Source organism: Vulpes lagopus, chromosome 18, assembly GCF_018345385.1.
Source record: "Vulpes lagopus strain Blue_001 chromosome 18, ASM1834538v1, whole genome shotgun sequence".
Taxonomy (NCBI): Eukaryota; Metazoa; Chordata; class Mammalia; order Carnivora; family Canidae; genus Vulpes; species Vulpes lagopus.
Genome location: NC_054841.1, coordinates 9,384,572 through 9,528,750, shown reverse-complemented (window position 1 = coordinate 9,528,750; position 144,179 = coordinate 9,384,572). Strand labels below are relative to the sequence as shown.

General features: G+C 43.3%; 1 protein-coding gene across 4 annotated transcripts; it reads right to left on the bottom strand.

Moving 5' to 3' along the window:
* Window positions 1-38,917: 38,917 nt before the first annotated feature.
* Window positions 38,918-128,176, bottom strand: ZFP64 (ZFP64 zinc finger protein). 4 transcript variants are annotated; one of them, XM_041732964.1, is made up of 9 exons: window positions 127,783-128,176; window positions 123,994-124,233; window positions 111,746-111,907; window positions 110,503-110,565; window positions 106,708-106,959; window positions 52,282-52,431; window positions 51,960-52,022; window positions 43,909-44,160; window positions 38,933-41,292 (listed from the first exon to the last, which is right to left on the bottom strand). In XM_041732964.1, the coding sequence occupies exons 1-9, from the start codon at window positions 127,826-127,828 to the stop codon at window positions 40,583-40,585; spliced, it is 1,938 nt and encodes a 645-aa protein (XP_041588898.1). In that variant the 5' UTR covers window positions 127,829-128,176; the 3' UTR covers window positions 38,933-40,582. The 4 variants fall into 4 exon arrangements, with proteins under 4 accessions (XP_041588899.1, XP_041588898.1, XP_041588897.1 ...); XM_041732963.1 differs by lacking the exons at window positions 38,933-41,292; window positions 43,909-44,160; window positions 51,960-52,022; window positions 52,282-52,431 and adding an exon at window positions 99,136-101,004 and having other exon boundaries at window positions 123,994-124,227; window positions 127,783-128,133; XM_041732962.1 differs by lacking the exons at window positions 38,933-41,292; window positions 43,909-44,160; window positions 51,960-52,022; window positions 52,282-52,431 and adding an exon at window positions 99,136-101,004 and having other exon boundaries at window positions 127,783-128,124.
* Window positions 128,177-144,179: the final 16,003 nt, after the last annotated feature.

Sequence of the window (144,179 nt, the reverse complement as noted above, 5' to 3'; positions counted from 1 at the left end):
TTCCGTTTTCAAAGAAACAGGAGGTTTAAGTCGCCACAGATGTGAGTGATGTCACTAAGAGGGCCCTCGTGAGCTGTAGTCGAAAATCATCTGAAGCTGGCAAGGCAACGTGAACCCGCCGCAGACCTCCACTAATGTAATTCAGCCAACAGCTCAGGAACGGTACCGTCCATCCCTTCAGGAGCTCAGTGGCCTCTACTAAAATCTGGAGAATACACACCTTTTGTTTCACTTCGTGATTAAGACAAAACAAAGTAAATAATAAAGTCGGAAATCTGTCTTTTGTTGGAAATTTAACCAGTATACTGTCCCAGGGTCGCTTCCTTATGCCAGTAAGTTCAGTGATTTAGTAAAACTTCCTTTATGCAATTCCCTTTATTGCTTTTCTGATTACACATTTACTATATGTGCAATAATTCAACAGATATTTAGGGAGAGTCTACTTCGTGCCTGGTATTGCCTCTTGGACTGATGATAAAGGAGCAAAATGGCAAAATGAACCAAAAAATCAAGTGTTACAGAATATATTCCACAGAAAGGAGAGACTATAGGGCCCGCCCACTCTAGAGAGGATGAGTTTCTCCAACTTCTTTCCATGCTCACGCTAACATATTTTACAACAATGGGGAGTTCTTGTGCATATGTGCATATATTTCTACAGGTACATAGATATTTTCAATAACATCTGTGAGGGGAATAAGAATCTTAAGTGATTTAAAAATATTTCTTTTAAAAAATATTTGTTTAATCTTTACATAGAATTGTCTTTAAAATTGCTGAGATTTTGAACCATATTCTATATTTAAAAGAATTTTCTGCCTTTGATCATGGGTCAAATGTTGTCACATTTATGTAAGTAAAAATGACACCAATGACAATAATCATAGAAACAAAAATGTTCCATTACTGAGGTCCGGCTGACAGATAACCTTCAAAGTACGTTCCTTAGGCTGGCTGGTGAAATCACATAGCATCCCTGGGGGTGGAGAAGAGTGGTGTCCCCCCCCCCCAACAGGCTCAGAGCAAGTACTTAGGAGCTCCCCTTACAGATCTGCTTGGCTCCCAAGTACAGCATTTCCCACTGTAATACCATTTAAGCAAAGAAAAGCATCCACAAAAGCTGTAAATCGACCTGTAGAAAGCTAGATGTCATTTATCAGCTGCTGTATTTATTTGATGAGGCAAGCATCACTACAGAAAAGTGGCCAAGATCAGGATTTCTAAGTCTCTAGTCCTGCGTCTTCACTAGAGGGTGACAGGTGAGTCAGGTCCCCTCTTTGCACTACAAATGAAATGAATATGCAAAATATGGGCCCCGAAGGAGTCCTATCTTATGAGGATTAAGCCATATAGTCTATGTTAAAAAAAAAAAAAAGGACTATGAATTTAATTAATTAATTTAAAAATTTTTATTTTTAAGTAATTTCTATAACCAACCCGGGGCTCGAACACAGAACCCCAAGATCAACAGTTGCATGCTCCACCGGTTGAGACAGCCAGGTGCCCCTGTACATTTTATTTTATTTATTTTTTTAAAAGATTTTATTTATTTATTCATAGACACACAGAGAGAGAGAGAGAGGCAGAGACACAGGCAGAGGGAGAAGCAGGCTCCATGCAGGGAGCCCGATGTGAGACTCGATCCCGGGTCTCCAGGATCACACCCCAGGCTGCAGGCGGCGCCAAATTGCTGCGCCACCGGGGCTGCCCTTTTTTAAAATATAAAATTATCTTATTATCTTACTGGTGTTTATATTATATGATCTTACTATTTTTTAGAGATTGTTTCACTTAACTTTTTTTGAAGTAAAATTCACATAATATAAAATTGACCATTTTGAAGTGTACCATTAAGAGACTCTTAGTGCATTTATGATGAAATGCAACACCCAAGTATCCTATTTTCATGAATTTATACATGCATACATACTGCATGTGATAACTTTGTGCATGAGAGACTTCATTATTATATCCCTTAATGATTTAGTGTCCCTCAAGGACACTAGGCTCCTGCAAGAATCTCCCAGCCCTTAGGACTCTAGCTCACACAGGGATTCCTGGCACTTCTCAATCTTCTCATTGAATTTCAAAGCCTTACAACTGCATCCAACAAATTGCTATGGGTATTTGTGGTGTGTGGCTGTTTTACAAAGCAATGGAATGCCTGGGTCTCACATTGGCTACAGAACCCAAAATAATCCAGGCTGACAAGAGGAAAATTTAATTATAACCATATTTGGCTTTAAAAACACCAAATACCTAATATTTGTACACAAGCTAAGCTCCCACCGCCACCCCCGCAGTTTGTCGGGTTGCTTGGTTTAGGATGGACTCAGTGTTGCCTGCTGGACATTTCTAAAAATAAAAAGCTCAACAACATTTAGGACCTTAAAATGCACGGAAATGCGGGAAGCCAGCTCAGAGTCTTTTCCATATCTGATAACTGGAGCTATCATTTCTTTTTAAATGCAAACGAGGTCTTCTGAGTATTAGGGGGGAAAAATTAAACTAGATTACTCGGGGTGCTGGGCGGGATTACTTTTAGAAATGATGAATCTAAAAACAAAATAATAAATGATGAATGTTTTTGCAGGGACCAAAATTCTAGACAAGTAGTTTTATAGATTCACAAGTAAGAGACCCTATTCTCTGGAGCCACAGACCAGCTCTGCCTTTCTGCTGGGTTCTTGTGATATGCTCTGGGCCAGGCAGTTGGTTTTGCGATCACACCACCAGCAGCATCCAGTTCAAAGTAGGGGAAAAACAATCTTGACAATGCGAGAATTTCCAAAAGTCCAAACATCCCGGGCCACGGGCGCTCCCACAAATGGAAATGGTGTCAGATCTGCATCATAATTGATCCTCCAGATTTCCATCCGCAGAAGAAGGATGTGGTCAATAAGAACAAACAACACCAGGGGCAACAGAGAAGCCTTTTTGCAAACTTTCCCCTGCCTCCGCCCACAAGAGTTTAGCAACTGACATCAGCTTCGGCATAATCGCTCGAGATACAATCGCCTTGAGGTTTACGAAATGTTACGAGGAGCAGTGGACAGGCACATCTGTGCGATTTTTCCTCTCCGAGATGTGAGCTGCTGATAAATATCCACGGTCGCATTTCCCGCCCCCCCCCCCCCAATAATTTTTTTGATTTTTCAAAAGCAAAACCATCCGAGGAGTCAAAGCTTTTTGCCCCTGCCTTGCACAGAGACAGGGGCGGGTGTGTGTGTGTGTGTGTGTGTGTGGTGGGGAGGGGGAGGTGAGAAGGGAAAAAAAGAGTGAAAATGAAAGAGAAGAAAGAAAAAAAATTGATACAGATAAAAGAAATTAAAGGAGCCATAAAGTCTGTGCTTTATTTTAACTGGGTTGTTGGGTCCTGCTGTGCTGCCTATAATCCAGCTGGAAGAGGGGCTCCTGCTGGGTGGCTAATTAAAACAATTATAAATACAAAGAAGGTATCAATGGCATTCCAAGACTCAAACAAAGAGATAAAGCACTGAAGATTGAAGTTGTCAATGGCCGGTCTCTCTTTAAGGAGCTTGTGAAGAAGCCTCAGTGTCCCCGAGCCTCCGCCACTCCTCTCTGTCCTGACTGCGGTTCGGTTGGTTTGGTTACGTGGGAGGCTTCCTTCTCGCAGGTTTATAGCCATCAGGATACATCATCCAGGGAACTAGGGGAAATAAAGTCATAGGCTTCTGGAAAAGACTTAGTGGGCATGTCAGGAGAATGGATCTGTGAATTTAAAAATAAAATCCCGGGCGGGGGGTGGGGGTCACTGGGTGACGGGCACTGAGGGGGGCACTTGATGGGATGAGCACTGGGTGTTATTCTATATGTTGGCAAAGTGGAACACCAATAAAAAGTAAATTTATAAAAAAATTAAAAAATAAAAATAAAAATAAAATAAAAGCCCGTGTGTGTATGGGGAGGTGGGGGAAGAGGCCCCCCGACCTGCCTTTTGCAATGGGTATTTTCAAAAAACAAAACAGAGAAGCTCTTGAGACCTTTTTACCCCAACCCAAAGTCATAAGATGAGAATCAACGAAAAGTGTGATCAGTGTTTTAAAAAGTGCTGCGGACAACAGGAGGATTGTTAAGCACGTAGCCAGGGTGCTTGGATCCTTCTTGAATGTGTGTTGTATAGAAGTGATACGAAGAATTAAGCTTATTTCCTAACAAAAATGGAAATCTTTCACAATTTATAAGGCCGGCTTTTTTTTTTCTTTTCTTTCTTCTTTTCTTTCTTTTCTTTTCTTTTTTCTTTTCTTTCTTTCTTCCTTTCTCTTTCTTTCTTTCTTTCTCTTCTTTCTTTCTTCTTTCTTTCTTTCTTTCTTTCTTTCTTTCTTTCTTTCTTTTCTTTTCTTTTCTTTCTTCTTTCTTTTTCTTTTTCTTTTTTTTCCACCTTCTGGCTTTTGTAGACTGAACCCCCGAAAGACCACGCAGAAGTCCGACAGGCTGGCACTACATAAATCCATTCCCAGGACGGTCCAGATTCTCCAAAGGCAGGGAACTGAAAGACGCAGGCAAGGCTGTGCCTAGGAAAATGCACATTCCAGAAAGCATCCAGCACAGACTCCCTAAAGGACTAGGCTTCCAGGCAGTGTCCTGCACATGCCTGGCAACTTCTTCTCCACCTGTACTTGGTTAAAGCTGCTGCCGCTTCCAGAACTTCTCAGAGCCGCAATCGGAGTGAGCACAAGCGGATGCCAATGTTTCCAGGTGAGTCTCTGGGGAAGCGTGTGGTCCGTTTGCCCCCTGGAGGGGGCCGTGACCAGTGTGGTCCCCGAACACTGGGGCCCGTCAGCTGTGCTTCAGCAGGAGGAGGTGACTGGCGTCACAGGTGAAAGCTGATGGAGAGGGGAGAGGGGGTTAGGGAAGGGGGTTGGGGTCAGTGGGGGTACAGTTAAGGTGGGAGAGGCTGATCAGAGCCAGTGGGGGTGGGAGCCCCAGAGGCATTCCTTCCTCCCCATCCTCCTTTCCTCCTGCTTTCTCATCTACCCTCTCCTCCTCTCCCCACCCCTGCTCCCTCTCCTCCCTCATTTTGTTTCCAGTTGCACAGAGGATCGAGCCTTTCTTCTCTGGGAATTCTCCATGGCTTCCCACCCTTTGCTTTTGTGTTCTATCCCCCACCAAGTCACTGGAAGCTGTGTCCCGTCCAGTTCCTAGTGTCGAAATGTTATCACAATTATCATTAAAAAGATCGAGAGGGCTGAATGGAAACACTGGCCCCAAACCTTGGCAACACAATATGTGACCCGCAAAAAGAAAGATGCCATTTCTTTGGCATCTTTGGCAAAGGTCAGATGACATTTTGGGGGTGGGTGGGTGCGTGGGAATAAAAAATGTTGCCTCCTAAAGCACCTTGGATGCTTTACGGACCTTTAAATTGTTATCTAACCAGAGTATTAATACACAGCACAGAAACCCTCCAGGTATGAAGGTTCAGTTCAGACCTTTTCTTGATTTGAACAAGTCCAGAGCACAAGCAGAAGTGTGACAACTCTACCCGACACCAACAGAGGGCGGTACACACAGGCTCTGTCTCTATTTTCAGGCGAAGGCACCTCTGATCCTCAGATGGGCTCAAGGATTAGAACCAAAGACTAGCAGATCTCAGCCTCGGCCCACAGTCATAAATCAACCTAACCCGATTTTAAATAGATCATCGAGTCCTCCTATGTTGACAAATATATTCCCAACGACAAAGCCAAAGTCTGTGTAAAGCTACTCAAAGTCAGAAAATTATCACCGATGAGAGAATTCCCTTACGACTGCACGTGTCTGGGGGTTCTGTGGTTGGGCCTGCAATATCATTCAAACGAGGACCAGACAGAAGTCATAATTATTTATACTAGGCTATATTCTTATCTGATAATTGTTATATATCCCATTTTGTTGTGTTGCTTCCATTTCAATAAAATTACAACCAAGCGTTCTTTTTTTTTTTAATTTTAAAAAGATTTATTTATTGATTTTAGAGAGAGAGCACGAGCGGGGGTGGGGGACAGAGAGGAGAGAGAATCTCAAGCAGACTCCCTGCTGAGTGCAGAACCCACCGTGAGGCTTGATCTCAGGACCCTGAGATCACCACCTGAACTAAAACCAAGAATTGGACGCTTAACTGAGCCATCCAGGGACCCCCCCTTTAAAACATTTTTAAGTCATCTCTCCACCCAACATGGGGCTCAAACTTACAACCCTGAGAGCAGGAGTCACATGCTCTTCTGACTGAGTTAGCCAGGAGCTCCTATAGTCAAGGTTTTATATAATTTATATTCTATTGACCAAAGGTTGGCAAAATAGGTCTGTAAAGAGGCAGTGTTTTAGGCTTTGTGGTCTATATAAAGTCTCTCTCATATATGTAGATATTTAAATTTTTTATTTTATTTAAATTCAATTAATTAACATATGGAGTATTATTAGTTTCAGAGGGAGAGTTCAGTGATTCATCAGTTACATATAACACCCAGTGCTCATCACATCACCCTCCTTAATGTCCACTACCCAGTTACCCCATTCCCTCACTCATCCCCAGTCCAGCAACACTCAGTTTCTATTTCCTAGAGTTAAGAGTCTCTTAAGGTTTGTCACCCTCTCTGATTTCATCTTATTTTGCCTTTCCTTCCCCTATGATCCTTTCTTTTTGTTTCTTAAATTCCACATGTGTGAAATAATATAATTGTCTTTCTCTGACTTATTTTGCTTACCGAAATACCCTCTAGCTCCATCCACGTCACTGTAAATGATATTATACATTCTTTTTTGTTTTACAAATCTTTTTTTTTTTAAGATTTTATTTATTTATTCATGAAAGACATAGAGAGAGAGAGGCAGAGACACAGACAGAGGGAGAAGCAGGCTCCATGCAGGGAGCCCGATGTGAGACTCGATCCCGGGTCTCCAGGATCCCACCCCAGGCTGAAGGTGGTGCTAAACCACTGAGCGACCCGGGCTGCCCTGTTTTACAAATCTTTAACATAGTTTTTAGCTGCTAAGGACTAAATATAATAGAGCCATTAGGCCTTTAGAAATAAAATCCTGTCATTTGTTGACTCCTGCTATTGACAATAACCATCTAAAAGACGAAAAAAAAATCAAACACAAGTCTATTTAAAGGATAAAAGATTTGAGCATATGTTCATTAAAACATTAAATGTTAAAAACCATAAATACTTCATTTAAAAAAAAGATTTTTATTTATTTATTTGACACAGAGACAGAGAGAGAGAGTACAAGCAGAGAGTGTAGCAGAGGGAGAAGGAGAAGCAGGCTCTCTGCTGAGCAGGGAGCCCAATGTGGGACTCGATTCCAGGACCCTAAGATCATGACCTGAGTTAAAGGCAGACACTTAGCCAACTGAGCCACCAAGGCACCCAATACTTCACAAATATTTAAAAATACTTTTCTCCTACAATATTCAAAATTATTAAAGATAAAAGGTAAAATAGAAATAATTGGTATCAAGCTTCATGTCAGAATTATCTAAACAAAACTGATATATATATATATATATATATATGAATGTTTTCTTTTATTTTTTTTATATATGAATGTTTTAGCGAAATCCCCATTCATATTTAGGTTATAAAAATAAAACTACTTTCAAGTCGAGCATTCAGTTTTCATTTAGATGCGAATGTTAAGAATCTAAGCGTGTTCATCAAGACCAATATCTAAGCAAATTTAAGAGTGATAGGAATTGCTCGATAGTGTGGAATGCTCCTCAGCTGCCATGTGCCCTGGGAAAGCATGTGGCATGACTATTGAGGCAATGAGAAATCAGAATTTCTGGGGAGACCCGCAGCACCTGTATCTACAGTGTTTGTGCTACAGGAGGAGCTGCCATAGTTCTGTTTCTTTTTTCTTTCTTCTAGTGCTCAGGTCCTCACTACACAGGGTCTGCCTCATGTTGGCAGCAGCGCAAGGACACATCTTCAAGCATCTAGAAGGAAGTGCCTTTTGTTTTGCAGACAGGGACCAGAGATACAGAGAAGTGCTTCCCTGAGGTCTAGATGGTGTTAGCCACAAGAGCAGGTGTGTGATGCCACAGATGGCATGGTGCCACCCGAGTACCAACACTGAAGGGCAGATTTGCCCATGATGTGTAATAAATATTTTGCATGTGTATTTTTTAGTTAGAGCTATCATAGTGAGGAATTCAGGGCAGTGAGGAGTCCAGGGTCCCTCTGGCTCAAGTCTAATGGGAGACCAAAGGCTGGATTCTACAAACACCTCAAGTGTGAAGACATGGGGTTGAGGATACTTGGTGGTGGAATCCAAGAGCAGACAGGAAGTAGACTGTGGTCATCTGGGGAGCCCATGCCCTGTCTCGAGAGGGCTGCCAATATTCTTCCCTTAGCAATTACTGACCTGTAGGAGAGTGGACCTGGGGTGGCTGGACTGTCCAATTTCTCAAGGCCAAATGTGGGGTATTTATGTGAAAGAATTGATGTTGATAAAAGCAATCCAAAATAAAAAACAAAAAAGCACGGGGGGAGGTTCACATCTTTGGCTAGATTTGCTACCAAAGCCACTGTGATCAACCTTCTGGTCTATTGTACTTTGCCGTGGCTTGTGTTTATTTTCGAAGCATTTGGGGTCACTAATTCCTCATTTTGGATAAATATTAAAGCAATGACAGAGTCAAAAGTGTGCAGGAAGAAGAGGTACAGGATGAGGGTAGGAAAGAAAGGGGTGGGCACATGGGGTCACATGTATTTCTGTCACTTAGACTCAGCAGGACATGGACCCAGCGATACCCTGCTTATAAGTAGAGAAGCTGCCGCAACTCAAACAGTTAATCTGTTTCTGGTTCTGCCCCTAGGTTCAGAGAAATTTTTTTAAAGAGAGCTTCATTGTACTTCAACTTATTTTCAGTAATAGGAGAGTGGTGCCAAATGTGAGCCTGGAGTGTGGAAGAATGAGGTCAGAGATCTGAGAAGAGTATTTTCAAGAGGTGTGAAGATTCAGGACATGGGGTTACATCCTGTGGCTCTGGAAGGGCAAACAGAAGGCATCCGGCATGGGAGCTGGGGATGGAGAAAGGGGAAGGTAGCAAATTATGTTTCAGGCCTCGTGGAGCACAAGTGAGATGCCAAGGGCGGTGATTAAGGGGTCAGATGGTCCCAAGTTCAAACCCTGGCTTTAGTACACACAAGATGGAAAAGTTGCTTTTCCCTTTGAGCTTCTGTTTCATTGTTGGTAAGAGGGTGATAATGATGACCTACCTCAAAGGACTGTTCTGGGCAATAAATGAGCGAATCAAAGTCAAGGTCTAGCACACACTCCACAGTAAGTACTAAATACATGCTGACTGCTGTTAGGAGGAGAATGGTCAGGGTTAGTGATGAGAATTTGGGAGTTGGCTGCAGAAAGATGGATGGTTGACATCCGAAGAGGACACCTTGGAAGGGAGAGGGCATATGTATTTGGGGAGCGTATTTGGGGAGAGTAGAGGAAGGAAGCAGAGCCCTCAGAAGGGTCAGAGAAGGAACAGTCGGGCAGAACAAAGGCCAAGACAGGGTTAAGGGCATTCCCCTGTGTGAAAATAAACTTAGAGACTTATTTCAGATCAACGCTAAGTGAGAGTACCTGGTTAGAAGCTTCATAAACTTTAGGTTACCTAAGAATCACCTGGAAGGGGGAGAGGTTTTGAATGCAGATTTCCAGAAACCCTGGCTCCATAGTTCTGGGCTGGGGCCCAGGAATCTATAGGGATTCCATTCTGGGCACCCAGCCACACCTGGAAGGACACTGTATGAAGATTGAGCATGCAGCCAGGGAGGGGAGCAGAGTGGCCATCATCCTTTCAAGAATGTTAGTTAGGGCATACCTGGATCTCACCCTCCTCTACTCATGCATTGAACAAAGGGCAGTCTCCAAGGAAAAATAGGTTGCTTGGTGAGTAAAGAAAGAGTTGGTGGCTGACAGTGTTTCTCTCTCCTTTATATGTACAATGGCCAAGGGGACTAGAACATCCGTGGCTCTGGGTTGTCATGGGTCAATTTAATTGGATGATTTTCATGTATTAAACCAGCCTTGCATTCCTGGAATGATCCAGCTCAGTCATAAGGGATAGTGGCAAAGAGACATATTAATCAGACCTCACTCTCAGGTTCCACGCTACCTTTCATCCCTCCAGATTTCAGCCCAACATGACCTTCCAGGTGAACAGTCCAATAGCTCCCTATGACTTGAAAATAAATACTTGGTCTCCTGGAGCAGTGATCTTCAAACTGTTTTTTTTTTTTTTTTTTTTTTTTTTTTTTATAAATCAGTTGTAATTTTGCATTCTGGCAGCCAACAACTGGGAAATGAATTTTTTTTAATTTTTTTTTTTTTTATTTTTTATTTATGATAGTCACAGAGAGAGAGAGAGGCAGAGACACAGGCGGAGAGAGAAGCAGGCTCCATGCACCGGGAGCCTGATGTGGGATTCGATCCCGGGTCTCCAGGATCGCACCCTGGGCCAAAGGCAGGCGCCAAACCGCTGCGCCACCCAGGGATCCCTCTTCAAACTGTTTTTAAATAATTTTGAAATTTAAAAAATAATTTTTAAATATTTTAATTTTTAAAAAGTTTGTACTCCTGTAAATGTTGTAAAGTTGATATCTAAAATTTTTTCATGGGCAGCCCAGGTAGCTCAGTGGTTTAGCGCCGCCTTCAGCCCAGGGTGTGATCCTGGAGACCCGGGATCGAGTCCCACATTGGGCTCCCTGTGTGGAGCCTGCTTCTCCCTCTGCTTATGTCTCTGCCTCTCTCTCTCTCTGTGTCTCTCGTGAATAAATAAATAAAATATTTTAAAAAATAAAAAAATAAAATGTTTTCACATGTTTAAATAGCTTACAAGGATTCTGAGGTGTTGTAATTATTCATCATATGACTTATTTAAATATATTTAAAGTAGTCTGAAAAAAAAAAAGTAGTCTGAGTACTGTGTATCCTGGATCTCCATGGTCCATCCATTTAAATAATATATGGATAAGCTGTTCTTTAAAAGTTGAGATTTTTACGACATTATTCAAGGAGTTTTTCTCCTAAAACTCGTATTGCAATTCCATTTCCACATGGGATTTTATAGTCACGCAATAATTATTTTTTAGCTTAGAAGTCTTGTATTGATCACCCTGTCAAACTTCTTAGCAAGAACATTTATATGGAAAGCTTAAAAACCTTTTTAACTTCCTTTGATCAGATCTGAGTTACTATTACAATGATTATTTTAATGTAATTGGTGCAACTGATGAAAACAAGGTGATGGCATTATAAAATCAGAATGCCAGAAGACTGCTAATTGTTGAAGCTGGGTCATGGATACAGAGGGGAACATGATGATCTTCACTCCTTTGTATATGTTTGAGATTTTTCATAATAAAATGTTCAAAAAGGTGTGGGAGAATAAGTGTGCCATAAATTCTTAAATTTTATTGGCATTAATGTTTTAATAGGATGGCTACCACTTGAATGGTCTCTTTGGTGCCAATTAAGTAGCAACCACTATTACCAGGTTCTTGTGTATCTTTGCAGTGATAGTGGATGAGCACATGAATAAATGCTCATGTATATTTGATATGTAAATAGTAGCATAGTGTATGCACATTTCACACCCCGTTTTTTGAATATTTATTTTTGCATATGACCATGTCATATCAATATATATGTATACACACACACACACACACACACACTCACACACATATTCTTGCTTTTTTAAAATGTCTTCAGAGAATTCCATGGCATGGATGAACCATAAGTTATTTAGCCAGGCTCCCTACGTGGAGCATTTAAATGGTCTCCAATCTTTTGCCTTTACAGTCCGTGCTACCATGAATAACCTCCAGAAAATATTGTCCTGCTCATCTCTGAGTTTATCTTAAAAGAAAAAAACACAAGTTTTTAAGACCCATCTTAATAAGAAAATGGCTCCTTTCGATAGCCTGTAAAATAGTCTCATAGATTTAAAAGCAGATTAAAAGTGACTCTTGGCTTTCAGGTGAGATGGTTGTCCCCTCTCTGCTTTTCTAATGCAAGTGGGTCAACCTCAATGACCTAATTAATGCAAATCTCACTTCTCATTACTTATTTGCTAAATATATTTTTTAAAGATTTTATTTAGATGGAATGTTTAAAAATTAAGGGTTATCAAGAAATATTAAGCAAATTTTAAAAGGGGATAGGGAATTTTGATAGTGTGGAATGTCCCCAGCTGCCATGTGCCCCGGGAAAAATGTGGATGATTTGAGGCAATGAGAAATCAGAATTTTGGGGGACCCCCAGACCCGTATCTAAGTTTTGTTCTAAGGAGGGTGCCCTATTTGTTTCTTTTTTTTTTTTTGTGCTAGGTCCCCACTAAAGGGTTGTATGTTGGAGAGCGCGGAAAATTTCAACTCTGAAAGGGAAATGTTTTGTTTTGCAGGGCGGGAAGGATACAGAGAAGTGCTTTGAGGTTAGTGGTGTTAGAAAAAGCAGGTGTTGTGAAAATGGATGGTTTCCCCCCGGAAATACCCAAAACTGAAAGGGGGATTTGATGATGTTTAAAAAATATTTTGCATGTGTATTTTTTGTTAGAGTATATGTTTGGGAAATTAGGGCAGTGAGGAGCCCGGGTCCCCCGGTAAGGGTTTAAAGGGAGACCAAAGGTGGGTTTAAAAACCCCCCAAGTGTGAAGGGAAAGGGGTTGAGGATATTTTGGGGGTTGGGGAAACCCCGAGCAGAAGGAAATAGACTTTTGGAATTGGGGAGCCCTGTGGGGTTGAGAGGGCTGCCAAAATTCTTCCCCTTGCAATTTTTGATTTTAGGAGGTGGGCTTGGGGGGGTGGGGTGAAATTTTTTAAGGCCCAAAAGTGGGGTATTTTTGTGAAAGAAATTGGGTGTTGATAAAAAAAATCCAAAAAAAAAAAAAAAAAAGAGGGGGGAGGTTTACCCTCTTTGGAAAATTTGTAAAAGACTGTGATAAATTTGGTTATTGAAATTTGCCCGGGTTGTGTTTTTTTGAAAATTTGGGGGATAATTTATTTTGGATAATATTAAAGAAAAGACAGAGTAAAAGTGTGCAGGAAGAAAAGGTAAGGGAGGGGAGGAAAGAAAGGGGTGGGCCCTGGGGTACCTGTTTTTGTCAATTGATGAGGTGGAAGCGATACCCCCTTATAAGTAGGAAAGCTGGCAATCCAAAAAGTTTAAACTGTTTTTGGTTCTCCCCGGTTCCGAGAAATTTTTTTAAAAAGGGGCTTCATTGATTCAATTAAAAAAAAGTTAAAAAGGAGAGTGGTGCCAAAAGTGAGCCCGGAGTGTGGAAAAATGAGGTCAGAGATCTGAGAAGAGTATTTTCGAGGGTGAAGATTTAGGAAATTGGGGGTTTCATTTGTGGTTGGAAAGGGAAAAAAGAAGGAAGGATGGGAGTGGGGATGGGGACAAGGGAAGGTAGAAAAAAGTTTCGGTGGGAGACCAAATGAGATGAAGGGGGGTGTTAAGGGGGGCAGATGGTTCCCCGTTCAAACCCTTGGTTTAGTAAAACCCAAAATGGAAAAGTTGCTTTTCCCCTTTTAGTTCTGTTTTATTGTTTGGAAGAGGGTGATAATGAGGTATCAAAGGGGCGTTCGGGCAAAAAATTTAGGAATCAAAATAAAGGGTTTGCCCATCCCCAAATAAGTACTTAAAACATGCTGATGTGTTAGGAGGAGAATGGTCGGGGTTTGTGTTTAGAATTTGGGGGGTTGGTGCAGAAAAATGGATGGTTTTAAAGAAAAAAGGAAACCTTTGGGGGGAGGGGCATTGTATTTTTGGGGGCGGGGATTTGGGGAGGTAGAGGAAGGAAGAGGGGGCCCCGAAGGGTCGGGAAAGGAAAAGTCGGGGGGAACAAAGGCCAAGCAGGGGTTTAAAGGGGGTTTGTGGAAAATAAATTAGAGGGGCTTTTTAGTCAAGTAAATGAGGTATGGTTGAAGCTTATAAAATTTAGGTTACCGAATTATGGAAAAGGGGGGGGGTTTTTAATGAGATTTAGAAAACCCCGGTCCTATTTTTGGGTGGGGCCCCGGAAAATTTTAGGGTTCCATTTGGGCACCCCGCCCCCAACCCGGAAGGAACGTATTGGGAAAATTGGGGTGCAGCCCGGGGGGGAGCGAGTGGCCTTTATCCTTTCAAGGGGAAAGTTAGTTGGGCCCTACCCGGATTCAATCCTTACTATGATTGAACAAAGGGCGTCTCCCAAAGGAAAAAAAGGTTGTTGGTGAGTAAAGGGAAAAAGTTGGTGGCTGAAGTGTTTCTTTCCCTTTTTATGTACAAAGGCCAAGGGGTAGAACAAAGTGGCTCTGGGTTGTCATGGGGCAAATTTAATTGGATTTATTTTATGTATTAAACCGTTGCTTTCCCGGAAAGACCGCTCAGTCCTAAGGGTAGTGGCAAAAAAAGAATATTAATCAGACCCCACTCTGGTTCCCCGTATTTCATCCCCCCAGATTTCGCCCCCAAGGGCCCTTCCCGGGGGAACCCGTAATGTTCCAAAGCTTTTTAAAAAAAATAATTTGGGTTTGGAGCATTTTTAAAATTTTTAAAATGTTTTTTTTTTTTTTTTTTTTTTTTTTTTTTTTTTTTTTTTATAAATCATTGTAATTTTGCTTTGGACCCAAAAAACGGGAAAATAAATTTTTTTTTTAATTTTTTTTTTTTTTTTTTTTTTTATTTATGAAGCACAGAGAGAGAGAGGGGGCGGGGGGACAAGGCGGAAAAGAGAAGGGGGGCCCAAAGCAGGGGGGCCCGAGTGGGATTGACCCCGGGTTTTCCCCGGATCGCCCCCGGGGCCCCAAAGGAGGCCCCAAACCGCTGCGCCCCCCGGGGTTTCCCTTTAAAAAATGTTTTTAAATAATTTTGAAATTTAAAAAAAAATTTTTTAAAATTATTTTAAATTTTTTAAAAGTTTGTACTTGTAAATGTTGTAAATTTGAAATTTAAAATTTTTTCTGGGAGCCCCGGGAGCTCAGTGGTTTGCGCCCCCTTAGCCCAGGGTGTGATCCTGGAGCCCGGGTGAGTACATTGGGCTTGTGTGGAGCCTGTTTTTGTTATGTCTCTGTTTTTTCTTGTGTTTGTGAATAAATAAAAAAAATTTTTTTAAAAAATAAAAAAAAAAAAAGTTTTAAAGTTTAAATAGTTACAAAGGGTTTGAGGTGTTTTAATTAAACAATTGATTATTTAAATATATTTAAAGTGTTGAAAAAAAAAGTAGTCTGAGTATGGACCTGGATTAAAGGTCCCTATTTAAAAAATTATGGATAAGCTGTTCTTTAAAAGTTGGATTTTTTTTGACATTATTCAAGGGGTTTTTTTCCAAAAAATGAATTTCTTCCCTTTCCCATGGGATTTTTTAATCAGCAAAAATTATTTTTTAGTTAGAAATCTTGTTTGTACCCCGTCAAATTCTTAGCCCCGAACCCTTTATATGGGGAAAATTAAAAAACCTTTTTTTAAATTTTTGATAGAAATTTAGTTCTATTTCAATGATTTTTTAAAGTAATTTGGGAATGTGAAAAAAGGTGTGGATTATAAAAAAAAGAAAGCCGAAAACTGTAATTGTTTAAAATGGGTCATGGTAAGAGGGGAAAAGATGATCTTACTCCTTTGTATTGTTTGAGATTTTTATAAAAAAATGTTTTAAAAAGGTGTGGGAGAAAAAAGTTTTGCCAAAAAATTTTAAATTTTATTGGATTAATGTTTTAAAAGGATGGTAATTGAATGGTTTTTGGTGCCAAATTTAAATAGAAAACCCCTATTTCCCGGTTCTTGTGTATTTTGAGTGATGTGGTGGGGCCCTGAATAAAAAATCCTGTATATTTTTTATTTTAAATAGTAGGATAGTGTATGCACCCTTTCCAAAGTTTTTTGAAAAATTTATTTTTGATTTGACCCGTATATAAAAATATATGTATAAAAACCACACACCAACAACATAAAATATTTTGCCCTTTTTTAAAAATTTCCGAGAATTCCCTGGATGGATGAACCCTAAGTTATTTAGCCAGGTCCCCCGTGGGCATTTTTAAATTTGGGTTTTAATTTTTGGCCCTTTTCAGTCCCTGTACCTGAATAATTTAAAAATATTGTTGTATTTGAGTTTATCTTAAAAGAAAAAAAACACCAAATTTTTAAGGGCCCCTTTAATAAAAAAAATGGTCCCTTTTGATAGTGTAAAATAGTCTATAGATTTAAAAACAGATTAAAAATGGCTTTGGTTTCCGGGGGAGTGGTTGTCCCCCTCTGTTTTTAATGAAGTGGGAAATCAAGACCCAAATTTAAAGAAATCTCCCTTTTATTATTATTTGCTAAATATATTTTTTAAAAATTTTAATTTTTTTAATTTGGGGTAGAGAGACAGAGAAAAGGAGAAGGAGAAGCAGAATGAGGGGCCCCCGTGGGTTGATAGGATCCGGTAGCCCCTGCCGAAGGAGTGCCCCCCGCTGAGCCCCCCAGGTGTCCCCCTTATTTTTTAAATTTAAAGACAGTGATTGTTTTTTTCTGAAAAGCCCGAGAAAAAGGCAACATAAAAGGAATTTATGATGTGGGGGTACCCTGAAAAAGGGTGTTTTACATGAGATACATATGGAGCCCCCACAACAACCCCCCGGGTGGCCCGTTTTAAAAAAAAAATGGGGTCCCGGGTGGTGGTGGGTTAAGTTGGGCTCCCGATTTTAGTAGTATGGTTGGGTCGTGAGACCCGAGTTCCCGTGCCCGGTTTCACTCAATAGGGGGTTGTTGGATTTTTTCCCCCCTCTCCCCCCTGCCCCGATGGGTCTCTGTTTAACAATCAAAAATCAAAAATCAAAGTAAATAAAAAAAATATAAAAAAATAAGGTTGAGGTTTAAGCCCCTTGAAAAGGGACATAGTGTAAACCGGTGGGTTGGGGGAGAAAGAGATTTGTTAGGTTGTTTGATTTGGGGGAAAAAAATCCTTTTGGAGTTTCTATATACCCCTTTCCCCCCAAGAACTGTCTTATATGTTTTTTTCTTTGAAGTTTTAGTTGGATACAATTTGTATTTGTTTCAGGTGTGCAATAAGGGGGATTTATTTTTTATTAAATTAGAAGGTGATCTTTTTTGATAAATCCCGTGCCCGTGTTGATACAAAGTTTTTTAAATATTATTCATTTTTTTTTTTTTTTTAAAAATTTTTTTTTTTTAAAGATTTATTTATTTATTCATGAGAGACCAAAAGGAGGGGGGAGGCAGAGAGAAAGGAGGGGAGAGGGGGAGGGGGTGCATGAGGGAGCCCCAGTGGGGCCGATCCCGGGTTCCCGGATCCCCCTGGGCCCGAAGGGGGCATAAAACCCCTGAAACCCCCAAAGGTGAAAATTTTTATTTATTTTAGAGGAGAGAGAGATCAAGCGTTGGGGGAGGGCCGAGGGGGAAAAGGGAGAATGATTCCCCCGAGCAGGGAAAAATGTGGAGCTAATCCCGCCCCGGATTTATAAAGAACCCAAAAAGGAGATGTTAAGCTGGGGACCCGGGCACCCCAAACTTAACCCCTTTTTCCCCTTTTGGGAATTGATCCCTGTGTCTTAAAAATGGAGGTTTGTCGTTTGTTTCAACTTTTTTTAAAAATTTCCCTTTTTAATTTTCGGGAAAATTTCCAAAAACAGTACAGAGAGTCGTACGTTTTGGGTACGGAGTTTTAAATTTAACCAACCAAAAAATGCCCTTGTGCGACACTGCTATAGAGTTTTTTTTTGAAATTTTTCCTTTTCCCCCTTTTTTTTTCCCCTTTTTTGTTTTTAGATTAGAAAAAGTGCCCGGAGGATTTTTATTCCTGTAGTGTTTTTTTCTGGGTCTCGGTCCCCCCCCCCCCCCCCCCCCCCATTTTGAGAGAGAAAGGTTGTGGGTTTAAGTCCCTCCCGGGAGGGCCGTGTGGTAAAAGGGGGCCAGTCCCCGTGCATATTTATCGGGTTTGGCTGAATTTTTAAGGTTTGGTGTAGAAGAAAAAGAGGGTTTCCCGGGTGGAATTCAGGTGGAAAAGAACCCTTGTAAAGGGGAGGCAAAACGCACCTTGTTACCCTTTTTGCCGGGTTGGGGAAAAGGGGGGTTTGTTCCCAAAACCCGGTCATTTTTTGGTTGGGCCCCCGTTTGGGCCCCCGGAGATGCCCTGAGAAGTCCCTTGTGACATTTAAGGTGGGCAAAGAAATGACGGGGTTGTGGTCCCAAAAATCGAGGGGACCCCCCAAATAGGACCCCCCCTTTTGGGTGGTTGCCCCGTGGAAATATGAGGGTAGACATTAAATGGATATTTGAATTATTTTGTAAAAAAAAAAATTTGTTTGCCAAGTTCCTAAAACCCCGATTTTTTGGTGTTTAATTTATAAGGTTTTTAAAATGTGGGGTTTATCCTTTTTTGTTTTAAAAAATGTTAAATCTTATAGGGTTTGGGGATATTTTAGGGGTTAGGTATAAGAATAAATGACAGGGGGGCCCCAACCCTTTTAAAAGAGTATATGGATATGGAAGAGATCGATAACTAACGTAATAGGAAGGGAAAAGTTGGCCCGTTGTGGTAAGTTTTGCATTTTTTAGGAAGGGTTTTTGGGACCCTTTTTGGATGAACTTTCAAAACCCAAGAGTGAAGGGCAAAAAGTCCCGTGTTTTGAGAAAACAGATTTTAAGTTTTATTTGGGAGGGGTTTTTTTTTATTTTTTATTTTTTTTTTTTATTTTTTTTTTTTTTTTATTTTTTTTTAAAATTTGAGTCCCACATTGGGCTCCCTGTGTGGAGCCGCTTCTCCCTCTGCTTATGTCTCTGCCTCTCTCTCTCTCTGTGTCTCTCGTGAATAAATAAATAAAATATTTTAAAAAATAAAAAAATAAAATGTTTTCACATGTTTAAATAGCTTACAAGGATTCTGAGGTGTTGTAATTATTCATCATATGACTTATTTAAATATATTTAAAGTAGTCTGAAAAAAAAAAGTAGTCTGAGTACTGTGTATCCTGGATCTCCATGGTCCATCCATTTAAATAATATATGGATAAGCTGTTCTTTAAAAGTTGAGATTTTTACGACATTATTCAAGGAGTTTTTCTCCTAAAACTCGTATTGCAATTCCATTTCCACATGGGATTTTATAGTCACGCAATAATTATTTTTTAGCTTAGAAGTCTTGTATTGATCACCCTGTCAAACTTCTTAGCAAGAACATTTATATGGAAAGCTTAAAAACCTTTTTAACTTCCTTTGATCAGATCTGAGTTACTATTACAATGATTATTTTAATGTAATTGGTGCAACTGATGAAAACAAGGTGATGGCATTATAAAATCAGAATGCCAGAAGACTGCTAATTGTTGAAGCTGGGTCATGGATACAGAGGGGAACATGATGATCTTCACTCCTTTGTATATGTTTGAGATTTTTCATAATAAAATGTTCAAAAAGGTGTGGGAGAATAAGTGTGCCATAAATTCTTAAATTTTATTGGCATTAATGTTTTAATAGGATGGCTACCACTTGAATGGTCTCTTTGGTGCCAATTAAGTAGCAACCACTATTACCAGGTTCTTGTGTATCTTTGCAGTGATAGTGGATGAGCACATGAATAAATGCTCATGTATATTTGATATGTAAATAGTAGCATAGTGTATGCACATTTCACACCCCGTTTTTTGAATATTTATTTTTGCATATGACCATGTCATATCAATATATATGTATATACACACACACACACACACACACACACTCACACACATATTCTTGCTTTTTTAAAATGTCTTCAGAGAATTCCATGGCATGGATGAACCATAAGTTATTTAGCCAGGCTCCCTACGTGGAGCATTTAAATGGTCTCCAATCTTTTGCCTTTACAGTCCGTGCTACCATGAATAACCTCCAGAAAATATTGTCCTGCTCATCTCTGAGTTTATCTTAAAAGAAAAAAACACAAGTTTTTAAGACCCATCTTAATAAGAAAATGGCTCCTTTCGATAGCCTGTAAAATATGTCTCATAGATTTAAAAGCAGATTAAAAGTGACTCTTGGCTTTCAGGTGAGATGGTTGTCCCCTCTCTGCTTTTCTAATGCAAGTGGGTCAACCTCAATGACCTAATTAATGCAAATCTCACTTCTCATTACTTATTTGCTAAATATATTTTTTAAAGATTTTATTTATTTATTCCTGAGAGATAGAGAGACAGAGACATAGGCAGAAGGAGAAGCAGACCCCATGCAGGGAGCCCGATGTGGGACTTGATCCCAGGACTCCAGGATCATGCCCTGTGCCGAAGGCAGATGCCCAACCGCTGAGCCACCCAGGTGTCCCACTTATTTACTAAATATACAAGCACAGCTGATTGTTCCTTTTTCTGAAATGACAGAGAAAGAGAGCACTTATTGAGAATTTATGATGTGCGGGTACCATGCTAGAAGATGTGTTACATGAGATACATCATGGAGCCCTCACAACAACCCCACGAGGTGGACACTGTTTAAATAATAAAACTGGGGCTCCTGGGTGGCTCGGTGGGTTAAGCCTCTGACTCCTGATTTCAGCTCAGATCATGGTCTGGGTCGTGAGACAGAGTCCTGTGCCAGGCTCTGCACTCAATAGGGAGTCTGCTTAGGATTCTTTCTCTCCCTCTCCCTCCTGCCCCTGCATGGGCTCTCTGTCTCTCAATCAATCAATCAATCAATCAATCAATGTAAATAAAATAAATATAAAAAAACTAAGGCTCTGAGAGTTTAAGTCACTTGACAAGGTCACATAGCTAGTAAACCGGTGGGTTGGAGGGAGAAAGAGATTTGTCTCAGGTCTGTTTGATTTCAGGAATTTCTCCATCGCCTCTGGAGTCCTACAATATATACCCATGCCACCCAAGCCAACAATGTCTTATATGCTTTTTATCTCTTGAAGTGTAGTTGGCATACAATATTGTATTAGTTTCAGGTGTGCAATATGGTGATTTAGTGTTTATCTACATTAGAAGGTGATCTCCATGATAAATCCAGCTGCCATGTGTTGCCATACAAAGTTATTACAATATTATTCATCTTTTTTTTATTTTTTAAAGATTTTTATTTTATTTTATTTTAAAGATTTCATTTATTTATTCATGAGAGACACAGAGAGAGAGAGAGGCAGAGAGACAGGCAGAGGGAGAGGCAGGCTGCATGCAGGGAGCCCGACGTGGGACTCGATCCTGGGTCTCCAGGATCACACCCTGGGCTGAAGGTGGCACTAAACCACTGAGCCACCCAGGCTGCCCAAGATTTTTATTTATTTGAGAGAGAGAGAGAGATCACCAGCAGCTTGGGGGCAGGGCCAGAGGAAAAGGGAGAATCCGACTCCCCACTGAGCAGGGAGCCCTGTGGAGCTCAATCCCAGAACCCCAGGATCATAACCCAGAACCAAAGGCAGATGCTTAACCGACTGAGCCACCCGGGCACCTCTACAACATTAACCACTATATTCCCTATGCTGTACATTGCATCCCTGTGTCTTATAACTGGAGGTTTGTACAGTTTGTCTTACACACTTTTAAAATTACCTTTAGATTTACGGGAAATTGCAAAGACAGTACAGAGAGTCGTACGTATGGGTCACGGAGCTTCTCCTAATTAACCAACCAAGAAATCGACATTGCTGCGACACTGCTACCTAGAGATTTTATTTGTATTTTACCAGTTTTCCTCCTAATATCTCCCTTTTCTGTTTTGAGATCTAGAATACCACGTCGCCTGGAGGATTTTCTATTCCTCGTAGCTGTTTCTTTCTCTGGGTCTCAGGCCTCCCCCCCCCCCCCCCCCCCCCCCACTTCTTGAGAGCAGAAAGGTTGCTGAGCGTTTAAGTCCATCCCAGGGCCCCAGGGACAGTGCTGGACTCACAACACGGAGCCAGTCACGACGTGACATGATTTATCGGGTTTGGACTGATTTATTAAGGTTCTGGCTGTAGAAGAAAACAGAGGGTTCCAGGGCTCCGGAATATCAGGTGTGCTAATGAACGTCCTGTAAAGCCGGGAGAGCACATCAGCACCTTGTCACCTTGTCTGCCAGGCGTTGGCGGAAGTGGGAGATTTGTTCCTAACACCAGGTCATTTCCTCCCTTCCCGGTCTGACCTCCCCGCACTTTGGGCCCCAGCCCTGCAGATGCCGTGAGCCAAGTCACTTAGTGACATCTTAAGGTGAGGCAAAGAACTGACGGGGTGTGCTGGTCCTAAACTCAGAGGGGACCCTCCAAATCCAGAGACCCCCTCCTTGGATGGCTTGCCACGTGGAAATATGAGGAGTCCAGACATTAAATGGATATTTGAATATATTTTGTAAAGAAAAAAATTTGCTTTGCAATGTTACCTAATCCCCATGATTATTATCTGGTGCTGATTATCCATCATAAGGCTTTTTAAATATGTGGGGTTCATCCATCTTTTTGTTTAACAAATGTTCACTGAATACTTACTAGGTCCTGGGCACTATTTTAGGGGTTAGGTATAAGCAATAAATGACAGGGTCCCTAACCCTTTCCCTAAAAGCACGTATATGGATATGGGAAGCAGATCGATAATCAATCAACAGTCAATAGGCAAGTGAAAAGTTGGCCAGTTGTGGTAAGTGTGACATTCTTTTAGGAAGTATTTGAGCACCTTTGTGTGATAGACACTATTCTAAATCCTACAGATGTGACAGGGAACAAAACAGTCCTGTCGTTTTGAGAAGACAGATTTTAAGTTTTATTAGGGAGGGGATTTTATTTTATTTTTTATTTTTATTTTTATTTTTTTTTATTTTTATTTTTTTTAATTTTTATTTATCTATGATAGGCACACAGTGAGAGAGAGAGAAGCAGAGACACAGGCAGAGGGAGAAGCAGGCTCCATGCACCGGGAGCCCGACGTGGGATTCGATCCCGGGTCTCCAGGACCGCGCCCCGGGCCAAAGGCAGGCGCCAAACCGCTGCGCCACCCAGGGATCCCTATTTTTTATTTTTTAAAAAGACTTTATATTAAAAAAAAAAAGACTTTATATTTTAAAATATAAAAAACTATTTTATATTTTAAAAAGATTTTATTTATTTATACATGAGAGACACAGAGAGAGAGGTAGAGACATAGACAGAGGGAAAAGCAGGCTCCTCACAGGGAACCCAATGTGGGACTTGATCCCTGAACTGGGATCATGCCCTGAGCCAAAGGCAGATGCTCAGCCATTGCTGAGCCACCCAGGCGTCCCTTGGGAGGGGATTTTAAATAAAGGGTGTCAGGGAAGGCCTCTCCAAGAAAGCACCCTTTAATCTGAGGTCTAATAGATAGAAAGAGCTAAACATGGACAAAAGAAGGAAAAGGCATTCCAAGCATTTGGGGAAGCATGTGCAAAGGTCCTGAGGTAGAAAACAGGTTGGTAGATTTGAAGACCTGAGAGGAATGAACATAGTAGAGTGTGGAGTAAGCAAGGGGAGGAGAAGGCAGCCATGCTCTGGAGGGAATGTTAGCCCACAGGAAATTGAAAGCCACTGGGCTAAATTGTCTGTTGCCCTTTGGACATATCTCAGAATCCTCTTCCCTGTGGGTTCCAGGTTAGAGACTGCCAATGGGACGCACTGTAAGCAACTTGGCCTGCAGAGGAAGAGAAGGGCTAGCTGGAGGTAGCTGCAGGCATGGGGTTGGGGTGAGGGTGGAGTGGGGAGGTTGAGGCAGCTTCCTGGAGAACTTTGTATTAACTGTGGTGCTACCTACTTACCTACTGAGAGCTTTCTAAGAGTTCTTAGTACTTTTGGACAAAGTTTTGAAACTATCTGCTAAGGGAGGCCAAATCCAGCTCACTGCCCATTGTGTAAATAAAGTTTTATTGGAATGCAGCCACATTCATTTCTTTGCCTAGTGTTCATGTCTGCTTTTGCGCTACAACAGCAAGATAGGGTGGTCCACAAAATATTGACTTTCTGGTCTTTAACGAAATAAAGCTTGTCAACCTTGCACCAAGATATGGCAGGCCAGTATTCTTGATGGCCTGAGGTTTCAGTTTCAGTTTCAGTTTCCCAAGGTTTCAGTTTCCCATGCTCAAATATGTAGTGATTTCTTTCTTTCTTTTTTTTTTTTAAGACTATTTAAGAGTGAGAGCATGAGAGGGGGAGGGGGGGTGGCGCAGAGGGAGAGGGAGCAGACTCCCCATGTCCCCAATGAGCAGGGAGCCTGATGTGGGGCTCTCAGGGCTCCATTCTGGGACCCTGAGATCATGACCTGAGCCGAAGGCAGATGCTTAACCGACTGAGCCACCCAGGCGACCCTCAAATATGTAGAGATTTCTGTTCTCTCAACCCAACCTTGACACCCATTAAGGCTTCATGCAAGAGAATGATATGGTCCAAATAATGTCCTAAGATTATTCTTGTCACCACCTGGAGGGTGAACGGGAGGAAGGCAAGGCTGGAAGTAGAGGGCCCAGAAAGAGGGGACTATCCAGATGAAATGTGACAGCTTACCAGGGAGGTGGCGGTGGGGGTGGCGGGGGGGTGGAGGGAAGATGCAGGATACAGTTTGGAGACACCCAGTAGCAAACCTAGTGCCAGACAGACTTCAAACACTGTTCTCCAATAAAAGAAACCTGTGTTTCTTTGAGAAATGGTTGATTCCATGGCTGGGGCCAGGAAATGTGCAAAATGAGCTTGGAACATCTTGTGATGCCAGGAAGTGATTAAAAAATGATGAAGGCTTTTTTTTTCTTCCCCCCTTTTTTTTTTAAGATTCATTTATTTATTCATGAGAGAGAGGCAGAGACACAGGCAGAGGGAGAAGCAGGCTCCCTGCAGGGAGCCCGATGTGGGACTCGATCCCAGGACCCCAGGATCACGCCCTGAGCCGAAGGCAGAAGCTCAACCACTGAGCCCCCCAGGTGTCCCGAGAGCTTTTCTTTTTAATGTTTTACTTCTTTATTTGGCAGAGAATGAGAGAGAGAGAACCAGCAAGCAGAGCGGCAGGCAGAGGGAGAGGGAGAAGCAGACTCACCGCTGAGCGGGGAGCCCAGCTCCATCCCAGACTCTGGGATCACAACCTGAGCTGAGAGCAGACACTTAACTGACTTCGGAGCCACCCAGGTGCCTGGATGGGGGCGTTTTGAAAGGACACGGGAGCCAATGTGAAGACCCCTCAGTGACCAAATCGAGACCGAAGGGTCAACCAAATAAGTAACGAAAGTAATAAATGATTCAAGTCAACAACTGAATGAGTAGATGGGGGAGAAAGGACAGTGCTTCCTTACAGAAATTCCATGTAATAAATACGAAGAGAATGACAGAATTAAAAAAAAATTGTCATTTGGCAGACAACACAGGAATAATCGCTGTGGCCACAGAGCATCGGTGGATGCTAAAGTGCAGGGCAGGGGGGTGAGGAGGAAATGAAGAGAAACGGGATATTTGCATGGCATCAAATAATCTCCCCACAAGGTATTTATTAAGGACAAAGGAGAAAAAATGTGACTTGAGAGGACAAACCCTATGGACACAGCCTTGAGACTGCACTGTAGCAAGTTTGTAGATTATGGGGACTGGATCCCCAAATCTCAGGTAATGTGGCCCCTGTCAACATGGGGTATCACCAGCTGTAAAAGGTTTGCCAGTCTTAGGGTTGGAAACCATCTCACCATTCTATTTCCCCCAGTCAGGCTCGGTCCAGCCTCTCGCGTACGGTACTGACCACATGTCTGTTCCTGTTGGTCATCTGTCCACAGCCTTTACCACATTTCCCCCTGTTGGGTTGTCTTTTTTCTCACTGATTTTAAAGAGTTCTTTGGGGCTCCTGGGCCTGTTATTTGTTTAATACAGGTGGGAAATATTTCACTCAGTATCCTGCTTGTTGTTTAATTTTGCCATGAGCCTTATTATTACTATTACTTGATATTTCAAATCTGGAGATACCCTACCTCTTTCTTTGATGCCTTTTGTTTCTTTTAAATATAAAATACAGTTTTCAGGCTTTGTTATTTAATTTTTTAGGAGGGGGGAAGGGCAGAGGGAGGGAGAGTGAGAGTCTTAAGCAGGCTCCATGCTCAGTGTGGAGCCCCACGAGGGGCTCGATCTCAGAACCCTGAGATCACGGCCTGAGCTGAAATGACTTGAGACAGTCAGGTGGCCCTAGGCTTTGTTATTGAATTAGTGGGGATTTATTTTTGCAACGAATGTAGGGAATCCAACTTTACTTTTTTCCCCCCACTCAGGAGTCAATTTCCCAGCCATGTTTATTGAATTGTCCTCCCATCTCTCTCTTTTGATGTTATATGTATGATTTAAATCTTCTACAAATTATATACCAATTTTATAATAAAATAAAATTACCTAAAAGGAAAGTAATAAAATCACATATTGAGGTCTCTCTTTCCCTTGTGTGTTGTATTGCAAAGTGCCAGGCACACAATAGGTGCTTAATAAATATTGCTGAACTGAAGGCATCAACTTTTGTTTTCTACTTAACACGGTTATGAGTGATTCAATCTTCATTAGCTATGGCCTCATTGTGGGCATTTTGGGGTAGGATCAGAATCTTGGAGGTTTTGTTCTCTTAGTACTATTTTTTTAGTGAAATAATACAGAATCCCATTCTACAGACATAAAACAAGTAATGTTGGGTGCCAGGAGTCTCTATTTTAAAAATGACACCAACAAACTATATAATCTTCATGCCCTCTCAGGTCCTTTCTCATTGATGGATTATTCATATCACACATTTTTAGCTATTCTTAAACTAAGCTACTTTGCAGCAATCTAGAATCTTTTCCCAAATAATTAAATGAAGTTATAGAAATGACTGCATGAGTAGCCCCTAAAGCTACTAGATAAGTCTTTTTCCTCCTTCTTTTTAAATGTGTTGACTTTAAGGACTCGTTGGGGATAGAGTCCCTCCCCCTCACCCAAGGCTCCCATTCATTTTCTGACATAAGGATCTTTGTCAACTGCTGCACATTTCTGATTTTAAAGTTCCCCTCAGTTACTGAAAATCCAGCAAAGCTGTACATTTATTTTATTGTGGCCCCTACCCCCATACCCCTTTCTTCATCAGTGCTTTGTTCAGCTATCAAGAGTTACATTTAAATATAGAAGTAGAAACGGTTTTTGAGGCTATTAGCAATGAGAGATAATCAATTGGAAATGGCTCCCTGCTGGACAATTTTCAAGCCGAGTCATCACCAAAAACCAATTGTGCTGCCAGCTTTTGGTCATCATGAACATCACTGCCCAATTAGAAGTTACAGTCCTATGACTTATATACAGGCAATATTTAATATTGATTAAGCAAATCAAGACACATGGGATAAATTCCCAACATGGCGGCAAAAAGTCTAGATTTTTAATAATTTCCCTTTCTGCTGGTTACTAGAATCATTATGTGCTAAATAGAGTGGTGAAATTGCAGATGACTTTATGTCTGTACAGTGCTTATTCTGCTGTTAGATTAAGGGATTGATAAATTTTCTATTTGTGTATTGATACCTGGTCATTAGGATACTCATAATACTTGAATTTTTTTTTTGCTATTCTTTTATTTACTATACTATGTAAATAGTAAATGTCATTCTTTTATTTACTAAATTATGTAAAAATATGACCATATATTGATTTTTAAAAACTCCTCTACTAATGCCATTATAAGTTACTAATGCAATCATGATAACTAGTTTATCTAAATTAGTATGGTACTTAGCAAAATAATACCCAATTTTGGAGCAGGGGAAAGTAATCTCCGCCTCTCAGAATCGTGGATGGGTGTAAACCGGTCCAACCTTTGTAGAAAGCAATTTGGAAGCATTTAGCAAGAGCCTTAAAATGTTAATAACCTTTGACCCAGTAATTCGATTTCTGGGAATCTATCTGAAGAAAATAATCCTATATTGGAAAGAGCTTTATGCATTAAGATGATAAATACAGCATTATTTTCAATTATAAAAAATAGAAAAAAAATTGGAAGAAGCCTGAATGTTCACTAAGGAAGTAATGAAAAATAACTTATATTTATAAGCGGTATATGACGACATAGGGAAATGTCTTACTACGTTTTAAGGCAGGGAAAATAATCATTTCAAATTGTGCATATGGGTAGTATGTTAGACTATGATGTAAAAACATACCAAGCACAGCAACAGACTATGAAAATAAAGCAAAAATGTTAGGACCTGTTGCCTGTGAATGTAGGGCTGGAGTTATGTTACTTTTCTGTATTATTCTGCATTTTCTGAATTTTCGACGATCATGAATTTGACTTAACCAAAATGATCGTATTATAATAGGTTAAAAGTTAACATTTTAAAATTTGAATATTTAAAAATTAACATTTAAATATTTAAAATGTAACATTTTCTTCTGGTATGAAATATAATAATAAATCATGTTGTCCTCTAGTACAGTATTCTCTATTCTTAAGAGATGGGTAACATTCTTGAGAAATATTTTATCAGAGGAAAGCACCGGAGTGGGAGGTAAGCTATAGATAGAATCAGTGAACAGACTCACTGTATGACTGAGAATCTTTCTTTTCTTTTCTTTTTTTCTTTTTTGGAAGGAATCAAGGCCAGCTACTGAAATGACCACTGTACTGAGTAAATTCCTATTTTATCCTGAAGTTAGAATCTCAGAGAGTAATAAACCCACGAAGGTGATCAAGTCTTCCGGGCTCACATTTGGAAAGACGAGATTCTGTGCAATTCACAAACTGCCTCATAAAGAATTTTTTAAGTTTGTGGTCCAAGATTTTTCTAGAGACTGGCAGGAAAGGAAGTTAAAAATGTCCAGAAGTGGGTGGTGACGGGTGGGGAACACAGGTGCAGAGGCAGAGCATAGAAGCAAAAATACGAGAAGGGAGATGTTGTTCATAGAACTTTTAAATTCCAAAGGACCTTATGTGTTTAAATTAATGTATCGTATATATTTACAACATGGACATCAAAGTGAATAAGTGAGAATGTGGGAGATAAACTTAAAAGCTATTTTTATTATTTATGTAGTACTTGCTTGTTGTAAAAAGCCTAACAGAAGGCTATTAAAGTAATAAAAGCTCCCCTCTCTCACACCTGCTTTGCTTACCCCAATCACCCTTAAAGATATTTTGTATCTTTTGAGACAATATCCACACACATAACTTCTTTTTTGAATGCCAGTGGGGACTATACTGCACAGAGAGCTCGGCAACTTGCTTTTTGTTTACTGAATAATTGACCTTCAGCCATTATCCACATCAACACATATGGGTCAATCAAACCTTTTAAAAAGGAAAAAAACCCTACAAAGTTTGGGTGGCTGTGTTATAATTTTGCCTGTGCTCATGGAAATTTTGGCTGTATCCTGCTAACTGGTCCCACGGACAATGCTGCTCTCTGCACACCTTTGTATGTATTCACTTGCATACGTAATCAAATTCACTCCATGGGAGAAACTCCTACAAGGAGCATCGCTGGCTCAAGCATAATTGCATTTTGTACTTTGGTAAATATGGCTAAATTCCTCTTCCGATGAGTTGTCCCCTCAGAGAGCACATGAATGTCTCTCCCCCATCTTTGGCTATGGAATTAAGTTTTGCTTGTAACACACGGAGGATTTCTATTCTATTGTGTCCACGTATTTGCAAGGTACAGGCATTTTTTAATTTGGCCAAAGAGAAGATGATAAAGGGCAAGATGTGTGTAGGTTTGTTCAAGTGTGAGCACTGGAAATTACTACCAACAAAATAAATCCAATACAAACATTACGGAATTAATTCCAAAGTCACACATAAATGATTTGATCAAGGAAACTCTTGCACAGCCTAGCAGGCATGGATAGAGAGTTATCTGCAGTTATTAACTACACATTTACAGATACAAATTATAATTAGCTAGCTCTTGATCTAGGGCTTATTATATGCCACCTACTATTCCAGCTCTGTATATAGATTATTTATTATTTATTTATTTATTTATTTAGTATATAGATTAATTTATTTAATTTTTGAGATAATTCTGTGAGGTGGACACCATTGATTCTCTAGATTAAAAAAAGGAGGCATGGAGGTCTCATGCAATATAACCAAGGTCATGCAGCTAATAAAATGTCCGAGCCAGAATTCAACCCAGGCATGATGACTGCAGCCTCTGGGCTCTTCCCACCACCATGCTATATCCGAGGTTCATATTCAAGAAACAAGGATGCACTTTACAGCTCTCCGCAAAGCTTTTCGTCATAGGATTCACTACAGGGCACATTCCTTACCTGCCCTTGGGTTGCAGGTGCTCCAATATCAAGACATAGCGATGGTGGCATTACCGGGTTTTAATTATTATTTTGCTTTTCAACATTTTCTCTGATGACCACATATTGCTTTTCTCGGAAGAAAACAAAGTTGCTTAAAAATACAGACAGTTCTTGAGGACGGGACACTCTCAATACCACAAAGCGGCTCAACCACCCTCCCTACCAACGGCCACTCGGCATCATTACACCAAACCACAAAAACCTCGTAGACACCAGAGGCAAAGTTTCAAAATTCCTAATTATAACATGTCATGTCAGTGTTTCACATACTTCGCATACAAATCTGGAAGATACTGCCCACCCTCGGAATTTACTGTTGACTTGAGGCACCCTGGTGTCTGTATCCCTGGTGGAGGGGTATGACGTGGGCAAACGAACACCACACGAACCCTGAAAGTGGAATCCGACAACAGCTATTGTCTGCTTTGGGTAGGAAAAAGGAAGAGAAAGTCCTCCAGTTGGGCAGGATTAGGAGGTGGCATTTGAAATAGGCCTCAAAGGATGGAAAGAATTCCAACAGAGAACGTGAAGACCCTGCTAAGTGCAGGGGTTGTTGGTACTCTCCTCTGATGCTTTTTTGTTTTCATTCATTTGCTCAGCAGTGCAGAGCACCTAACACCCACTGTCCCCACTGCCATTGGGATTGAGTGGAAAGACTAGGAACAGCCAGCCTGGTCGTTAACGCTGTGGGACCTCAGGTTGGTCGTTGGGGCTTCAGTGCCACCGACTCCACCACTCAGAACCTATGTGTCCTCGGAGAAGTTCCGCAGCTCCGGTTGATCCATGTGTAGAATGGGGATAAAAGGGCCTTTCTTGCCCCCCATCCCAGTTCTTGTGATGATTCCATGACTGAAGGTAGGTAAAGCACTATGACAACAGCTGGCACACAGGAATCACAAAACCAAGGCAAGCTCTTGCCAGTACAGTGAGTGCCAACTGTTCCGGGTTAGGGCAGGGCAGGCAAGCCCCTTCTGAAAAGACCACGCACAGTCTTAGCTAGTTTAGGCTTTGCAGGACACGTGGTCTCTCTGCCTCTCCTGGGCCACTGCTGCACAAAGCAGCTGCAGACAAGGTAAATGCATCGATGTGCTGTGTCCCAGTGCAGTGTTCCTTACGGACACGCATATGAATTGCATGTAGCTTTCCTGTGTCACAAAACAGTTTTTTTTTCCCCTTTCAACCATTTACAAAAATCTGAAAACTATGCTTAGCTCAAGGGTTGTACAAAAAATAGGTGGAGGAAATTAGGTGCTGCACAAGGGCTTGCTCTGTATGATTTCTCACGATCGCATGTGAATCTGTAATGATCTCACTCGTACGTTGAGATTCCAATACCACTCTTTTACAAAAACAGGTGGCAGGCCAGATTTAGCCCATGGGCTGTAGAGTGCTGGTCTCTCGATTAGCTTCTAGGTCCCTACTCTTCTCTACTAGAATTGTACACCCACAGCCTTGGCTGGAGAACTCCACAGCCTTCCCACCGCACAGGAAATGTATCTCCCACCTCTCTGATACTGGGCTTGCTGTAGCCAATGGAATATTGGCCCACAGGATGTGAGCAGAGGCTTTATCCAGTTTTGCTTTGCTGTGTGTGCTCCTGTGAGTGGCCATGAGATCATGACCATCACTGACTAGAAGAGAATGAGGAGATTCACAAAGTAGTCTGGAACCCAACGTGAAACCTGGAGCCTGGTCCAGTTAACCTAAAACCTAAACCTAACCCTAAGTGAGAAAAATAACTATCTGCTGAAAGCCCCTGTGGGTTTTTTTTTTGGGGGCCGGGGGGGTGTTGTTAGGCAATATTATTTCAGCAATGGTTGATTAACACACTATCTAACGCCCTGAGCCAAGCACTAGGGCACTGCTTTCTGGTCTGAGAGGCCTTTGTCAGGGGGTAGGTTTGGTCTGCTTCACTGTAGTCTCTGTTTTCCAGAGGAAGGACTATGGATTTGTAGCTTAGTCGGACTAAACAGATGTGGGCTTATTTTAACGGTTGACCATGCCCACCGGATATAAAAATGCAAGAGCTGTCAGAGGATATGTGTCCTGTTAGTCTTTGCCTATTCAAGAACAATTTTTAAAACCTCAATACTTGTTTAAAAAAAAAAAAAAAGGAAGCTGATTTTTGGATCCGTGGAATCCTTATTGGAATGGTCACAGGTAATGTGCCATGACTTGCAGGGAATGCATCTCCAAGGTGACCACGATGGCCCTTTGCAGGAGCCTGTTGCAGAGGAGGCCCCCATGTAGATGGGAGGAGTAGAAAAGGCAAAGAGAATGGAGAGAGGTCGTTCACAAGGTGGGAGGCAAGGATCACTACTGCTTGGTGTGTGAGCCTAGACAGAGGGCCTTTGGCCCCATGCCCTGGTGCTTCCTGTGCCGACAATGGGGAGAATGACAAGGAAATGTCTAGGACCACTACCTGCTAGTGACTGATGACTTTTTCAGGAGCTCCATCTATAAAGTGGGGCCAGCATCGCCTATGTTGGAAAGTTGCTGTATGGAGTAGAGGTTTTGGAGGCTCCCACCTGCCACTGGGAGCTACTATAATTGCCTTTGGCAGCTAACCCAATACAAAAACAGCCACGATGACAAATTTGAAATTAAAGCTTTTATGGATACAAAGACATTGCTAATGAGGAGTGCCTCTTGGAAGGGACAAAGAGGAACCTAGAGAGACTTCTCACGACACATCCTTTTTTCTTTCCCTATTCCATGTGTATGCATTACGATTTTAAAATACAAACAAGACACTTAGAATGCAAGACTTTTTTTTATAAACGACTTTCATAATTAGAAAGCTCGACACATCATCTTTCCTCAATAAGCGAACATCTGACAAACGTAAACTCACTTCATCTATCAGTTAGATGCTTGAGAAACACTAGAGTCTTTAATCACACGGACTCCTACACGGCAAAGGCTTTTTTTCTATTTGAACTACAACACAAAGGCAATATTTAGGAACAGCACACATCAGAAGAAATCATGTTCAAGCATTCTGTTCATGTCGAAAACAAGCTAAGAAACGCAAGCAGTTTAAAATCAAATACCGTATTTTCATAAGCTGTTCTGACTGGCAGGGGTTGTAAACTATAGCTTAGGGACCAAACCCAGCCTATTAAAAAACAAAAGAAAAAAAAAAAGAAAAAAACCCCACACAACACAAAACCTTTCTACTGAGACCTGTAGGTCCATAATGCAGTTGTACAAAGTAACAGAGAGATCCCTTGTACCCTCTGCTCAGGCTTTCCCGGGGCAATCCACCACCTGTTTTTGCACAATCCCGGAGCTGAGAGCGGTTTTTAGATTTTTAAATGCTTGAGAAAACAAATCAAAGAAAGTATTTTGTGACGTGGAAAATTACATGAAGCTCATTTCACTGTCCATAAAGATTACCTCGAGCACAACTATGCATTCCTTTACGTATTGTCCACGGCTGCCTTTATACTACGAGGTCAGAGTTGAATTGTTGCAACAGAGACGGCATGGCCACAAAGCCTAAGATATTTACTACCTGGTTTACAAAAAAGTTTGCCGACCCCTGGGTTAGAGACCGGGTGAGGGTCAGGGAAGAAATGAGTATCTGGAATAAAGATTTTTTTCTTTCAAAGGCTGCACATTTCTAAAGGACATTTGCAACCATGGATGCCCTCAGATACTGATATTAGAGATGTCTTTCTGCGCCTGGGGATGGAAGGATGGAAGAGGCAAATGCATCTAGTTTTTCTCAAAATCCAGAGATGTCTGTTTTAAAAGAACCCTACAGGGGGGATCAGTTTCTCTTACTCATAAAGGGATCTTTTACCAAAATGAAAAGAAATGAAGGTAGGTTGTTTCAAATCCATAGGTAACCACCAATACAAGTGAAACACTATTCCCCTCCTGGGACACTTAACACTAACAAGGGCAGAGGACTGTACCCTGAATACTAGAATTAACTGTGTCATTCATGTTACCCGTGTGGCTTTGGCCAAAAGCTACACTCTGTGTTAGGCTGAAGCCAGTCTTTTGCAACCTTTTAAGAAACGTACGGTACAATGTGAGTGGGTACAGTGGCTTGAGAACTTCAGAATTGTTTGACAAACGTACAATGTGTTTTTTTCAATGGATCAAAGTCCCCAGAACTAACGAGTGAGGATTGAGTCATCTTAAAGAGCTGCTTATTAGGAAAAGACTGTGCACTGTACCACAAAGAGCCCATTTGGTGAAGCCCTCCTAATGCAAAGTATTTTGGGCAGGGCTGGTGGGGCTAAGTTTTTTTTTTTTTTAATTTTATTTATTCATTAAAGATAGAAAGAGAGAGAGAGAGAGAGACAGAGACACAGGCAGAGGGAGAAGTAGGCTTCATGCAGGGAGCCAGATGTGGGACTCAATCCCAGGAACCTGAGACCACAAGGAGCCAAATGCAGATGCTCAACTGCCGAGCCACCTGGTGTCCCTTTTTTGTTGTTTTAAGATTTATGTTACAGAAGGAGAGAGAGAATCTCAAGCAGACTCATTGCTCAAGCAGACACATTGCTCTCCAATGTGGGGTTTTATCCCAGGACCCAGACCATGACCTGAACTGAAACCAAGAGTCAGAAGCCTAGCCAACTGTGCCACCTAGATGCCCTGGGGGGTAATTTTTCATTTGAAAAATCTGCTACTAGATCTAGTTATGATGGAAGCAACTGCAAATTCAAATTTGACCACAGACACCAGATCCTGGAAACCGCATTAGCATGAAAGGTCTTCACACAGGAGTAAGGGGACCATGGATGGAATTTACAGGGTCCAGGGGACCTGGACAGGAAAGAATTGATTGCACTAGCCTCTAACTGAAATCAAGCATTTCTGTCAATTCTGGATATACGTACCACACCATGATACCATTAGCAAGTCAAAGTCAGGTATTTTCATATAACGTATGAAATATATAATTTTTCAGGTTCTAGTTATCTTGAAACACCATTGCTACTTCAAAATAGATACTAGATCTGCTGCTAGAACTTATTTAATGCACTAAGTGTACATAAAAAATATTTTGATAACTATTTCAAATTTTTTTTTTTAAGGACTTTGTTTATTCATGAGAGACAGAGAGGCAGAGACATAGAGGGAGAAGCAGGCTCCCCATGGGGAGCCTGATGCTGGACTCCATCCCAGGACCATGCCCGGAGCCAAAGGCAGACATGCCAACCACTGAGCCTCCCAAGTGCCCCCATAATTGTTTTCTATTAAGCATCACTCAGAAGGTTTTCATAGACTTCATTGGACTGAAAGAGGTCCAGGACTAAAAAAAAAAAAAAAAAGAAATCCAGCCTTAAGGCAGTATTAGACATTAGAAGGACTTCCACCTGCAGGCCTCAGATGTGGGTTCAAATCCCAACACCCCTGACTTTAGTCAGACACTACAATTATGTAACCTGCCTGCATTGGAAGAATGTAAAGTTGGTCATGCCTGCAATACTTGCCCCAGCATGTGGTCAGACAGCCTAGGGGCATTTCTACAATCATCCAACAATACCCATAGTTGACTTTTTTTTCCCCCAATCCCACCACAGACAACATTCTTGCAGAAAGATCTTATCCTTTTTCTGCCTTAACACTCAGAACTCCTATGGTCCCATTTCTGATCCCCACCCCCCAACCTCTGCCAGGGGAAGACACCCTATACTCAGTGGAGAACTGGACTGCATGTATCATGCAGGTATGTCTGGCACACCTGGGTTTTACTACCTGTAGTAGCTGTATTTTTTGTGGAGGTATGTTCCCTTATTAGGACAAATGCAAATACCATTCATAGTGAAGTCTGAATGGAATTGTGCAGAGAAATGCTTGAACATCATGGTTCTCAGTGCTTGTTGCTCCTTTGCAAAGCCCTGGGTGGCCAACCAGTGGCCATGACCATTTCTGTACCAGCAATGCAGACAGGTCTCCTTCTTAGGTTCTTTTTTCTTCCTTCATAGGATCAGCGATGTAATTCGCAGGGTCTGATGCCAAATGAAAAGGCAGGACTCGGGATCCCTGGGTGGCGCAGCGGTTTGGCGCTTGTCTTTGGCCCAGGGCGCGATCCTGGAGACCCGGGATCGAATCCCACATCGGGCTCCCGGTGCATGGAGCCTGCTTCTCCCTCTGCCTGTGTCTCTGCCCCTCTCTCTCTCTCTCTGTGTGACTATCATAAATAAATAAAAAAAAAAATTAAAAAAAAAAAAAAAAGGCAGGACTCCTTTGCTTAAAACTTCAGAACTTCAGGACGCCAAGAGCAGAGCACACAGGTATAGCACAGGTGTCACATCCATGAAGACAGCACCTCCACCACCCTGCTCCCCACCACTGTACATTAGAATCACCTGCAGAACTCCAGGAACTACCACTCCTCCTTCCCCCTAGGTAAGATTCCATATACCTAAGTGCTTCCCAGGTAACTGTTAAAACCCACTGGACTAGAGTGACAGAAAGCCTTGGACAACCGCCATGGACCAACATCAATAAAGAGCAGGCAAAGGCAGCCCCAGTAAAGCCTTGACCAAAGAGAAGTGTTTGTATATTCAGGATCTGAGCCACGTGTTTCTAGAAAAGTCATCTCCAACTTTTAGGAGGTTGCATTACTGCTCCAGGGCAGAGAACACTCATGACCTAGTGTCTCTTTCCAGGTTTTAACTTGGCACAGCTACTCCAGAGCCACCACCTCCCCGCACCCTTCACATCAGCAATGGCATATGACCAGCCAGGTAACCAGGGAAGGTCCTGGGAAGGGGTATGGCCCTTCCCACCCGCTTGGAGCTGAAGGTGCTGCCATCTTGGACCATGTGTGGAAGATCTAGAATGGGTAAGACGACAGGAGCCACATTCCCCAACCTCAGAAGGTCACAGTACTGGTTCTCAGTTATTTTCCAGTCTGCCTCCCTCTACACAAAACAAGAAAAGGACACACAGGTTTTGTTTTACACCAGTTGATTTTTATCATTAAGCCAAATGCCTGAAGCGGAGCATTTAGAGGAGCAAACGGAGAATCTGAGTCTTGTTGGATGTCAGCCAGAGTATGCCCAGAGGCAGGCCTTCCGCACATCCTTCCTCCTCAACCCCATTAACTTACATCAATAAGGCTTCTTTGGGATTGTCCACATCACCCTGCTCAGATCAATTATTACTTGAACAGAATTTTTCTGAGACCCAGCCTAGCATTTTGTTATCATGGACTCTGGAGTTACCCTACCAGGGGCTGAAACTCAAGTCCGTTCTGGAAGGTTCTTCGCCTTTATTTAGTTTTTTTGCCTTTGGACAAGAGGCAGGTATCAGGGTGAGGTAGATGAGGCAGTCCCCTCAAGTGCCAATATAGAGAGGTGCCAAAAATCTCACTGACCAAGGTCAATGCTTTAATAATTTTATGTGATAGGATCCAATCTACCCCTGCAGAGCTGGCCCTAATTCCCGGGCCAATTTCTAACACTAATTCTCGAAAATACAGTGACTGACCTGTGAGCCAGAGTTTGTCAATTATTTCTTGGTTACAGAGCTTTTGGTGCCCCAGGCAAGTACCTCCCTTCCCTCACCGTAGTCCCAGCTCTAGATGGCACTGGGAGAAACCAGTGAAGGCAGGTTAAGTTCAGCATAGTGTCTGGCTCAGAGTAGGGACTCATGTTGTCATGGCAACAGAAATGGGAGTTTCATCTTTAAGAAACTAGATGCAGGGATTAAAAAAAAAAAAATCCCTTGTTCTGTAGTGTTTAGAAGGCAGCAGGAAACTAAGCAGAAAAAAAAAACAAAAAAAACCACAAACCGTGAGGTCATCTTGATTTCTGGGCTCTTCTCTGGAGATTTTATAGCCAATCTAAATACGGATCAGAAAGACCCGTTTTTTCCCCAAGGCCTAACCTTGAACTTGTCTGTTGCATGAAGTAGCCCCTGCCTTGAAGGGACCCCCCCCCCCCAGGACATTTAGCATTCTCGGTACCTCTTTCCCACATTTTAAACACATGATCATTTACCCCATTGCTTTCACTCAATAGTTTGGGGGCTCAGGGGTCAGCAAGCTACAACCTTCCAAATCACAGCCTTTTTTGTAAATACGGTTTTATCGGCACACAGTTATGCCCATTTGCTTACCTATTCCCAGCTCCGTTAGTTACAATGGCAGAGTCCAGGGAGTGTGCTACAACAGCAGAGGTGAACAGAATTGAACAGTTTTATCAGACAAAGGCCAGCAAAACTCAAAATATTTACCAGCTGGCCCTTGACTGAAAAAGTCCACCAACCTCTGGTCCGGGGGAAGACAAACTGCAAACATACTCGATTTCCCTTCAGTCCCATCCTGACCTTGAAAACAGAGGCGCAGAAACTTGGTCTTTCTGGTCTGTACCAGGTCAGCAGCCCCTTAGGCCTTCAAGGCTGTTCCCCCACAGTTGTCATTATCTGCATATTTGAGGTCTCATCCTAGAAGGGTTAGTAGCCAGTTTACTCTCCCACTTCCTGAATTGTTTTACAGAGTTTTATCGGAATACAGACAAGTTCATTCTTTTTCTTCTAGCCCATGGTTGCTTTTGTGCTAAAACTGGAGTTTCGTCACATGAAACCTTATGGCCCCACAATGCCTCCAATACTATCTGATCTGGAACTCTTTGCGGACAGACCTCTGCTCTATGGGGAATCCCAAGTTGCTGGGTGATACCCAGGGAGAATTTCAGAGCCCTGAAGTCCATACGACTGGCAGGGTGGCGGGGGTGGGGGACGGGACCCAACTTTCTAAAAAGGTGGTTTCGGAGTTTACCTAAAGAGCTGTGATATGAGAAGTTCGAGGCACGTTTACATGATTTCAATCTATGGGTTCCCACTTGAAAGGTCAACAGCCCTCCTGCTACTGAAAGAGAAACAAAGATAAGACTCGCGACAAAGGTGACAAAAGGATCTGTACAATGCACCGGCATGCAGTCACCAGACACTCCCCTGGACAATCGAAAAACCGTTCCAAAGCAAAGATTAATTCTATCACGGGTCTCAGACATCATTTTCATCTTTTTCTCCTTATAACAAAGAGATCCGATAGCGTATGATCATTCATCTGCTGCCAGACTTAAGTCAGGTACATTCACACAGGATGCATAACAAAATAAGCTGCGTATCCTTCATAAGTGAACTATTTATTCCCTTGTATACAATCTATAAAAGTTTTCACGTCTTTCCCCCCCTCGTTTACCAAAAAACAACGTATCTATTTAGTCTGTTTTAAAAGCACAGATGTTTAACTTGAATGACAGCACATAAGAATTTGTATTAAACAAAGATTGTACTTGAAGATGCCAAACCGGGAAACCACTCTGGATAAATCATATATCCACTGGCATTCCAGAGCCTCCTCTAAGGTTTTGGCCGAAGTCAAATGTCCATCGACAAGACGTTTGGATTTTCATTTGTCGGTTCAGCAAACACCAAGAGCTTATCGGGATGAAAGACACTAAGCTCAGGCTGATTCATGCATCACAAGTCCCAGAACCAAAAGCCCGGGCCCAGGGCGCCCCTCATCTTTTCTAGGTGAAGGATGTTAAATGCAGGTTCAGGATGGCTCTGCGAGCGTTAGCTTGATCTCCGCCGCCACCTACAGGTCACACTGGGTTTCCCCTTCGCTGCAGCAGGGAGACCTGGAGAAGTCCCGCGCGCATCTGCGCATCTGTGCATCTAGAATGCGTTACCGAACCATCCAGAATGCATTACTGAACTGGGTGGGGATGGAGAGCCCCACACACCATAATCAGCCTAAATGGAAGAACATAAGGAGAAGTGGAGCGTTCCTCTTACATCATCCTACAGAGGAGCCTGCCTTTTTATTAGAAGACAATGATAAAAGGAACCACACGAAGGCATAAGGCGAACACTCCTAACCATCACCCGGGTTAAGAAATAGAACCTTTCCGGCTGTCCCCAGGCCCTCCACGTGTCCCCGCCGTCCTCTTCCCCTTCCGCTGAAGGACACACATCAGTTTAGTTTCCTGCGTGGTCTGGAGAGTTTCATAATGCCATCGGAGGCGGGTGGAGCTTTAGGGTCGGAATCCAGCACGAAACTATCCCTACTAGGATAGAGCGGCGCGCAAGGGAACCCCCACCTTGGAACCACCGGGTCACAGCCAGTGGAGAAGGTGCACCGGGGAGAAGAGAGCAGGTGCAAGGGGGGTCTCCGTGGTGTTGCTCCGGCCTGCCTCTCATGCCAGGGGCTGCAGCCGTGGCCTCCAGGGCCTGTCAAGTTGGGGCAGCCAACCCCACTGGAACTGGCGACTTGAGTCTGGCTTGATGGGGGGATGGGTAGTGGGGGGCTGGCCCGCAGCATCTGTCTGGGATTCGGACAGCTGATGGCCCTCTTTGGTTGATCTAGAGGCACTGGCTGGGCTCCAGCGACGTCTCCAGCTGCCCCGTGGAGACCAGGGTGCCCAGCTGCCCCGAGGCACTGCTTTCGGGTGGGAAGGTGACCAAGTCCGAGTTCTTGGTCTCGCTCTGGTCATTGTGCTGCTTCTTATGGCATCTCAGGGAGTCATCCCTGACGAAGGAGGCACCGCAGGTCTCGCAGCGGAAGGCCCGCTGGGTCACTATTTTGGCCACGTGCTGGGAGCTGCCCCCACGGGGTCCTTCCTGGCCCTGCGGGGCCTGGTTCTCCGTTTTGGTCTCGTCCCTGTGCACCTTGTCAATGTGCTTGGCCAGGCTGCTGGGCCGCTTCGTGTCGAAGCTGCAGAAGTCACACTTGAAGGGGCGGTCGGTGCAGTGTACCCTGCTGTGGACGCGCAGCGCCGCGGCGCTGGAGCACGAGTAGCTGCACTCGGGACACTTCTCGGGGTGGTCGGCCTGATGCAGCCGGCTGTGCTCCAGGAGGTCCGCCCGGTCCCGGCCCTGGAACGAGCAGTGCAGGCACTTGAACGTGTGCTTGATGCGGATGTGCGACTTGAGGTTCGCCTTCATGGTGCAGCGCACGTCGCAGAACTCGCACTTGAAAGGCTTCTCCCCCGAGTGCACGATCATGTGCCTTTTCAAGTCCGAGCTGATTTTGAACTTGGCGCTACAGAGCCAGCACTGGAAGGGGGTGTCCCCTGACAATGGAAGGTGTGTTTCCATTAGAGCAGGCAGGCAAAAGAACTCCCTCCCTGGTTCCCCCCCCTTGCCCCCAAACATGCGTCAGATGCTTGGCCGCAGAGATGGTGAGGTCTTGAACTCCCTAAGGCAGCCACTCACCACGGACATTAACTTCTTTTATCCTCAATCTTATGAGCAGGTACTATTAACCCCATGTAACAGAGGCTTACAGGTCAAATAGCCCGATTTTGAACTCAGGCACCATGGCATTCAAGTCCATACTCCTCACGAGGACACTTTACTTCCAAATCTCTCGCACTTCATGTAACACTCCAAAACTGGACGCGGAAGACATGCAATTTATAACTGTTCCAAATCAAACTAGGACTTATTGCTTAGTGTTTTAAGCTCTACGGCATCCATTGATTGGCTTGCATTACTAAAGTTTCATGGTTACATAACTAGACGGAATTTTATTTATAAGATACAGAAATAAGGCTCAGGGACAAATACTGAAAATCCATCGCCGCCTCTGTCCTCTGAAGGCACTGCTAAGGATTTTTAATTCTTTTGGAGGTTGCTACCATTAAATCCTTATCAGTTGAACATAAGCAAAGATGAGGATCTCATTTACCCTATACCACTTCCACCCCTCCCCCCAGCCACTGTCACCACCACCACCACCTCCCTCCACTGTTGGGTGTGTTTTACTCCTCTGGCATTGTCTTCTACATTGGGTAATAGCCTCCTTTTAGTCCACCAGCTTGTGAGGTTTCTAGAGGATTCCCTTGTCCTCACTATAAAACCTCTTCCTATTTGTCAGGATTTTCACATTTGAGTTCAAGAACATTTGCATTCTGCCCAGTGAATTCCTATGTTTTAACTAGTGTTAGAATCCCACTCTAGTTCATGGTCATTCACCAGAGCCAAATACTTCACCAGAATTCCACCTACCTCCTTAGACGGTTCACAATTTAGCTTGATTCTTGATTGGATTGTGCATGGAGGAAAAAAAGAATCTTGCAATAATCTCAAAAGTCACCCCGTCTTTTGATTATGTATCATTTTAGATCGTTTCTTGTGGATTTTGAGTTTTTTTTTTTAACCTTCAACATAGAAATCATCCTGTATTTCCCTTTACTGAAACTTTTATTAGCTATCTTCAAATATACAAATGAGAAATTTTGTTTTCTGGAGTTTATTATCCAGTAATTTCCACCAGCATGATAGCTGGAAGTTTGATTTTTTGCATATTTTTTGTCTTATCTCTATTTGTATACTTCAAGTAGTTTAGCTGGGTATAGAATTCTTAATTCAAAATCATTTCCTAACTTTGAAAGCACTATTCCACTATCCCCCCCTAGAAGCCAATTATTACTGAGAAGTTTTTCTAGGTTTGACTCTGCCCATCCATTCTGTCCTGCTTGGCATTTCATGAATCCTTTCCACTCCCATGGCTCCTTGGAACTGGGAAATTTTTTCCCAATTTTCTCACTTCTATTTTCCTTTTATTTTTTCCCCTAGACCTAGTCAGTAACAAAACTATAAGTTTGGTTTTTTTAGTGGCTGATCCAAATCAGTTTTTTCTTTCTTCTAATCTCTGGGAAATTTCTTTACCTTTGTAGCCAGCAACTCCAGTTTTAACTCATACTTTGTACTATTTTTTCATAGAACTCTTCTTGGATGCTACATTTTTGCTAGTGGGTAGATACCAATTAGAACTGAAAGATTCTTGTCCATCATTCAAGTACTCTGTTAACTCAGCGTTTGTTAGATTTGGTGCATTTTAGAGGACTCATTTCCTGCCAATGATTCATAATCCATAGTTGACATTTAGATTTAGGAAGAACAGACTGATTTAAGGATTAGATATAGGTGGCCATGGGTTTTACCTACTACTGGGCAGCATGGGCCAAATTGCCCAATAGGCTTTAGCTTTTCCTCTGAGCTTTGCGGCGTTGGCAGTCTACATCCCAGTTCCAAGTCCAGAGCTCTCAGGAAATTAAGACACTGGCTAGAAAGATTGGGAGGCAGCCATAGAGTTGGGAGCCATTTATCTGTTGGAAGAGGTTTTTTTGTTTTTAAACTTAGTTTCAGATGTCGGCACATTCCATCGGCTTGCCATTTTCATTGAAAAGTCTCATTTTCTGAGCCCTCTTATGAGCCCCCTAGTCCCCAATTTTCTGTGCCATGATGAATTGGTTGATTCTATCTATTGTTATTCAACAGGGTCTCACAAAGGGAAGATAAAGCTCTTTGGCACAAGTCTAATTTTTAGAACTAGAAGTCTGATTTGCAGTTCTAGTCAACTAATTTTGCTACATTTCTGAATTCAACCATGTGATCAGTTTATGTGAAATGTCTGAAACACCTAGCTCATATCAGACTTTTGAGATACTTCCTTTGCTTAACGGCTGTATTGGGTACTCATCCCCAGCTGTGGCCTATGTAGTCAAGTTAGAAAACCCAGCTGTCAGACTGTCATGTTTTACTGAAAGTTGTCATCTTGGTGAAAAACCACAGAAATTCCAATTCCCTTACCTAATACAAGTCATTTTAGTTGTGTTTTAGTGAGATGAAGGTTAAGAAACTGGAGAACAAGTGAGGCACAGATTTCCAGGCCAAGGACTTACCTGTGTGGGACCGCAGGTGGACAGTGAGCTGGCTGGAGTTGCGGCTGGCGTAGGGGCAGAGCTGGCATTTGTATGGCCGCTCATCAGAGTGTATCCTCAGGTGCTTCTTGAGACTGCTGCTGTCCACAGCGGCGTAATCACACAGGTGACACTTGTGGGGCTTCACACTGGTGTGGCAACGCATGTGCATGGTCAGGTTGTCTTTCCGGCTGAAGCACTTGTCACAGAACTCACATTTGTGTGGTTTGTCTCCTTCAAACACATAAGGAAGATTCAAGGTTTTAAGGGTTTCTCGATTAAGATGACTGCAAAGAGATCTGACCAGGATGGCGGTCTGGACATATGGGTCTGCCGCTTTTGTCCAAATGCCCAGAAAGGAAGATACTGAAATATAGTTCAGAATGTTGGGAACTGAGAAGGTGTGCTATCCATTGATGGCTCATAAATTTTAAAGAATCCTAAGGAATAGATCAGATTGAAGGAGAAAAATCATTGGCCAAACCCCATTTTTTTTTGGGGGGGGGGAAGGGTGTGGATATAGAAGCATTCAAGATCAGGTGTAGGGATCTTGGAACAGCTTTCATGGCTCAACAGTTGATGAAACATATAGAATGGTCAAGTTGACTCCTCCCCTACTTGTACCAAACCATACAATGCTGTCTACCCCAGGCTGTTAGAAAATGAGGGTGCCTAAGCCACAAAAATAGTGCAAAGACCTCAAGTAGTTAGAGATACTCGAAGAACAAAACCCATGGCCAGAGCATTTCCTCTAGTGTTCCATCCCTCCCCTACAACCACTCCAGACTGATCATATACAAATAAGACATCTATCCAATAACTACATGCTTGGGGAAAAACCAGAGCCAGGAAGACATGCTCAACTCAAAAAGTGAGGCTCTAAAAGCAAACCATTTTCATTTCCATAATAATTCCTATTAAGACTCTCAAGACATTGAGTCAAAGAGCAGAAAGGAGGTCAAAAAAAAGGACTTTGAAGTTGGAGCTCAAGAATCTCTCAGAAGGCTGCCCAAAAGGACAACAGGGAAAATATAAGACATGAAAGCCAGTTCTAGATGGTCCAGAACAGAGCAAATAGTTATTTCTCAACAGTAATGACAGTCACAACTCTTAAGATGGTTTATTAGGAGGCAGGGTGGTACAATTTCAGAGGCCCAAGAATGAGCTCTTACAGTTTTCTGAAATGCTCAGATTAGCATGTAACTCTTCAGACAATGGGAGCAGTGTCTGCAAAGTTCTATAGAAATTATTTAAATAGACTCCTGTACTTGAACTAGCATTCAGCGGGAAGAGAAAATAAAGCCAGTTGATGACTCAGAGCATCACACGAACTGTGTACATCAGAAAAAAGGAAGTGGATAAGATGTGGAATATAATAAAATGGAAAGCATTGCTTCCAAACCACAAGAGAACCATAAAAAAAGGCAACAGGACACAAGTAAAAGTCAAACTATGTATAAGTAAAAACAGATTAAGTTTCCCTGCTAAAAGTTTTTAAAAAAATCAGCTTAATGCTCTTAAGGTACATAAATATCTTAGGAAAATGCTTTAAGATAGGAGTGTCAAATACTGGGCAAGACAGAAATCCTGGTGAAAGCTACTAAAAAATTCATACTGAAAAGATAAAACCAAATAGATGTGGCTCAAACTTATGATTCTGGTATGCTTTCACAAAAGGTCTTTCAGAAGTTAGGGTGTATTTTAAAACCATTTTCATTTAAGAAGAATCAAAATCAGATTACCAACTCCCTAGTGATGGGCAGGGAAAGCTCCATGTGTCAAAACCCAGAGCCTAGCCCCGTTTTCAGAAAGTTTGTAGACTTAAGTTCATTTTTAACAAAAGGCTGGAAGCGAACTGTAATTCAATATACTAGAAATCAAGAAACATAGGTAAATCAGATAAACAAAAAATGGTTAAAAAGGGAGGTTTGCTCAAGATACCAATACACCAGGGCCTTCAAGCTCAGCATTACTGCCTTTTTGGCCAAGTAATCCTTTGCTGTAGGCGGTCTTTTAGCAGCATCTCTGACCGCTTCCCAGTAGGTGCCAGCAACACCTCCATCCCTAGTTTTAAGAGTCAAAAAGGTCTTCAGATTACTATCAAATGTACCCAGGGCTGGGGGGACGAGACTATCTGGTTGAGAACCATTCCAACCGACATTGGAAAAGGAAAAAGGGACCACAGATCAAGTCCATCACAGCTTAAGTAGAACTTTACCCCAATATATGAAGACTTGATAAAATGGATAAAGTTCTGGGGATGTAAATTATAAAGCCTGAACCAGGATAAAAGCAATCAAGGACCATTAAAGTTGCTAGGTCAGAGATGAACCCTAAGGTGAACTGTTTGAGTATTCACTGTCTCCTTTCCAGGAGAAAATTCTGCCTCCTTTCCCCAGTGACCACAGGCTTGGCATGTGAATTGTTCTATCTGAAATGAAGGGATAAAATAGGACTAAAATGGAGGGATCCCTCTCAGGCAAATGCTTTTAAGACCCGATGTGTGGTTCACCATGTTTCCCTTGCCCAGATGACCTGTAACATTCCAGGTCAGAGTTTTTATTTTTTAATTTAAAAAACACAGCTAGAACTTGTACTGAAATATAGTTGAATGTGACTTCATTTAAAAACGTCTGGAAAGGATGCAGAAGCTTCATAAAATTGCCAGGAGCCCACAGCAGAAAAAAAGGTCAAGACTGCCTTCATCTGGCATGTTCCAGACAGGCTATTCCACTGGCCAGGTCCTGGACAGAAGACCACAAGGCGCAGAGTGGTGACAGGCTCTGGGAGACCCAGGGAGGGACGGAGCCATCTTCACTTGTCCCTGAGATGGACACTGTCCTAACAGCCTAATCTACACTCCATCCGCTGAAAGGGTCATAAGCAGAGAGCATTGCAGGCATGTTCTATCAGGCTTTCCAGGAAAAACGTTTAACATTCAATTAACAGTCTACGGCACAGGGAAAGAAAAAAAAAATGCCTCCACTCTTTTCATGACCAATTAACCCTGATTCCAATGCCAAATGAGGAAGTAAAATAGGATAAAAAAAATAGAAACACTAAGTCAATCTCCTTTACTAAGCTAAATAAATGCTACATGAAGGGTGCCTGATGGCTCAGCGGGTTAAGTATCTGCCTTCAGCTCAGGTCATTATCCCAGGGTACGGGGATCGAGCCCCACATCGGGCTCCCTGCTCAGTGCTTTTCCCTCTGCTTGTGTGTGCTTTCAAATAAAATCTTAAAAAAAAAAAAAAAAAAAAGGTGCACGAGCATCTTGAACATTTAAAATTCAACTCTAATTTTCGATTAAAAATTTTCATCCAGGATAAACTGGCATTTGAGGTATAGAAAAGAAACAACTTTTAGAATAAAGGTAATAAAAACCCCAAGATCAAGGCCTTGTTTCCCGGGTCTTGAATGCAAGCACATCCAGCTTTCTAACTTACTCTCCCCCAAATAAGCCCACAGCAAGTCCCTACTCTGGGCACACAGAGGTCCTGTTCTTCAGAGCTGCTCCTGTGTCTGCTGCACTCCCCTCCCCCTCTCCCCCTGCCATTTGCCTGTCAAACTGCACCCCTTCGGTTCTCAAAGTGCAGGGAGTGCCTGGGGGGGGGGGGTCCTGGAATCTCTTCAGGTGGTGTGGTCTGCAGTCAAAAGCATCTTCATACTACTAAGAGTGGACGACTTCATGGTCGACATTCTCTCTCCTGTGGGAGCACCTGGGCAGCCCTTGCAGGTGCCTGAGCCCGGATCACCAGCCCCTGCAGACCCCCCACTAGCAGGATGGAGATGCATCAGGGCCACACCCTCCCAGTAAACCCAGGGCCAGTTTCACTCAGGAACAGCCCTTCCAGCAGCAAACCCTATTCCTTACATTAAAATCTCTCCCCCTGAAGCTTAACACTGTCATGAAATGGGAAGTAGGCAAACCAAAGTACGATGGTAGTTTTGAGGAGAAGCCCTGGCGGGGTGGCTGCATTGCAAATGAGGTGAAAAAAGAACAGACCCGCTGTGGCTTTTTCAAATCTGGTATTTGGCGAATACTTGAAGAATGAATGAAGTCAGCCTGTCATTTCCAGGAGAATTACTAACAGTGCCGTGGCAGTAACATTCCAGTTTTAAACCCAAAGTAGGATATGGAACATCTATCCCTTATCCCTGGTCTGCAGCTTCCTTCCTGGTGCTTAGCTTTAACTGAGATTGGGAATATTAACAAGGAATTTTTTTTTTCTATTATAAAATGGGTCAATGACTGGAAGAATTATGTAAGTTGGTAAACCAGGATTTTCTAAGTGACCAACGCAGGCCATGTCAAAAAAAAAGAAAAAAAAAATCAGGCATGAGTAAGAGCCATTCAAGTGTACTCACAGTAAATACATTCTGAAACTAGTATGTTAGCTGGATTTAAAAGATGAAATGTGTTACCTCTAAAAAACTAAAAAACATGGATTTTATCAATTCGAAAAGCTTATGGATATGGTTTCAGAGTCTATATAGCAACTGATCCTCAAACTACCCTCAGGGCACCTTGGGGTGGGGCTCAGTCCAGTAAGCAACGGATTCTTGGTTTCAGGTCATTTCTTCATGGGTCATGGGATGGAGCCACGTGTCCAGCTCTGCGCTAAGTGGGGAGTCTCCTTGAAGACTATCTCCCTCTGTCCCTCCCCCCACCCACATTTTTTCTAATTTATTTTTAAAGACTTGAGAGTGAGGGAGAGAATGAGTCAAGGGGAAGGGTGGAGAGAGGGAGAGAAGCAGACTCCACACTCAGCAGGGAGCCCAACATGAGGCTCAATCCCAAAACCCCCACACCACAACCTGAGCCAAAGGCAGATGCTTAACCAATTAAGCCATCCAGGTGCCCCTCAAATAGTCAAAAGAAAAGCTACCCTCAGTTGTGTTTTGGTAGAACATTAGAATTTCTCTGGAAAGGCTTTCAACAAAATATTCCATTTCCAACCACATGTGAGGCATCAGATTTCCTTCAGATATTTCAAAATACACGGCAATGAACTGCATGCAGGGGTGAGAATCCAGCTGACTTGAGGAAATTTGCAAAGATCTAGATAATACCACTGCTCACTTTTTTTGGGGGGGAATTAGTTACTTCTCATAAAAGATAGTTATAAGGAGCTTACGGGTTGTTTTGTGTTTTTAAGATTTTTTAAGTCCTCTCTCCACCCAGCGTGGGGCTCAAACTCACAACCTTGAGATTAAGAGTTGCATTCTCTACCACCCAACCCAGATGGGCGGCTCTGGCTGCTATTTTTAAGTGGATAAGTATTTTAAAGTTTGGTTTTTAATTTCTAGTGCAGTAGATATAGACAAGCCACAAATTTGGGATAGGGGTGGGGAAGATCTTCAATCTTTGGATGTAAAAGGATCACAACACAGTGCTTTGAGCACCACCACTGAATCAGTTTGGGAAAGGTCCAGCTGAAGCCTGAAGAGATGACCTGCACACATCGCCAGCCTCGGTCAGGGATGCCCTTCAGCCCACACACCAGTTCTTGATCTTGTAAGTAGAACCTTTGTTCTATGAGCCAGGCACGTGGCCAGAGTCAAGACTTCTTTCTCCCAGCCTTCATTTCCACAGCTGGGAATGGCCATGTGACTATGTTCCGGCCCTACAGACATGAACCCCAGTGACATGAAACTTGTGGGCAGTAAGCCAGCTCGGACCATGCCAACGTGGGCTACGTCCTCAGGATGCCGAAGCAACAGCATAAGAGCCTGAGTTCCCAAAACCACAGGACTGTCTACCATACTTAACTCAGACTGTCCCAAGACAGAAATATCTTGGTTTTAAGCCACGATTAGGTCTCACAATCACAAGGGATACTACTTCTGGGTCACACCCTGAGGGAGAGATGCTGTAAGGCCCCCAGACCCCTCTCCTGTTTTTCCCTAGTTAAAATATTCAGAGGACTAGAGCATTTGCCCTGGAGACAGAGAAATAGCTTTAGTATCTGCTAGAGAAGCCATCTGTCTGCCCCCCTCTGTATCACTGAGTCTGAAGCCCCACCCGTGACAGGGCCTTGCCTTCTTTCTGTATCCCCACCATGCTCTGTATTATTCCAACAAGACATTAATCCAACCCCTTCCTATCTTCCGAGGCCCGGGCACTGCTGACATTTGGGGTCTGGGAATTCTTTGTCATAGGGCCCAACCTGAGCATCACTGGAGTTCGGTGGTACCTCTGGCCCACCCACTAGGTGGCAGTAGCACCTCCCCAGCTGAGGTGGAGGCTCCAGTTACTTTCCGACTGGGTGACCCACCTACTTTGAAGTTGCCTTAACCAGCTACATAGGGGAGGTCTCCTCTTGGTTCACGTAGCTTCTGCAGTCTGCGTGCTCCTGCTGACCTCATCCTGGCAGCCCTGTTTTTTCAAGTTGAGGACCAAACTTCCCCTTCACTATGGTACCTACTTTTTCCTGGGAAAAAGGACCCTTTGTCCTATTTGCACAGGACAATGCCCATTTCACTAGATGCCGAGAAAGTGGTCCTCCTATTGGAGCTCTCGGGTTTAGCTGTGCATGAGGCTGCTCTTCTGGAAAAAACCTCCCAGCTCTCCTTGATGCCTGAGGTGGCTCATATCCTGCTAACCACCAAGGATGCTGCTTGGGGAGGATGCAAGGCAGGGCATAGCCCATGGGAGGGACGCTGGGAGTCCCTTCCCTGCTAACGCTTTCCACTAGTTCACAGAGCAGTTGCCTTGTACCTGGAGATGAAACTATAGGTTGAGGAGGACAGTCATTCTACCAGCTGTGGAGTACCAAGTTGTGCTTAAAAGAAAGTGGATTATAAGCCACTTGGTTCGGTTTCTGTAAGAGCCAAGAGATCAGTATCTTTTTTTTAAAGAATTTAAGAGAAGGAACAGGCAAGAGTGGGGGGAAGGACAGAAAGAGAGGGGCAGGGAGAAGCAGACTCCCTCCTGACCCCAGGGCTCCACCTCAGACCAGAGATCATGAGCTGAGCAGAAGGCAGATGCTTAACCGACTGAGCCACTCAGGTGCCACCCCCCCCCCCCTTTTGTAGTCCTCTTTATGCTCAATGTAGGACCTGAACTTCCAAACCCAAGATTAAGATCCTTGCTCTCCCAACCGACTAAGCCAGCTGGGTGCCCCAGAGACCACCAGATCTTAACTTTCACAGGCTCATACAGGGTCTACACCAGAAATCAAAAGGTGGGCAAAGTTTCTGTGAGGAGCCAGACAGTAAACGCCTTCAGCTTGATGTATTGTGCAGTCTTTCTGGCAAAGACTTAATAATGCCACTGTAGGGTCAAAGCAGCCACAGATGACAAATGAACTTCACAAGCTGCATTTGGCCCACAGGCCATAGTGTACAGACCCTTATTATAGATCATAGAAATTCCTTTGCTCCGGCACATCTTATTTCTCTGTGTTCTCAGTAGCTGCCTACTCTTAAAGGAGGAACTGTTAAGAAGCAACTTTATTATTATTTTTAAAGATTTGAGAGAGAATGTGTGCACACAAGTAGGGGAGAGAAGGGAAAGGGAGAGGGAGACTCCCCACTGAGCAGGGAGTGCAACGTGGGACCCGATTCCCAGGACTTTGGGGAGTATGACTTGAGCCAAGGCAGGTCCCTTAACCCACTGAGCCAGCCAGGCGCCCAACAACCTTATTACTCTTACGTGAGATTTAATAGGGCCACAACGCCTCTTAGCCCTGCCTCACCAACCTCTCCAATGAGCTCACACCTTCCAAGCCTTTGCACTTGCTATTCCCTCTGCTGGAATGTTCCTCACCTGGTTACATAGCTACTTTTTATAGTTTAAGGCAAGCATCTTCAGAAAGCCTTTCAGGAACAGCCTAGATCTGATCTCCTAGGATAGGTTCTCCCAGGATGGTCCCCTAAGCCTCTTTTTAGGTCACAGCCCACCCCGCCAGACCATTTCATGGGGCAGAGTCCATTTCTGTCCTGCTCACTGCAATATGTCAGCACTTAAATTCATATCCATTTCCTTTTTTTTCGACATTAAAGTTTCAAACAAATGAATGGATACCTACCCGTGTGGATTCTCAGATGTCGGTCCAAATCTTTCATGCCATGAACAGTTTTGAAGTGGCAACCTGGAGGAGGGAAAAAAAAAAAAAAATCAGCTTTTCTCAAAATACAGCCTCAAAAATAAGTTACTATAAACCTGAAGTTCTCGGGGAAAGTCACACCGAGCTCTGATGCCACAGGATGCTTGGAAGGCACAGAATGCTCCTGTATGGGGATTACACGGAGTGTGACAAGGACTCCGAGGATCAGTCAGGCCCAGCTCGCCCACCAGTGACCCCTCCCCCCCCCCAGAAGGGGCTCCGTACATTCAAGTTGATGCTTCACCTGGGTAGCAACAATTGAACGTCCTTTCTCCGAGGGTCACGGTTTGTTCCTTGGACTCTGAGGGGGGGGCCGAGGCAGGGGCTTTCTGGGCATCACTGCTGTCCGTGGAGGGACAAGTTGGTTTGGGAACATCATTATCTAGTTCTGAAGCTGAAATGGAGACAAAAAAGTATTAATTTCTCAAATATAACCACCATGGGAAGTCTTACAATATAAGCAGGCTTATTTTACCTCCATCACCTCTCCAAAAAAAAAGAACCATTAAAATGGAAAGCCATAGGGGACCTGTGTGGCTCAGTTGGTTAGGCAACTGCCTTTGGCTCAGGCCGTGATCCCAGGGTCCTGGGATTGAGCCCTGCGTTGTTGGGCTCCCTGCTCTGGGGAGTCTACTTCTCCCTCCCTCTGCCACCCTCCCCACTTGTGCTTTCTTGCTCTCAGATAGATAAAAGCCTTCAAAATTGAAAGCCACAGAAACTCTGGCCTTACAGAATTCCTTTCTTGAACTACCAACTTCCAGGAAATACAGGAGACAAGGGACATAGTAACAGGACAGACAACTGGCAAGGTTCAAGCTGCCAAACTTTGCAATGGTGGCTTCTCAAATGACCCAGTGAAGACTTAGTTTGTAGATTTTTGGACCACAAGCTGATTTTATTATAACGATAACACGAATTACAAGTGATACACAACAACGGCCAAATATTAGAGATGATACAAGGTTGGTCCAGCAACGTCAAGCTATTTTTGAAAGCTTACTCAATTTGAATTGGTTTTGTCTCCACTCAGTAGGTCACAGACCACACTTCAAGCACCACTGATCTCCTGGACAAAATGCCACTGCTTCAATAAATCACTTAGGGAGGAGGAGAAAAACTGGACTCAAAGCCTGGAGAGGAGGGCTTGCGTGATCAGGAGGTTACTTGGGTCCTGATTTTATTTTTTTAAAGATTTATTCATTCGTGAGAGACACAGAGAGAAACAGAGGCAGAGACACAGGCAGAGGGAGAAGCAGGCTCCATGCAGGGAGCCCGACATGGGACTCGATCCCGGGTCTCCAGGATCATGCCCTAGGCTGAAGGCAGACGCTAAACCGCTGAGCCACCCAGGGATCTCTAATTTTAAACATAAGAGCCATGTAAGACCATGACAAAGCCTGGACACTTTTTTTTTTTTTTTTTGGGGGGGTGTGAAGATGAAATTAGAGTTTTTAGAGAACATTCTCCTAGTTCAGGGATGGTTATTTACAAGGTGTCTAGATATCTGATTTGCTTCAAAACAATCCAGGGCAGGGGAAATAGCTGGACAGAAGAAACCAGACTGGCTGCGTATAATGGATATTGAAGCCCAGCACCAGGTACATGGGATCATTTCCTGTGTAGAACTATGTGAAACTGACATTTTTCGGGGGGCCACAATGGTCAGATAGTTTCATGGGGTTCAACCTAATGTGGAGGTTTAAAAATTTCTGTAACAAAACCCAAGCATTCCTAAAAGATTAGAAAGGGAGTGCTTTCCAAATAGATTTAAACCCAAGGAACAAGAGGCGCTGTGCTGTTAGTCTGAAATCTTAAACAAAATTTACTAGTACATAGAAGTTAGAGGCCAAAAATTGGGACTTTTTGCTCCAGATACAGAAGGTGGATTTTATGCTCAGTGAGAGGTTTGTCAAGGTTTGTTTCCCTTGAGAAGCTAGTGAATACGGTGAAGGCTTCAGCTCTGGGCACGGGGCTTGCTTAGCTATTTGCTAACAAAAAAAACTTAACCTGAGCCTCTGTTTACTGCTCTGAAAAAGGGATCACTGACCTGCTGTAGAGTTAACAATGCAAATTCTCAGCACATCACCCAGCCTGTGCCTTGTAAGTACTATTCAGGGATGGAGGACCTCAGGGGTCACAGCTTAATGATGGTAGTGCTCAAAGTCCTATAACGGGCTCTGAACAAAGTGACCTAATCCTATGGGTCTCAACTGAGGGTCATTTTGCTCCCAGGTGACCTTTGGGAATGCTTAGAGTTTTTTTTTTTTTTTTTTAAAGATTTTATTCATTTATTCATGAGACACACAGCAGAGGCAGAGACACAAGCAGAGGGTGAAGCAGGCTCCCTGCAGGGGGTCTGACACAGACTGGATCCAGGACCTGGGTATCAGGCCCTGAGCTGAAGGAAGCCGCTCAACCACTGAGCCCTGCCCCCACCAGGTGCCCCTGCTTGGGGACATTTTTGATGGTAATATGCACACATATAAGGAACACTGGCCCCTCACTGGTAGAGGCCAGGGATGTTGCTAAATAACCCTACAATATACAGGAGAGCCCCCCATACCTGTGTCAGTCACCTGAATTGTGGGTTTTAAATGTAGCTTCCCAGGGCTCACCCCAGATTACCAGGGGGGAGGGTGGTTAAGGATAGGTCCCAGGAACCTGCACTTTTGAAGTGCTGCCCCGGTGATTGTCAGACTCTCAGTCCTTGCTTCTCAAAGGGTGGTCCCCAGAACTCCAACATCAGCATAACTTGGAAGCTTGTTAGAAATGCAGAACCTCAGGTCCCAGCCAACAGATTCCATCTGCACGTTAACAAGATCCCCAGGTGATTCCTATGCACAATAGGAGGAGCCCAACGCCAAGGCAAGGCTTCTCAAACTTGCCCATCAAGAGTACCTGGAGGGCTTGTTAAGGCTCAGGTGGCTAGGGCTCCACCTTTAGAGTTCCTGATTCAGTAGATCTAGGGTACAGCTGGTAATTTTTCATTCTAACAAGTTCCCGCTGATGCTGATCTGGCAACTATCCTTTTCAAAACTGCTCAGTGAGAAAGTAAACTGGCTCAGAGATGCTGAATAAAGGGTGCAGGGCTAGAAGTTTTCAGCTGATCAAAACCCACACTTGCCAGATCTGAAGGAAGCCCATCACTAGGCCCCTTAAGGGAAACCTTAAGAGGAAACCCAAAACCTTAGCAATTCATATTTAAGAAAACCATTAGACGGGTAAGGATTTTTAATCCCAGAGAAACCAAAAGAGATTGAAAAGTGAAATCGAAGGGAGAGGTTAAGGCACTGTTTCAGGAACTGGAAAGCCAGCTAAGTTTCAAATTTCAGTTCTATCATTTATTAGCTGTGTGACCTTGGAGAAGTTACTCCACCTTCCCTGTTCCTCAATTACCACATCTAAAATGGGGATCGTGGCCCTCACCTCCTAGGTTTCGGTGAAGATTAAGTCCTTTAATATATGTAAAGGGACCTGGTACGGAAGTCAATGCTACATAAACATAGATTTTGTCTAATGATGTGTACACACGAGCCACCAGATTCTGCAAGGGAGCAAAATGCACTGGGCCAGGAGACTTGGAAACAGGCAGAAGAGATGGGGTTAAGGCGATAAAGCAGCCATCCAATGCACAAAGGGCCTCCCAAGGAGACGTCCTCACTTTTAAACCTCCCAGAAGCCAAGCCAGGCTGGAAACCCACTCTCTTCTGATGAGCTGGGCCAGAGACCCTTCTAGCATGAAAGTGGGGGTGGACCACATAATAGACTCCAGTTTAGCACAGTCAACATTTTAGCCCTATGAAAAACCACTGTTCCTTTTAAGGTTACCCTTTTTTTAAGTCGATTTTTTTTTTTTATTACTGGTCGTGACTGAAGTCTACCTGTTGACCTGCTCCATTTTATTTCTTCCAAAAACCTATTTGAGTCACAAAGGCATTTGCAAATTAACAGTGGCCCTTGACGCACCTAAAATGCAGGAGGAAAAAAACCACATCAGTTGGAAGGTTGCTTTCTCTCTACAGTGGTGGCTGGTGCTTAATTCTGATTGTGTCCTGCTCCCACAGGGGGCATCCCAAGTTCCTCACAATGCAGAGCACCCTCAGCCTTGGAACAGAGGGCGTCTCCAGGAGGCATCTCCCCAGCAGTGTGTGCAAGAACAAAAAGGAGCCCATGGCACTAACTGAGCAACAGCCAGGGGTCATTCAGGTTATTGTCTTTTATGATTGCTTCGCCCCAAGATTCAACACCCCCAACAACATTCTCCAGTTCCTCTTTTACAGAGGATCAGCAGGGGGCCCCTCCCCCTCCCCCATCCCCCTTCCCAGGAAGACCCTCCCCAGGCAACGCGTGTCCATTACAATCCTGGGGGCACAAAGGCAGTTAATGGTGTTTTGGTTAGTGGTGGCTCCAGCCAGCCAGATTTTAGTTTTAGGGACTGTCGTTTCAAAGTAGCTTCGTTGAACTTCTCCCCTCCACTACCTCCTCGGCCTGTGGTCCTCCAAGCCCACGGGACCTACCTGCACCGTCGGAGGTGGGAGCCTTATTCGCGGAGACCCCCCCCCCCCCCCGCCCCTTGCTCCCTTTCTAGGCCGAAAAAACCCAGGGGGAGACGGAGAAAGAAGTTCACTTGGAACTAAGAGGTTATCAGCTAATCGCGAAGGTGGGGTGGGGGGTGGAGAGGAGATCGAGTGGAAGTTACGTTATCTTAATCAGAGGGCAAGATAATCAGAAAGGAAGCGCCTTAGAAATGCAGGCTCCGCAACCCCACCTCACCCCCGAGATTCCAACGGGGGGGGGGGTGTGCGAGCTAAGGGTGGACCGAGGCATTTAGCGGGTTAGCAAAGCTGCCCACCTGCAGCTTCTTCAGAAGCGGAGGCTCCACCGGCCACTGGGTGAGAAATGCCACCTTGAGGGTTTAGGCTAGCCCCGGGGTCCCCCCCTCCCCTCGTCCCTCCTCTCCAGCCACCTGGCGGCCGGCTCAGCCCGCAGAGCCCGACCGTGCACTGTTCTGCTCAACGCACCCCTCCCTCCAGAGCTTCATTTAAAGTAAACAGGAGGGGATCCTCGGTTGGCTCAGCGGTTTGGCACCTGCCTTTGGCCCAGGGCGTGATCCTGGAGTCCCGGGATCAAGTCCCGCAACGGGCTCCCTGCATGGAGCCTGCTTCTCCCTCTGCCTCTCTTTCTCTGATACACATAAATAAAATCTTAAAAAAAATAAATAAATAAAAGGGAAAGTCCTCCCATCACCTGTCAGACCTCAGGTGCCCCCCATCCCCGGCTGTAGCCTCGCTGACGTCCCCGGTCTCTGCGCTGCGCCTGCAGTGCCCTCTGCGCCCCCCCCCCCCGCATCTCCAAGCCCCTCGTCGGATTTTTACTCGACGCCCACCTCCGCGAGGCGCTCCCTGGGCAGCGCATTTGCAGGGCCCCCTCCTCTGCGCCTCCGCGCTTACGCACCTGACCCCCCGCAAGCCGAGGGGACCAGAACTCCGTCTGCTCGGTCCTCGCCGTTGCTCCCCCCTCCAGCACCCGGCCACCCCCCCCTCCCCCGGCCGCGCCGCCCCAGGCCAGCACCAGGAGGTCGGGGACCCGGCGACCCGGGCCGGCGCATCCTCCCGGGGACCCGCGGCTTCCCAGCGCGGGGACGGAGCCGCAGAGTTTGCCAGAAGACGGGGCATCTGCAAGGAGGTGCAACTTCCAACGGCGCGGGGCGGGGGCGCGGGGCGAGGGCGCGGGTCCCGGGGCGCGCGCGGCGCTACTCACCGGGCACCCCGGCCAGCGCGGGCGCGGCCTCGGCGGACTCCCTGCGCGCGGGCTGCGGCCGCCGGGGCCCGAGGTGCTGAGGCCGGGCCTGCTTGCGCCGCGACATGGCGAGAGGGGCCTGCCTCCCGCAGCCGCTTCCCGGAGTTGGGCAGTCACCCCCCCGCTCCCCCGGCCGGAGCGCGCATGTCCCGGCAATTCTGCTCCTCGGCCGAGCCCGGGCGATTTATCAAGAACCCTGACGGCTGATTGGCCCGGAGCCAGGACCTCGGGGGTCCCCGGGCCGCGCGCTCCGCGCCCCTGCAGCCTCACCACCTGAGAGCTCGTTAGAAATGCAGACTCTCGGGCCCCGCCCCAGACCCGCCGAATCAGAATCTGCATTTTAACAAGCTCCCCAGGTGATTCGCAGGCACATTAAGGTCTGGGAAACCGCGTCTGCATTTTAACGAGATCCCCAGGTGATTCGCTTGCCCATTAAAATTTCAGAAGCACAGCTCTCCTCCAACTTTCATGTGCGCGCGAATCACTGGGGATCTCGTTAAAATGCAGATTCTGACTCAGTGGGTCTGGGGTGGGGGCCTGAGCTTCGGTATTTCTAACGAGCTCCCAGGTGATGCCACGGCCGCTGCTGCTGCTGCTGCTGCTGCTGCACCGGCCGTGTTTTTGGGATTCTGACTTAATTAGTCTGGGCGGAAACCTGGGCATTGGTTTTATTTTATTTTATTTTATTTTTTAAGCTCCCCAGGTTATTCTGATGTGCAGCCAAGGCTGAGAGGCCTGACCTCCAGCATCTCTGCATTTAAAATTTAAATGAGGCTAGAGAGTCTCCAACTGCAGAGGAACCACTTTATGGAGGAGTCCATTAAAAATGCAGATTCTGAAAGTTTTGGCTTCCGGCGGGCGGCCGAGCCCAGTAGTCTGCGTTTCTAGATGGCGCCCCCCACCCCCTCATCCCCCCATCCCCCCATCCCCCCCATCCCTGGCGCGGTGACTCGGGCGCCCCAGGCCTAGGACCACCCGCGCAGGAAGCCTGGGGCCGGCAGGGGCGCGGCCCGCCCAGCAGGTGACGGGGGCGTGGGTCCTGGGGGGCGGGGTGCGCTAATTGGCGTTCATGCTCAGACTGGCTGGGACCTTGATGAGACCCGAGGGGGACCCCTCCTTGCAGCAGGTGAGCGACATCCAACAGGGAGCAAAGGAAGCCACCTACGTCCCTCGGGTGTTTACTTTCTACAAATTGGGGAAGTTGCTGGAGGCGGGGCAGTGCCCTAAGCTTGCCCAAACCTGCGAGTCACGTGGGGGCCCTTGCGAGAAAAGAGCCGGGTTCGGCCTGAATCCGGGTTATCTCACAGCGCCCCTGCCGACAGTCTACGCTGTGGGGTACGCCGTGGGGTCTCAGCAGCCGCCTGTCGCCCGCCCTTCTGTGGGGTTGCCGGTGGCAACTCCTAGGGCAGGGCCTGTGAGATGATGGTTTTTTACGTTTCTCAAAAACTGAGCTGGTTTCCTCCAACTTCCGGCCTGATTTTCACGTGGCTGAATGGATTTTAGGGAGGGTTGTGTAATGCCAGGTGATGTCACTCAAGGTTAAATGTACTTATTTACCCGTTTCCTTAGGACTTTTCAGAAAAGCAATCTCTACCCTCCACGTGGGGCTTGAACTCACCACCCAGAGATCAAGAGTCCCGGGATCTATCTACCCACTGAGCCAGCCAAGTGCCCCAAGGTTAAATTTTAGAGCCAAATAAATTTTTTTTTAAAGCAACTTTAAAATTTTTCTTTGGGATGTGCATCTGCCTACCTACACACATGTATAAAGCCATTTGAGAACTTAGGTCTGTGCTTAGGGTTATCGTGCCTTGTGGGACGTCTCAGCAGAATACTGGATTCCCGCAGGGACAGGGGCTGCCTCTAGGGGAAGCTACCCAGCCAGAAGGAGAGGAGGTATCCGATACCTGCCTGAAGTGAGTATATGGGTTTATATTTAATATTTATATAGCATCAAAAAAATATTTATATAGCATCTTGTCAGGTCAGGTGCACTCAGTTGGATCAATCCTTGGTACATGACACCTGGTCATTACTGATCCGTTGCTGGCTTATGTTTGTGCGGCTGCTTGTTTGTCCCAGGGCTTATTAGGATATGATAAATACCAGGGAACCCATCACCCAAAACTGGGAGCATAACCTAAACCCCACGTACTTCATTCCTTTGCTTTATCTTTTCAGCAAGCTCTTTTGCACCTACATGTAATCTTAAAACACCATTTTAATTTTTAAAGAACTTAAGGGTATGTAATTTTCTACGAATCCCTCCCTCATTTATTATATTGCTAAAACCATCCAGATTGCTGTCACTGTCCTTCGTCTGACTGCTGGGTAATATTCTATGGTGTGAAAATAGCACAGTTTATTCATCTGCCTTCCTGTTGATGGACGCTTGGGTTGTATCCCAGTCTTTGTGAATCGTGTGGCTATGATCTGGGATCCTTCTGAAGTGTCAGAGGTTAAGGTTAAGTGACTGTACACACATTTTTGGATGGTAGGTGACTTTTAAGAGATTATGCCAAAGTGGTGGCGCCAGTTTACATTTCCACCAGCCAAATAAGAAATACTGGGGAGCCACGTCCTTTACTATACTCGGTATTTTCAGATGTCTTAATTAACGTATGGATGTCAAATTAATATTCAATGATATTTCACTACGGTCTGGATTTGCATTTTCCCTGCATGTACGGTTTCAACAAAAAACAAAGCAAAAATTGTTTTTCACAAAAGGACAGCAACTGATCAAGTTTCTTTCATTTTTTGAAGGTATTGTAATACTTTTTTTTTTGTAATACTTTTTAATACATCTGTTCAAAGTTATGGCTGTAAATTGAATTCACTACCATGATTGGTTTTAATGGCTTGACTTCAAGTGTCATAACTGAAAATCTGAAAAAAAAAAAAAATACAGGTGTACCTGGCTGGCTCAGTCAGTAGAGTATGTGCCTCTGGACCTAGGGGCTGTGAGTTCAAGCCCCACGCTGGGCATAGAGCTTCCAAAAAAAAAAAAAAAAAATATATATATATATATATATATAACTCATACAGTAGATATCTAAGTAAAAGCTGGGTATCATTCATTGGCTATGATAAGTCACGATTTTCCTCCAATCCCATTCATCAATTATACAAGTTGACTATTTGTTTTTTTTTGAAATGCAGCTTGTAAATTTTCATCTTCCCTGATACTCAAACTGGGGCCTTTGCCAATTAAACTGAAGAGGGCGCATCACTATATCTTTAACAGATGAATTTCAAACCCACTGGACAATGTTTAAACCGATCTGAAAATTCTGTTGCTTAAGTTTAAACACGCAGAATGAGGTTTTTCCAGGTGATACCTTTTCCTTGTCTCAGCAACAAAATTACAGAACAAGGAAACTATGGCCAAACATGCATTTCAAAATACTTTCACCACAGGATGTTTCTCTAGGCAATGAGTTACTTTTTCATTCTTTATATATCATCTTGATCCTGAATTTTTTTTTTTTTTTTAATGCTTGTGGGATGCCTGGCTCAGTGGTCAGGGTCCTGGGATGGAGTCCCACGTCGGGCTCCCTGCAGGGAGCCTGCTTCTCCCTCTGCCTATGTCTCTGCCTCTCCATGTCTCTCATGAATAAGTAAATAAAATCTTAAAAAAAAAAAATGCTTGTTAGGTAGTCCCCTTCAAGAGAAAGTCAAATTTTCAATGCTTGTCACTTTTTAAAGGAAAAGTGGAAAATCTCTATAATTTTTATAACTTAAGTCTTTTGCCAAGAGATAAATGGTGCACTTACGGATTATATGAAAGATTCTCATCTCTCTATATCTCTTTTCAAAGCATTATAAAGCCTGAGAGGCAGTAAAATGTAAATAACACATAGACTAGAGCCAGCATGAGTTAGAAAACTGGCTTTGTGACTGTATGGCCTCGGGAAAGCTGCTGTGTGCTCCAGTTTTCTCATCAATAAAATGGCAATGTTAACACAGCGAGGGCGAATGAATTTCTGTACGCAAAGGACACAGGACAATGTCTAGTGCCGAGGCAGTACTCCCTAAGTGTTAACTGTGTCTATTTATAATAATAGAGTGAATGTATTAGTTTACTAATAAGTTATTATGTATAACAATAGCTCACAGTCATCTACAATTGGTGGTTCCAATTAAGTAGGCACAGATATTGTTGTCCATGGGAACTAAATTGGAAGCAAACAAGCCTGTGTCTTCACTCAACCCTTCTGAGTTGCAGATTTTCCATTCTTTTCATACCAGTTTCAATATATGTATATTATTATTTTTTGAGAAATAGGGTGAGACAGCATGAGTCAGGGGTGGGGGGTTGGGTAGGGAAGGCAGTGGGAGGGGCAGAGGGAGAGGGAGAGAAAGAATTTTAAGCAAGCTCCCTGCCCAGCACAGAGCCTGACGTGGGGCTGAAGTCACAACCCTGAGATCATGACCCGAGTGGAAGTCAAGAGTTGGATGCTTAACTGAGCCACCCAGGAGCCCCGTTACATGTATATTAAATGAGAACTTCATTCATTTAATATTGCTCAACTAATTGCTCTCTTTTTTAAGAGATAAAGTCATTGCTCACCTGACTTCCTCTTTTCTGCTCCCTTTCTCCACTATGGATACAGGAATGAATGAATAAATGTTTATCCAGGTACAAATGATTCTCCAAATGCGTGTAAAGGCAGGAGCAAATCTGACTCTTTTCTCTGCCAGGAATTTATTTGTTCAACTGATAATTTTTTGAGCTCATACTACTACCTGGCTCTGTTCTGGGTATGGGGTATAGAGTAATATGCAAGATCAAGAAGACCCAGCAGGGCAGCCAGAGAATGAATGAATGAGTGCATGAGGTCATGTCAGATAAAGATGGGTGCCCACAATCAAGATGACATGGGGTGGTAGGAACCTAGAGTGACTGGGTGGTATTGGGGAGGGTTGCTGAGTTTGGCTAGAAGTGACCTTTGAGCTAAAACCTGATAATAATAGGCAACCATGGCAAGAACCAGAGAGAGCATTTCTGGTGGAGATAACAAACAAAGGCTCTACGAAGATCAGCTTTGGCGTGTTTGAAGCAAAGTATAAAGCATTGGTGACCAGTTGGTTCCCAGAAAAAAAATATGGCTCGTAGAGTTGGGAAAAAGAAAAAAAAAAAAAAGTCCAAGCTCACTTATGATGAAAGACATGCAAGTTAAAATAAATTGAAATTCCATTTTTATCTTGTCTGAACAGGAAAGATTAAACACACACATATTCGCAAAGGTGCACATCTGCCACGATCCAGCTATTCCTCCCCCACACTGCACTTCTCGCACTTCATGAGAATCACCTGGGGACCTTGTTAAATGCAGATTCTGACTCCAGTGAGTCTCAAAATTTAACATGAATACAGATCACCTGGGGACCTTGTTAAGGAGCGGGTTGCGATTTCAGGGCTTCTCAGACATCCACATGCAGAAGACTGACCTGGTGATTTTGTTAAAAGCAGATTCTGGGCAACCAACCTATAAAGAGGTATTCAGCCTCACTAATTATGAGGGAATGAATATTAAATAACCATAAATTCCTCTCTTTTCTCCCCCTATTAGATCAATAAAAATTAAAAATGCTGGTAACATCTACCGTTAGCAAGAACACAGGGAGTTGGGTCTTCTAATGCATTGCTGGTGGGAGTGTGAATGTTTATAGCCACTTCAGAGGGCAATTTGGCAATACCTTTTTAAATGTGCCCTGCCAGTGATCTATTAATTCTGCTCTCCGTGCATTCTCCAGAGAAAGGTCTGCCCATGCGCACAAAGGAGCATATCCAAGGATGTTTGTGGCAACACCACTGTCGTAGTAAAAAAAAAAGCAAAACAAAACACACACACACACACACACACACAAACCACTGAGAAATAACCTAACTACCCAACAACAGGGGACCGGTTAGGTTAAATTAGGGTTTAGCCATACCATGGACTACCAGGCAGCAAATAAAATAATCATCCAGATTTATGTACACCAGCATGGCTAGAGCTCCAAATATAGTGCACTGAAGACAAAGCAAGTCCCACACAGATAGAGTCAAACACCTATTCAAATCCATATGTGCTTTCAATGGTGAAATATAAAAATCCAGAAAATAAAAAGTACTAGAAGGATACGCACTGGCTATGTGTTAAGCAAGATGATGGCAGGGGTAGCAGCTTGAGGGAGGAAGGATTGGAGAGCATCAGTGTTCTGTGTCTGGATAAGAAGATGTGATCCTTAGTATTATCTTTTAAAAAATTTTTTTTTAAACTTTTTAAAAAATTTTTTTATTTATTTATGATAGTCACACAGAGAGAGAGAGAGAGAGAGAGGCAGAGACATAGGCAGAGGAAGAAGCAGGCTCTATGCACCAGGAGCCCGACGTGGGATTTGATCCCGGGTCTCCAGGATCATGCCCTGGGCCAAAGGCAGGCGCTAAACCGCTGCACCACCCAGGGATCCCTAAAAAAAAATTTTTAAATTTATTCATGAGAGAGACAGAGAGAGAGAGAGAGAGGCAGAGACATAGGCAGAGTGAGAAGCAGGTTCCTTGCAGGGAGCCCGATGTGGGATTCGATCCTGTGACTCCAGGATTATGCCCTGAGCCGAAAGCAGATGCTCAACAACCACTGAGCCACCCAGGCATCCCGTATTATCTGTTTTTTTTTAAAAAAGGGGGGAAGTATTCCCATATTGCTTGATAGTTAAATAGTGAAAAAGCAATAATTAAAATAACTAAATTATGGTTCTGTCATACAATGGAAAACATTCCAAATGACCATTACGAGAATAATGTTATTTCCTTGTGCACTGATATGCAATGTTCTTCAAGATATGTTAAGTGAAATGTTCAAAGGACAGAACAGCACACAAATTATGCTATTGTGTGTGTATGTATGTTTTTACACACATAAATTGTGCATATACAATGTACGGATATATGTATGTATGTTTTTACATACATGCACACACAATAGCATAGTGAAAACATACATATATAACAGCATTTCTCTATTAAATTGAACACATGCAGATACACACAGACACACATGAATGCAGAGGAGACCAGGGAACTGGTAACATGAATTATTCCTGGGGACTGGACAGCAGTTGTCTGAATGACTGACATATAAGGTATATACTTCTCGGCAATCTCTTAAGTTAAAAAATTTTAAATCATAAAATTTGGCACACCCACAAGAGTGTAAAAAACACATAGGTGCGATTTATGGAATAAAGCAAACACCCTTATAATCAACAACTTGAGATCTAGAACGTTCTTAGTTCTAGAAACTCTTTTTTTTATTTTTTTAATTTTATTTATTTATTTATTTTTTTTAGTTCTAGAAACTCTTTACATGTTCCCATCCATTAGCTTTTTCTGCCTTCTGCCACCTTCTTCCACTAGCTCTAATTTTGTGCAATTATTATTTAAAAATAGTTTTATTACTGTATGTAAACTATACTTGAATTAAAAAAAAAACCAATAGATTTGTCACCTAAATAATGTTGCTTAGTTTTGCTGCATGGCTAATATTCCTTCCATTGCTTCTTTCTTTTTTAAAAAAGACTTTATTATTTATTTGATAGAGAGAGAGAGAGAGACTGGGAGTACAAGCAGGGGCAGAGGGGAAGGGAGAAGCAGGCTCCCCACTGAGCAGGGAGAGGATGCAGGGCTTGATCTCAGGACCCCAAGATCATGACTTGAGTTGAAGGCAGACGATTAACCCACTGAGCCACTCCAGCACCTCCTTTCATTGCTTCTTTAAGTTTGTGAGATTCACCATGGTGTGCAGGCAGTGCAGCTGATTTTTACTCTTGCATAAGCTCCACACGAATTTAAACACGTTTTACACCTTCACTGCCAACGGGTGGTTTCCACTTTGGTAATTATGAGCAAACATAGCTATGAAAATTCTTACACAGCTTTCCTGGTTCTTGTGTGTAAGTTGCTCTGTGCCCAGAATCTGCATTTTAGCAAGATCCCCCCCACCCCCCCCGTGACTCTTGCGTGCGCTAAGTCTGAGGCGTGCAGTGTGGGGAGGAATAGTTGGATCCCAGCATCTGCTCACCTTCAACTTTCCTAGGAACTGCCAAACGATTTTCCCATGTGACTGTATCAATTTATGTTCCTATCAGCATATGTAACTTTTAGTTTTTTAAGAATTTATTTATTTATTTGAGAGAGAGGGAGCGAGAGAGCACAAGTGGGCGGGGAGGGGCAGAGGGAGAGGGAGAAGCAAGCTACCCGCTGAGCAGGGAGCCCCATGAGGGGTTTGATCCCAGGATCCTGAGATCCTGAGCCAAGGGCAGATGCTTAACCTCCTGAGCCACCCAAGCAGCCCTCAACATATGTAACTTTGAAAATGAAAATGAAAGAAAAAAAGGGGGGGGGGAACTAGTTAAAAAAAGTCACTAGGGCACAGTCTTGGTTGAAAATGTTAACAACCACTACACAGATCTTCACTTCTCCTTTCTGCTCCCACACCCCAGCTCCTCCCCTTCAGGGCTTAGAATCTGAAATGATGAAATGAATTACTGGAGGAGGATACTGTGTGGGTGACACAGTGGATCAGGGCCTTTATTTCTAGAGAGAACAGCCTCCACTTCACCTGCTGGCTCCTACAGGTTTGGTTCCTGAACTATATAAAGGAATGTGGTCCAAGAATTAGGAACTGTAAACTGCTAGACCTGGGGCAGGGTGTGGCAAAACCGGGGTTGCCAGTTGTCTTCCTTAGTCCTGGGAAATGTGAATTTCCGATCCCTTTCTGGCAACACTGGGATCACCCAGACCAAGTGTCACCTGCAGATTCTCTGTTTCTATATGTCTTAGGCCACAAAGTCACCCTGGCTCTGACACTGTCCACTAGGGTTTGCTCCAGAGCCGTTCCTTTGTTTAATAAACATTAACTGGGTTCTGTCTGGTTGTGAGACACCATGCTCACATCCAGGAACGCAACAGCAAGTCTTTAAGGAAGTCACGGAGCAACGAGGAGGGACAATGAGCAAACAGGCAGGTGCAAGACTGTGTAAAGGTAAAGGTTGGCCCAGTGGTCAGAGAAAGCTTCCTGTAACCGGTGGATTCAGGAGCCTGGATGTATAGGACGAGTAGGTCTTGGGCAGGTGGAGAAGTGAGGTGAAGAGGCTTTCAGGCAGAAGGGACAGTTTGTGCAAAGACCAGGAGGTAAAGAGATGGTCCTTTTGGAGAAACTCAGTCTGGCTGGAGGTGGGCGGAATGCTGGCAGTGAGGCAGAGGAGGCGGTGGGGGAAGGAGGTGCAACCGCCGTGTAAGGCCAGCAGGACACACTCAACCCTTTTCTGCTTCTCCTTTCTCCTCTCTTCCTGTTCAACGTGGACACATCCAGAGGCAGATCCCAGGCTTGGTGTGACAAAGTGAAGGTTACTTCACCTTTCCTTACCCGAGAAGCAGCAACACTGGCAGTGGAATGACTCTGACAATGTAAACGGTGAACGCTCACAGACGCTCACTGCGTGCTGGGGGCTGCGTTAGAACATTCTACAGGGAGTATCTCACCCGAGTCCAGCTCTCCACAGATGTGTGCTTTGAGCAAGTCCCTTAACTCTTGAGCCTCAGACTCAGCTGTAAAATGAGGATAATAATTCTGCCAACCTCGAATGGTTTTCCCGAGTATTAAAAGGCAGTGTGGGCACCTGGATGGCTCAGTTGGTTAACTTGGTTTCAGCTCAGGTCATGATCTCAGGATTGGGAGATTGAGGCCTCTGCGCTGAACATGGAGCCAGGAAGATTTCTCCTCTGCTCCTATACCCCCTGCTTACATGCTCTCTCTCTCAAATAAATAAAATAAATAAAATAAAATAAAATAAAATAAAATAAAATAAAATAAAATAAAATAAAATTAAAATAAATAAAATAAATAAAATAAAATAAAATAAAAAAATAAAATAAAATAAATAAAATGTATGTAAAGAGATCAGTAAACAATAAATAATGAAGAATATTCCTTATAATTATTATTGGCAGTCATCCACCTACTCCCCAACACTATACTAACTTTGAAAACTACTCTAAAATATAATAACAATGATTGTAAATGTGATTGACCGTAATATCTATATTGCACTAGGCATGGTGGGGATACATCTGTGAAAAAGACAGAAGGGGCTGTGTCACCAAATAGAAGTGACAAAACAGAAGGTTATTTCCGATGGATGATGCTCCAAGAGATTATCTAGGGACCCATCTCCTAGCTTATTGCTATACTGTCCCCTGGAGTGTTTCTCTCAAGACAAACATCCACACCTATGATCTAGTCCATGGGAAGGGGCAAAGAGGCAAAGAGGAAGAGGAAGGCAAGAGGCTGCCCTTTATAGAGTGACCTAGAGTGTGTGTGTGTGTGTGTGTGTGTGTGTGTGTGTGAGAGAGAGACTTTTTGGTTGTGTCCCATTGGTCAGAATTTAGAGTCACATGTCACAAGTAGCTGCAAAGGAGTCAGGGAATGTGGCTCTAATACGGCGGCTGTGTGCACAGCTAAACCTTGGAGGACTTCTGGGAATTCATCCTACTGATATACAGGCACACCCATAAAATGCCTCCTCTACAAGATTATTCATTGCTGCACTCTCTGACGTTGCAGAAGCCAGGATGCAACCCAAGTATTTGTTTACAGGTCACTTGCCAAATAAACTGTGGTAAAACCACACAGTGGCATAACTTGCAGCTGTACAAAGAAAGAATGATGAATCTCTATATGTACTAATATGGTTAAGATTTTCTGAATATATTAAATGAAAACAGCAAGGGATAGAACTGTGTATATAGTATGCTACTTTTTTTTTTTTACAAAAGGGAAGTGGAAAATGGAAGAGTATATTCATATTTGCTTATGTTTGTATAGAGAGACATGGGAAGGCTATGGAGTGCAGCAATTGCTGTTGGCACCCCATACCTATCCCCTCGCCCTGGTCACCCTGGTGCATGCTGGACTAACTTTCAGCTCTCAGTACTTAGCATTTTTTCACCCTGAGGGTTTTCTCTATTTGCCAGCATCCACTTTGCCCAACTGTGCAGCAGCCTGAAAGACATGGGCTATTATTGTCTTCTTACCACCTCAGGAGTGGCTCTCAGTCAGCAAATGCTGGGAGTTGGTGGATAAATACCTCAGCTCCCTTGCCCCACCAATGGATAACTCGGAGGCATCAGTTCAGTTCCTTCCTGCCTCCCAGGGGGTCCCCAGCAGGAGTAAGTGCCAGATGCCTGCAGTGGCAACTATGCCGATAACAGTCTGTATCAGCTCTTTCACTCCTTTGTGTCACTTCCCCACCTATTCCACTATATGGGTGTTTCCTGGGATCACCTCTCAAATAAGCTACTTGTTCTCTGATCCTTGTCTCAGGGTCTGCTACTGGGGAAGATCCAATAAGACCACAAAGAAAAAAGAAAAGAAAAGGAAAGAAAAGAAGTTATCCATATGGATCAGGAAGGGACACAGGATGGGAAAGAGACATCTCAATGTATAACACCCTATATTGTTTTGTTTTGCTATTTGAACATTGTGAATGTATGAATTATTCACAAAAGAGCTCACAAAACATTAGTGATTCTAGTCCTAAAAAGAACACATTGGTTGTTGGGGTACGGTTAACAGTTTTGGACAGAGCCCTATTCCTGCTATGCTCATTTCTGGTTGATGCCAAACAACTTGCCATATTGCAAAGGTGTGAGTCCTGCCAATTCCTCTCTCCCTTTTCTGTTAGGGGCATGAGTCCTAGGTTGCAAATGGAATGGGGAAGTTGAGTGTGATGGTGAATCTTGGCATTGCCTGTCTGGCAGTATGGGCTGGTGTTGAATCCATGACTTCTGGGCTTCAGTGTTACCACCTAACAAGTGGATACAATAAATACCCATGCTGCTTTCCTCTCAAAGTTATAAGGAAAATTCTGGAGCTTATGGCTCCATCCATCAATCAATCAATAGGGTAAATGTATTTAACTTGAGGTGCTGGGCTTATAGTCTACAAAGAACTAAAATATATGATTTTTTCACCAGAGACACTCACTAAGGAATAATGTAGCCTAAAGAATATTAAAAAATATAAACTTTTATATTAGAACTGGTCAAGTCATAGCTCTGTAGCATGGAGTAAATGGTTTTACATATATCTATATGTAAATATCTATCTATCTATATTTAGATTTTATTTATATGAGAGAGAGAGAGAGCACACACATGAGTAGGGGTTGGGGTAGAGGGAGAGGGAGAAGCAGACTCCTCACTAAGTGGGGGATCACCACAGGGTGCTTGATCCCAGGACCCTGAGATCACAACCTGAGCCAAAGTCAGATACTTAACTGACTGAGCCATCCAGGTGCTCCCAAATGATTTAATATTTCTGGACTTTAATTTTCTCATCAGTAAAAAGAGCATTATTGCATTGTCTACAGTGTAGGGCTGCCATAAGGGTTGGTGAGATAGTAGTTGTAACGTGCTCAGGGCATTACTTGGCACAGAGGGAACAGTTTATGAAAAATGATTTTTTTCTATGAACTACTAGAGCTACTCAAGGCTTCCTTTGACTCAACTTCTGTAGTGGAGGGTCTACCATTCAGGATTGTATGTTTGCAATAATAAAACACCCTTCCTTTTGTTCCTTAGGAAGAAACAATAATTTGTGCCAAAGAATTGAAAGTTGGGAGTACATTTTTATTTCAGCTCTAGCTTTATCCAGGGGCTCAAATATCATGCTGGCTTTGTCTTCCTCTGCTCCTCTCAGCACAGCTTTGCTGTGTGTTGGTTTACTCTCAGGTACTTCTCTCATGGGGGCAGGCAGCTTCTGACACAGCTCCTAAAGAGCCCCACTTCCCCATGGGCTTGCTCTTGGCTAATCCCTTCCTCTTGGCTGAACCTAGAGACTCACTTCTAACAAACAGAATTTGGACAAAGTGATGAAATGCACTTCTGAGATTACATTACAAAAAGACTGTCTTCCTTCTTACTCACCATATCTTGTTCTCTCTTGCTTGCCTGTTTTGAGGCAAGCCAGCTGCCATGCTGTGAGCTGCCCTACAGATAGAGGCCCATGTGGCAAGATACTGATGATTGCCTCTGGCTAACAGCCAGTGAGGAAATGAGGCCTTCAACCCAGTGGTCCCCAGGTAACTGAATCCTGCCAAAACCCCCAAACAGATCCACACCCCCCAGCTGGGCCTTCAGATGAGACCCCAATCCTGGCCAACAGTTTGATTATAGCCTTGGGAGAGACCTTAAGACAGAAGCTCCAGTTAAGCTATGTTTGAACTTCTGACCTACAGAAACTCTGAAGTAATAAATATTCTTTGTGTTAAGTCACTAAGTTTTGGGGTAATTTGTTACATAGCAATAGATTAATAATGCATCTTTAGTTGGAGGTTGGGGGCAGTGCCAGCCCTATATCCTCATAGCTCCAAAGAAAAGAAAGGTAGAGAAAGTGCTCTTTTCATGATCATTCAAACAAAAGTCTCAGGATTTAGCCCTTCTTAGGCTTGATTGGCTTATCATGGGCCAAAGGCCCATCCTTTAGACCAAAAGATGGCAAACTATGGTCTGTGGGCCAAATTGGGCCACTGCCTGTTTCTACAAATAGGTTTTGTGGGAACACAAGCTTATTCGTTGATGTTTATTGTCTAGGGCTGTTTTTGTGCTAAGAGTGCAGAGTTGAGTAGCTGCAACAGAGACTGGAGGCCCCCTACCTCTGAAATATTTACTATCAAAGATTTCTGTTGAAGTCAGTAACTATTTCTGTTGCTTTAGAAAGAATTTGCTGACCCTTGCCTTAGACCAGTATCTTTGACCCAAGGTCACGGGATGCTTTCATTGACCAAGCATGGGACCATGCCTTCCCCTTATGGAGGGGGTGTGTCAGCCCCATTTGGAGCATATGGGCTGAAGGGGTGGCGGTGGAATGGATCCCCAAAGATCATCTAGGAAATGCTCAGCTCAGGGTAGGAGATAGTTAGCAGAGGGAGCAGAGGCTCAAGGCCTCAGCAGTGAACACTTATGGTTTTGTATAACCACACTACCCTCCTTCCTTTGGGAGCTAGTTGTGGGAATGGCAGTGTTGAGTGAGGTCATCTAGAGGATGTGACCACTGGTTGACCTGTGAGCTGGACCCAGCAACTGGAGGCTCCTCGCTCCCTCCTCAGTCCTTGAAATATGGGTTCTACTTGCCTTCTTGGCTCCCAGGAACTGCCCCAAGGACATAGCCTTGAGATAGTGATGTGGTGCTTGTGACCATCTGGATGGTCCATGACTGAACCCGTTAAGGTCTCTCTGTAGACTTTTAAGGGATGCCTGTGGGGAGCAGTTGGTTAAGTGTCCAACTTTTGGTTTTGTCTCAGGTGATGGTCTCAGGGTCAGGAGATTGAGCCCTGGGGTGGGCTCCATGCTAATTGCAGAATTGGCTTAAGACCGTCTCTCCCTCTCTCCTTCCTCCTCCCCCCAATAAATAAATAAAAAATATTTTAAAAGATTTTATTTACTTATTTGAGAGAGGGAGAGCACAAGCAGGGTTGGGGCAGAGGGAGAGGAAGAAGAAGCAGACTCCTCACTGAGCAGGGAACCCAATGTAGGGCTCAATCCCAGGACCCTGAGATTATGACCCAAGGGTGAGGCTTAACCTACTGAGCCACCCAGGTGCCTTAAATAAATAAATTTTTTAAAAAATTTAAAAATTAAGCTTTAAGGTTTGGCAGGAGGGTGCGGAGATTATTTCTCTTGCAGCTACCCAAGACAAGCATCGTGTGCAAGTTCCCTTACTTATTAAACCTACCATGTACCAATCTGGAGTGACTTGACTCTTCCTTCCAGTATGGAGCCAGTTTCAGATTTCCCAGGAAGCTCCCCAAGAAGTCTAGGATTGACAGCTAGTTTTAGAAAGCTACTGATGGCCGGTGGGCAGGATGGGCTCGTCCTAGCTCACAGTATCCCCAGACCAGAGCTGCTCTAGCACTGGGCATGTGCCTCAGTGAACTATTCCTGGACTATGTATATGTCAAAGCATAGAGAGAAAAAGGGCTGTCCTCTGGGTTTGCTGAATTGGGATGACATTAAGCTGGAGTTGTCTGTGCCCATATCCTTCTGTCATGTACAGAAAACCATCTGCAGGAAGAAAGAATAAGGCCAAGCAAAGGCCTGCCATGATGGGCATGATCGCAGAAAAAGAAGCCATGCAAGACCATCTCCCTGGGTTAGGTCCCAAGGTCCCCAGAGCAGCTATGACCTATGTTTCTTTCTCAGATTCTGGAAACTACCTAGTGTCTGTCCAGGAAATGTTCTTACTTCTGCTAGTTTTTGTGTGTTTCCTGTTACTTGTAACCAAAAGAGTGTTGAAAATATTGAGCTGTAGAAAAAGACCAGAGAGGGGCTCCCCTCAACTGAAATCAGGAAAAAGCTAAAAACCTAGGTAGAAGCCATGTGGTATGCAAAATATAATAGAATAGAGGACAAGGTGCAGAGTCAAAAAATAAACAGATAAATGTGGAATATCTGAGTCTCATCTACGGCAGAGAAAATACCTAAGAATTCCCAGAACTGATAAACTGTAGTTCTGGGGATGCCTCCGTGGCTCAGTGGTGGAGCGTCTGCCTTTGGCCCAGGGCGTGATCCTGGAGACCCAGGATCCAGTCCCACGTGGGGCTCCCTGCATGGAGCCTGCTTCTCCCTCTGCCTGTGTCTCTGCCTCTTCCTCTCTCTCTGTGTGTCTCTCATGAGTAAATAAATAAAATCTTAAAAAAAAACAAAACAAAAAAACAAAACAAACCCCCCCCCCCAAAAAAAAAAAACCCAAAAAAAACCCAAAAAAACAAAACAAAACTGTAGTTCTGGCTTCTGATCTCCTGGTGTCTGGTGGCCAAGCTTTCACTGTCATCACCTGGGTCTTACAACCATTTAAGCCTTGGATTAAAAGTCCCTCTAAGAATGACCTAATTTTGGGATGCCTGGGTGGACCAGTCAGTTAAATGGATGCCTTTGGGTCAGGTCGTGATCTCAGGTCCTGGGATCGAGCCCCACATTGGGTTCCCTGCTCAATGGGGAGTCTGTTTCTCCCTCTCCTTCTACCCTTGCCCCTGATCATGTTCTCCCTCTCAAATAAAGAAATAAATCTTAAAAAAAAAAAAAAAAAAAGAATGAACTAGTTTAGAGGTGCCTGGCTGGCTGGTTCAGTTGGTTAAGCCTCTGACTTTTGCTTTCAGCTTAGGTCATGATCTTGGGATCCTAGGATTGAGCCCCACGTTGGGCCCCACGTAGAGTCTGCTTGAGATTCTTCTCTCCCTCTCCCGCTGCACCTCCCCCCACTCATGCACCATCTCTCTCTAAAATAAATAAAATCTTAAAAAAAAAAAACAAAAACAAAACTAGTTTAGAGGTACTGGCTGACTCAGTTGGTAGAGCGTGTGACTCCTGATCTCTGGGTTGTGGGTTCCAACCCCACTCGGTTAGAGATTACTTAAAAACAAAATGTTAAAAAAAAGAAGAATGAAGTAGTTTCACATCAGCTGATATAGAATGATTTCTAAATCTTTAGCCCCAGATGGTGGCTTGAAACTATTCCACCCTGTCAGGGTACCCACTGTGTGGAAAAAGTACCTGGCACATAGTAGGTGTTTAATAAACTTTATGGAAAAAATCCTGAAAGATATATTGTTAAATGGAAGAAAAAGGGAAAGAGAAGACCAGCTATAAGACCACTGCATACAAGACCACTTGTCTATAGACTAAGACCCCATTAAAAAGAATCGAGAAAGAAAAGAAGGAAAATCTATACATGTAAGCATGTGTAAGCACATAATTGCTTTCGGGGAAGGGAGTCGAGAATCTGGTGTGGGAAGGAGAAAAATTTTCCATTAGATACCACATTGAAATGTTTGAATTTTTCCACTCTGTGCATTTGTTACTTTTTCAATGAAAAATTTATGGTAATGGAAAGATCTTTGATAAAGCAAATATAGTATCACGGTGATTGAATCTTCATGCAGAGGATATGGGTGTTCACTAGAAAATTCTTTCAACTTCGCTGTATGTTTGAAACTTTAAAAAAAATTATTAGGACATGTTTACTTTAAAAAGTTCCCCCTCAAAAAAATAAAAAATAAAAAAAAGTAAAAAGTTCCCCCTCTTAATGAAATCAAAGGCCAGCCCCGAAGCTGGTATCCATGCAGCTCTCAGAAGGGAGGGGAGTTCCCATGGCAGTGGTGGGGGGCATTTTTCTGCGTAAAAATGCCAAGGTTTACACTGATAGAGGGCTGAGTCTACAGCAAAGACTTCTATGTTGGTGTGGCCTCAAATTCTGTCCATTGAAGCCCTCAGTTTTGGTTGGCACCAAGGGACCCAATCAAAGTGTTTCTCTTTGGGAATGTATCAGTTGGGGTTTGCTGATGATATGCAACAGAAACCGTTGGCCACTTGAACCAGAACAGGAACTCCTTGGCAGCATGCGAAGCAGCTGAGTGCCTGCAGGGGCATGGAGAGCCCGGCCCAGGTGATGGGCAGAGAGGAAATCTGGCTAGACAGGTGTAACCATGAATGACATACTATCTGCTTTGGATGCTGCAGGGAGACATCTCTGATACTGATGTGGGAAACCCCTAAGCTGCACCCTGTGCCACCATCCATCACATGCTGTTTTGCCTCTCTCTGCTAGAGTGCAGTCACTGTGAATGAACTCTGGTGTTTCCCTGTGATTTGTGCTGCTTGCTGCGTCTTGGGCAGAAGCATCTGACTGGCCAAGTCTAGGTCCCGTGCTTGTCCTCCAGCTGCAAGGAAGTGGTGGGAGTAGCTGATGTTCACCAGCTTGTACAATGGCAGGTAGGACACTGCCTTCCACCCAGGTGAGCACAATGACAAGCCCTCTGCACAGGAAGGAGTTGGCTCCTGAGCAGCCCTAGGGATGATGAGCACGAGCTCTTGCCAGCTCCACCAAGGATATACAAGCACTGAGAAAGCGGATCATTAGTGCTGCCATTGTATACGGCTCCATCAATTGACTGCCTGCTATGTGCCAGGTACTTCACATGTATTATTTTATTTAATCCTGCTTTATAAGGCTGAGATAGGTATAGTTATTAGTCTCACTCTACGGAAAAAGAAATTGAGATTCACAGAGTTGAGGTCACTTGCTGGGTCATATCTCTGAGAAGATGTGGAACTGGGATTTGAACCCAATTCTTTCTTTCTTTTTAAAAAAGATTTTATTTATTTATTTGAGAGAGAGAGAGAGAGAGAGCACAAGTTGGAGGAGGGAGAGGGAGAAGCAGCCTCTCCACTGAGTACAGAGCCCAATATGGGGCTCAATCCCAGGACCCTGGGATCATGACCTGAGGCAAAGGCAGCTGCTCAACTGACTGAGCCACCCAGACAGCCCAAGAACCCAATTCTTTTTGATTCCATGGCCCTTGTTCTTAACCAGTACCCTCTACTGCCAACTGTTCCAGTCCTCCCGGCCTGCTAGGCAAACCAGGCAAGAGAGGTCTTTGAATGACTTCTCATCTGCTCATGGGTAATTTGGGTGTGTCTATGCTGTCTGCACTGGATTAGGTTGAAATATACTCTATAAAGATGACTGCCAGTTTGCTAACTTGCAAGAAATTTAATACTAAAAAAATGAAAATCTCATTGAGCCTTCAACATACTCATCTTTAAATTAATCTCTTTCTGAGGACACTGGTAACTGCGAGTTAGCTCAAAATGAGCAGAATGCTCTGTGGGAAGGTCTAACGTCTCATAAAAGTGGAGGCCATTCCAGCACTCATCCCTTTCATGTATCTTCTGGAAGGCATCAAGTCTCACAGCCACCTGGGAAAATGCTGCCTCTAACAAAAGATGTCATGATGAAGACCAACAGGTCCTATGTAGATTGGGTAGGGAGTCATATGGGCAGGTTGTCCTTTCCCATGGAAAGAAATTGACCAGAAATTTAAAAAATAAATAAATAAAAAGGAACCAAGGAAAAAGAGGAAGACAAGATGCGAGGAGAGACCCACTGTATTTGGATACAAATTGTACCTTCTCATCATACTTGTGTTGAAAGTGATTTTTAAGTAGTACTGTAGGGGAAATATCACTTCATTCATTCAAATAAATACTGAATCCTGGATAAGCCAATTCCATAGGCAGTCGTAAGCTGAAGGTTTCACTCATAGTCTCTGCACTAGTCACCTTTGGTGTGTAATAGGCAAACTCAATATCTCAGTGGTGTTCCACAATGAGTATTTATTTTCTTTTTTATAGGTCTGTGAGTTCATTGTGGCTCTGCTGGATATGGCTCAAGCGTGAGGTTTGGGTTGAGGTCAGTTCCATTGGTCCGCTGATTTCTCCTTGGGCCATCAGCCACATGGGGCATGTTCTTCTTATGACTGGTCATTTGAGAACAAGAGGAGAAGCCATACCATACAGGCACATTGAAAGCCCCTCATCTCACCAGGTCTACTAGTATTCCACTAGCCAGAGCAAATCACAGGGCTTTGCCCAGAATCAGTGTGGTGGGGAAGCACATTCCACCCCTCCAAGGCCAATGGGCGAGGGTGGATACATAAATTCCAGACCAGGGAGGGATGGTCGAGTTGGAAACAACAATCTACCACAGGGGTTAACATTGAAAATAGGAATATGGGATGAGCACTGGGTGTTATACTATATGTTGGCAAATCGAACTTCAATAAAAAAAAAAACAAAACCCAAAATGAAACAAAAAAGAAAATAGGAATATAGTCACAAAGTAAAGTATAAATGTATTGATAAAGACTGACAGATTTATACTACTAATAAATTTATGTCTAAAGTATTAGGCCAAGGGTGCCTGGGTGGCTCAGTGGTGGAGCATCTGCATTTGGCTCAGGTTGTGATCCCAGGGTCCTGGGATCAAGTCCTGCATCAGGCTCTTTGCTCAGTGGGAAGCCTGCTTCTCCCTCTGCCTGTGTCTCTGCCTCTCTCTGTGTGTCTCTCGTGAATAAATAAATAAAATCTTAAAAAAAAATAAAGCATTAGGCTGAAAACCCAAACTTCAATAAGCTTTGTGGCATAGGACTTCTTTTTCTTGAAAAAACTAACCAGTGGGAGGTGACACCGTCCTCTTTGCCTCTTGTTGTGATGCTGCCTTCCACCGCTAGGGTGAAGCATGAGTCATTATTATTTTACAGCTTCTGGCTTCCATCCATCAGTAGTAACGGCAGGTCAGAAGCTGATTCACACCTCCTCTCCCAGCATTTTTATCAATAATGCTTCCACACTCCCAGTTTGGATGAGGAACTATATGATCGTCTTATATATATGGTATAAATGTGGCATTTTTAAAATCCTGAAATAACATTCTCAGGTGCACAAGGTGCACCAATCTTTTTTCTCTTTTTCCCCCCCGTTACCCTTCTGGAAAAATGCTCCAATTACAAATGACCTCTCTCCCTCCAGACCTTCATATGTTATCCTCCACCTTAGAATGTTCATCCCCCATTTCTCAGTTCCTCCTTTTCAACTGTGACTCCTATTCATCACTTTGACTTTCCACAGACAGCCTCCCTTGGGCAGTCCAAATCTGGGTCATACAGCTTCCTCATCATGCTTCTGTGTCCCCCACCAGAGCACTTATTGCTGTGGCAAATGAATATTTGCCTATTTGCCCTATTAGACCGTGAGCTCCCAGAGGGCAAGGATCCTGCCTGCCTGGCGACACCAATATCCTATGTTCACTCCTTTGGCAATTGGTGTTTGCTGAATGAATGCAATTGCTATTGCTGTTTTAATGAATATTGTAATATATGTCAGATATGCACAAAACACAGAATAATTCTCTCGTCAACCTCACGGTCTACCTGCTTCTCTTTTCATGCTCTGTCTTCTCCAGCTACATCAACCTCAGACACCACAGGCACATTTCTCTTTTAGGGTGTTTCCACTGGCTTTTCCCTCTGGGATTCTCTTCCTCTTGATATCCACATGGCTCCCTTCCTTGCTCCCTCCCTCATTTCAGTCTTTGTTCTAATCTTAACTTCTCAGGGAGGTCTTCTCTGACCACCCTATTTAAAATCTCAAGCCCTCTCTCCATTTGAAACTATTCCCCCCACTCCCCGCAGCACTCATCACCTCCTGACAATGCTTGACACACTTATATATTATGTTTACTGTGTATTGTCTGTTTCTCCACCACAGAAGGTGGACTCCACACAGGCAAGGATCACTCTGTGCTCAGTGATAACCTCCAAGTTTCCAGAACTGCGCCCGACACGTAGTAGGTGCTCAAAAACACTGAATGAGTGAATGAATGAGTTCAATAAACATTTACTGAGCACTTTCTTCTGGGGGTTTAGAGTAGTCAGAATTAGTCTCAGCCCTCAAGATCTACAATTTTGGTGGAGGAAACAATGGTACACTGAACAATACACTGCTCCAAAGCAAGGGCTCAGTCATACGATCTGGTATCCTCATAGCCCCTTGGGCCTGTTACTAGTTCCATACATGTACCTGGAATGATTCTACCAATGGACTGCCAGTATCATAACAGTTGATAGTGTCTAGAACATTTACTCTATAGTCTCCCTTGGTCTAATAATTCAATAACGCTCAGTTCCACCTTCAGAAATCAGTGAGGTAACTCTCAAGGGAAGGATAGTACTGAAAAAATAGAGCCCAAGGGTAATGACCATCACCATTGCTCAAGAACCACAAAATCAGCATTAAAAACTTAACTACTGGGGTTCCTGGGTGGCGCAGTCAGTTGAGTGTCCGATTCTTGGTTTCGGCTCAGGTCAAGATCTCAGAGTCACAAGATTGAGCCTCACACTGGGCTCTGTGATCAGAGTAGAGTCTGCCTCCTTCCCCCTCTCCCTTTCTCTCTCTAAAATAAACAAATCCTTAAAAGACAAAAACAACAAAAAAAACTACTTCCAAAATTAATTCTTCTAAAATGCTATAGCTAACTTTTGAAAAAAGAGATTGATTTAAAGAAGAAGATGAAAAGTGCCATTTTACTTCTAATTTTTCTGTCCAAAAAGTCTTCACTCTCCTAAGAAACTATATTTTAAAAATACCAATAAATATATCTTTGTTAAAAAAAATATGATATGGGTAGCCCTTATGGGCTAAGTCAACTACAAGAAAAAATTTGGAAGGACCACAGATACTTTTCCAGGGGGCTAAGTAATGCCAGTGTTGTGCTGGTAGAAATGTCAGGACTTTCCTCTGGTTCATTCTTGATGTTTTGGGGAGTTGGTTGTAGGAGGCAGTAGTTAAATGCTTAGCAAGGACCCAGCCCGTGGTAAGTGCTCAAAGGATGTTAGCTTAGTAAGAGAACTGAGTAGCTCTTGGCCAGGCACCTCTACCTTTCCTCTTTACCTGAGGGAGAAATGTGTCAATTCCCCTGCCATGTCCTACAATTTTCATGTTGGCCACTGGGCTAGAATCCATTGCTTTGTCTTTGTGTTCATGCAGAGATGGACTGATGTGATCTGCTCTTTACTGGATTTCCAACATGGGATTCGGCTCCAGAATAAGATCTTAATCATTGTATGATTCAAATCATATCAAATCAACTAGCTGTGTGACCTGCTAACCCATTCCACTGCCTGGCCTCATCAGCCCTAAAATGGTGGTGGTAATAATAACTCTGTTAGGGGGCACTGCTGGGGACGTTCATTGAGTTAGTGTGATTCATGCAAAGTAACTGCTCAATATTTAGCAGGTATTTTCATGAAAATTCCCAAATAATTCTAAAAATTGCACTATATTATATTAATATTTTTAAAACTAAGGCAAACAGTGAAACCACCCAAATTTCCATCAACTGCTGAACAAACAAAATGTGGTCTGTCTATACAGTGAAATACTAAATGGATGTGAAAAGGAATGAACACTGATGTGCATTCCAACATGGATGAACTTTGAAAACACGATGTTGAGTAAGAGAAATCACTCACAAAAGATCCCATGTGGTATGATTCCAAATACGTGAAATGCTCAGAATAGGCAAAATCAGTGACATAAAGCAGATCTGTGGTTGCCAGAGGCTGGGGAGAGGAATGGGGAGTGATTGCCCATGGGGACAGAGTTTCTTTCTGGGGTGTCGACAATGTTCTGCAATTAGATGCTGGTAATGGTTGCACAACTTAGTGAATGTACTAAAATTATTAAATTATATAATTTAAAGGGTGAATTTTTATGGTGTATGAGTAATATCTTAAGAAACTTTTGTAAACAGATCATCTAAGCAGAAGATCAACAAGGAAACTAGGGCTTTGGATGACACACTGGACCAGATGGAATTAACAATATATTCAGAATATTTCATCCTAAATCAGTAGAATCCACATTCTTCTTGAGGGCATATGGAACATTCTCCAGAAAACATCACATGCTGGGTCTCAAATCAGATCTCAGTTGGTACAAAAAGATTGAGATTATACTCTGCATATTTTCAGACCATAATCCTTTAAAACTTGAAGTCAACTACAAGAAAAAATTTGGAAGGACCACAAACACAGGAGGCTAAATAGTATCCTACTAAAGAATGAATGGGTCAACTTGGAAATTAAAGACAAATTAAAAAAATATATGGAAGCAAATGAAAAGGAAAGCACAACAGTTCAGAATCTTTGGGATGCAGCAAAGATGGTCCTAAGAGGGAAGTATATAGCAATACAGGTTCTCCTCAAGAAGCAAGAAAAGTCTCAAATACACAATCTAACTTTACACCTAAAGGAGCTGGAGAAAGAACAAAAATAAAGAAATAAAGAAATAAAGCCTAAATCCAGCAGGAGAAGAGAAATAATAAAGATTAGAGCAGAAATCAATGATATAGAAATTAAAAAAGGGCAGCCTGGGTGGCTCACTGGTTTAGCGCTGCCTTCAGCCCAGCGTGTGATCCTGGAGACCCATGATCGAGTCCCATGTTGGGCTCCCTGCATGGAGCCTGCTTCTCCCTCTGCCTGTGTCTCTGCCTCTCTCTCTGTCTCTCATGAATAAATAAATAAAATCTTTTTAAAAAAAAAGAAATAAAAAAACCCAGTAGACTAGATCAATGAAACTAGGATCTGGTTCTTTGAAAGAATTAATAAGATTGATAAACCACTAGTCAAACTTATCAAAGAGAAAAGCAAAAGGATCCAAATAAATAAAATCATGAATGAAAGAGGAGAGATGGAAATCAACACCAAAGAATACAAACAAATATAAGAGAATTTTTTTTATATAAGAGAATATTATGAGTCATTATATGCCAGCAAATTAGAAAATCTGGAAGAAATGGGTGCATTCCTAGAAACATATAAACTACCAAAACTGAAACAGCAAGAAACGGAAATGTGAACAGACTCACAGCCAGCAAAGAAATCAAACCACTAATTAAAAATCTCCCAACAAACAAGAGTCCAGGGCTGGATGGCTTCCCAGTGGAATTCTACCAAACATTTAAAGAATAAATAATGCCTATTCTTCTGAAACTGTTTCAAAAAATAGAAATGGAAGGAAAACTTCCAGATTCATTCTATGAGGCCAGCATTACCTTGATTCCAAAACCAGACAAAGACCCCACCAAAAAGGAGAATTACAGACCAATATCCCTGATGAACATGGATACAAAAATTCTCACCAATATACTAGCCAATAGGATCCAACAGTACATTAAGAAGATTATTCATCACGACCACATGGGATTTATTCCTGGGCTGCAAGTATGGTTTAACATTCATAAATCAATCAATGCGATACACCACATTAATAAAAGAAAAGACAAGAGCCATATGATTTTCTCAATAGATGCAGAAAAATCATTTGACAAAATATAGCATCCTTTCTTGATAAAAACTCTGCTGTGTAGGGATAGAAGGAACATATCTCAATATCATAAAAGCCGTATATGAAAGACCAGCAGTGAATATCATTCTCAATGGAGAAAAACTGAGAGCTTTTCCTCTAAGGTCAGGAACATGACAGGAATGTCCATTCTCACCACCATTGTTCAACATAGTAACTGGAAGTCCTAGCCTCAGCAATCAGACAACAAAAAGAAATAAAAGGCATCCAAATTGGCAAAGAAGAAACTCTTCTCTTGCTCTTTGCAGACAACATGATACTCTATGTAGAAAACCCAAAAGACTCCACCAAAAAATTACTAGAACAGACATAGGAATTCAGCAAGGTCGCAGGATATAAAATCAATGCACAAAAGTATGCTGCATTCCTGTGCACTCACAATGAAGCAGAACAAAGTGAAATCAAGAATCAATCCCATTTACAATTGCACCAAAAACCATAAGATACCTAGGTATAAACCTAACTAAAGAGGCAAAGGATCTGTACTCTGAAAACTACATAATGCTTATGAAAGAGATTGAGGAAGACACAAAGAAATAGAAGAACATTCCATGCTCATAGAGCATCTAGACATTCAATGCAATCCTTATCAAAATACCATCAACATTTTTCACAGAGCTGGAAAAAATAATCCTAAGATTATTTTTGTATGGAACCAGAAAAGACCTTGAATAGTCAAAGGAATGTTGAAAAAGAAAGCCAAAGCCGTAGGCATCACAATGCCAGACTTCAGGCTATATTACAAAGCTGTGATCATCAAGACAGTGTGGTACTGGCACAAAAACAGACACATAGGTCAAGGGAACAGAATAGAGAACCTAGAAATGGACCCTCAACTCTGTGGTCAACTAAGCTTCAACAAAGCAGGAAAGAATATCAGGTGGGAAAATGACAGTCTTTTCAACAAATGGTGTTGGGGAAATTGGACAGCCACATGCAGAAGAATGAAATTGGACCACTTTCTTACACCATACAGAAAAATAGACTCAGAATGGATGAAAGACCTAAATGTGAGATGGGAATCCATTAAAAACCTAGAGAACACAGGCAGCAATCTCTTTGACCTTGGCCACAGCAACTTCTTGCAAGACTTATCTCCAAAGGCAATAAATAAATAAATAAATAAATAAATAAATAAATAAATAAATGCAAAAATGAATTATTGGGACTTCATCAAGATAAAAAGCTTTTGCACAGCAAAGGAAACAGTTGACAAAAACCAGAAGACAACTGACAGAAAGGGAGAAGATACTTGCAAATGTCTTATTGGATAAAGGGCTGGTATCCAAAATCTATAAAGAACTTATCAAACTCAACACCCCAAAACCAAAAAATCCAGTCAAGAAATGGGCAAAAGACATGAACAGACATTTCTCCAAAGAAGATATACAAATGGCCAACAGACACGAAAAAACGCTCCACATCATTTGGCATTAGGGAAATATAGATCAAAACCACAATGAGGTAACACCTCATACTGGTCAGAATGGCTAAAATTAACAACTTAGGAAACGACTGATGTTGGTGAGGATGCAGAGAAAGGGGAACCCTCCTACCCTTTTGGTGGGAATGCAAGCTGGTGCAGCCACTCTGGAAAACAGTATGGAGGTTCCTCAAAAAGCTAACAATAGAGCTACCCTATGACCCCAGTAATTGCCCTACTAGGCACTTATTCAAAGGGGCACCTGCACCCCAATGTTTATGTGCAGCAATGTCCATAACAGCCAAACTATGGAAAGTGCCCAGATGTCCACTGACCGACGAATGGATAAAGAAGATGTGTATAGTATACACAATGGAATACTACTCAGCTATCAAAAAAATTGAAATGTTGCCATTTGCAATGATGTGGATGGAACTAGAGGTTATTGTGCTAAGTGAAATAAGTCTAGTCAGAGAAAGACAAATACTATATGATTTCACTCATATGTGGAATTTTTTTTTAAAGATTTTATTTATTCATGGGAGACACACACACAGAGAGAGGCAGAGACACAGGCAGAGAGAGAAGCAGGCTCCCTGCAAGGAGCCCGATGTGGGACTTGATCTCAGATCCCAGGATCACGACGACCTGAGCTAAAGGCAGATGCTCAACCGCTGAGCCATCCAGGTGTCCTTCATATGTGAATTTAAGAAACAAATCAGATGAACATAGGGGAAGGAAAGGAAAAATAAGATAAAAATAGAGAGGGAGGTAAACCATAAGAGACACTGAACTCTAGGGAACAAACTGAGGGTTGCTGGAGGAGAGGTGGGTGGGAGGATGGGGTAACTGGGTGATGGGCATTAAGGAGGGCATGTGATGTCATAAGCATTGGGTGTTGTCCCCCCCAAATTAACATGTGTAAGATTTAATTTTATGAATATACACAAACTGACAAGTATTAATACTTGTTGATAACGCTGTAGAATACAGAGGAGGGTCTAGTACAAAGCAAGTATGTCTAGAATCCCAATTATTCAGTCAGTACATGTTCAGTAAGCACTTTTTATATGAAGGATATTCTGCTAGGAACTATGGAAGATGCAAAGAATGTTCATGGCGTTGAGTTCATAATCTAGTTGTAGATATAAAAAAAAAGTGAAAATAGTAAAAAAAATCAATTATACAAAAAATTTCAAATTAAACCCATGGTTAATTGGGGCTAGAAAAGGAGGAAAGAAAGCTGTTATCTTTAGATGGTGTAGAGGGTGGGTTGCCATGGAAGTAGAACTCCATTGAAAAGAATTAAAGACACTATTCTAATTTGTTAATAGTGCCCTCCATTATGGACTCTAAGAAAAGATTTTAGTGGGGCTTCACATATATAACCAATATATACTAATTTGAAATGTGCGTGCTTTTATCAAATGACACTACAGTCAAGCCTCAGATAATTTAAATATTATTTGTGTGCACATGCATGCGTGCACGCACACATGTGCTCATTTTAACACCAAATATATCTTGGTCAAAATACACTGACTGCTAATAAGTATTCATCTCCTCACTATATAATTATGGAAATCAAATCTTTATCTGGGGGCATTATATAAAATACCGATGAAATTATCCTGTTTTCCCTAGACTTTATGGAGCACTGGGTATTGTATGCAACTGATGAATCACTGAATTCTATCTCTGAAATGAGTATAATACAGTATATGTTAACTAAATTGAATTTAAATAAAGAATAAAAAAATAGGGACGCCTGGGTGGCTCAGTAGTTGAGTGTCTATCTTTGGCTCAGGGCCTGATCCTGGGGTCTGGGGATCGAGTCCCGCATCGGGCTTCCTGCATGGAGCCTGCTTCTCCCTCTGCCTGTGTCTCTGCCTCTCTCTGTGTGTGTCTCTAATGAATAAATGAATAAAATCTTTCTTTAAAAAAAAAAAGAATAAAAAAATAAAAAGGGAAGTTTATGTAATAAAATGGAGCAAAACAAAGATAAGTAAATATCTGTCTGTCCCACCTATCTCTTCTCCCTGCTGAATGAACCTTCTCTTGTATTCCTCATGTTGATTACAATGTCCCAGCCCCATTTTCCATTAGGGTCAGTGGGCGTCATGCTCAGAATCCATGAAAGTGCTTTCATTTCTTTTGAAATCAAAAGAAAAAAAAATGGGATATAAGCCAGCCTGGGTTACCCATCTCTGTACCATACAGTTGTAAAATATAATTTTAAGTGTGTGTGTGTGTTTGCAGGAAGGGGGCTTACGTAGGAAAAAGTCCCCACAGCCCAAGACAAAAGCGATGTGACCCTTCTGGCTCCTAATAATTCAATATTAAACAGTAACCTTCCTTGAAGCTTGGGTTCTCTGGTTTGGGGACTTATGGCGGGCCCTGTTTTGCTCCCATATCAGGATGAAGTCAGAGGCACCAAGCAAAATTAGAAAGTTAAACCAAACAGAGTGACAAAGGTACTCTTGCCTCTGTGTGTTACCCACTAGCCAGATACTCAATGCCAGGGCAGGTGGTAACAAGGTACGGTGCTGGCTGAGCTCAAGTGCCATCAGGCCAGTCTCCTGCAGAGTGACCTTGCATAGATCAAGGGACCTCTATCTCCCCATCTCACTGAAGCACAGAAATAGGTAGTAAAAGAGCATTTTAAAGAATGAAGGGTCGGTTTAAATGAGTTCAACCCCTGCAGCCTGCACTCCTTAAACCTGCATTACACGTGTAAGCTTAGGAAGTCCCAGGGTGGAAAGCCCCATGGGGCTGCATCTGGTTCCTCAGACCACCTCAGATAACCTCTGACCTAGAGAAAGGACATTAGGACAGCCGCGAAGGAACCAGGAATGGTGGAGGAGAAAACGATTGTAGTCTTATATTCCAGTTTTTATTTTTGTCTGAAATCTTTCCAGAAGATCCAATGCTGACCAAGGAATCAAAGAGAAATTTCAACTGCAAGCATTTCGTTATGGCTCAGAGGAGAATCCTTCTGAAGCCAAAACAAAAAAGGATGAATTAAAAGAAGAAAAAGCATAAGTAGCTAGAACTGATGCTGTGACCATGTGTCAGGACACAACCCTGGGGTTCTTAATCTCCTCAAGAGAGCCCATGTAAAAGTAAATGCTAGCCGGCTGGTCTACACCAGCTCTGCTGGGTGGAGCAGAGCAGAATAATACTGAACACAAAACAGAAGCATTTCGGTGTGCACAGGCTCACCGCGGAGATACTAACTTTGAGTTCCCAAAATTATATTGTAAACTAAGGTGCAACAACATTAGATCTGTCATTCACATATGGGAGTGGGCTCTCGACAACCAACCAGGAAAGCCTACCCAGTCCCACTTAGTATCCCACAAAGATCCATGGGTAGAAGGGAAGTGCATTCCTGCAAACAAGCCTTTTAGCAAGTTGGCTGAACGTCATGATTCGCGAAAATATGCTGGTTAGAACAAGGGCAGGTGATTTGAGTTCTGGCTCTAGGTTTAAACCTCTTAAGGCTAAGAGCTATGTGACTTTGGGCAGGTCTCTTAAATTCTCTGAGCTTCTGGTTCTATACCTGAATATTTCTTAACTGCCTGGATCAGAAAAATCTCCAGAGGTTCTAGATTTCTAATATAGATGATCAGGCCCCTGCCCAGATGCACTGTATTGGAATTTCCAGAGCTGGACTGTGGCTGTGGGCATGATAACACGTTTTCCAGGTGATTCTTATACCAGGCAAGTTGGGAAACACATCCTTTTCAGCATAATGTGAGTTCTAAGATTACTTCCCTCGTGGGATGTTGGGTGCATTAAATGAGATTATTGTGTACAGCATTCAGCACTGTGTTGGCGAGTCAATAAATATCAGCTTTTATCACTGAAAATCATGAGTGCCATTTATTTAATAAATATTTATTATGCACCTACTATGTGCAGGGTCTAGTAGATCAAGGGTTAGCAAACTATGGCCCAGCACCTGCTTTTTGTATAATCTGTGAGCCATGAATGGTTTTCACATTTTTTTGAATGGTTGAAAAAAAATATTATTTCCTGACATGTGAAAATTTTATGAGATTCAAAAAAAAAAAATTTATGAGATTCAGATCTTGATGCCTATAAATAAAATTTTATTGGAACACAGCCACACCCCTCTTTTGTACTGTTGATGGCCTCCACGCTCCATAGCTGAGTTGCAGAATTGCAACAAAGACTGTGGCCCACAGAGCTGAAAGTATTTACTACCTGGTTCTTAACATGGAGTGCTGAACCACTGCTCTAGGGCAAGGGTCTTCAACTAAGGTTCTTGTATTTTGGCAATATACAAAGATTTTTCAAAGGCATGATTACAGAAATCAATTCTCAGAATCTCAATTTTTGTCTGTACTTTTTCTTAAAATTGATCATTTATGAACACCCCCCCCAACACACACACAGGTCCCCTTGAATCATCTATGCTGAATCAATGCATGGAGCTATAAAATATCTGGGATACCAAAAAAAAAAAAAAAAAAGACAACATGTTGGAAATCATGGTGTCAATGCTGAGAAATCGTTCCATGCCTGGGAGAGAAATCCCAGGTGGTTTGCAGTTCTTTGCTTTTAAGAAAATTGACCCACTTAGTTATGATCAACCATTATGTGATTTTTCTAGTATTTAATTCAGAAGGAATTAAAATAATTGACACTCAACACTATAACAATAAAATTTCTGTTTCCATATCCTTATTTGTATGAAAGAGACTTCTCAGAATTTACATCAATAAAAAAAGAAAACAACTGAAAATTATCTTATTCTAATAGTTGGTAAAAAAATTTTTTTTTAGAAAAGTAATATACATCAAGGATATATAAGCTGAAAAAAGAGTAGGTCTATCGCATCAAGACACATATTACCAGTAAAATTTTCCTTATATTTAATAATTATCAAAATGTGTAATATATCTGTTATTTATAGCATACTAACAAAAAATTGTTTCTTTTTAAAAAAAAGTTTATTTATTTAAGTAATCTCTATACCCAATGTGGGCTCAAACTCTTGACCCCAAGATCAAGAGTCACATGCTCCTCTAAGCCAGCCAGGTACCCCCGAAAATTGTTTCTATTGATTTGGTATAGAAAAAATGTTGAAAGCTTGGAGCTCTATATAAATTCTTGTAGCCACTATGGAAAACACTGCAGAGTTTCCTTAAAAAAAAAAAACTGAAACTAGAACTACCATATGATTTAGCAATTCCACTTCTGAGTATTTACCAAAGAAAATGAAAACAGTAGTTCAAAAAGACATTGGCATCCCTGTGTTCATTGCAGCATTATTCACAACAGCCATGATATGGAGCAACCTTAAATGTCCATCAATAGATGAACGGGTAAAGATTTTGTATAATACATATATAATGTATATAAGAATATTACTCAGCCATAAAAAGAATGAGATCTTGCTTTTTGTGACACGGATGGACCTAGAGGGTATTTTGCTAAATGAAATGAGTCAGAGAGGACAAATGTCATATGATCTCATATATGAAATCTGAAAAGCGAAACAAATGAACAAACAAAATAGACTTATAAATACAGAGAACAAACTGATGGTTGCCAGATGGGAGCAGGGGAGGTGGAGGGGATTAATAGGTACACCCCTCTGGCTATAAAATAAATAAGACATGGGGATCTAACGTACAGCAAGAGAATATAGTCAATAATATTGTCAAAACTTTGTATAGTGACAGATGGTAATTAGACATATGGTGGTAATCATATTATAATACACATCCATAATTGTATTATAATATACATCACTATGTTGTACACCTGAAACTACTATAATATTCTATGTCAATTGTACTTCAACTAGAAAAAAGAAGCTTAGAGCTGTATGGTTATAAGGAATAAAACATTTTTGAATTTTTTCAAAATACAAAACCATAATTTTGTTGCTGAGAAGCAGGAGATGAGCAACAAAAAATTTTCTAGATTATAATGTTCAAGCCCCATGTTCAAGACCTCCTCTCTATTCTGGAAGCTTCAGAGTTTGGTTCAGTCAATGTGATTGGCTAAGTTGAGTGAGGGAAGTCCCCACTTTTTTTCCTAGCAACACCGACACTTTGTCTCAACGTGACTGGTCACTGGATCTAAGGCATCTGAGAATTGGATGAGATTGATCTTAAACCTTTCATCTCCACCAGAACAGAATTTGAAGATTACTGAAGAGAAAAGAATCCTATGTCCACAGGTATCATTCATCTGCCAGGAAGAAAGAAATGCCAACTGAGGGGCCCGTTCTAAGGAATATACTCAAGAACACACTCTAATGGAATAAAGATAAGATCAGAATAAAGATGTGAAATAGGGAAGAGGAAGAATAGAGAAGAAACGATGGCAAGCAACGTCCATTCTCATCTTTGGCCAAATCTAAGTGGGTAATGGTAACATGGGAATTATGGGACAAACCACAGGACAAAACTTAGCAAAAGCTTGGAAATAAGCTCAGGAATTGTCTCAGCAAAACTTGGAACTTGGGGAAAGGGAGTGGAGGAAGAGATAAGGTCCACAGGCCTCCTGTCATGCGGGAGGAGACTTTTTTTTTTTTTAATTTTTATTTATTTATGATAGTCACAGAGAGAGAGAGAGAGGCAGAGACACAGGCAGAGGGAGAAGCAGGCTCCATGCACCGGGAGCCAGACATGGGACTCGATCCCGGGTCTCCAGGATCGCGCCCCGGGCCAAAGGCAGACGCCAAACCGCTGCGCCACCCAGGGATCCCGGGAGGAGACTTTTTAGTGGGAGATTGGGGGATGGTTAATATTTATATTTGAGAGAGCAATAGAGAAATATAAATTTAAAAATCATTAGTGAAGCTTGGAAAGTAACTGTTAGCAGAAATGAAGACCTAGGCAGGAACTTTCAAGAGAATAAGAGAACAGAGAAAAGCTAGAAAGGAAAAGGGAGAAAAAAAATCACAACGTTCAATAAACAGTAAATATTCAATAGGACAGAAGTGAATGGAGGCACCTGGGTGGCTCAGTCGGTGGAGTGTCTGCCTTCAGCTCAGGTCATGATCTCAGGGCCCTGGGATCAATCCAAGCATCTAGCTCCCTGCTCAGTGGGGAGTCTGCTTCTCCCTCTCCCTCTACCACTCACCCAGATTGTGTTCTCTCTCTATCAAATGAATAGATAAATTTTTTAAAAAGTGAATTACGAAGTCTATGTGACTATGATAAATGCCAACAGTGTGAATTCTCCTACCAGGGACAAAGGGAGGCTGATAAAAGAAAGATATTAAATAACAGAGTAGGCAAAGGTAAGCCGGGCACATGTAAATAAATATCAAGTGGGACTTAAAATATTATTATGAGATCAAGTATAATTTAAGGTCAAAAGCTATTGAATGGAAAGGATAAGTATAGAATAAAGGGAAAAAGGGAAAACTGACAAAGAACATATAACAACTACAAACTCATAAACCTCAAACTACATAGGGCAAGGCATAATAAAACAAAACACCTTAGTAGTTATAAGGAAAGACTGGTTAAAAAAAAAGTAACCATGGTGAGAAGTTTACAAATACTTCCTGCAAAGTTTATCAAATAGACAAAAACTGAGAGAGGCTTGGAAGAACTGAGTAATTAAGTTAATGTGTTTATTTATTTTTAATGTGTTTATTTTTAAAAAAGATTTTATCTATTTGAAAGAGAGAATGCATACTTGCACACAAGCAGGGGAGGTGCTGGCGGAGAGAGAGGAGAAGCAGATGCCCTGCTAAGTAGGGAGCCTGATGTGGGGCTCCATCCCAGGACCCTGAGATCATGACCCCAGCCCAAGGCAGGAGCTTAACCAACTGAATCACCCAAGCACCCCATCCCCCCTTTTAAAGATATTATTTATAATATTTATTTATAAATATTTATTATAATATTTATATATTATAAATTTTTAAATTCATAAAAAATATAAATTTATAAATATTTATTGTAATATTTATTTTTAAAATGTGCTTATTACATAAATACCTGCTGATCATAGCAAAAACTGGTCATGTCCATGGCCATAAAAAAAACCAAACTAATAAATTACAAAAAGCACGTATTTTCACAGATCACATCCTTAGGCCCATGACTATCAGAAACTATAACCCAAATAGTTTCCCAAATTGTAACCACTTGAAAAATAAGAAACATACCTTTCTATGGCCCTTGCATTCCGCCTGACAATCCACTAAACCAAGCAACCCACCCTAAAACTGAAATAACAAAGCATCTAGAAACTTATGAAAGAAGGATACCTCATTAAACATCTACAAGGATATATTGGGAACATTTTGGAAAGACTCCAAAACAGGCAAAAAAGATGACTGGGTGTCCTGTTATCTGCTCTGGGTTATCGAATTCTCTAGATGTTCGTGCCTTTCATTGTTTTTGAGATATTTTACAACTTTGTGAGATTCAGAAACATGTAATAATGCAAACAGCTCATCCCCAGGAACACAAAGGCATTAGTCTGGTGGAAGGCAGCGGATGTTGTCGTGAAGACACTGAGCCCTTCTGCATGTGTCTGCGAATTCACTGTAGCATTTCTCATGGCCTACGTAACTATACATGCACGGAAATCTCCTTTGAGCCTATTGTAACCTGTTGAAGCCAATGCCCTCATTAATATTTTCATTATAGTTCATCTACTAATATTTTATATTTGTGTGACAGTCATGATTTTAACATTTAAAAACATGATCCTTTAACATAAGTGAGGTCACGATGGAAAATATGTAGCTTTAAATGTGTTCATTATGAAAGGCTACAAATAAGTGAACTTACAGGAAATTAGAATAACAAGATAAACTGAAAGACAAGCAGGAAAAATAATTAGTAAAAAGAGAAAAGCCGAAATGGATAAAATGGAGGAGGGCAAAGAAAGTAACTATAAGCAAAAGCTTTCGTACTACTATTTTTACGTTTACTTTAATATAAATGAAAAATAGGGACGCGTGGGTGGCTTAGTGGTTTGGCACCTGCCTTCGGCTCAGGGCGTGATCCTGGAGTCCCGGAATCGAGTCCCGCATTGGGTTCCCTGCATGGAGCCTGCTTCTCCCTCTGATTGTGTCTCTGCCTTTCTCTCTCTCTCTCTCTGTGTCTCTCATGAATAAATAAATAAAATCTTAAAAAAAAAAAGAAAAATAGATAAACCCTTTGACAAACTAAGGAGAACTGAAAATACAAAAAAAAAAAAAAAAACAAACAAAAAAAAAAAACAAAAAAACCAGAAACCTTCCTCTCCTCTGAAACCATCAGCAATAAAGCTGATAGACTCACCCACCAAAATGCCAAAGATTTAAAAATAATTTTAAGAGGATGTATAATGGAATTATAGAGCTAGCAATGTGAAAGCCAGAGCAAAGGGAATGGTTTTTTTATTTTGTAAAATATAAATGATCCAAACGGAGCCATATGGGTTATAAAACTTACACAGGCTGGTCATTGTGGAAAAGGCAGGGAAGTTTTGTTGAGGATATGTAATGAGAAAGGGCAGCAGCCTACACAATAAACAGATCATTCCCAAGACAGTAAAACTATTGCTGAATTGCTGAAAAAGAAGGAATGAGCCCCAATTTATTTTCAGAGTCACATCACCTACAACAAACAAAAATCAGAGCACAAAAAAGAATCCCAGAGTTCAACTGCACTTATGGATAGAGTTGGAAAACTTTCAAGTGAATGACAGTAAATGCAACCCAGCAGTGTGTTAGAAGAAGCCAACGTGCCCATGAGGGCTTGCTCCAGGAACGCAAGGTGGTTGTGTACCAGGCTCTTCCAATTCATGACATCGGCATACTTAAGTGTAAAATCAAGGATTATGTCAAAAGATCCTGAAAGGATATTTGCTAAAATTCAGCAACTGACCCTGATACAAACTATAAGTGAAAATTGCAGTAGAAGTGATCTAAGTACTAGAAAAACCACCAAAGGAACAGTATATATATTATATTAACCCAGGAAATTCTGAAGCCATTCACATTAAAAATGGAGACATAAAAAGACATCAGCTGTACCAGCTTTGTTTGGAGGCTGTGGCTAATTGCAATTGGACAAGGAAACAAACGAAGTAGGATAAATGACAAGATAAAACACCGGGGAAAGGAGAGGACTGTATCATAACCTCATAAATTATATTTATCAGAGACCAAGAGTTTCTAATAAATATTTACTGTCAATAAATAAATAAATAAATAAATATTTACTGTCAGTTAATAAGAACTTTTTAAAAAAGATTTTGTTTTTAAGTCATCTCTCCATCCAACATGGGGCTTGAACTTACAACCCCAAGATCAAGAGTCTCACACTCTACCAACTGAGCTAGACAGGTGCCCCAATTAATAAGAACTTTTTGCTCAATATAGACAAATATACCAAATATAGCTATTCTTTATATGTTCGTGACATTTATTTTAACATAGAAAAAAAATCTTATTTATGATTATAATAAAATTATATACCAATAAGGAAATACAGGACTCATATCATAAGAATAGATTGCATATGAAGACAACTATATGAATAATGGTTACTCCCGGGATTTGAATAAAGGTTTTTGGGCATAAGATTTAACATATTTTAGAAAGTTATTATTTTTTAAATATTTATTTATTCAAGAGAGACACAGAGAGAGGCAGAGACACAGGCAGAGGGAGAAGCACGCTCTCTGCAGGGAGCCTGATGCGGGACTCGATCCCAGGACCCGGGATCACAACCTGAGCCGAAGGCAGATGGTGAACCGCTGAGCCACCCAGACGCCCCAAAAGTTATTCTTTTTATAAGTTCTATAATCACATTGATCCATTTCTTTTCTTTCTTTCTTTCTTTCTTTCTTTCTTTCTTTCTTTCTTTCTTTCTTTCTTTCTTTCTTTCTTTCTTTCTTTCTTTCTTTCTTTCTTATAGTCACAGAGAGAGAGAGAGAGGCAGAGACACAGGCGGAGGGAGAAGCAGGCTCCATGCACCGGGAGCCTGATGTGGGATTCGATCCCGGGTCTCCAGGATCGCGCCCTGGGCCAAACCGCTGCGCCACCCAGGGATCCCCACATTGATCCATTTCTTTTTTTTTTTTTTTTTTTTAAATTTTTATTTATTTATGATAGTCACAGAGAGAGAGAGAGAGAGAGGCAGAGACACAGGCGGAGGGAGAAGCAGGCTCCATGCACCGGGAGCCTGATGTGGGATTCGATCCCGGGTCTCCAAGATCGCGCCCTGGGCCAAAGGCAGGCGCCAAACCGCTGCGCCACCCAGGGATCCCCATTGATCCATTTCTAATAAAAATTCTCAAAAGGCTTTTTTTTGCAGGGGGGGAGAGGGCTTGAGAAGTACTGGACAGAGTGACAGTGCATTTGGAAGAATGAGTATCTAGAAATTGCTACAAAAATTTTGGAAAAGAATAGCTAGAGGGTGGCTTTATGATCCTAAAAGACAGTGAACTTTCCTTAATACTAATACAATAGACGTGTGCTGCAGACAAACCAGAGAAGATGTAAAGATCAGTGACACAAAGCAGAGATTCCTGAAACAGATTCAAGCGTATTTGAGAACTTCTGTCAATAAGTGAAATTAGGATTTTAGGACCGAGGAAAATAGTATTTTATTTAACAAAGGGTCCTGGCATATGTAGGCTGCCAAATTCCCATGTCATACGTGCGTAGATTGGGATTTTTGCTGTCGTACGTTGCCAACTAAAAAAACAGCAAATATATTAAAGAAAGAAAAACACCTTTTTTTCACCTGAGGGAAGAGAGGACTGTTCCAGAAAAAAAAGGAGCCACGAATGAAGCAATAGAAGACCGGACTATAGGAAAAGAGAGTTTTCTGTGAGGTGACAGCACCACAAGAGCAATCAGAAGACAAAGGACAGGAGAACAGAAAGATCTGCGATCTATGACAGACATGGGGCTCGGGTCCCCAGTGCCCAACGACCCAAGGAAAAACATGAGGGAGAAGTGTTTTAGGTTCACAGACAAGAAAACTGCAAATGATCAACAAGTGTATAGAGAGATGTCACAAAAATGCAAATCAAAGCAGCAACTGGGGGACGCCTGGGTGGCTCAGCGGTTGGGCACCTGCCTTTCGCACAGGTCGTGATCCCGGGATCCAGGATCGAGTCCCGTATTGGGCTCCCTGCATGGAGCCTGCTTCTCCCTCTGCCTATGTCTCTGTCTCTCAGTCTGTGTCTCTCATGAATAAATAACTAAATCTTTAAAAAAACAAAAAACAAAACAAACAAACAAAAGCAGCTGCTGGGGAGATGCACCGAGTTCAGCTGGCTCCTTTCACTCATCAGACCGACAAAACTTCGAGAGATGGCTAACACCCAGGACTGGTGATAATTGGGGCCCACACCGCAGATGAGGTTACCGCTTCGAAAAAAGTTATCTAAAAGGCACCTGGGTGGCTCAGTCGGTTAAGCCTCTGCCTTTGACTCAAGTCATCACAATCCCAAGGTCCTGGGATCGAGCCCTGTATAGGGCTCCCTGCTCAGTGGGGAGTCTGCTTGAGATTCTCTCTCTCCCTCTGTCCCCTCCTCCCATTGACTTGCTCACTCTCTCTTTCTCAAATAAATAAATGAAATCTTAAAAAAAAAAAAAAAGTAATCTGAATCTATGCAAGTACAAACTATGGATGCTCACCGTAACTCCAGAAGCACAACTGAATGCGAGCAATCTTGCAGGAGGTTTCCTGCTGCAGTTGTGATGGCAAATGAAAACAAAACCACCTGAATATCCCCGAGTACAGAGACAGTGGAATAATGCACGGTATGTTCACATTACTGCCTTTTGCTTAAAAAAAAAGTTAGAGATGCTGTATTCATCCCCAGTACTGTTAATACATGGAAGAGTAAGAGCAACTTGCACATAAATATACATGTGATACAGTTACTAGAAAAATAGGAAAAAAATCTTTTCTACATTATTGCGTCTGCGTATGTTAGTATGAATATAGAGAAAACTTAACATTCCTAACTGGGGGTAAGAGGAGAATAAGGAGGGAGCTGGAGATGATTGGCTCAGTGTTTGTACAATTGTGTATATAGTTTATTATAAGGAACAAGTTTTGCTGTTGTGGTTTAAAAAAAATCCACTTATGCATGTGTGTGTATATAGAAATGCATGTATAGGTGCATATTGGAGGGTAGCAGCTAGCTAGAGATAAATTATATAAAGGGAAATATAGCAACAGAAAATAGTGTGCTCCATTCAAACCCAACTCTGTAACTGGAGTGGAAACCATATATATACATAAACATAGAAATAAAAGAAGTTCATCAGAAAAAAAAGTCCATCAAAATGGTCACAATTTTTTGTCTGGGTAGTAAGATTACTAGTAATTTTAATATTAAATGTTTTTTAAAAAATTTTTAAAAGTTGTATTTTTTTTAAAGATTGATATTTATTTATTTACATCATGCATGGGTGGAGGAAGACAAAAGGAGAGAGAGAGAGAGAGAGAATCTCAAGCTGATTTGGTGCTGAGTGCAGAGCCTGACATGGGGCTTGATTCCATGACCTAGAGATTGTGACCTGAGCTGAAATCAAGAGTCACTGGCTGAGCCACCCAAGTGCCCCAACTTGAGCTTTTTAAAATAATATAATGTGTTTTACATCTTTTCTACTTTGAATGCACATTACATTTCTAACCAGGGAACCATTCCTTTAAAAGTCGAAGAAAGGGGTACTCTGGGAAAGAAGGATATAGAAAACAGGTTCATGACAATAGAAGTTTCTTGGCTAAAACTGAATAGCTAAATAGTTTCCTAAGAGCTGTAAGCAGGACACCTGGGTGGCCCAGTTCTTTAATCATCTGATTCTTGGTTTTGGCTCAGGTCCTGTTTTCAGGGTCCTACTATTGAGCCTTGTGTCAGGCTCCCCACTGGGGGTGGAGACTGCTTAAGATTCTGTCTCCCTCTCCCTCTGCCCCTCTCCCCCCTACCCCGGAGCTCCCCTCCTCAATTAAAAAGAAAAAGAGCTATAAACAATAATTCTAAAGCAGTGAAATTATTAAAATATGAACATAGCGTGCTGCAAGCTTTCTCATTTTCTTGCCAATCCAGTTAATGACTCATTATTACCGTTGCTAATATGACAATAAATTGTGGCAACACCCCCCTCCCTCTGAACTCTCAGAATTGTGTTCAAATATTAAGGATCAAGGAAAGAAAAGAGACAACGCAAACTTTATAGCTATTTCCTAAGGGAGGCCGACTTTTCCTATTTCCAGTGGGCAAGGCCTGAAGGTTTCCGCATCACCATTTTGTGTATTTCCTTAGTTTGTTATTACCAAAGAAATAAGGGGGTAGGAGGGTAATATCTTTGTGTACAAGTGAGATGATCGCCACGAGACTGTTAGTAAGTTCGTGTGCTAGGAAAAGTCAAAGCGGTGAGGGATCTGGTAAAAATATATGTAAGAGTTCTCGTTACATTTTAAATATGCTTCTCTCACAAGGGAAGCCTCTCTGCACCCGACCTTGCTGACGCTCTGTGAGAGCATGTTTCAATCATTCCGTATGTTTAAGAGCCCACGATGAATTGGAAGATCATCCTAGAAGCTGGAAATTGTAGGTAACTACCCCACCTAGTTATGGCTTTTTTGGAGGTTAATTCTAGCTTGCTCTCTGGCGCCACCTACTGATCGAACAGCATTTCAACTCCCAAACCACAACCTTTGAATTTCTCTTTCCTCAGTAGAGCCTAATTGCTTTGGAAAAACCTAGATGCTTTTCCAATCCCACTGCCTGGCCCCTGGGATTGCACATATATTGATATTTAAGACAATGGCATCCTAGAAAACCATCCTAAGGGTTAGTAGGAACTCACATCATCTTTGCATCCCTAAAGAGAAATGTCAGGTTTGTCAATCTCAAGTTTCAGGTTGGGTCACTTTAGGCACCAGGCACATTTAAGTCAACTGTGAATGCAGTAAGACGCTTGTGTAACATTTACCGGAGGACTCAAAATGCTTTGTTTCTTCAAATCCTCTTATTGGATAATTCACACCCCATCAGGTCCCAGTCATACTGTGACTCTCAAGAATCATTAACATTCGGTATATTTTACTCACGTATCAATTTATTAGGAAACCATTCCTTTTTTTCTCATTAGCACTAAACATCTTTTTTCGGGGGGGTGTCAAGTATCCACGTAACATCATGTAGAAAATGGTCCTCATGCCAACAGATTTGTATCCATGTACTAAAACACTAATAAGCCCAGATTTTGGGGGGCAGGGGTAATATTTCAGGATGGTGACTTAAGAGACGTTGGGAAGTCCCGTCTCCCACATAAATTTCACTAGATTGGAAAAAACCCTTCTCAGAACTGGGAAATCAAGCTGGACAAAACAAATGTATTCACTACTCAATGCATTTAATTCCAACCCCTAACTGGAATCATCTTGGCAACGTTCTACAACAGTTATAACACGGCGATTCAGAGGTGGTCTCAACATTATTACAGCATTTTAAAAAATTATAGTAAGCAGTATAAAATTACAATTTATTACAAGGGGAGGGGTTTCACAGCAAGCCTTAAAAACCTTAAGAGCAAACCTCTTACAGAATTCTATTTACGCCTTCCTTTTTTTTTTTTTTTTTTTTTGGTCACACCTTCCCCCCCTTTCTTTTGGTTTTTAAGTATTAATCTGGTATGGAATCTGCTGGACAGAGCAAGGCTGGGTGGGCTCCCCCTTGAATGATGGAGTAAGTCTGCTTAGGCAATTCTTGTTGGGAGGAGGAGGAGAATATAGGTGGGGCCGTGGTGGCCACGGCGATGTTTTGGTCTCCATCACTCACCACTGTCACTTCAGCTGTCCCCTCCTGAATCAAAGCGTTAAGGCCTTCAAAGTCAGTGCATGTAATACCCGAACTGGTGATGAAAGTCTGGTTGCCGGAGCCTTCCTGGGGGCTGCCTGGGGTGGTGGGGATGAGCGTCTGGTGCAGGGTGGCCCCATCGGCCTGGTCGTGAGTGGTCAGCAGGACAGCGGGCTGGCTCATCGCGCCCGCCTCGCTCGGGCACCCCGAGGGCTGAGGGGGGGCGATCAGATTGACCTGGCGCAGGATCTGCAGCCGGCTGTTCCCGGGGAGTTCCTCCGGGTTCTGGGCCACCAAGGCGGGCGGTACGATGTTCACGGCGGCGGCCGCGGCCTGGATGATGGTGTTGGCCTGGGGCACCTGATGCCCGACGATGATCTTGACTCGCCCCTCGCTGAACTGGGGCACTTGGCTGGGCTGGAGGGGCACCTGCAGGTGGCCCACGGTGAGGGGGGCGGCCGGCTGCTTGCTGGGGTCTATCTGGAACTGCAGGACGGTCACATCCGAGTTCTTATTCTCGTTGTACTCACTGTGCTGCCTCTTGTGGCTGCGGAGCGAGTCCTCGCGCATGAACGAGGCGTCGCATATGTCACAGTGGAAAGTCTTCTTGGCGTCCAGCTTGGCCACCTGCCGGCTGCTCTGGCGGCCCGCGTCTTTCCTCTCCGACACCTCGGTCTTCACCATGTCCCCGTGGAACTTCTTCATGTGCTTGCTCAGGTTGCTGGGCTGCTTGGTGTCGAAGCTGCAGTAGTGACACTTGAAGGGGCGGTCGGTGCAGTGGATGCGCTCGTGGATGCGCAGCGCCGCCTTGCTCGAGCAGGAGTAGCTGCAGTCCGAGCACTTCTCGGGATGCTCCGACTGGTGCACCCGGCTGTGCTTCCGGAGGGTGGCTTTGCTGTCACCCAGGAAGTCGCAATGCGGGCACTTGAAGTTATTTCCGCTGTGCTTGATGCGGATGTGCGACTTGAGGTTGCCCTTCATGGTGCAGCGGACATTGCAGAACTCGCACTTGAAAGGCTTCTCCCCCGAGTGCACGCGCATGTGCCTTTTCAAGTCCGAGCTGATTTTGAACTTGGCGCTACAGAGCCAGCACTGGAAGGGGGCGTCCCCTGTCAACACAAGGTGAGTTTCGATAAGAACAGGCAGGCAACAACCACAGCGGATTCCCCCCGAAGCACACACCAGAAAACCGCTTATACCAAAGGCGGGCGGGTGGAGACCTTCTAACTGCAGCTGCTAGCAGCCCCTGGGAGGAAAAAAAAGGGGGGGCTGGGGGTGGGGTGGGGGGGCTTCTTTTCTTTCCCCAAACCTAAACCACCAGCACCGTTATAAAAACCCACAGGAAAAACGGGAGATGGAAAAGCGCTATTCCATTGTCCCACATAAAATAGTACTTGTGAGCATACTCATGTTCTTTAAAACGATCAAGCTACCGTTCATTTTGCTAAAGGACCCACTCTGCTAGTTAACGGTTCACAGTTGTGTACATTTTGCATCATCCGTTCACTTTGATTGAGTTACATGTTGTAACAGATTCGAGGACACATTTTGGAATCCGTCAGCTCCATGCTCACTCATCAGAATCGTCTGTATAAAGCGACTGAAACGCCCAGCTTACACTTCATGCAGATTTTTATTAATAAAGACGTGTTTATTGCGCCAAATTTATTTATCCCACATTGCCAGCTGCGTTCTTTACTTGTGAAGTTACGAAATCCAGCTGCTTGATTTTATTTTATTATTTTTTTTTATTCATGTTCGCTGAAAGATGAGCAGGCAAAGTGAAATTGCAACCATCTGAATGCACATGATACTCCAAATTTATTTCCTCAATGAATGGCAAGTCCGAATTATCTAAGGCACTGATAATTCAAGCAAATTGGTGACCCCGCCCATTTCAGTATTGTTAAAGCAAAGTAGCAGCTAACATTCTTCGGTTGCTTCCAGGATGGCAGGCACTCTGATGAGCACTCCACAAGAATGGTCTCATTTGATGCTCTCAACATTCCCACGAGGTGGGTACTATTATCAATATTATTCTTAACACTACTGTACAAATGAGGCCCAGAGAGACTACGTAACTTGTTCACTGTCCCCCTGTAGTACGTAGCAGGGCTTGGATTCCAACCCAGGCTGGTTCCAAAGCTGGTATTCTTAGATGCTGGGTAATTATCTGTGCATAGGCCTGATGTTCGCTTTCTTAGGCCATAAGCTCAAAGATGGGATCGTATTCCGGCTTTTTGGTAATAAGGCCTAAAACATCACCGTAAGCTGCTTAATAAATGCAAGTAAGTAACGATGACATGGAGCAAATTTAACAAGCTCCTAGAAAACTGAGAAGCTCAAACCTAAACAATGCTTTGTATGACTAAATACCACCAAGATCATCCACACTAAGCTCCAGAACAAGGAATGGTAAGCTATAGCCTGTGGGCCAAACCTGGCCCACAGCCTGTTTTTATAAATAAAATTTTATTGGAATCTAGACCACGCCCATTTGTTCATGTGTTGCTTATGGTTGTTTTACACTACAAAGGCAGGGGTGAGCAGTAGTGACAGAGACAGTATGGCCTGCAAAGCCTAAAACATTTACTATTTGGCATTTTATAGAAAGTTGGCGGACTCCTGCCTTGGAATCTTATTCTTAACTTCTTTTATGCCATCAACTCCTTTTTGGCAGTTTAGTGAAATGCACAGATCTTTTCTTAGAATAATGTTTAAATACACAAAGTAAACTGAAATAAAAATCTGTAGGAATGCAAAAGAAGCCAAGTATATTGAAATAGTTATATAAAAAATTAAAAGAAAAAATTCATGATATAGCAATGTGTGTGCTTTAATAAAATCTTTTAAGTAATCTCTACACCCAATATGGGGCTCGAACTTATAACCCCAAGATCAAGAGTCCCATGCTCCACCAACTGAGCCAGCCAGGCGCCCCATGTGTGCTTTATTTATGCATTAAATAAGAAGCTCTAGTAGCAGATCTATAACTACAATAATTTCTAAATAGAGAAGAGCATAAATGATATATTGATCTATCTACAACAACTGTTATGAAAAGATCTGTGATCTCTGCTGAAGACAACTTCACAGGCACTATTCTTGGATCAGTTGCCAATTTTCATGATTGAAGGACACACCCAATTTCAATACAGGTTAGTGAAAATGAGGATCTAACTTTTTTTCGATGTAAGTTCATGGACCATCTAAATTCTATTCATGGATCCCTGAGTGGAGGTATCTGTATACCCAGAGTAAGAATCCCTGCTTTAGAATATTCTAATAGGTTTTCCTGTTACATCCCTGCCCAAATAAGTGACAGTCTTTTTGCCTTTTTTTTTTTTTTAATAATCAGCAGAGGTGAAACCCAGCAACACCAGATAACCAAATCTCACAGCAGAGATGCAGAGTTAACAACACTCTTTGATATGAAAGCAAAGGTTTTAAATCCCTTTGTCATCTTTTTCTTTCTTTCTTTCTTTCTTTCTTTCTTTCTTTCTTTCTTTCTTTTCTTTCTTTCTTTTTTTCTTTCTTTTTTTTTTTTTTTACCACAGATTTCTTAATTGAGGCATACTGGTCAGTAATTGTTCCATGGGATCAAAAGCTCTCCAAAACTAATGATTACATTTATTCCTGCCCAGTATGTGATCCTCACAGTGTCTAGTACCTAGTGGGGACTTAATGAATGTTGTTGAATGAATAAGCAACTGATATATTTAAGCCGACAGATCTTTTTTGAGTTTAGGTTGCTGCTAAAACCATTGATGATGAGTCAACCCAAACGATCAAAGGATGAAAACCAAATCCTATTAATTTTACAATCTGTAAAAAAAAAAAAAATAAAAATAAAAATAAAAAAAATAAAAAAAAAATTTTACAATCTGTAAAATTTTCTAAATGCCACAGATTTATAAAAGGGAAATGAACATTCCATGGAAACACTGCGTAAATTTAAAGTTTTAGAAAATGCACCTTTTCTAGACCAATTTGAAGATGCTACTATAAATGGCAAGTTTATCCCAAGAAGTCAAAAATGATTCTGAACCACTTTCATAAATGAGTCCTTTAGCTCATCTAACATAGGCTGGGGAGATTTCTGAAATACATCAGTTGGCCATTGGTTATGCCCATGTCTTAACTGGCTTTAGTAGATGACAAAAATGTTCCCAAAGCTCACCCCCTCGCCTCCCTCCCTGTAGCCACGACCTCTGCCATGTGTGTAGTTGTGCGTTGTCTCCTGATAGGAACAGGATGACCTGCCATGACCCTCAACAATTGTGTCATTGGATTTGGCTGATGGTATCTTAAGTAGACTTGATATGAGGAACGGCTTGAAATGGGCTTGTGCACTGGGGTTTGCTTGCTTGTACCTCCATCAGCTATCACCATGAGAAGAGTGAGGCTGGCTTAGCATCTGCTGGTCCCAGGAGGAGGATGACAGAAATGTGGAGCAGAGCTGGATTGCAGCAGCCAAGACCAGTGGACAGACAGCTCACGGCCAGCAGATTCTCAGACATGTAATGGAGTCCAGCCAAGATCAGAACTGCCGAGGTGATCCCCAGCATGTCAACGGAAAAGACATGTCACTACATCCACTGAGATTTTGTGGGAATATTTGTTCTGCTGCATTTGTGTGACAACAGGTAGCTAATACAGAGATTGGTATCTAGGAGCAGAGTGCTGCCCTAACAGGAAATGAAAATATGTAGTGTGGGCATTGGGATGGATGGTAAGAAAAGACTGGAGAAGTGGCGTGCACACTACTGAATGGCAAACATTTGGTCAAACTGTCACCTGCAGTAACTTATAAGATAGAGAATATAATACACTTGTTCAATTTGGGACTTGAGCAAAAGAGATTAATTCTGGGCAGAACAGTGGAAGTGTCTCACGAGCTGCACATGATGAGGTCCTATAAGGAAACGAAAAACTCAAAAAAAGAAATGGCCATTTTCTAAATGGAATTTAGAGAGAATAGACCAAACCAAAGATGTGCTGGGTTAGATAAAATTTCTCACCTCCAACTAGCAAAAAGTCTTCAAAGTAAGACAGAAGCCTAGGGACAAAGATCATCCCCAGGGACGTGATCTCAGGGGGAAGACTGAATGAGAAATGATGGGTATGAATATAAGGCTCTTCGTAAAAACCTCCAAAAGAATTAAGTTGGCGCCAAGTAGGTTCTTCAGCTGGACAAGGATTCCTAGGAACATCAAGGGATTCAGCCACAGAAGGTCATATGCCAAAAGTGCCTACAACGGGGTTCAGAGGAAAGGAGAGTCTCTGGAAGAATCGTGGGGTGGCTTTCGGCACGCAGATGCACAGGAAATTCACGAAATTTTGCACATGGCTCTACTGGCAAACCCGTCACCACCCTCAACTAAAAAGAGTCCTACTTTTAGTAGGCAGGAAGCAGGCTGAGAAAGTTTCACAAAAGTACATTTTCCACTACTTTTTGGAAGTGGCTCAGGCAGGTGAAGGAAAGGATGCTGCAGTGGGCAGAGTCAGGAGCCAGGGAGCAGAGCCGAGCCCCAACCAGGAAACGTTTCCTGTCCCTGGAGTGTGGGGACGTGGGGACATTTGCCCAGAGGGATTCTGGTAACCTGTGGAGCAGTGATTGCCAAGTGCCGCCCGTTCTTCCCCTTGCAAACAGGATTACTGGAATTACCCTGGCTCTGTTTCACCACGGTGCATCGGGAATGTAGGAACAGATGACTTGTCGTTTACTTCAAAGGTCTCTGGGTCAAGAGAAGCCATATTCAGACCTGATGGAGATCAGACAGGATCCCGGTGTCTGAACCTGATCCCGTGATCGAATGTGACTTACATGGCTCTTGGGAAGGCATGACTACACCTGCATGTCCCGAATTGTGAGTGATGGTGGAGTGGACTGTGGTTGTTTGCAAAATGGTCCCAATTCTTTATCCTTCCTCCTATCTCTGGCCTTTGCCCTGTAACCTCGTGGTGACCTCCCACGGTGGGTGAGCCCAGCCCCACCACATAGCCTGCTTCAGTCAACGGGATGCAAGCAGAAGCTTGAGATGGGCTTATCCACCGGCACATCCTTGCTTGTACCCCTGCCACTGTCATGAGAAGGATAAGCCTGGGGTAGCCCACAGGTCCAAAAAGAGGATGAGAGGCACGTGGAGCAGAGCCAGACTGCCCCAGCTAAGCCAAGTGTACAGCCAGCTAATCCACAGGCCGCAGATCCCCAGCCACGGTCAGTGGACACCCAGCCTTTCCTGCTACATGTGATTGAGCCCAGTTAAGATCAATAGTGTCCAGCCAGCTGGCTAGACCTGCAGTGTGTGAGCAATAACCACTTATTATAATCTGCCACTGAGGTTTCGTTGTGGTTGTTACACAGCATCATTGTATCAATAGCTAACTGGTCTACTTGAAACGTGAATGATTTGTTAGGTTACCTACTCTGCTGCGTTTTTCCACGAAGCTGTCCCAGGCTGACCTGAGTTTGCTTCAAAAATGATCGAGATGCAGAAACTATGCAGAAACGTATTAAGAAGGCGTTGTTTATATTTATAGCTCTTCGTCATTTGGCTCACCTCCTCATTAAATACTTTACTAGTGAATAAGTTATAAAGTTACAGGAGGATACGCAGGAGGTTATAAACTCGAGGTTTTTCCCTAATCGACTGAGAAAGGCACTTCCAGCTGGATGCAAAGTGAACCCACAAACAGTGCCACGGACGGACGTCCCCATTCGTGGACTTAGATCGTGCCTCAGTGCTTTAAGGTGCTTTTAAGCAGCTGGAAGTGAGGAGCACAGCGCGAGAGCAGTACGAGGGACCTACCTGTGTGGGACCGCAGGTGCACGGTGAGCTGGCTGGAGTTGCGGCTGGCGTAGGGGCAGATCTGGCACTTGAAGGGCCGCTCATCCGAGTGTATGCGCAGGTGTTTGTTGAGGCTGCTGCTGTCAGCTGCGGCGTAGTCGCACGTCTTACACTTGTAGGGCTTCACACCCGTGTGGCAGCGCATGTGGGTCTTCAGCTTGTCCTTCCGGCTGAAGCACTTGCCACAGACCTCACACTTGTGGGGCTTGTCTCCTTCAAACACACACACAGAGATGGCATCAGGAAACAACACTAACCAAGAAAGAGGCTTCTTTCCCCACTACCTTATGGGTAAGAGGACTACATGGTCACCAGAGAAAATTTAGGAAACCCCAAATGCCAGAGAAGAAAATATGCCAAGACCTAACATCCCGGGAAAGGGGGAGTTTTTTTTCCATTTTGCCTATTGTGATTTTCTAATTTTTCCTACATTCAAGATTGTTCCTAATTGGCCCCTATTCATTTCCTAATCAATTCCTTATCAATTAAAAATAGAAGGCCATGCAAACGTCTAAAGTAGAGCCAAGTAAATTAAGGAACTGTTGATTGTCTCATCCCGTTCCCTCCTCTCGTCTTCACAGACACACGCTACAACTCAGAGGCTCTAAGTTTTCGGAGAGCTCCTGGGAAGGCAGCTCAAGGCTAAGCCTCGCCTGCAGCCAGGTGTCATTCTGCTACAACGTCCTCGCCTATGAAATGGCAGAGAAGGTAAATGTGTCCCTTTTGTAAAGGACATGGTTTGTCTTTTATTTTTCTTTTTCCACTCTTTCTGCCAACTGTTTCCAAGATGTGGGGTGAACTGGCAGGGGAGGGCAGCTTGCGTGCAGAAGGCAGATCTCTGACATGATGCATTATAATGACGCAGAAGGAACTTAAGTCCCTGGATTATCCGGTAGGACAGAGCCACCTGCCTGCCCTACACACCTGTTTACCTCCGGACACTTAGTTGAAAGACACATAAACCCCTATCGCGTGGGAGCTGGTGTTTGGGTTTCTTTGTCATAGCAGCTTCGTTGACTTATACTCACTAATGTACATGTCAACTTACTCCCTGTGAACAACTGCTGATTTCTGGATGGATATCTTTCCAGTTATTTGTGTGTCTGTATGTATTTTTGGTACCAAAAACCTTTCTGGCTAAAATCAGCTTAAATACTTTCTGAAAGGCACTGTGCCTCTCAATAATGGTTTTCCTTGATTCTCTCAAGAACTGGGATTAAACCCACAACTCTTTTGCTCTCTGAGCCAAATACAACAGTGCCTCCCTGTTGACTTTCTTGTACTTAAAATAATTCTGATCATGTTCACATCATGAAATAACTAGGACATGACTTTTAAAGCTTTTAAATATTTTTAAAAGTATTTTACTGGTGAATGTACCATCAATTATTGAACCAGTTCCCTATCAGGCCACTGAAAAGAATGAAGCAGATATGTACTACTGATGTGGAAAGATGACCAATATTAAGTGGAAAAGAGCAATTTGCAGTGATAGGATATATAATATTAACTTAATAAGAGATGGAAAAAGTAGATTCTGTGTGTTTTTGGCTCAGCATAGGTATGCCAAAATTTAAGAACAAGACACAGTAGATTATTAAAACTGGTGACTCTGGGCTTATATTGGATAGGGAAGCAGGTTGTGAATCAGGATTTCCCCTTTTTACTTTATATATTAAATATGTCTTTTGACCAAATCCTATATAGCTAAGTGTTAAAGTCAATTGTTAGCCAAAGCTGATCACTACTATCACAGAGCAAACATCTGGGATTTAAGAGTATACCTAAAAGTGTCTAAAAGATTATCATTCTATTAATAAGAAATGTTAGTAGTCAAATTTAGAAATCCACAAGCAATAATTTCTCAAGATTGTCAGCGGCTGATTAGCTGCCGTGGTCTCCAGGCTGTGTATGTGCCACACTGAGCAGCTGCCAGATGCTGGTGAAGGATGGTTTCCAGCTAGTTCTGCTGGTGAAGAGCTTGCCAGTGCTGCTCCTGGCCATGCCATCCTCTCTGGAAGTAAGTAAGGTGAAGACACCTTGTCACCTCTCCGGCCTGAAGATGTTATTGGAGATGCTGCTGTCATGGAGAAACTATCCTACAAGCCCACGCTGGGCCAAGTGAGTGTATAAGGTGCTTCCTGAAGGTGTGCAGAACCTGACTTAAGGTTGCAGCTTCGCTTATGTATTTACAGTGTTTCCTTAATCCTCCTGAATAATGACAGCACTCTACTCTGGCAACGATGAGTATGCTATGCTTCACTTGACTGACGGAACTCATTAAACCCGCACGGAGATATTCATTTTTTATTACATCGAGAATGCTTATCAACACTTGAAACTTACTATTCTGATAATTAGAGTAAATCCAAATGACGTGACACCATGAAGTTGGCTAGGATTGGATGGTGACCCCAGTATAAAAAGGCAATCGCTGGCCATGGCCAACAAATTTCAGAAATCATTGCTGGGTACTTTATCTTCCAAAGGTTTGAGGCTAAATAGCAATCTTTGGGCAATTAGTGACACCCCAGCCAAATTTCAGCACACCCCTACCTTATACACACATTCTCTGTATTCATATTCTCTCATTTGAATTAAGAGTATCTAATATTTGGTTAAAAATAGTCTAGGGACTCCTGAGTGGCTGGAACTCCTGGGTGGCTCAGTGCATGATCCCAGAGTTCCAGGATCAAGTTCCACATCAGGCTCCCTGCGAGGAGCCTGCTTTTCCCTCTACCTATGTTTCTGACTTTTCTCTGTGTCTCTCATGAATATGTAAATAAAACCTTTAAAAAAATAGTTTAAATGCAGTTCCTTCTCCATTCAGAAAATCTGGGGGACATAAAAATAATATATTAAAGAAAATTAAAATCACCAGAAATAAGCACATTTTTCTTTTCCATGCATCAACCTTTTCTTCTCCTTTTTATTTTATTTTATTTTATTTTATTTTTTTTAAAGTAATCTCTACACTTCAGGTGGGGCTTAAACCCATGATCTCAAGATCAAGAGTCACAGCCTCCACTGACTGAGCCAGCCAGGCTCTCCATCAATCTTTCCCTCTCCTTTAAAAACAAAACCAGAAAATATTCACTTATTAAATTTCACCTTCAAAATGACAAAAATAACACACATATGCTGTGTGTCCAGTGATACAATGTAAAGATACATAAAAAAATTTACTATTTTTCTCCCTTATTCCTGTATCAAAAATTACACATACACATTTATAGGATCATCTCCTTAAATGAGAAGAATATGCACGTTTATTTATTTATTTTTTTTTAAAGATTTTATTTATTTATTCATGAGAGACACAGAGAGAGACAGAGACGCAGGCAGAGGGAGAAGCAAGCTCCATGCAGGGAGCCCGACGTGGGACTCGATCCAGTGTCTTCAGGATGAGGCCCTGGGCCGAAGGCAGTGCCTAAACCTCTGAGCCACCCGGGCTGCCCGAATATGTACATTTAAATTTTAATTAATTCTGGCATATTGTCAAAACAGTTGGAGCCATTCACACCTCCACCAGCTAAGTTTGCTCCTATCTGTTCCAGCACTGGATTTTATTGCTTTAAGCATTTTCTGCCAAAATCATGTGTGGAAACACCATCTTATTTTTATTGAATTTCTGTTTGTTTTCCTGTGACAACCAGCGAGGTTCTGTGTCTTATCATACGTCTGGCTCGTCTGGATCCCCGGCTCCTAGCACTGAGCACACGTTCCCGGCAGATGTGCCAAAGAAATGTCACTTACCAGTGTGAATTTTTAAATGACGCTCCATGTCCTTCATGCCATAGGCAGTCTTGAACTGGCAACCTTAAAAAGGCAGCAAAAGATTAATTACAAGGGAAAACATAGTAATTTAAAGGTGGAGAAAGCTGGCAGAAACTTCCTTAACCAAGTGACAAGGGTAAACCCCGCAATAAACAGGACAAACAGGTATCATGTGCCGTCTGATACGACGCACGAAGGAGGATACGCATCACTTCTGTGCTTCCCAGCCAAAGCGCAGAGCCTAAATCTAATCATGAGGAAATATCCAATAAACCCAAACTGAGGAACATTTTACAAAATAACTGGCCTGTACTTTGCAAAAATGTCTAGGTCATGAAAGACACAAGTTTAGGATTCAAGGAAACTAAAGAGATAGGAAAACTCAAAGCAACATGTGATCATGAATTGGATCCTAAACCAGGAGAAAATGTTTTTCTTTTGTGATAGAAGACATTAATAAGAAGCTAGTAAAATATTAACAAGGTCAATGGTTTGATAATAGTGTATATAAATGTTAATTTCCTTTTCTTTTCTTTTCTTTTTTTTTTTAAGTAAACTCTCTGCCCTACATGGGACTCAAACCATGACTCTGAGATCGAGTCACATGAGCCAGCCAGGTACCCCCCTAACTATGAAATTCCTGATTTTGATGATTGTGCTGTAGTTTATAAAAGAACTTCTTGGTTCTAGGAAATATACATTGAGGTATTTAGGGGTAAAAGGACATCATGTATGCAATTTACTCTAAAGTGGTTTTGGGGGAAAATATGTATTTATAGAAAGAATGATGAAGCAAATACAATAGGTTAACATTTGGGAAACCCAGATTAAAGGCATACAGAAATTTTTGTCCTATTTTTGCAACTTTTCTGTGAGTCTGAAATTATTTCCAAATAAAGATTTTTGTTTTTGTTTTTTAAAGGAAACAGCAATCTTTCTGGATGTCTCCCTAAGCTTAGCACAGAAATAAAAACACAGTAACCTGGATACTCATGAGTCCCGTTTCAAAGGTCCACGGCTGTAAAAATCGTCCACATGCACGGTGACCAGGGACAGCGAGAGATAGATCGTATGTCATGATGTAAATGCTGGTGGGCTCTGGCTTTTAAGCCCGGCAGTTTGGAGCACATCTATACCCAGTTGTCAGGACTCACGAGCGAGAGCCCTAGAATCTGCTAAACGTCACATTCTCTACGCAAGCCGGACACAATGCTGCCTCTACCTGGATAGCAACAGTTAAGCCTCTTCTGAGCAGGTGGGGCTGTGGGCTTTTTGGCACGTGACTTGGCAGGCAGAGAGATGACAGTGGCTGTCTGGTTTTCATTGCTTTCCGTGGGCAGATATGTCTGATAGCCATGTTCAAACACAAATTCTGGAGCTGAAACTAAAAGATGATTATTAGTTTTCATAGTATGAATACCCAACAGCTATTCCCTTTGCCTACCTTCCTTTGTAGAGAATGCACAGGCTAAACTGTTTTCCCAGTCTTCTCTGCCACTTAAGAGTAATCCTGTGACCCCATTCTAATCACTGAGACACTAGAGAACATTTGTTGTTCTGGGGCTTCTGGACAAGATTTTCTCCCTGATTTAAAAAAAAAAAAAAAAAGCATTTGAGGAAAGCTCATTTGTGCTGTCCTGGTTGCCCATATCCTAGGTCTGCTGGGGAGAGGAGGTGATGCCTGGATCTGTGGCAGCCATTCTGTAACCATAAGGGGAGAGCAGGAAAATCTGGTGTTGAGCCAGAGCTCTGAAAGGCTTCAAATCTAGACTTAAATAAATAAGAATTGTCCCTGTCATTTATACCAGGCAAGCTTTCTATTATCTCCAGCCAAACGCATTTGGTACTTTCATAAGCTCTACCACAAAATCCTAGCAAACAGCTGGAAAGAAACTGATCAAGGGAATTCTGGCCCAAACTATAAATACTCTCTAAAAACACAAGTCCTCCTTAAAGAAAGCCTTGTTTTCTTACTGAAGTCTTCAGAGGGAAAAAAAAGAGAGATCCAACACCTTTATCATCTTTATTTTTGTCATTATAAAAGATAAAATAAGCACTCTCAAATTTCTTTCTCTGCTTATACAAATTTTCGTGACTACTCTGTTAACTAAATTTATGGTTTTGGGTTTGGAAATCTTTTCTTCCTTTATTTTACATAATTTGTCACATGGAGATCTGGTTTCACATGAGGAGTCCATATGACCAGTGGTGGTTTCTGTTCTTTGGGTGAGTCTGTCAGGCTGAGAGGCCCTAACGACGACTCTGAAAGCCACTGTCACATTCTGTTTCCCCAACTTCAGTCACTGAGGCATCACCTTCAGCATTTCTGCCATTGTATTTATAGAATCTCCTTATTAAAATCAGCCCCGCCCTAATATCACTACTTATTTTGGCTTTGTCTAGAGCAGTAATGTCCATGCCACGGGTTTGTGGTACGAGTTATATTTTCTCTTTAAACAAACATCATCTTTCTTTGAATCTAAGATCTTGTAGAGTCTAAGAGGCACCATTATTTTTTTGTACAATAAATTAAAGCTGCCAACTATTACGATGCAATGCTTTCACATTCCTTGTTTTACATTTATTGATATTCCTTAGAAATTGTACATTTATTGAATGAATTATTTTCGGTTTCTTTGGACATTTGACAGGAAACCCAGGTTCCTTATCTCCACCTCTTGAGCACCTTTGGCAATGACAGCATCATTGATGCATGTCCAAGAACACCCAGTTTCTACCAGCATTTGCTACTCCAGTAAATGGTTTCATGGTTTCAACTGCAATATGCAGGGTGAAGTTAAGTGGCTTTTATTTCAAGTTGGCCACAAGATTCTGACAAACTGATGTCTGTCTTCACCCAAGTGCCTTGGAGGCCTGGATCAACCACACCTGCCTCTTGTTGAAATGTTTCAACTACCCTGTGGGTTTTGGCTTTTGCTCCTGCTTCCCTTGCTCTGCTCAGTTCTCAAAGCGGAGGGGTCCCCAGCCAGCAGCACTGCACTTAATGGGGGGGACTTGCTACAAAGACAGATCCTCAGGCCCCGCCCCAGCCCCCTGAGTCAGAAGCTCTGGGGTGGACCCAGCAAGCCTGTGTTCTAACAAGTCACCCTGAGTGTTCTGATACATGCTCAAGTTTGAGAACCACTGGCATACATGGTTCTTTTCCATGAACCTCAGCGGTAAAACTTAACCCAACTTTGATTCTGGGAATCCATCTTTCCTGTTTGTTGCTTTGCAAGAACTGCAGTTGTTCCTCCAACAACCACCCTTTGCTTCATGAATATCAAGTGGACCCCCGCTACTGTTTGCAAGTATTTCTGGGTACACAGTTACTTTTCATCTTTAACTGGAATCATCACACAGTATCTTGGAAGATGTTTCAACAATGAAGCTCAATACACGGAGTTCCAAAAAAAAAAAAAAAATTGCATGCCACTCTGCCAAAGTGACAAAAACGTGTTCAGCCATGTTCAAGTTTGTTCATAGGCTCACAAAAGACTTTTTTTTTTTTTGGTGACTGCCTGTTGGTTGACCGCAATCTCATTGATTCTGACATGCTCCTCTATATCGGATATGTTAAAATCTATCTTCGAATTAATATGAGGCCAAGTCTCGCCACTTACTGTGTATGTGTGTGTGTAGGCCAGATACATAACCTTTTGTTTTTTTTTTTTTTTAATATTTATTTATTTATTTCAGAGAGAGAGCATGCGAATGAGTAGGGGGATGGGCAGAGGAAGAGAGAGAGTGAGAATCCAAAGCAGATCCCACACTGTGTGGAGCCCAACGTGGGGCTCGACCTCACAACCCGGAGACCATGTCCTGAGCAGAAACCAAGTGTTGGTGCTCCTATGTAACCTCTCTGGGGCTCACTTTCCTCACCTGGGGGATGGGGATAATTTCTATCCCTATCTCCTAGGGCTGTGGTACAGATTAAAAATCAGGCATGTAAAACTGTTAGTGCCGTTGTCATTATTCACGACCTTATCCAGCAAATATTTATGAAGCACCTACCTGTGCCAGGCACTCTTCTAGGCACTAGAGACACATCAGTGAACAAAAAGGACAACACACCTGCCTTCATGGAGCTGACACTGGTTGGGAGTGGTGCAGGCAATAACTAATTAAACATATGCTATACAGCTAATACAGAGCTAAAGGCTATGCAGAGAAATAAAGCAGAAAAGGGGCACAGGGAATGCAAGGGGGGGAATGCAAATTTATGTAGGGTCATCCATGAAAGGTGACATATCAGAATACGGAAGCACATACTTATTAATACTTTCTGTCACAGGTGGCTGAAATTCGACAGCCAGCAAAGGGGCCTGGGGGCATCTCTTACCAAGTCTTGCTGGAGCCTCTTGGCTGGCTTTATAGAGGGTCATCCCGTCCCATCTATCCCCCACACCTGGCTTCTTTCCAGGCTGCCCTGGGAACAGCAGAACCTATAGATCCCCCGGGGAAAGGCTTCGAGTGGCCTTGGTCCTTGGGAGGTTGCCTCAGGCCTGGTGAAGTGTTTGTGTGATTTGATGTTGGACTCACCACTAATCCCCAGGTGTGTATAGTCCCACTGACCCGAGACCAACTCTGCAAGCACTCAGAGCCTCATCTCCTCTGGCTTGGCTACTAAAACCAGTCCCATGTTTAGTGAGATCAGCACCCCCAACCCCCAGTAGCTCACAGCCTCACACCCCTCCTGAGGGCTTTTGCTTTGTTTCTTGTCCCCCTGGAATTTCTCTTGCTGCCCCGTGTGTCCAGGTGTCCACCTGAGAGCCTATTTGTTGTAGTCAGCCCTGGTCTGTAGCAGTAGCACCTCGGGTGTTTGATGACTCAGTTACGATGCTGCTTAAAATGTAAGACTGTTATATGAATGCCACAGGGAACCAGAATCTTTCTCTCTGAGGTCATACGCATCCGTGTCTGAACCTGCTGGGCTCACATGGACCACTAGTCTAGCTCCTTTCCCACGAAGCTGCCCTTTGGATATCTGAAGACAGTTTTCAAATCTTCCAACCCATTTTGCTTCTCCCTTCTCTTCTTCAATTTAAAAAAATCCACTTTTTATTCTCTTTTTAAATTAAAAACTGTGTTTTTCTTAAAGATCTTATTTTATTATTTTTTTTTAAAGATCTTATTTTTAAGTCATCTCTACATCCAATATGGGGCTCGAACTTATAACCCTGAGATCAAGCATCTACTGACTGAGTCAGCCAGGCACCCCTGTATTGCTGCTGCTGCTTCTTTTTTTTTAATAAAAGTAAACACTAATTGTAGAAAATCTAAGGAGTACAGAAAAAGGGTAGAGAAGAAAATAAAAGCTGCCCATGATAATACATCATATGACAATATATACCCCTTCATTATATGCTCATTATATAGTATACTTTTTCTCTAAAGCACTTATCTCTACTGTGATTACATAATTAGTTGGGAAGTTATTTAATGACTATCCTCTCCTCTGGAGAGGACACACCTGTCCTCTCCCTCACTGTCTCCCAGCACCTAACACAGAATTTGGCAAAGGGCAGTGGCTTAACAGACATTTGCAAATCAATGATCAACCTAATGGAGAAGATATTCTTTGTATACAGATTTTAAAAGTATAAAACTGGCAATGTGGCTTAAATCATTTGTAATCTCCTTTTTTTTTTTTTTTTTTTTGCCATTTGAAGCTGTTTGCCATGCTATCATTCATCCAAAACACAATTTCAAATGGCTACCTACTACCCCTTCATTTTGGTTGTGGCATGGCTAAATTATTTATTCCCTTGTCTTTGACAATGAGTTGGCTTCTAGGTATTATTTTTATAAATAACACCTATGCCCAATTTTTAACTGATGTCCAGATTCTCTGGATACGTTCCTCTAAAAGTTGAAGAATTGGTCAGAATGGTATGGCCATTTAATTGCTTGCTGATACATAATTATAAGATCCTTTCCAAAAATCTAAATCCATTTACATTCTCTCCTTTATTTCTGCTAGCTCGATGGCTATGTGACAGGACAAAATGAGATCAATTTAGTTTCATGTGCATTTCTTTCATAATTGGTAAGGATGGACCCCTTTCAACACTTTTTATCCATCCCTATACTCTCTACAGTGAATTCCCTGTTTATGCTATTAGCTCTTTCTTTTTCTATTGAATTTCATTTTTTTCCCTCATTGACTTGTACATGAGCTTTACAGATGAAGGATATTACTACATTCTCATATATTCAAATCTATTGTTCTTTTCTTCCTGTTTCTTAACCAATGGTCTCCGGGCCTATGATTCACATTCAGGGTTCTGGATTCAACTGCAAACTCCAAATTCCTCTCCTGAGAGAAAGAGGTTTTCATGCCAGTGGTGCACATGGACCCCACCAGGCAAGAGACCCCGGGGCTGACCCTCCACCGGGTTCCCATCCCTGAGTCCACCCCCCTCTCTCTGCCACAGCTGATTGGTCCAGCAGCAGATACCTGACAAAAGCCGAGCCAATCAGACCCGCTTGCCCTTGAAGGTGAAAATTGGAACTAATATGCTGCAATTTGGTGTGCACTTCTGAAAAAAAAAAAAAAAAAAAGGAGGCATTAAATTGGGAGCAGTCAGGCGGACAAGCTTCTTGGGATCTTGGGATCCATCTGGGGAAGCTCTTTAAAACATAGATTCGATTCAGTTCTTTAAAATGAGCCCCCATTGGCTGGTTCAAATTCCCAAGGCCCGGCTCAGAGCCATGGAGATGTTACCCTGGGGCAGAACATGGGGTCTGGGTATCTGCAGGGTCCACCGGGTCATGAACAAGTTTGAGAAACACTGTCATGAGGGGTCTTCCAAGGGTGGGGTGTATGCAGGCAAGAGCCCAGATTCTGCAGCCGGGTAGCTTGCATTTGCCACTTCGTGGCTCTGTCATCTTGGACAAGCTTTCAACGTTTTGTGCCTGAGTTGTTCTTGGTAAAATGGGGATAATAATTCTCAGTACCTAATTTATGGTTCATACGGAGTGCTTAGGAAAGAGATGGCAAAGAAGCACTACATCAGGATTGGCTGTTGTTATTATTATTGTCAGATCCTCTGAGCAAATCATTAGTTCGTCTTACTAAATCGCTCACCTGCTCAACAACCTTCAATGGCTCCCAGCTCCTTCGGAATAAAGGCCAGAGCTGAGCATGACTCCTACCACGTAGGCTCTTTGTCATCTCTAGCCACTGTTTGTTACCAGATCTTGCCTTGAGCTTCCCCACCTCTAAATCACCATTAAGAAATGGTCCCTTCCCACTATCTTCCTCCCAAAGGCCAGTGAGTCCTTCAAGGGCTATTATACATTTGATCTCACTCAAATTTTCCCTCTGGCCTTCCCCACTGGGACCAATCTACTCCATTTACTCTTTGTACAAGGCTATGCTTGTCACAGACAGCTGGTCTTGTATGTCTTACGACGGAATTCTCCTCCTTCACGGGCTTGAAATTCTCCAAGGGCAAGCAACACCCACAGTCTCAGCTCCAGCATCTGGCACACAAGAGTCCCAACACTGCCATTGCCAGACCCTCCCGAGGGGGCAGACCCCATGCCACCAGCTACATTCACACTAACCTAATTCTCACAACTGCCCTTCCCCTGCGCTCACTCCATTAACTGTTTTATTGAGTGCCTATGGTATGCCAGGCCTGGTCCTGGAGGGTGGTGGTGGTGGGGGGAAAGCAGGAAAACAAGACTGATGAGGTCCCTGCTGGCAGGGAGGTTTACAATCCAGTAAACTAGAAATGAAACCACTAACTTGGGGCCCCCAGGCCAAACAGAGCCTTCAGATTCTCTTTTAAGGTTTTTAAAATCAACTGGGTGGGCTGGGTCTTCCCTTTGTCAACATCCTCTGGCCAGAGACCACCAGGGACATGGCTGTGGCTGTGGTTGAGTAAGTTGTTTACTTGGTGAGACAAGGGAACCTCATACCACGGGAGCCCTGGGGTACTTCAGCAACAGGGCTGCTACAAAGGACTTATTCCTAGTTGGGGGCTCAGGTCAGATGAGGTGTGGGGAGGCTTGAGGAAGCCTGCAAGGGACCTGTCAAGAGGTGGGGAGAAGCAGAGGATTTGGTTATGGCTCATCTGGAATAGCTAGAGAAACAGGTGTTACTCAGAGCAGCAGAGGAGGGGATGTTGGGTATTTTGTGCCTTAGATGGGAGGAGGCAGGGGTCCTGTTTCGGTCTTGTTCTGCATGGTCCCAGAGCACCCAGCTCATGCTGATGTTTTGTGAACTGTTATGTTCAACAGGAGGACGGCATGGCCTACCTGTGAGAGCCAGCCCAGCTCCTAGTCCCACCAAGATGTAGTCGGCGATGGTTCCTGGCTGTCGGACTGCTTTCCTTTCCCAGCTGGCTGTCCACAGGGCCTCCCACTCCCCATCGTGGCATATCTGCAGCTGTACTCCCTGCCGCTGCCTGGCCTCTGACAGCATCTGAATCCATTTCTCTATCAAACTAAAGGCCGCGTGTCACCAAATTACTAGTTAATTGCAACGGAGATAAATAGGTGCTGGGTGGGGAAGCGGTGAAACACCTAACCTCAGGGGAAGAGAGGTGGGGAGAGGGAGAAACCGTGGCTAGCTTCTAGGTGGAGGTGACTTTGCGCCTGGGACCAAAAGAGTAGGAACTAACCAGAAGGGGAGAGAAAGACCATTCTAGGTCAAGAGGTCAACTCAACTACTATTGGCTGGGGGGCTCATGATGAGCCAGGCACTGCATCCACATTTTCCGTGTGCTGCCTCACAGCCCCCTGATTTGGTACGTAAGGAGAGCTAACCCTGACAGCTCTCAGTGTCTGGCATTTAGGAGCCCTGGCTAGAACCCTCGGAGGTGAGGACGGTCATGTTACAGTGGGGAGAACAGACACCGAGATCCTGTTACATGCCCAAGGTTACCTGGTCAGCAAGTGGCGCCGCGGGAATCGAACTCGGGCAATCTGGTCCGACTCTTTACCAAGCCCGTGGCCTTTCTAGTTATTCTTGTCCTTACTTTAAAAATGAGACACCAGGAGCTCTTGTAATTCGCCATGGTCACGAGGCTCCTCAGTCCCTAAGTGGCCAAGAGGCCAAGTCAGGGGCCTATCTCCTTGGCCCCCCGAGATTTTCAGGACTTAGAAAAGGCATGTGGGATGCTAATGGTTTTCACCGGCATCGATCCTTAACGTCACCGCCCCTGTAGAAAAGTTCTTAAACCAAATGCCAAACAGAAGGCAGCTTTCAAAGCCAGCAGGCAGAGAATATGTTTTACTTATTGTAAACTATTGTCCAACTATTACTGGACAGAGAAGGGACAGAGATGAGCTGAGTGGGGAAGGGTTTGGCTTTAATCGTGGCCTGAGAGGCACAGACAAGTTTGGGCAATGTCTTGGGGGGCGGGGGTAGTATCTGGAGAAATCTGTGCAGGGTCGGGGGTCAGGCTGTGTGGCCTTGGGTGGTGAGTGACTCTCCACGCTGGCTGAGACCTGGAGTCCCCCAGGAGCTCGTTAGAAATACAGATGCCTGAGCCTCAGCCCCGGAGCCTCGAGTTCAGGAGGGGGAGCCCGGGCACCGGTATCTTTAACAAGCTCCCCGGGGATCCTGGGCCCCAGGCCGGTCCGGGAGCTGCACTAAGTGGAGCACAGAAGCCCACTCAGGTGCAGGGGGGGGGAGTTGGGCCCAGAAAACCAAGTGAAACAGTGTGAAAGGAGGGAAGCAAAGCGGGCTTCTGCTTGTTTTGTGGCAGAGAAATAGGAATGGCGAGGAAGAGCCGCTGGGTCAGGCAGAGACGGAACATACAGCAGATCTCAGCATCCATCTGCCACCTGGTCATTAATCTCCACGTTAATAAAAGCCGTTGTTTCCTGGGCCCAATTATTCCGTCCCAGGCCCTTTATGTTCATTATCACAGAGTCCTCCAATAACACAATGATTACTAGGTAATTGGCATCTAATTCTATTACCTAATAGTATTAGGTGCCACTCTAACCACACACACCCCCCTTTTTTTTAAAGCTTTTTTTTTTTCTTTATTTATTTATGATAGTCACACACACAGAGAGAGAGAGAGGCAGAGACACAGGCAGAGGGAGAAGCAGGCTCCATGCACTGGGAGCCCGACATGGGACTCGATCCCGGGTCTCCAGGATTGCGCCCTGGGCCAAAGGCAGGCGCCAAACCACTGCGCCACCCAGGGATCCCCCCCCCCTTTTTTTTTTACAGATGAGAAGTATTAGGGAGCAGAGGGTGACTTGCCCGCAGTCTGGGGCTGGTGGATGGCAGACAGGGATGCAAGCCCAGCAGTCTGACCGTGTAGTGGGTGCCACCGTGAGCTGAGCACACGGAGGTCTCCAGGCCTGGCCTGAGCGTACAGGGTGGCCGGCAAAACCCAGGCTTGCCCACAGTGAGTGATCGCAGCGGGAGGGTGAGCGTCTCTGAGCAAAGACCCAGGACAGAGGCAGGAGCGGGTATGTGGGTGTGGGGTCAGCTTTACCGATGGATGGGAGATCGGGCCAGCGGCTCATTCCCTGCACAAAGACCCGCACTAGGGACCCAGGGTGGGCACGAGGGGTGCAGGCCTGACCTCAGGGTGCTTACAGCCTAGTGATGGTTTATTTATAGGGACCTGAGCTGGCCTGGGGGAACAGTGTGTGTGTGGGGTCACGGGAGGGGTCTCTAGGAGACGCCTTTAAGCTCAGCTCTGATGTCCATGTAAGAGTCAGTTCCAGGCAGATGGAATGACACATACACAGCTTCTGGGGCAAAGCGACGTGGCTCATTTGTTAGGTAGAGCACTTCATCTTGGCCGCTGCCTTATAGAGCAAAGGGAGTATCCGGAGATGAAACGAGACCCTCTGTGTGTCCACCCTCATGCCAGGGAAAGCCGGGAAAAGTATTTCAGGCAGAGAGGACAGTGTAAGCAGAGGCTCAGAACCCAGGAAGGTGCTTTGGCCACAAATAAAGTGTGGGCCTTGAAGCCTCCTGACACTGAGGCATTGTTTGAGAGGTTTCACACCCAGTACGCGGGGTTACTGGGAGTCTGATGTTGAGGACCCTGAACAGGAAGATGACCACTAGGGTAAAGTCCAAAATGGGTAAGTCCCCCAACCGTCCTAACCTGGCTGTGTCTCCTCCCCACCTGCGGCTTCCCTTTGTCCAGAGGTAAAATAGGAAAGTTGTAGCCAGGCCCACTGCTAAGGTGGCTTTTAGTTTTCACGCTTTCTTGGTGACTCCCTCTGGGATGATATTTAAGATAAACTCAGGAGAAAAGTGGGAGGTGCCTTTCTTAAGGCTTGGGAGGTGATTAGGTAATTATATTGCAATATTTTAAAAACTCAGCAGAAGCATTAGTTTGGATGCATTAGGGAGACAACCACGAAACTTTGCTTATTGTCAAAAAACTCAAACACCACACCAACACAAAATCAAGGAGATAAAAGTCCGTGCCCCCACGTTCGATGTTCTTTTCACCCTTTGGCTCCAGATTAACTGTCTACTAAACACTGTCGGAGAAAAGTCTGGGAAAGGCCTGTGGGCCCAGTCGGGCTTATTGATATATTTCGTTTGGCCAACAGAGTTTTAAAATTTGGGAAATTTTACAGTTTTCAGCTTCTCTGAAAAACCCAAGTAGCTGATTGTATCCAAAGGGCAGCTGTCCCAAGTCATGCATGCTTACTCTACTTAACCAAAGTCCCCACCCATCCCCATTACCTTACACACAGCTTACTTCTTTCGTTAACATTACCTGCCCTTGTTCCTGTTCTAGAAGCTTGTCTTGAATATAATACTATGTGTGCATGCATACGTGCGGTTTTTTGCACTTCTCCTGAGGATCTTTCTGTCTGTATCTGTACAAAGATCGGGGTCCCTTTTTAAAGGTAAGGTCATATTTCATTGTCTGAATATCTGAGGTTTATTCATCTAATTTTCTCTTGATGTACACAAAGGTTCCACTTTCTTTATAGCATATACTGGAAAGGAATACCCTTATACATCTGTTTATAAAATTTTACGGGATAAATAGCGAGAAGTGGATTTACTAAGTAAATGTGTCTATGTACAGTTTTAATCTTGAAAGATTTTAAATTTAAGTGTTAAATTTAACTTAACAACTTAAATTTAAAAGATATCACAAAATGGCTCAGGTGATAGGAATTTACATCCCCAGAAAAGGAAAGCAGTATCCTGTCCCAAGCCTTCCTTTGACTTGCATTAATTTAATTACTACGGTGACGGAGCATCCTTTTCTCTTCAGTGGCCTCCTTTATGTATCATCTGCTGCCCTTTGAGGACTTTTTCACTGGGTTCTTTTTCTGTACTTTTATTGATTTTAGGAGTTCTTTATATATAAAGGTCATTAAACCTTAGACATCTGTGCTGCACTTTTTTTTCCCCCCTGTTGTTGGTGTTTAGTTTTATACATTGTTTTTACTTTGGAAAAATTGTAACACTATTTGTAGCCACATACAAGATTCTTTTTCTTTTGCTAGAGGGGGCCTGGCCTGTCTTCTTTGGTAGGCATAGTATTGAGATATACATAGAAAATTATTTCTTAAAGACTTTATTTTTAAGTAATCCCTACATGCAATGTGGGGCTCAAACTCACAACCCCAAGATCTAGAGTCACATGTTCCACCAACTGAGTCAGCCAGGAGCCCCATATATTTTAATTTAAAAATCTGAAAGCCTTTAGCTAAGGGATAATTCTGTTTCCCACAGGATCCAGCAGTGTCTGCGCCATCTATCTCATAAATGGGTGACTTCATATTTTTAAAGTTGTCTGTCTCGTCCCTTGAGACAGATTCTACAGGTGTAGGTATAGGTATGGGTTAGTGTGAGTGTGTGCATGTAAGTGTGTGTCTGCGTCTAATATTTACTCTAGAACTTTTATGGTTTCACTGCACACATTTAAATTTTGGATCCATCTGTAAATTATTTTTGGTGGAGTAAATGAACACAACCAAGATCTAGGATGAAGTTTTCTATTTTCCTGGCTGGCAGCACAGGGGGTCAGGGGGTCACCATGCCTGTTGGTAAATTAAAAAAAAACAAAAAAAGCAAAAACAAAAGCACACCCCATGTTTTTTGTCCCTTTATAAAAATAATGCAAATTTGGGGATCATACCCATACTTCCACTACCCAGAATAATTACTTTTTTTTATGCAATGTATTTCCCACAAGTATTTTTTTCTTAGCGTGTGTGTGTATATATATATATATATATATATATATATAGGTTTTTGTTTGAGAACTCTGTTTTTTGTCTGTTTTAACATGTGACAACATCTATAACTGCTAACAGCTCATGTTTTCACCCAGCAATTCCCAAACCTGGCTGGGCAGCTGGCTTCCCAGTGGAGCTTGTTAAAAATAATGAATCAGCAACCCTACGGGGTGGACCCTGGGAATCTATATTTTTAATAAGCTCCACAGAGGTGTTTGGGACATAACCAGGCCTACTCTCACCATCTCTCCCCCCCCCTCCGGGCCGTACCTGTGATTGTCTGGGTCTCTGAGGTGATGGTTCTGGTGGTGGTCTGAGTTTGGGTGGCAGGCACTGTTTCTTCAGATACAAACTGGACCGTGCTGGGGGCTGCCCCGGACGTGCTGGTCAGCTGGCAGCCACTCTGCTTGTGAGCTACAAAGGCATCCAGGTTGTTAAACTGCTGCTTGCAGAGGCCACAGATGTGGATGTCGGGAGTAAGCTCAACCAGCACCGTTGTACCACCTGGAACTCCATGGGACAAAGCGGAAGTCACAGATTAATTAATTAATTCCAAACAGCTCAACATAACAACACAAACCAGACTCATGTTAGAAAAAAAGGGCACCGTGGCAGAGATGGCTAGTTGCTGGCCGGATGTCCATTCTACTCCCCTCTTCTCTCTTAGCAGCACCGGATGTCCATTCTACTCCCCACTTCTCTCTCAGACCCAAGTGATGGCCAGTGGGGTGCGAGTGGCATTTCATGCAAGGAATCTTTTTGATGTGCAACGTTGCTTGCACTTTGAAGGACCAGTAGCCATGTCCTATCCCAACAAAAGGTAGTTGTACTTCCCAGTCCTTATGAAAACCAATCCCTCCACTTTTATACCCTCACCCCCATCCCCACCCCAACCCCATGAAAACTACTCAGTAATAATCTTGGTCCCTTACATGCTTGGGAACTTCTGGGAAGTTTGGCTTCCATGATAAAAAGGGATCAGACGTGACTGGCACTGGTTCCCTCTTCTTTTGGCCTGGAATGCAGATGGGATGCCAGGAGGTTCTACAACCATGTTGTTACTATGGGGAAAATGCTAAGATACCTACATATGCTGATCCCTACCTCCTCGATCCCCTGAATCAACTAATTCCAGACTTCTCATTAGGCTGGTATATAGTTCAGTTTGTTACTTGTCGTCAAAGTTCATTCCTAACGTTTAGGGACATTGTTTCTCAACAGTAATGATGCCGAGAGTTAATACTGTGTTAACATTTGTAAAGCAACCACCACAATATCTGGCACTGTATTAGTGCTATGTAAATGTTGGTTAAATGAAGAAATTCAATCAATTAATAAGTCTCTCATAGGACTACCTTAATTTTTATTTTTAAAAGTTTCTTTGCCTTATGATAAGGAAACTCATGCTTATAACAGTGAATCTGGAAGAAGCAGAGGGAAAATCACTCACAATCCTTCCACTTATGTGTACCATGAACATTACAAAATATTTTCTTTCATTCTCTTTATGCTTAAAAATTTTGACATCATAATGTACTGTAAAATTAGTCTTTTCCCCACATAATATTGCATAAGCACTGTGCCTAGATCACTAAAATTTTTACAAGTATAATTATTTAAAGTATAATAAGCGCCTGAGTGGCTCAGTAGGGTAAGTACCAGACTCTTGGGTTTTGCTCTGGTCATGATGTCACGGGTGGTGGGATGGAGCCCTGTGGTGGGCTCTGAGCTCAGTGAGGAGTCTGCTTGAGATTTTCTCTTTGTCCCCCCCACCCCCAACTCTCTCTCTTCCTCTCTCAAATAAACCCTTAAAAACATATGTAATCAGCTAAAACACACTATTCTATGTTATCTATGCATCATAATCTCAGTACTTAGAGGGTCTTTATATTATTTCTAATTTTCCTCAGGTCTAAATCACATGAGAACTACCTTTGTGCATATATATAGTTGGTATATATATGAAGCATAACTTTCTGAAATTTATAAATATTATGTTCAATTTTCCCCAAGTCAAGCTAAGACAAGAAATCGCTGTGGGAACACAATCTGGTTGACTTGCTAAGGAGAGCTAGTCTGGGCTCTGTTGTAATGTTTTATAAGCTGTTCTGCAGAGCGCCCTGCACCCTAAGTACATCGAAATCAATGAATGGAAGGAATGAAGGCTTTTCTGTTCCCCTGAAACACTACTTCCCTGGAGCTGAGGCGCCCATGGGACTAACAGGAAAATAAGGAACCAGGAGATGAGGCGACTGGCATTGATGAGGATTCCTTAGTGATCTAACAAGACTGATACCCAGTATGAAAGGGTTTTAATAACCAATGCCTCCAGCATGTGGCAGACGCACAAGTAACGACCTAGACTTTCTTTAGAATCCTGACACTAGGGATCCCTGGGTGGCGCAGCGGTTTGGCGCCTGCCTTTGGCCCAGGGCGCGATCCTGGAGATCCGGGATCGAATCCCACATCAGGCTCCCGGTGCATGGAGCCTGCTTCTCCCTCTGCCTGTGTCTCTGCCTCTCTCTCTCTCTGTGACTATCATAAATAAATAAAAAATTAAAAAAAAATTAAAAAAAAAAAAAAGAATCCTGACACTACAATTTACAAACCATGACTTGGACTTGGTCTCTCCCATCTGTAAAATGGGTATAAGTTTCTGTTTCATAGGACAGTTAAGAGGATTAAGTAAGACTGCGCTTGTAAAAAGCCAGCACAGGGGGCCCCATGCCCCGGCATGATACCTGGTGGGGTTATTCCCGAGACATCCTATTTGAATGTGACATCCCCCTCTGAAAATTTGGAATGGTGAAAATATACCCAACCTCCTGCATTTGTAGTGAGAACTAACAGACCAAACAGAAAACACTGGGTACAGGTAAGAGCTCAACAGCAACAAGAGAGAATTCCTTTATCTTCACTATGTTCTCCAAACCTGTAACAGCATCATAAACAATCAGGATGCGTGTGTGTGTGTGTGTGTGTGTGTGTGTATGCGTGAAACACGGACATATCTGAGGCCACACCTAAGTCCCACTTTGGGGATACTGAGTCCTGATGGAGGTAGGATGCAGAAGGGGCTGGTGTTTAGAGAAATCTGTGCTTTCCACAACTTCTGCAAGGAAAACCCAGCTAAGTTTGGGAGGCAATGTCTCCAAAACAGCTAACAAGCTGAGCGCTTACCATGTGCCAGGTGTCTGCAAACCCCCGTGCCAGGGGTGCGTTCTCAAACTGTGTGCAACCGAATGGCTCAGGGTCTGGCCACAGATCCCCTCCCCCCACGTCCCCCATCTAATGGGTGGGGCCTGGGGAGCTCTTTCCTTTTTCCTTTCTTTTCTTTCTTTCTTTTTCTTTCTTTCTTTTTTTTTTTTAAACAAGCGCTCGCGCTCCCAGGTGGCTGGTCTGCGCTCAGTCTCTGGACCACACTTTGGGGAAACAATGCGGCGGGCGAAATCAGGTACTTGGACAAGGCTGCTGTCCTCACCAGGGAAATTACGACGAATCCCAAACTCAAAGAAAGCGACCACCGCCCCATTCCCCATTCAGATCTCCACCTTTAGTGTGCAAAAGGCTTTCCAGGGCAAGCCCAGCCCGCCAGACCTCACGAAACCCTCGGATCCCCACACTTCAAGGATTTCGAGCCACCGAGGCAGAAGCTTTCCCATCCGCGTAATCGCGGTTACCCCCCAACCCCCCCAAACTCCGCCTGGAAGGGGGGAGGCGGGGAATGCCCCGAGGGGGTGGCGATTGTCTGAACGGCGTGCCCTCCTCCTCCTCCTCCTCCTCCTCCTCCTCCTCCCCCCCGCCCCGCTCCCTTGCAAGGGGTCCTGGAGGCTGGAGAGCGCCCCCCGCCTTGCGCGGGGCTGGGTGCCCGGATCCCGAGCCCACCCCGCGCGCCCCCTGCACCGCGCGCCCTCCGCGGTGCCCGGGACGCCGGCGCGGGGCCGTCACCCCGATTTCGGGGCCCCGGGCCTGCTCGCTGCGTCGCAGACGTGCTTGGGCCCGGGCCCCGGAGCGCGCACTGGGCCCCGGAGCGCGCACCGCGCCCGGAAAAGCACTTACTTTGCACCGAGCCCGGGAAGCCGTCGCCCTCGCTGCTCGCGTTCATGGCCGCAGACTGGGAGGCCCCCGGCCGGCCGGGGTGCCAGGCTGCGGGGCGCTGATCTACATGGTGCAGGGACTTTTCCTTTTATTTTTCCACACCCCCCCAGCCTGCCTTCTCCCAACTCCGCCAGGCGGGGAGGACGGATGTAAAGCAAGCTCCACTTCCGCTGCCTAGAGGGCGCTGGCCCGGCCCGGCAGCCCCAGCCTGGCTTTGCAGCGGCGGCTCCCGGGGGGAAGCTGCGGGCCAATCCCGAGGCCCCGGACCGCCGGGTCCCCCGGGATCCCGACCGCGCGCAGACGTCCCGGCGGGCGGGGCGACCGCGGGCGGCGAGGGATGCGCCCCAACCCCGGGCCGCGGCAGCCGGGGCCCCACCCCCACCCCACCCCCACCCCCACCCGCGGCCGTGGCCCACGCGCCTGGCCTCCCCGGCTCGGGCGCCTCTGCACCTGCCGCCCTGGGAGGCTGGTCCCCAAGGCGCCGCTGCCCGGTGGCCGGGATGCTCCGCCCGGGGGTGGGGGTGGGGGTGGGGGACCGCGCCGAGCTGCGGCTGGGGGGTGGGGTGGGTGGGGGTGGAAGGCGGGGGCGCCGGGCTCGGGAGAAACCCCAGCTGAGCATCCGCGGCGGGCAAATCAGCGGAGCGCTGGGCGGGTCCCCGGCCCTGCTCGGGAGATAAAGAGGACAGGGATCACGTGCATCCCGGGAGTAGCGGCGGGGACCCACCTGGCCGCGCGCCGTCACCCCGAGGGCTCGCCCCCCCCCCCCCCCGCCGAATGTCTGACTCCGAGGCCCGAGAACGAGCATTTCCAAGTTTGCAGGTGTGGGTGGGTCGACGCTGTCCCCGCTGATCTGTGTCTACGCGGCCGACCTCACCTCCTGCAACTCTCTCCCCTTTACTCAGACTCCCTCCGGCCTCGAGTCTCCTGCGGGGCTGTCCCCTCTGAATCCACCTGCCACCCTGCGGCGGTCTCCAGTCCTTGCTCGATTCAAATTCACTGTTCTTGGAGAGGCCCGTCTTGGCCAGCCCTTCTTAATAGTAAGACTCCCTCTTCCCCCACCCTCCCTGTCGGTCTCTGGTCTGCCTTTTCTTTCTTCTTAGAACTTGATACACTGAACGTTTTTTATCTAGAGTATGTCTGTCTACCCATCAATGGATCGATTGATCTATGAGATAGATATGAGACAGGTGATAGATGTATTTATCTATGAGATAGATAATTTACTTGTGTATTACCTGTCCCCCCTTACACATTCAAAAGCTCCCAAGAAACTTTGTTTTTTTTTTTTTTTTTTTTTGATCTCTTTGCTTCACTGATCTATCCCCAGTCACTTGGCCTAGTGCCTGGCATATAGTAGGTTCTCAGTAAACATGACTGTATATTCCCTGCTACCTCCTTTAAGGGTTTGTTCGTTCCTCCAACAATTATTTATGTATTAAAGAGTTCCAAATGTGCCAGACACTGCGCTGGCGCCTGGAGGTACAAGGGTGATCCGTATGATTTGGTACCTTCTCTAATAGAACTTGCTAGTGGCTAGTGATTCAGTCGACACTAAATAGTCAAATCAACAGTGTGATTTCTTTTCTTTCTTTCTTTCTTTCTTTCTTTCTTTCTTTCTTTCTTTCTTCTTTCTCTCTCTCTCTTTTTCTTTCTTTCCTTTCCGATTTTATTTATTTATTTGAGAGGGAGAGCAAGGGAGTGTACAAGCAGGGAGAGCAGCAGAGAGAAACATGCAGACTCTCTGCTGAACGGGCAGCCTGAAGCAGGGCTCCAGATCTCAGGGCCCTGAGATGATGACCTAAGCGAAGTCAGACACCTAACGGACTGAGCCACCCAGGTGCCCCGCACTGTGATTTCTTAATAGTGATGATGTCTTAAAAGACCTAAAACAAGGTTGTGATCATGGCTGCAGGAATGGTCAAGGAAGACTTCTCTGAATTATCTCTGAATAGATAATAATCAGAGGGCAGGTAATATTTGGAGGTGGAGGGATGGGAATGCAATTCCAGCCTGAAAGGTTGGCAGGAGCAAGAGCCCTGAGACAGGAATGAGCTGAATGTGAATTGGCCATTACCCACCATCCCATCGCACATGCTTCCCTCTTGCTTTGTTCACAACAGTGCTACCTGCTTTCTTGAAGTTGCCCCCAGGGCTCTTCATCTGCTCCTCCCTCTGCCTGGATTGCTTTTCCTGGTCATCTGCAGGACTGGATTCTTTCTGTCACCCGAGGCCAAATGGAATGTCACCTTCCTCGGGCAATTTTTTCCTGTCCCATATCTTAACTCCTCTTGGCACTCTCCCTAGCTAACATGATCCAGAAAGGCACAGCAGCTTAGGGTAATGTTGATTTTTGAATGCTCGATAAATGTTCACATATGTGCACACCTGGGTAAGCCCCCCCTGGATCAAGATGCAAAACGTTTCCAGCCTCACGATCCTTTGTCAGTCTACTCCAGTTCCCAAGTGCCTCAGGTAATTCTTATCGAGATGTAAGCCCAGATCTTAACCAATTGGTGGTTAAGTCTGTAGGTTCTAGAGTCAGCCTGTCCTACCACCATATAGATCCTGGAGCTGCTACACTGTGACTAGTTGGGTGAATTTAGGCAACTGCTCTGTCTCAGTTTTCTGTAAGTCAAGATGATAGTAGCTACTTCATTAAATTATTTTTCAGAGGAAGCCAGGAAGTGTGTATAACGTGCTTACAACAGTGCCTAGCTCATATAACTAGGCAACAAATCCCTGCTATTCTTATATTTTAAAAAATCTCTACTTGGTTATTATCTATTTCCCCACCAGACTGTGAGCTCCAGGAGAGCATAGACCTGGCTTATTTTAATTAACCCTGTATCCCCAAAGTCTAGGACAGGGTCTGGTACCCAGGGGCCTCAATACATTTTTTCATTGTTGAATGAATTTATATATGTTTCCATCAGCTCCGTTTTTTTTTTTTTTAAGATTTTATTTATTTATTCATGAGAGACACAGAGAGAGGCAGAGATACAGGCAGAGGGAGAAGCAGTCTCCCTGTGGGGAGCCCGATGTGGGGACTCGATCCCAGGACCTTGGGATCACAACCTGAGCCAAAGGCAGACCCTCAACCACTGAGCCACCCAGGTGCCCCATCAGCTCAATTTTAAACATTTGCTACTATGTCCCATACCTTCTCTTGTATGTACCCATCACTACAGTGTGTTTTTTCTTTCTTTCTATATTTGTTTTTCCTATTGTACAAGCATGGCAAGTTCACTGTTAGAAATTTGGAAAAAAAAATACAGAAAACATAAGGAAGAATATAAGATCCATGTATAATCCACTACCCAAAAATAACATTTTAAAAAAAGTAAACTCTACCCCCAATGTGAGACTTGAACTTAGAACTCCAAGATCAAGAATTATATGCTCTAATGACTGAGCCAGCCAGGCACCACCAGAAATAATATTTTGATTGATAAATATAACAAAACTCTTTTTTCTTTGTGTCTATGTATGTCTGTGTATGCCTGTGTATATATATATATATATGTAAACACATATATATATATATAAACACAGTTATATTAATATATTTTATAAAAATGATTTTAATTTACATGTTTTTTTTTCAATCTCCCTTTTTGGGTACATATTATGATCATTATTTTTGAAAATAACAGAATTAATACCTGGCTACCTGAGATCCCACCATCCAGAGATAAACAGTAGTCACATATATACTATATATCACTTCAGATTTTTCCACAAAAATATGATAGAATCATATGAGCTGCTGCTATTTACCTATTTTAACTTAAAAATGTTAATTTCATGTGGTTCAAATCAGTATGATTCACCATATTAATATTATACTTCCAGTAGAGATTGCTGTTTGTGTACCCAACATTGGTTGTCTCAAATTCTGTTAGTAGCAGAATTTCTGATTTGCAACTGAGTGCATGGCCTCCTGGAAGAAGACTTTTTTTCCAGCTGCCTTTGTTGCTAGACATGGCTAGACCACTACATTCTCATTATGTAAATGACATGTTGTGATGTAACTTCTGGGGAATCGCGTTGACATAGCCATTTGATCCTTCTTTTTACCCCTCCCTTCCTTGCTTACAAAGATGTGATGGGTGGAGCTTTAGCTGCCATTTTGAACTATGAGAATGAAGTTATACTCTACATATGGTTGGGTGGTGAGATGGAAGTAGCTCAGGCCCCCAACTTCTTTGTGGAACTGTCAACTGGACTGCCTACTTCTGGGCTTCATTTACCTGCAAAATGCGTTTTTAATTTGTTTCAGCTACTGTTACTTGTGTGCATGTTCATGTGCCAGGGGAGTGTGTCTCTTTCATATGTGGAGGAATCAAATCCAAATCATACACAATACTATGCACAGTGTTTCATAACTGGCTTTGATTCTGAAGAATTTTCCCAGTTCAGTTGGTGCATTAGACTCCCCTGGGAGGTTGTGAAATGTGCAGATGCTGCAACTCCAGGTGTGGAGACTCTGCTTTAGTGCACTGGTATGAAGCCTGGACGGCAGTTTAGCTGACAAGCTCCCTGGGTGATTGTGATGCTCTTGGTGCTTGCAAGCTTCTCCTTCTCACTGTTAGTTTTAATGGTTGCGTAATATTTTATGATAGGATTGCGTCATAATTTATTTGATATGCTACTGAGTGTTGCTAATTATTTTTTAGATGTCATAAGTTAGCATACTCGGTAGCTTTTTTATTGGTCTATATGAACCCATTATCCTGAACAGAGCTGCTAGGATAACTTATTTCAACACCATTTGGAAGAGCTTTTCCTCCCCACTTCTTTTCACATCATTTTCGCCAGCTCACATCATTTTCACCAGCTGGACTTCTCGGTAAGAATTACATATCTTAGAAAGCCTTTGCCTGACTAGAATGTTCATGGTTGCTTCTGTTCTAAAGGTTTTGACTACTTCTCAATTAATAGATAAAATACAATTTACCAAAGGCAAACTTCCTGTAGGTTATCGATATAATCTGGCTACATGTTGGAAATCTAGACTCTAGAATAAATTTAAATCTGTTGCCAATGCTTAAAAGATGGTAAATGTCTCATAAAAATTGGGATTTAAAGTGTCCCTTACCCCTCAAGTGGAAAGATCTGGCAAATCTGGGCCTAGATTATCTGTATGTGTATGGTAGCACTTGCCTGCATCTGAGAAGCTTCTTGTTTGGGTGAAGCCCAGCCTCTCCAGTTGACCCCAGTACCCACTCCTCCCTGTTGCTTCTTGGTATCAAGATTGAGTTTCAGTTCCCTAGATCATTGCCTTATGCCACGTGTATTTGAGCTTATCCAAAATTTCCAGTATGTTTCTGATAGAAAAGGAGATTTGTCCCTTCCTACAGTTTAAATGTTTCTTTTGACTAAAAATATCTGCCAAGGAATTGCCTACCTACCCTATGTGTACTTTGCCATTTAATCCTCAGAACAAGAGGGGTAGGCACTATTATCACTATTTTATAGATGTAGAAACTGATGCTCAGAAAGGTTTAATAAATTTCCTCCTCCAGTCAGAAGGCCAATGAAGGATGATCTCAGGTAAGAATCTTTGAGGGCAGGTAGCATAAACTGTAGAAGAACAGAGATTTGCATAGTGTTTCAAAATCAATATATCAGAAATATTTTCTTACTTAAATAATTTCTGGGAGGAGATTTTCAGATACTTCCTTAAATTATTAAGAGAATACACATTTTTAAATTCTGATGATATTAATCATAACAAGGATAATAAGGTCATAATCACTCAATTGTCAAAAGTTTTGTGAGCAAAATGCCCTAATCTCCACAAGATAGTTCCTAATTTCAAGTAACCAATTTTTTTCAATAGTAAACTTTTTTTTTTTTTTTAAAGTAGGCTCCATGCCCAGGATGGGACCCAACATGGGGCTCAAGGTCATGACCCTGAGATTAAGACTTGAACCAAAAATCAGGAGTCAGATGCTTAACCCACTGAGCCACCAAGGTACTCCTTCCATAGCAAACATTTTAACAAATGTAGTTTCCTATAGCAATCATGCAGTGTCCACTAAAAAGTAAGTTCTCAGGATTCCCAGGTGGCTGAGCCATTTAACCCCGGCCTGCAGCCCAGGGCATGATCCTGGAGTCCTGGGATCGAGTCCCGCATCAGGCTTGCTGCATGGAGCCTGCTTCTCTCCCTCTCTCTCATGAATAAATAAATAATTTTTTTTAAAAGTAAGTTCTCAGGGCAGGAACATTTGTTTATTTTCTTCTTTACTGTATACCAGCAGTTATTAGAGATTGGTATATAAAAAGTAATGGATGGATAGATAGTATCAAAGCTCCTTTGGAAGATCACTCAAAGCAAACCTTTGGCTGTTACAAGAAAGGATTTTTCCCTTTTTAGTTAAACATACAGACAAAAGTGTGATATGATGACCAAATCTAGAAAAATTATACCTTCCACTGAAATTGTATCATAACTGGTGTGCAAATTCAAAGGCACTCCTATCAACCACTTCTCCACTCAAAGTTTGTCAAAATTATACAGAAAATTGTGGTGCAAGGTTTCCACTATACATTTAACCAAAGTAGGGGGCCCTGACCCCGAGTCTGTTGTTCTCGGATCCGTTCCCTGTCTCCTCTGCTCAGCTCTCCTTGTTAGGGCAGCTGACCTCCATCTGGGTTTTCTAGGTTTTGGGGAGTTTTTGGTTTCCAGCCGGGTTTGGTTAATGGGTGGAAGGGAAAAGCCAGAGTGTTGCTTCCCCTCTCTCTCTGTCTTGGTGGCTGTGACTGGGTCTGCTCTGTGGCCCCAGATCCCAGCCAGACTGGACCACTGTGGTCTCATCTCTGCCAGGTGACACTAATCCCTTGTCTCTGCAGACACCCCTTCTCCCTTTGTTCCCAGACTCATCCCTGGGGAGGAGGGGTGGTGCCTTCCAGCTGTTATTAATCTCTTGGTTGCCTAACCACTCCCATTTGGCTTTTCAGCTCTATTATGCTGTGTGTATCAAATTCCCTGCATTAAGTTTACACTTAAATCCTCAGAATTGCTTCTCTTTTGCTGATTAGGCGCTAACTGACAAAGCTGTAATAAGGTTTGTGGGGCTTACAATTTAATTCTCACTTTTTTGGATGCTGCTGTGATTCTTAGCTGGAGAGCCCCCCCCCCCCCCCCCCCCGCCTCTCCATGGGAACTTGCTAGGGACACACATGCTCAGGTACCTCCCAGATGGAGCAGTCTCAGGGCATGGGGTCCCGGCACGCAGCATGGAGACACCTTGGGTGACTCTAGCGAGCCCCTCCTAACTTCATCGGGGAAAGCTGATCCAGAATCTTTGAAGGGGCCCAGGGAAAAATGTATTCCAAAATTGATTCACTAACAATATTCAGCAACGACCTGCAATCCTTATGTAAACATAAAAGTCAACAAAGAGAAACTTGAAAGCTAAAATAAGTGCAAAACCCCCTCTGTAATAGGATATGATCAAGACTCAACCCGTTGTGCAGTAAGTGGTGATTACACAACCAATTATTTTGATGAGAGTTGGCTTTGAGTGTTGCCTGGCACCTAACCGAGGGTGGCACACCTGTGTTTTAGTAGTTATATTGACTTAGATAATTTCATAGGAGCAAGCAGATACAGGCCTTGCTTTTCCCCCACTCTTTTATATAGTTAATGCACAAACATGAAAATACTCCAACGGTATAAAAGGGTATACGGGGGAAAGGTGGGTATCCTTCAACCTCCCTGGGATCCCCCAGTTTCCTTTTTAGGAAACAACTGCCATTACAAGTTTCTTGGGTGTTCTTCAGAAATTTCCTACGTATGTAAAAAAAAGTATATGTATACTCATCCATTTCTTTTGTCCAAATTACACTACAATGCATATAACATTCTATACCCGCCTTTTTTTTTTTTTGGCCTAACGATGTATCTTGGAAAATACTGACGAAGGGTGGTCTAGCCTCCTTGCTTCAGGAAGAGTTGTTTTCCATTGTACACAAGCATATACTAAAATGTACCTAATTCCTGTTAACAGACATTTAGTTTGTTTCCAGTTTTTTGTTACTATGAACAATCTGCAACAAATATCTATGTCTGTTTTTTATATCTGACAGAAAAGAGTATGTTTGTAGAATAATTTCCTAAAATAGAATTGCTAGGTCAAAGGGCATTTAAAGTTTTGATGCATTCCAACAGGGTCGTGCCCCTTAGAGCCCCCGTTGGCAACTTGTTAGAGCACCGGTTTCACACTCACTCCCACGGTATTATCACATTTCTGATCTTTGTCAGTCTGATGGGTAAAAAAATGCTAAGTTGTAGACTTAATTTGCATTTCTCTAATTGTAACACAGGCCTAAATTTAGGCAAACTAAAGCAAACTTTTAATGCCCATCTCCAAGAAACCAAAACGATGTGGTTACCATCTACATAATCATGGACTCAGAGGAGGCTCAAGGATAATGCATAGATGGTAAAGGAGACACTCTGTTCCAAAGTTTGAATGTCAGAGAGGGAATCTGAAAGTCTTCAGTGTGTTAAAAGTTAGCATGTAACACTTTGGGGTGTGTATTTTCCAATGGTGTTAATTCTATATTAAAGATGAAATGCAAATCAGATATTTGCTGAGCTGTTGGAACACTCTTCGTAACACTATGCTTTGAATACTACTGATCTAGTTCTCATTTTAGCTGAAATCTAGTTCCCATTTTAGCTGAGACCCTTCCCTTCTTGTGGGAATCCATAGCTACTGGCGGATGTTTGAAAAAAAATTCTTTTAACCTTTTATGAATATCTTTTTATACCCTTTAATTTGGATATAGTTTGACCCACATGAAGTTGCAAAAGTAGTACAGAGAGTTCTCATGTGCCCTTTACCCAGATCCCACCAAAGATAGCATTGTACTCTTTCTGAGTTGCAAAAAATCTTAAAATGTGGATTACTCTTAAATGTTCTTAACCCATCCACATTCATGGCCAGTTCAAAAGGTAGTCATATCACAATTGTATTGATAATCCGGATTTTTATTAAAATGTCCTGGAAAGCATTTCAGTTAGGGCCACCTTTGCTCCTGAAATCAATAATCCCCCAAATACAAAGGTTTGAAGTCATGGAAACTGGCTGCTCATTCTCAAGTCTGAGATGGAAGGTCTCCTTCAAGGGCCTGGACCCCTTCCACCTTGTGGCTCTGTCGTCCCCCACAGCTGCATGTGGAGAAGGTCCAATCATGTCCTAAAATCCTTTAGTCTAAAAGATGCATGTCTACTTCCTGTTTATGTACCATCAGCAGAGCCTAGTCACCCAGTGGTTGCAAGGGGGCCAGCCTGGGAATTGTAGATCCCGGATGGGGAACCCCCTTGTAAACTACAACTCTAGGCTGGAGGTGCAGCAAATTTTGATGGACAGACAGCTGTCTGCCACAGAAGGTTCTATCCTTTGGCTCAGATCATACATCGCCAAGCAGATCTATGACCCCAGGCTTTACTTCAGCTTATTATTATTCAGCTAATTCTAGTGGACTTTGGTGGTTTTGTTTTGGAGTCGACCTGGTATCTCTTTCTAACTTCTCGTAACTGGATGACTTCTTTCCAAGTCTTCCTTTTGGCAAAGCTTCCCCCTACTCCATGTAACATCAATCACAGCCCCCAATCCCAGTGGTCACAAAGGTGTGACCCATCACACAAAGGTGTGACCCAGACACAGCCAGTATCTCCTACCACACGACTTATCTGCAGCTCCTCCAAGCTTCTGTTTCCTGTATAATCTGTTCTGTTTCCTATTTGAAATTCTGTTTCCCACCGTATAGGAGTGGATCTGGTTTCCAGAGCTATAGTAGCCACCTTGTGGCCCTCACCTGGTGAGCTTGGGTGTGGAAGCTGGGATGCTAAGAACAAAAATAAAAGGAACCTGGCTTCTTGCTGACCTTACTGAGCCATTGGAGCTACTTTGATAGTGCCTACCTTCTGACTTTTCATTAAATATAATAATAAATGTCCTGATTTCAGCCAGTTTTTTCCAACTTTTCTTTTTTTTTTTTTTTAAGATTTTGTTTATTTATTCATGAGAGACACACAGAGAAGCAGAGACATAGGCAGAGGGAGAAGCAGACTCCCTAAGGGGAGCCCAATGTGGGACTCGATCTCAGGACCCTGGGATCATGACCTGAGCCAAAGGCAGACACTTAACCAACTGAGACACCCAGGGACCCCTGAAAATGAATCATATTTCTTTATGTTATTTCCTCAAAATGTAAAAAACAGTAAGTTTTTGGAAGTAATTAAATGTCATAATTTTATAGAAGTTCTTGTAAAGTGTCAGATTTTTATTTAGTATTGTTTTTAAAGATTTAATTTATTTGAGAGAGAGCATGAATGGAGGGAGAGGGAGAAGGAGAAGCAGACTCCCCACTGAATAGAGAGCGTAACATGGGGCTTGATCCCAGAGGGAGCCTAACACAGGGCTTGATCCCAGGACCCCAGGATCATGACCTGAGCTGAAGGTAGGTGGTTAACTTACTGAGTCACCTATGCACCCCAGGTGTCAGATTTTTATACAAGAAACTTGAATTTTTTCCACAGACATGACTTTTGTGTGTCAGACTTTTCTTTTTAATTTTTTAAAAGATTTTATTTATTTATTCATGAGAGACACACAGAGACAGAGACACAGGCAGAGCGAGAGGCTTCCCTGCAGGGAGCCTGATGTGGGACTCGATCCCGGGACTCCAGGATCATGCCCTGAGCTGAAGGGAGACGTTCAATCGCTGAGCCATCAAGGCATCCCTGGGTGTCAGACTTTATGATTCAAGTGGGTATATGCAACCCCTATTCAAATATTTTTTTTTTATTCAAATATTTTTAATGATGATCTTATCACATCACATATTTGACAGGTACTATCCCTGAAAAGCTCTGTTAGCACAAAGAGGATACATAAAAGTACAAAACTATTTTCAAAAAAATATTTATTTATTTATTCATAGAGACACCGAGAGAGAGAGAGAGGCAGAGACACAGGCAGAGGGAGAAGCAGGCTCCATGCAGGGAACCCGACATGGGACTTGATCCCGGGCCTCCAGGATCACACCCCGGGCTGCAGGCGGTGCTAAACCGCTGTGCCACCAGGGCTGTCCCAAAACTATTTTTTAAAACAACCTTTCAGAAATTTTCAATACTAATACATTTAAATTTTTAAAATTTAATTTAATTTTTAGAGATTTTATTTATTCATTTGAAAGAGAGCAAGTGAGATCACAGAGGGAGAGGAAGAAACAGGCTCTGCTGAGCAGGGAGCCCAATGTAGGGCTTGATCCCAGGACCCCGAGATCATGACTGGAGCTGAAGGTCTGCAGATGCTTAACCAGCGGACCCATCCAGGCGCCCCCTGATATATATTTTTTAAAGCCTCTAATAGCAAACATCTTCTTTCCTGTCATTGATAAACATTGGCATTTCTTGTGATCATGCAAATGGATTTCCAGACCAATCAGACACACAGATGAAATGTCATGTTTCCCAATAGTGGTGAAGCTCCCACTTGCAGACCTCACAGGCATGGCTTGAGCGATCCCCGGCAGCTAGACTAAATTCACCAAATAGGAACCACTGGGAAAGCAGAGCAGTAACCAAGTTATAAAAAGGACAAGAGATCGGGACCACTACCTGGAAATGGACCAACTATTGTTCTGGCCAGACCACCCTCCACCCCACCAACCAACTTGGGCAACATGTTCCTAGGGCATCTGGAACACAAAGTCCTTCAGGAGCTCCCTGGTGCCTTGGCCACTGCCTGCAGCAGCAGCGAGTCCTGGAGTGCTGCAGTGGAGGTCCAGCTACTGGAGAACCTTCTCCGCCACCTTCAGCATGTTGGGCTCCATCAGGGCTGTCCAAGGGAGGACCTAAATGAAAACTCATGATGCTTTCTGCTGTGGAGGCTCCACAGCTTTGGTAGTTGGTTTCCTTCTGGTTGCTAGATGAGAGAAATCCAAATTTGAATTGGCTTTCAACAAATAAGGGAGTTTATGACTCTCGCTCAAGGCTGACATGATCAGAAATGGCTGTCTTTCTCTTTCTCTTGACCCTGATTTAGAAAAAAACAGATTTCTTCATGTGAAGTTTTAAAATTTAGTTTTAATTTTTATCTGTGTTTTACAGGCATGCAATTTAAAGAGTAAAATCGGTCTGCAAGGCTGGTTATGAAGAAGAGTGATCTCCCCACCATTATTTCCCAGGCCCCAAAGGAATTGCAGTGTAATTATGTTCAGACAAATATTCAATGTTTACATTGTGTAAATACTAGTTGCAGCTGAGCCATAGTATATTCTGATTACTTCCTGTTCTGCACAACTTTTTGTTTTCATTAGGGTTCCTAAAAAATGTCCTTTTCTGTTTGTCTGCTTACTTTTTGGGGTATTAACTCATCTGAATTAATCCCTACCCATTGTGCAAATCTCTTCTCAAAGTATTCACACACGTGCCATTTCTGTGGATTTCATCTTTTGAAGAAAATTCTCCCATCTGGGTAGGAGCAGCTGAGCACCAATTGTCTGGAGATGGTGTCTCCTTCATCCTCATCCTGCCAGGATTTCTTATGCCTCTTCCTCACGGCAGACCATCTTGTTCGCTTATGTCTTTCATCTCCACCTTCTTGGGTTACCCTCTTTTTTGGTGTGCTAGGTTCCTGTGACAAAGTGCAAGGGAGGTACCTTTTAAGATGTAACACTTACATCCTCCTACTTCGTTGATGATTTGCATTGGAAATTCCAGGCTGGATAGAATATGACTTAGCAATAAGAAAGAAATAAACTGCTGATAGGTGTAAAAACTTACATGGGTCCTCAAGATGTTATGTTGAGTGAGAGAAGCCCGTGTCAAAATGTTACATGCTGCGATCCCATTTATGTGGCATTCTGGAAAAGACTAAATGATAGTGATGGGGAATGGGTCAGTGCTTGCCAGAGTTTAAAAGGAGAGGGGATGGGGCACCTGGGTGGCTCAGCGGTTGAGCATCTGCCTTTGGCTCAGGGCATGATCCTGGGGTCCTGGGATCGAATCTAGCATCTGGCTCCCTGTGGGGAGCCTGCTTCTCCCTCTGCCTGTGTCTCTGACTCTCTCTGTGTGTCTCTCATGAATCAATAAATAAAATCTTTAAAAAAAGATAAAAGGAGAGGGGAGAGTTTGAGAACACGGGGGGCAACATGAGGGTATATTTTAGGGTGCTGGAAGTGTTCTGCATCCTGATTGTGGTGGTGGTCACCCAAACCTATACATGTGTTAAAATTCATAGAACTATACACTGTAAGGAAATAAGATCTCATTATATTGTACTATGTAAAAAGACCCATTCTAGGGGCACCTGGGCAGCTCTGTCAGTTAAGCATCTGACCCTAGATTTCGGCTCAGATCATGATCTTGGGGTCTTGAGATTGAGCCCTGCTTTGGACTCCCCACTCGATGGAAGTTTGCTTGTCTTCCTCTCCCTCTGCCCGCCCCCCCCCCCGCTTTCTCTCTCTGAAATAAATCTTAAAAAAAAAAACACATTCTTTGTTAAAATTACAGCTAATTCTTATTATTTGCTGTAGTCATGTTTTATGGTTACCATGACCACTGAATCAGGGAAGAGCGTTCCTAGGTGAAATACGGGGTTGGGTCCCTTTGAGCCTCTGGTCATGGTATTTTCATCAATCCTTCAATGCATAACCTTATGTGTGTTTCTGTTTAATGACACCTTTATTTAATATTATATTGTCGATTCATTAGCACTGAACTCTGCCAATGGCACTGTTACTTATGCCTGAACAAATCTGATCTAACATACTAATATTTTCTCAGCACATCCCAGCCTTCCTGTGCACAGGAGTAAGAGCCAGCACCTCATCACTGCTTGGGGCCATTTTATTACTATTATTACCATTGTTTTAATTAAGTATTCTCTATACCCAACATGGGGCTTGAACTCACGACCCTGAGATCAAGAGTCACATGCTCCACCCACTGAGCCTGCCAGGTGCCTCTGCTTGGGGCCATTTTAAATAGTTTTGAAATCACAAACAAAAATCACAGGCACACAAAATGTGTAAAATGTGACACCAAATAGACTGGAAGAAGACACTGGCTCAACTGACGTGAGGAAGCAGGAAGTCACCATGGTTGAACCTTAGTGGGGAAGGTGGTGTCCCTGCATGGCCAGGAAAACATCTCGAGCATTGATTTCGGTGTTAAAATAAATTTGAGCCAGTAGGTAAATTCCAAATAATGAATCTGGGAATAATGAGGATCAACTGGAATGGCTCCTGGGAAATTTGAAGTGTTTGTTCCATTGTTTCTGTCTGTCTTTCCCATCTCCCGGATGACCTACATCTGATGCCATTCTAATCATTGTGCTTTTATTTATCTGTTTATTTATTAATTTATTTATTAATTAATATATTTCCTTGAGAGAGAGAGAGAGAGAGAGAGAGAACAAGCAAGGGGATGGGCAGAGGAAGAGGGAAAAGCAGGCTCCTCTCTGATCCCAGGACCCCGGGACCATGACCTGAGCCGAAGGCAGATGCTCAACCAACTGAGCCACCAACTAAGCCACCCAGGTATCCCAGATCATTATGCTTTTAGAAGAAAACTTGATTTTTCACTCTTTTAGCTGCATTTTCTTGTCCCTTAGTAACTGGAGTTTGGTGACAATGTTTACCGGTGGGTCCAGTTTCCACCCACTGCACGGGGTACAGAGAGGAACCCCATCATCTAATAACTACTATCCTCTGCCATGAGTTGTGGCACCCTCCATTGAGTTTTTTTTTCTTTTTTCTTCCCCTTTTCTCTGTCATCTTGCTAGAACCCCCGGCGTTTGGAACGGGAGCTCCTGCCCTGGTCCTGTCATTATGTATCATTTCTCTCTGGTTTTGTGACTTGGTCTTTTTGCTCTACCTTCTGGGATGTTTCCTCTACTGTATCTTTCAGGGTTTCTATGCAGTTTTCCATTCCTGCTCTCACGTTTTTGATTTCCCAGAACTCTTTTCTTGTTATCTGATTAAAAAAAGAAGGCACCTGCTTCTTGTTTTGTGGGTGTGGTATTTTCTCTTTGTTGGGGGATATTTTGGGGGAGGGGCTTTCTTCCTCCTGCATCATGTGGTTTCCTCCAAGTGGCCTGATGCTTCGCTGCTTAGTTGTTTTTGCCTCTGTCTTTTGGGTTTCCTCGAAGGTCTAATGCTCTTTGGCTATCCAATCTCATTCTAGAAGGAGACACTGAAGCGCTGATTGGCAGCTCTGAGGGCAGGGGGTGGGATGGGCTGCTTGTCAAGCCTCAGAGCATCAGTGCAGGGTGACCTGGTGGGGCTGTCCCATTGCCCAGGCCTGCAGGTTTCTTTTTCCTACACCTGGCAGATTTCCCCGAGAATACTTGCCACTCAGCTGCCAGGAGGAGATCAGCCTTCTTGCCCATCAGCCTTCTTGCCTGTGGTCTTGAAAGGTGGCAGGAGGCGGGGGCAGGGACAGCAGGAAAGGAAGGTCGGAGGTTTCAGGCATCGGTTTATAACCCTCCCCTTGCCCTTTCTGTTTTCAGTTCAGTTCCTGTGCCTGAAGCTCCCTGTCCAGAGACCTTACACATCAAAAGGCACTTTGCAGATGTGATGAAATGAAGGATCTTGAACTGGGGAGATGATCCTGGGTTGTGTGGGTGAGCCCAAGGCAATGACAAGTGTCCTCACAAAGAGGGGCAGGAGGGCCAGAGTCACAGAAGGTGCGTCAAGGGAAGAAGAAGTCAGAGAAGGAGATTTGGAGACACACGCTGCTGGCTTTGAAGATGGAGGAAGGAGTCACGAGCCAGGGGATGTGGGTGGCAACCTCTAGAAGCTGGAATAGGCAGGAAATGGATTCTCCCCTAGAGCCTCCAGAAGGAACCAGCCCTGCCAACACCTTGGTTTTCAGACTTCGGGCCTCCAGAACTGTAAGATAAGAAGCCGCTTAGTTTTTTAAGCCACTCACTTCATGGTAATTTGTTGTAGCAACTGTAGGAAACAACTACAATTCGATTTGCACAGTCATTTCAATATTCCTGATCTGTGACTACATCAGCTCTTTGGATTCCCCTTTGAATGGGTTCTAACAACCCCAAAAGGAGCCAGCCCTGCTAACACCTAGAATGTAGCCCAGTGAGACTTGAGTTTGGACTTCTGGGCACCTGGGCTATAAGGTAATGAGTCTGGAGTGTTTCTAGCCACTAGGTTAGTGGCAATTTGGGAGAGCAGCAAGAGGCCACTGTCCCACCTCCCTCGGCTGTGGTGCACAGAGGGCCCTTTGGAACCCCAAAGACGAAAATGTTGGTGTGGGGAAGCTCCTGAATCCCTCTCTAACTTCATAAATAACTCAAAAGGAAGCCTGCAGCCGA

Bases quoted from the DNA above. Each gene is read 5' to 3' on its own strand.
- ZFP64 (XM_041732962.1), bottom strand. From the start codon at position 127,828: ATGAACGCGAGCAGCGAGGGCGACGGCTTCCCGGGCTCGGTGCAAA. The intron at 124,234-127,782 runs GTAAGTGCTTTT...TGTCCCATGGAG, and splicing joins CTTCCCGGGCTCGGTGCAAA to TTCCAGGTGGTACAACGGTG. The intron at 110,566-111,745 runs GTAGAGGCAGCA...TGCCTTTTTAAG, and splicing joins GCTTAACTGTTGCTATCCAG to GTTGCCAGTTCAAGACTGCC.